Below are 144,179 nucleotides of genomic sequence, written 5' to 3'. Positions count from 1 at the left end.
GCAGGGTCAGAAAAAACAGGTGGAGAAGAAAAGACACGTTAACTGCACAAGAATTAAGGTGAAGAATTAGGTGTGAAACCATCAGGAATCATTTAGTCTCCAGCGCCACCATTTTCCAGAACTGCAACCTTCCTGGAGTCTCCAGAAGTGCAATGTGTCAGGTTCTCAGAGACCTTGTTTGGGTAAAAAATGCTAAAAAATAACCCTCACTTAATATGAATAACATGCTAAAGTGTTGTGAAATACATGAAGACTGATTTTGTATAGGCTTTATGGACAGATAAGTTGAGAGTGACTCTCGAAGGACCAGCATCACATCCTCTTGTACCACTGTTTGAATAATTTATCTTCCAGAATCTGGCAGTAAGTTTTAGGAGCTCATTTTTATTCCATCTCCTATCCATGCTACACAATCATGGGGAAGACTGCTGTTGACAGTTGTCCAGAAGACAATCATTGACACCCTTCACAAGGAGGGTAAGCCACAAACATTCATTGCCAAAGAAGCTGGCTGTCCACACAGTGCTGTATCCAAGCATGTTAACAGAAAGTTGAGTGGAAGGAAAAAGTGTGGAAGAAAAAGATGCACAACCAACCGAGAGAACCACAGCCTTATGAGGATTGTCAAGCAAAATCGATTCAAGAATTTGGGTGAACTTCACAAGGAATGGACTGAGGCTGGGGTCAAGGCATCAAGAGCCACCACACACAGACGTGTCAAGGAATTTGGCTACAGTTGTTGTATTCCTCTTGTTAAACCACTCCTGAACCACAGACGACGTCAAAGGCGTCTTACCTGGGCTAAGGAGAAGAAGAACTGGACTGTTGTCCAGTGGTCCAAAGTCCTCTTTTCAGATGAGAGCAAGTTTTGTATTTCATTTGGAAACCAAGGTCCTAGAGTCTGGAGGAAGGGTGGAGAAGCTCATAGCCCGAGTTGCTTGAAGTCCAGTGTTAAGTTTCCACAGTCTGTGATGATTTGGGGTGCAATGTCATCTGCTGGTGTTTGTCCATTGTGTTTTTTTGAAAACTAAAGTCACTGCACCCGTTTACCAAGATATTTTGGAGCACTTCATGCTTCCTTCTGCTGACCAGCTTTTTGATTCATTTTCCAGCAGGATTTGGCACCTGCCCACACTGCCAAAAGCACCAAAAGTTGGTTAAATGACCATGGTGTTGGTGTGCTTGACTGGCCAGCAAACTCACCAGACCTGAACCCCATAGAGAATCTATGGGGTATTGTCAAGAGGAAAATGAGAAACAAGAGACCAAAAAATGCAGATGAGCTGAAGGCCACTGTCAAAGAAACCTGGGCTTCCATACCACCTCAGCAGTGCCACAAACTGATCACCTCCATGCCACGCTGAATTGAGGCAGTAATTAAAGCAAAAGGAGCCCCACCAAGTATTGAGTACATATACAGTAAATGAACATACTTTCCAGAAGGCCAACAATTCACTAAAAATGTTTGTTTTTTTATTGGTTTTATGAAGTATTCTAATTTGTTAATATAGTGAATTGGTGGGTTTTTGTTAAATGTGAGCCAAAATCATCACAATTAAAAGAACCAAAGACTTAAACTAATTCAGTCTGTGTGCATTGAATTTATTTAATACACGAGTTTCATAATTTGAGTTGAATCACTGAAATAAATGAACTTTTCCACGACATTCTAATTTATTGAGATAAATTAGATTATATATGAGATAAAATATACATTCAAAATATATATATATGAATATATGAGATAAAACATACATACGTGGTTATGGTGTAAGGGTGTTAATTTATGTGTGTGTTTTTTTGTTGTTTTTTTTCTCTCATAGGCGGCAAGAGAGATGACCTGATTCAATTAGGAAGCGGGAGATATAAGTTTTCCGTTACCGGCATGAGGGGGGTTGGGGAGAAGTGACATCGGCTCCACCTGATTTTGGATTGCCTCGCTTGACGGAATCTGTCATTTTCCCGTATTATCTGACTTTTCAATTGCCATTTTATGTCATGGTATATTATGTGAGATCCCTAGAATTATGTAATAAACTTTGGTTGTTATTCTGAGAATTTTTGTGGGATGGATCCTTTATTTGTTGCGGCTATGAGCCGGCCGTAACAAATGGGGGCTCGTCATTTATTAGTTGTAGGATATAGTTGTGTGGTAAGACACGTTGGTAATTAGAAACACCTCTTCGTGTTTTCAAATTAAACAAACAAACAAATAAAAAACAGATATAATACAGATAAACACATGATAAAGCTTGGCTTATTGAATATTAGATCCCGTTCTACAAAAGCACTTTTTGTAAATGATATGATCACTGACCATAAACTAGATGTGCTTTGTTTGACAGAAACCTGGCTAAAACCAGATGATTACATTACTTTAAACGAGTCTACACCCCAAGATTACTGTTACAAACATGAACCGCGTCCAAAAGGTAAAGGGGGAGGTGTTGCTGCAATTTATAACAATATTTTCAGTATTTCTCAGAGGTCGGGTTTCAAGTATAATTCGTTCGAAGTAATGGTGCTTAATATAACAAAAATCCCCTGGGATGTTTGTACTGGCTACTGTATACAGGCCACCAGGGCACCATGCAGACTTTATTAAAGAATTTGCCGATTTTCTATCGGAGTTAGTGCTGGCTGCAGATAAATCCTAACTGTTGGTGATTTTAATATCTATGTTGATAATGAAAAAGATTTGTTGGGATCAGCATTTATAGACATTCTAAACTCTATTGGTGTTAAACAACACATGTCAGGACCCTTACGAAAATAAACCATGTTTTTTTTGTAGTAACCACGGTTTAACTATGGTTTTTGTAGTAAAACCATAGTAACTACAAAATGAACCATGGTTTTTTATAGTTAAACCATAGTAACTACATTTACATTTAATCATTTAGCAGACGCTTTTATCCAAAGCGACGTACAAATGAGAACAATAGAAGCAATCAGACCATCGAGAGTGCAGCAGTATACAAGTGCCATGACAAGTCTCAGTTAGTCCAGCACAGTAGACGTAGCTAGGGTGTTTTTTTTTTTTTTTTTTTTTTAAAGACAGACAGACATAATAGGCAAGTGTTAGTATTAGTTGGTCAGGTGCAGGCGAAAAAGATGTGTCTTTAGATGATTTTTGAAAATGGCTAAAGAATCAGCTGTTCGAATTGAGATCGGGAGGTCATTCCACCAGATGGGCACAGTCCAGGAAAAGGTCCATGAGAGAGATTTGGTACCTCTTTGTGATGGCACCACAAGGCGTCGTTCACTTGCAGAACGCAAGCTTCTGGAGGGTGCATAAGTTTGAACTAGTGAGTTTAGATATATTGGTGCAGTGCTAGTTGTCGTCTTGTATGCAAACATCAGTACCTTGAATTTGATGCGAGCGGCTATTGGTAGCCAGTGTAACCTGATGAAGAGAGGGGTAACGTGAGCATTCTTCGGTTCATTAAAGACCACTCTGGCTGCTGCATTCTGGATCAGTTGTAGAGGCTTGATGCTACTTGCGGGAAGGCCTGCCAAGAGCGCGTTACAATAGTCCAGTCTGGATAGAACAAGAGCTTGGACAAGGAGTTGTGCAGCTTGCTCAGACAGGAAGGGTCTAATCTTCCTAATGTTATATAAGGCAAATCTGCAGGACCGGGCCGTTGTAGCAATATGGTCTGTGAAGCTTAACTGATCATCTATCACAACTCCAAGGTTCCTGGCTGTCCTGGAAGGAGTTATGGTTGACGAACCCAGCTGTATAGAGAAGTTGTGGAGGAGTGATGGGTTGGCTGAAACCACGAGCAGTTCTGTCTTGGCAAGGTTGAGCTGAAGGTGATGGTCTTTCATCCAGCTAGAGATGTCACTCAGACAAGCTGTAATGCGAGCAGCTACCGTCGGATCATATGGTAGGAATGAGAGGTAGAGTTGAGTGTCATCAGCATAGCAGTGATAAGAAAAGCCATGTTTCTGAATGACCGATCCTAATGACGACATGTAGATGGAGAAGAGAAGTGGTCCAAGCACTGAGCCTTGAGGAACCCCAGTAGCCAGAAGTTGTGATTCTGAAACCTCACCCCTCCAAGACACCCTGAAGAACCTATCTGAGAGGTAGGAGCGTGGTTCCTGAGATGCCCATCTTTCTGAGAGTGGACAGGAGGATCTGATGGTTAACTGTGTCAAAAGCAGCAGACAGGTCCAGTAAGATGAGTACAGAGGATTTGGAAGCCGCTCTTGCCAGTCTCAGGGCTTCTGTAACCGAGAGTAGGGCAGTCTCAGTAGAGTGGCCGCTTCTGAAGCCAGATTGGTTGTCGTCCAGAAGATTGTTCTGTGCAAGAAACAAAGAGAGTTGGTTGAACACAACTCGCTCAAGTGTCTTTGCAATGAATGGAAGAAGGGATACCGGTCTGTAGTGTTCTAAAAGTGCTGGATTTAGAGAGGGTTTTTTAAGCAGTGGGGTTACCCGAGCCTGCTTAAATGCTGTGGGAAATGTACCAGTGTGAAGAGAGGTGTTGATAATGTGAGTAAGCGCAGGTATGACTGAAGAAGAAATGGCCTGAAGGAGGTGAGTGGGGATAGGATCTAGCGGACAGGTAGTGGGATGATTGGAAAGGATGAGTTTGGAGACCGCCGCCTCCGAGAGAGGAGAGAAGGAGGTGAGAGAGTGTGTATTTGTCGGTGAAGTTATCAGTTTGTGGTGAGGAATTGGTCACTGATGGTTCTTGTTTTATTTGTAAAGAAAATTGCAAAGTCATCAGCTGTAAGAGTTGATGAAGGAGGAGGGGGAGGAGGACAGAGAAGAGAAAGTTTTGAAAAGTGTGCGAGAGTCTGAACATTTGTTGATTTTGTTGTGGTAGTATGTCGTTTTAGCAATGGAGATATTTGCAGAGAAGGAAGAGAGGAGTGACTGATACGCACTAAGGTCAGTAGAGTTTTTAGATTTGTGCCACTTCCTCTCTGCAGCCCTAAGTTCTTTTACTGGCTTTGACAACGCCTTACTACTTAGCTAAACGAAACTGGGAAATTCCCGCGATACGGCCGAGAACAAACGCGACTTCACTTTACCACTGTAAAACACAGTATGCAAAACAAAGTTTCCTAGCAACAACAACTGTGCTGAAATCTAATGAGAAAAGACAAAACACTTACAAACTGCTGTTCTCTTCTGCTGTTCTTCTGCTTCTTCCCATGGTTTATAACTACAAAATAAACCATGGTTTTACCACTGTAATCATAGTTAAACTATGGTTTTTGTAGTAAAACCACAGTAACTACATAATAAACCATGGTTTAACTATGGTTTTTGTAGTAAAACCACAGTAACTACATAATAAACCATGGTTTAACTATGGTTTTGTAGTAAAACCATAGTAACTACAAAATGAACCATGGTTTTACCACAGTAACCATAGTTAAACTATGTTTTGTAGTACAACCATAGTAACTACATAATAAACCATGGTTTAACTATGGTTTTGTAGTAAAACCACAGTAACTACATAATAAACCATGGTTTAACTATGGTTTTGTAGTAAAACCACAGTAACTACATAATAAACCATGGTTTAACTATGGTTTTTGTAGTAAAACCATAGTAACTACAAAATGAACCATGGTTTTACCACAGTAACCATAGTTAAACTATGTTTTTGTAGTACAACCATAGTAACTACATAATAAACCATGGTTTAACTATGGTTTTAGTAGTAAAACCTGTCGTGGCTCGAGAGAGTAGATTTCAAAAAGAGTCAGAGAAGCTCAAAAATCAGAGTTTCAGATGCCAAAATAAGACTTTATTAAACAAAGTAACAAAGCCGAGAAGACAGCCACCACATCCACTGCCTCTAATTCTATGTCTGTCCATACATCTTTTTTATACCTTTTTACTAACCAAATTTGTCTGGTTTTGCTACAATTTATTACCAGCCACTTGGCCTATTATTATTGGTGGGGTTTGGACAGATCCACCATTGTTTAAGAATGACTACATCAAAATGGCTACACCAAAATGGTTACATCAAAATGGTTACATCAAATCTGCAACATTTAATTAGTTTACACTAAAATGGACAAACACCAGTATTCGAAAGTCTATGGGATAGACTCTCTCTGTGCTTTCTCACGAAACAGTGGTGTTGTTTTGTATTACTTTCAACCTTGAAAATCTTCCCCTTATGGTTCTGTTCCCACACCAGTACTGCACAATGGATGGCTTCTTATATTTCACAATCTGTATTAAGACATCTAGTATTGGAATAATTCAGCATATTAGTCAGTATATGGATTGCTTTCATGATCATACATCATATTTTAAGTAAGATAATACCATATTCAGTAAATATCATAATATAGAGTAAAAATAAGTAAAATTACACAATATAGTCCCCCTTCTGAGACTTTATTAAGTCTCACCACTTAATCTCTTTGCCCATAGTGCAACACCATAAATCCACCCATCCGTCTATCCATCTGTCAACCAATAATGGTCCTTCATTACCTCTTAACAATTGGTTTCTTCATGATGTTTCACTTCAGAGGAAGTCAGACCCAAACATCTCTCCTCATAATTGACTAGAGAAGAGTAAAAGAATCGGCTTCCCCACCTATACACTCTTGGGGGTCAATGAACAATCAGTCAAATCAACAATATGTATTAAAGCATGTGCATGAGATTTCTTAGCCTTGCTCATGGTTGCCATGGTTATGTAGAGTATATGAATGATTAGTCAAATAATTAAATTTATCAAAAATAAAAAATGACATAATAAATGGTTCACTGGTTCATCCCACGAGGCCAGAGGAACTCCAGGCATTTCCGGTAGCCTGAAGCGCTATCTGGTGATGCTGTCCTTCGTTGCCAGAGGAGCTCTCAGGCAAGTCTCATTGCCCTCCAGCACTATCTGGTGTTGGAATAGATGGTGGGTTTTTAAACCTCCAGTTGAATCTACTCATGCTGCTAAGCACTGAGGTGCTCGTCGATCCTCTCTTTCCTTCATACTTTCTTAGTGATGTTTCCCAGTGTTTAAAGGAACAAATCTATATAATGTATAATGAACTAATTACATTATTCTCTGCAGGCCGGGCTAAATGAATAAACACTGTTATTGCACTCCTGACATGGGTCAGACCCTCAATCACCTCACAGATGCCGATCAATCTTTCTTTATCGTTTCCTTTTTCTGTTTGCACTGTCTCATAACATGGACAGTGACCTGCTTAAAACCTTCAACGTCCCCTTTTTCTTTGATTTAATTTAGTAAATGAACAATTTCAGCACAAATGATTTAAGGAGTAAATAACTTCAGGAAGGGGCATATGCCAAAGTAAAATACAAAGTATCTTCTAACTTCCTGCCTACTCTATCCAAGGGGGTTCTAATTCTACTATAAAAGATAAAAATAAAAAATAATAAAAAATAAAAAGGCACCCCTTCCCTACCACTCCGCTGTTTTTCAGGAAGGTTTTACACAAAGTCATCCAGGTCAAAATCATCCAGTTCATCCAGTCCAGGTCCCACGGTAGGTACATTAGTGTACCCAATGTCAATTCCTGTTGGTCTTACTGACACGTTAATCATCTGTTTGGCTGCAGCACTGGCCAGTATGGACCTGATGAAAGGCACAATACAACAGAACAACACAAAAAACATAACAACAGCAATAGCTATTATGATGCCCACTTGGGTTAACCATTGTCCCCAAGCCCCAAAAAGTGAATTAAACCAATCCCCAATACACTGAAAAACAAACTTTGAGGTATAGTAAAATATACTAGATTTACTGTCATAATTTTTACATTGTAATATTACAATTCATTGAGAACTAGAATTTCTAAGTAAAATTTTAAATAAATACACAATTAATTCATGTATAAAATTAACTGTGTGGGAATATTAAATTGTATTATACATTTTCTGATATTATTTAACTGTTTTAAAGTCATTGCACATAAACCTTAAAATACTGAGTAAATTTTAATCTAAAATCTTAGCACTTTCACATCCACGTGACTGAATCAAATGCCCGCGTTTTGGATCCGAGACAGACGGTTGCGATTGCCACACGTGCGGTTGGGATTATCACATGTGGATGCAAAGTTATTGTGTACAGTAAGTTATTGCCTTTTTTGTAGTAATTTATTGACAATGTATAGGTCCATGATCATTTTAAAAGTCCGATTGACTTTGTTGTGTAACTCTAGTAATGTTAACTCGAGGTTACATTAACCTAGGCCTGCATTTTCCACTGCAGTCCATGAATCACTAGTCTCATACAGAAGTCAGTTTAAAACCAAAGAAATTTGTGTTAGTCAGTGAATTATGTTAAAACACACTGATTCGAAATTTGCATTAGGAAAAGTTTAGACATAATTTGCCACCCCCCTCATTTAAGTGCGATCAGGTTACACCACGACTTTCAAAACATTAACGTTAACGTTACATGAAATAAATCGTGCTGAGTGACACGGAAAAAAAATTGTGTGAAAACGAATCAATAAACTATACATTTCGTGTCCATAGCACGATTTGCCTTGAGATTATTGGACCAACCAAAATTGCCCTAAACGCATAATGTTACAAGGAGCTGCGTTTTATTTCTGGATGAAAAGCACAATAACGTTTATACCTTCTACAGTTTACGTTAATCTTTGCGTTTTTTCTCAGATATATTACAAAACTGAGAATAAAAAAAGACAAAAGATTTGGTTAAACGATGTTAAAAAAATATTGGTGATATCATTACAAATAGTAATAGTGTAGAACAAATACTTCGAAATTTAGCAGCATCATTTTAATCTTAATAAGCCATTTAAGATTTAGAATCTACAAACTGGAGATTTAACTTTTTTTGTACGTACTTGATCATAAACTATTGAAATAGGTTGATTAAATTTGTTCAGTCCAGAAAGTGTCTGAAAAGCTCTGATATTGACTTGCGTGTTTAAATGAAATTATTTCATTGATACCTAGACATTATGATTGTTAACAAGCATCACATCAGAATACAACCCCTGCTTGTATTTCAGATTCTGTTTATTAATTAGTTCTCATGTAATTTTCTACCTTAAATGTAATGTATTTTTATTAATTCTGTTGTTTTAATATAACTAATTTAGTTTGTTCATTTACAGGTTGACTGCATTTAGGAAATCTCCCAGACGCATGGTTTTCAACCCTGGTGTGTCATCAAGGATAAACAGTACACTTTTATCTTATGTCTTGGCCATGCAAATATTGCAAATTTGAGACATCAAAACGTTTAGAGCTGTTAAAGCATTACAGATTGAAACATCCACATACCGGTCAGGGCTGTTCGGTGCCTTGCTTGCACTTAAATTGTCCTTGTTCGTTTAAAGGTTGGGGGGCTCTTCGAGCACATTTGTCTAGAGACCATGCACAACCACAACAGTTAAGTCAAACTGTGTCCTTTTCATGCTTTGTGTGCAATTCATTTAATTGTCATACAGAGAGGCCATTTTTGGAACACTTTGGAGTTCATCTGAAAAAGTTCATTGTGAAACTGAAACTGTTCATTGTGTTTTTAAAGACTGTGACTACAGTACCAATATATCTTCAACTTTTGCTTCGCATAGAAGCAGGAAGCACACTCCTCACTGCCTTGAAGATTTTAAGAATACTGTATTCCAGACTTATTCAGATCAGCCAACTGAAGATAGTTTTGTAGAAGAAAGTGAAATTGTTGCTTCTGAAGAAACTCTTGTAAAAGAGGGTGAAGATTTGTCATCGTTGATCAACTTATTGCTTAAATTAGGCTGCATTTTTAATGTGCCTAGTAAATGCATTGATGAAATTGTAGACGAGCTTCAGTTTATTACTTGTACAGCATCTGAACCCGTAATCAAAGACATTGTCCACAACACATTCAAAAACCATAACTGCAATCTTGAAGAATTAGTTATCACAGAATTGGTAAATAACATTTGCCAGTTAAATCCGATTAGTGCAGCCTTCAATGAGAAAGGTCCTCTTGCCACAGCATTCCAGCGGAATAGGTACCTAAAGAAACATTTCTCTATTGTTGAGCCATTGGAGTATATACTTGATGAAAAAGAGGGAAGGACGTTCCAGTATGTACCAATTTTGCGGTCCTTGTCAGAAATTCTAAAGAACACGGACATTCAGGATAAGGTGTTCAAGAGTGCAAGACACCATGGACCATGTCAGTATGCAAGTTTTCATGATGGTTCCAACTTCAAGGAGAACAAATTTCTATCTGAAGAGGTGTTAAGACTTTCACTTTTACTGTACTGTGATGATTTTGAAATTTGCAATCCTTTAGGAACCTCGTGCAAAAAACATAAGATAACTGGAGTCTACTGGGTGTTGGCTGATGTTCCTTCTGTATTAAGGTCTGCATTATCATCAATTTACTGATTTGGCCAAGGCTGATGATGTTAAAAAATTTGGCTATTCTGCAGTGCTGGGGCCATTGTTAAAGGATTTGAAAAGCCTTGAAGAGGATGGAATTTTTGTGCCTCATTTGGGAAGAGTTGTAAAAGGGACAGTATTTTCTGTGATTGCTGATAATCTTAGTGCTCACTCACTCGGAGGTTTTGTTGAAAGTTTCAGTGGGTCACACCCTTGCAGATTTTGTGCTGGAGACCGATCGCAGTTTCAAGAACTTGAAGTAAGGACAGGAGCATTCCCTAGCAGAACAAAACAGCAATATCAGTTGGATGTTGAAGCGGCATTGGCTAGTAACACCCACAGCCATGGAATTAAAACACATTGTGCACTTACTCAAAGTTTAAGTCATTTTCATGTGACAACCGGTTACCCACCTGATGTACTGCACGATTTACTCGAAGGTATTGTACCTGGAGAATTGGCATTGTGTTTTGCTCTCTTGATAAAGAAAAAATATTTCTCTCTAGAAGAGCTCAACAGAATCATCAAAAACTTCCCTTACAAGTGGAAAGACAAGACTAATTGTCCCCAAGGAGTACCACAAACATTTGCTTCCGTAAAACCATTGGTGGTAATGCCCATGAAAATTGGTGCTTACTGAGGCTTCTTCCACTTATGATTGGGGACAAAGTACCAGAAGAGGAACCGGCATGGCAGTTACTGATGACACTCAAAGATGTTGTTGAGTTGGTTATGTCACCTACCTTTACTGAGGAAAGCATTGGTTACCTGGACAGCCTGATTGCAGAGCATAGACAGAGATTTAAAAGTGTTTTGCCACATGAGAAATTGATTCCGAAACACCATTTTGTGGAACATTATCCACAGCTCATCAAAGCATTTGGCCCACTAGTGTCTTTATGGACAATGAGGTTTGAGGCTAAACACCATTTCTTTAAGAAGATAGTGAGACAAACCAGCAGTTTCCGTAACATTTTATTGTCCATGGCAAAAAAACACCAGTCGATGATCGCATACCATCTGCACAGTTCAAATGTCAAGAAACCAGCTGTCACTGTGTCGAAGATGACAACACTTCCAGTTGAGGTTGTAAATGAGAGTGTGCAAGATTTTCTAGCACAGAAATTTCCCAAGGAGACTGTTGTTAATTTGACTAAAACTGCAGAATTTCAAAGCACCAGCTATGCTGTAGGCATGATGTTGGTGTATGGCTCTACCAGTGGGTTGCCTGACTTTGCCGAAATACTACAAATTGTTATTGTTCAGGACCATTTAGTGTTTGTTGTGAAACTGCAAAGTGCATGGTACTGTGAGCATTTTCGATGTTTCAAGTTAGAGTCCACAGGCATAGTCAAGGTAATAGAGCAGTCACAACTTGATGACACATACCCACTGTCTGCTTATGCAGTACAAGGTGATCGAATGGTTTCTCTGAAACACTACATCTGCTGATCAAACTAGGTAATTTCAGAAGGGCTTGTGCTTTGTTGTGTGACACCTTGTCAAAACATATTTCTATATTTGAAGACTGCATGACATTAAAGAAAAATGTGATCTGTAATAACTTGCCAAATAATACAATATGCAAAAAGATGCATTCATTTTCAAAAGATGCATTTATTTATTTTATTTTTTATTTATTTTTTTAGAATTTTGCTTCAGATTTGAAATATTTTAAATTTTAAAATATATATGAGCAATTAACATACTTTTCACATTCTTTCTGACAAAAAGACTATTTTTCTCCAGTCTCTTTTTTATCTATCCATTTAAAAGTTAGACAACGCCTAATTTTTTTAATTACTTATTTTATTTAATTATTGCAAACCTTTGTAATATTTTGATTGTTTCAATGTCTTGCAGCCTTATTTCTAATTTGTTTTAAATGTGTATTAATTTCCATACATTTAATGTGATTTTGAGCAGAAATTGTATTTGATCTTGTCTTATTTAATCAGGTCTTTTTCTTAATTTTTCTTGCAGTTCTGCTCGCCCAAGTCTCTGATAATGTCTGCCTTCACTCAACTACATGTTATCATTGATGAGACTACAGTTCATAAATTAACCCTTCCACATGGATTCCTTGGAACTGTAGATGAACTTTTGGCAGCTGCAAAGGATTGTTTTCAACTCCAGGGAAATTTCACAGTTATGTATATAGACCAAGATTTTGATAATCAGTTCTTCACTCTTACATCAACAGACCTTTTAAAGGACAAAGACACAATCAAACTAGTTACAACAGAACCTTCTGCTATTCTCACGTTGACTCCTGTCAATGAAGCTGCTGATTCATCCCCTTCAGTGTCACTCAGTCAGTCTTTCCAGGATGACAGTTCCTCAGCTAGTTCATCGGACACCATTATTTTACAACAGCCTCCAGAGTATCGATCAGAAGGTTGGCCAACTACTTTTGTGATACCCAGCTTTTCGTATAATGTTGAAATTCTCCTTCAGAAAGCAAATGAGGTTTTTAGAAGTGATGGAACACTTCTTAATAATCCAAGCATTACCTCTGGTGTGCTTGAGAAACTTGCAGAAGAAATATTCCGCTACACTGCCTATCCCACTGGACTTCAAATTGAGGTTGTTGTAGAAGCTCTGTTGAAGAAACATCCTTGTCTGAGGGAGCCCGGTACCTCATTTTCAGGTATGTACGGGTGGCAGCAGCGTCTTAAGTATAAGATGGCCAATTATCGTTCTAAATTGAGAAAATGTGAAGTACCTTGTCCCGAGCTTGACATCAACTCCTTAAAAGGAAATTACCGGTGAGCAAACTCCTGCAAAGAACTGCAAAGACCGAAGAGAGCGGAAGTCAACTTCCTACCTCCACATCCAAATGGAGAAAATGTTGATAGCCTCGAAATGGAGAGGCAGGAGCTTCTCGAAGAGGTAAAAAAAAAGAACAACCATAACGTGATAAAAGAAAAAATGGCAAAAACATTCTCCTATCGAAGGCTTGAGGTTGTGAGTGGTAGTCCAGCTGCTGAAGACTTCACGGAGAGATGGCCTGCCTTATTTTGTGAAGCTGAGGTATGTAAATGTATTCCCTTTATTAAACCCTCTTGTTTGGACAGAAACAATCATTTAAAAGTATTATTTAAATATTGATCTCTTGTCATTTCAGATAAAAGAAGAATTTAGGAGACTAACTACGATTTCCCTAGAACAGAGCTTCATGAACAGGCTTGACGCCTACACACCAAAAATGATTACCCTAATGAAGCTCAAGGGAGGTGTTGCGGGCACCAAGCTGAGGCCGTACATGGACATACTGAGTCAGGTGTGTTTGGTAAAAATTGTGCTTGTTCACTTTTTTCAGGAATGTGGTCTGTCTCTCACACACTACACACACATACAGTATCAATCCTCACTCAACAGTCAGTTTTAATCACTTTTATTTATATAGTACTTTACACAGCACAGATGAGGTCTTAAATCAGGGGTGTCAAACTCAGTTCCTAGTGGGCCGGAGCCTTGCACAGTTTAGATGCAGCCCTAATTAAACACCAGCTAATCAAGTCATTAAGGCTTATTTGAAAACTACATGGTATGTGAGTTGGAGCATGGTTGGAGCTAAACTCTGCAGGGACACCGGCCCTCCAGGAACTGAGTTTGACACCCCTGTCTAAAATGATTGTAGAGGTCAATTATTGGGTGTTAGCTGTCTGCAAAATATCATCAGCAGTCAAAAATTGGGCCTGGATCCAGACTTGATCAGGCTGACTAGATCAGAAACCTTGGGTTAAACCTAAAGATAAGAAAGCGAAACGGTTAAAGGCAACTTTAAATGTTGACACCAATCACCTTTAGATGTAACAAAGTTGTTACATCTAAATGTGATTGGTGCCAACATTTAAAGTATATGGGATGTGTCATCATGCATTTTCCATTCCGTTAAATTATTGCAGCATAAAAGTGTTACTTCTGTCTGTTTGCTGAAAACACTGTCTTAGTCTTAGATTTAAACCTAGTGATGTGAAATATCCAGACATCTTAATTGCTACATAATATCTAATATATGTAGTGTAGATATATTTAGCAGTTTAAACAGCAATGAATGGCAACAAAGTAAATATTTTGAAAAAAAGCTTAACACGCTACAAAAGCAACCACCAGACAGACTCCATCTTTCCAGGCTTTTCTCTTGTAGTCTTCGCTCAAATCTCTGCTCCTTGCATGTGTATGCCATTGTATTCTCACTTGGTAGTTTGTTTTCTATGGATATTGGTTATGTATTGAAAATAATTATCTATTCACAGAACCAAAACATTGAGATGAAGCTGTTATCCGGAGCCTCATACTGTACCTTGGCGAGAAAGAAGAGGAACTGTTTGAAGATTGCCAGGTAAAGCGTTTTTTTTATTCAATGTTATGTTAATGTTAAAATTGTATTACCGTAACGTACACCAGGGGTGGGGAACCAATGCTCCTTGAGGGTATGCTCATTCTCTGGCCTCAACGCACCTACCTAAAAGTTTCTAGTCCATCTAGTAGAATATTAATGAGCAGAATCAGGTGTGTTTGATTTGGGTTGGAGACAGACTCTTCAGGAGTGTTGCCCTTTAGGACCAAAAGAGTCAAGTAGTAAATTTATGGCTAAGGGTAACATTATTTGGCTGTAGTGGCTCTTATGTTATGTTTGACTAATGTTTTACTAAACCTGGCTTGCTGTAAAATAGGCTTGACTCAGTTTAACGTAATCTATACTGTATTACTTCAGTTTAGCTTTTTCAGTAAAATCCAAGTAATTTAATTTGTCTAAATTTTGCAGGAGAACAACTGCAGTGACACAACGCAACACACCCTCAAGATTCTGGTTGTACATGGAGCTGATGGAAAGGATCCAGTGGATGTATCCATTATTCTAGAAGGCAAGGAGATCTTGACGGGATGCCACAATACTGCTAAAGCTTGTGCCCTGCTTATGGGACTCATTTATGCCCTTAACCTCGCATACCCCAGAGCACTGCGTTACACTTTCGAGGTGTTTCAGAAACTTTTTCTAGAATTGGATGTGATTAAGCTGTCTCCAAAAGTACAAGCTTTAAAGTCGAAGTTGTTTTATTAAACGCTTTTGCCATTGCAAGTACTGCACATTTTTGGATGCCAGGACTCCCCAACTAAGTTTGAAATCTTCCAGGTTCTATTGGATTATTTGCACGGACATAATATTTTTCAGATCACTTGTGTACATAATTAGCAGTTTTGCTTTTGAATTTAGTTTCACCATTGTGAACAGTGGTGGGAAGACACTTGCCTGTTAGAACTGTTTTCAGCTTTGTGCCAACTAAGGCATCTGGTCTTTTTTTGTCATGTTTAGAGCACTAGTCTAGAGTGCCATGTTAATTGTTGAAACTGCATTGTTTTAGACTATTTTAAATTTAACTGAATTTGTAAAAGCACTACTCAGTATCTGTTGGATGCAGAAGCTGTCTCTTTTAAGAAATTAGTTTTGACATTAATTTAGCAACATTGCTTTATATAAAAATATTGACATCTTTAACTGTTAATCAAAATAATTTTATGCATTGTTTTATATTTTATGCATTTAATGTTGTAATGTTAAGAGCACAAGTCCAGAGTGCTATGTTGAATGTTGAAACTGCACTATTTGAGAGGATTGCTACTTTTATTGAAATGGTAAACATTTTGTATCCATGCATTATATCCACGATGTTTAAACCTCATCCCATGTTTTTGTATTCCTCTTGGGGTTAAAACACTTTCAGGTCTTGTTTTCAGGACTCCAATCCCTAGGGAAACAGTTGTCATTTAAAAAACGTAGGTTTTGCTTTATGTAACTTTAAAAACAATACATTTGTGTGACTGAGTCATTGTTTAATGTTGGAACAAAATAAATGTTGATTGTATCTACGCTGTGTGGTTTATTAAAATGCAGACAAAATGATATTTTTAGTAATATTTAATTACATATATTTAATAAATTAATTGAAATATTAAATAAAACCTACCTTACAACAGTAAATAAAATTTACTTAATATTTTAAGGACAGCTGTGTGTTAGTATTTAAAAAATATATAGACTTTATCTAAATGCTTAGAATAAATATAAATCCTACCTTAAATAGAATTTAGTAATATTTACTTAATATTTTAATAAATGTTAAGTCAATTAATACATAGATTTTACTTGATTCTGGAAAGTGTGTTTTACTTAAAATTAAAGCAGTAAATTTTACTTAAAAGTGTTAGTGCAAATTGTTACGAGGATTTTATTAAGTAAATTTTACATGTTAGTTTTTCAGTTTCTCCATTGCTTTGGTGAATGATCCATCTGGAGCTGTATTATTTGGGATATATGTACAACAGTCAGAACCAAACATTACACAAACTCCTCCTTTCTCGGCCAAGAGCCAATTCAGAGCTTGTCTGTTTTGCCAGGCCATTTTACTTGTGGGGCCCAATTGTTTTCCTAGAGCATCTAAGGCATCATCGGTGTAATTAATGAATCTCTGTTGATTATAGTAAATATAATTGATCCATTCTAAGTTCTTATTTGGGGTTATCCATATAAATATAGACTCAAAACCAGACTTTATCTCATTTCTAGCTTTAAATTCCTCTGGTATTCCTCTATGTTGGCCTATTGAGTCTAAATACACATCTGGGTCTAATTCATAAGCTCTTTTTACTCTGTTTCTGTTTGGTCGGGGGTATTCCACATCATCTATGTCTTCTTCAATTATTGTTATTCCCTGTAACAATCTTACTCTAGTACAAATACCTTTCCAGTCTTTTGGAAGTATGGCTCGTAATCTTTTTCCTCCACACACCCAATAGTAATCTGCCACTACTTCTAATTGGTTTTCCATGGTGCTAATTAGGGGAAAGCTAATGGTAGCTTCTGTACAATTATCTTTAACCTTTATGACTGTCATGTTTGTCTTTACAGTGGCTGTAGCATAAATCAGACTGAATGATTTAAGCACTCTTGAGTCATAATACATCTCTTTATCTAAATGCCAAATCACCACACAATTCCCTTTGAATTCTCCCATGTCATTTTTCCCTTTTGATTTGTTGAAGCACTCAAAGTTCAATGTGCGATCAATTACATAGGCTATTGGGGTTTCTCTTTTCCTAACATCAATTCTTATGTCCATTCGTTGACACTCATCCCGCCACCCTTTCTGTCTGTAGAATTGGTGGAAATTTTTGTTCCCAAGCATAGTCAAACATTCTGCTGGGCAATAAGGATACACTTTTCCAGTGATATTTTCACAGTACTGGGAGTAAAATCTACCACAGCTGATGTTCCTTTTCTGACATTATTTTTTGCACAAACGTCGCACTCAGATAGATACTCGTCCACCATTGCTTGTAAATAAGGAGACCAAAAACCTTGGCGCTTTACCTTTCTAATCACTTCCCCCCTCAGAGATCAGGATTGTAAGCAAAGGTGTAGGAGCAATCATCTGCCCTTCATGTGAACGCCAAAGTCCATTTGCATCTCGTGTTGCTCCCCTTTGTTGCCACACACTGAGTTCATATGGAGTGGCTTGTTGTTGCATTCGTGCAACATCTGTCAATTGAGGCTGAGGGTGAATTAGAACAGAGGGAGCCATTATTGCTCTTGTGCAGCCAGAGGCTTGTCTAGCATATTGATCTGCTGCATTATTGCCCCTAATTACAAAATCACTGCCTTTTTTGTGTGCTTGACATTGGATAATAGCCAACTTCTTAGGATGCATCATGGCTGATATTAAATCAATTATCTGGTCACCATGCTGGACAGGCGTGCCAGCATCAAATGATATCATTGGAAGCTGGTTCCTCCCCATAGGATTCTCTGGGCAGCCCTAGTAACCTTGGTCAGGGCCCCGCCATGGGTTGATAGGACCTAGAGTTTGGGCTTGCATTTGTTGCTGTCCATAGTTGACTCCTGCAGCCATTGGTTGGTTCTGTTGCCAAGGATTGATGGGGCAGTCTCTTCTGTTCGGGCTGATTACATCCCCAACACACTCCTGGTGGGCCACCAGCTCTCTGTTGATTGTTGTTATATCTTCCTCTGCCACGTCCTCCTTGTTGTTGTTGTCTATTCCAGTTCCGGTTTGACAGCTCTGGCTTGAGATAGATGACCATTGGTACTGGTCCTTGTCCAGCAGGTGGTGCCTGTATTGTTACAATCTGATTTACTGGAGCAGGCGCATTCATTGGTGCAGGTGGATTAACAGTCACTGGAGTATTGGCAGGTGCCATCACTGCTGAGAGGTCTTCCCTCTGTATTGCTTGGACCTTTTTCTTCTTGAGTAATTCTTCCAGCTGCATCTGAGCTAGTTTTCTTTGCAGCTCCTTTTCTTGGCTCTTCATCTTTAGCTCTTGTCTTCTGTATTGTTCCACAGCATGGACCACATGGTCTCTGAATTCTTTGTGTGATTTTGAATTCAGACCTACTACATCCTCCAGCTTCACTTTCACTGCTGCAGGCATGGCTTCCACAATGGAGGTCCTGAAGAGTGCTGTCAGTACTCTGTCTTGTTCTGGATCTCTTTCCAGTTCTTCTTTCCATCTTCTCAGTTGTTTCTGGATGTAGGTGGTGGGGTTCTCAGTTTCTCCCATTGGCTCCCCCTTCAGGAAATTTGGATCAGGTTGCATTGGGTATTCAGCCCTCAGTGTCCTCCAGATGTCATGTCGATGCTTGTTAAAGGAGGCTCCATCTGCTTGAGGTCTGTCTACTGCTTGAAGAAGGCCAGATTGCTTGAGAATGTCATTCATCTTGGAGGCTCCCAGGCACTTTGCAAGCAAAGCTTTGATGTCACCCAGAGCCAGAAGTTTTCCAGTTGTTTCTTCTTCAACCGTTTTGATCCATTTTCCAGCTCCTTCATGAATGTCTGGAAGACGGGAAACCAAAGTGTCCAAGTCTTGAGCTGCCCAGGGTATGTACTGGGCGTGTCCTTGTTTGATGAGAATTGGGCACTCATACTTTGGAGCTTCAGTCTTACTCTTTATCCTTGTTGATCTTCTTGGAAGTTGGCAGGATTGCAGCAGGTCATCCTGATATTCCATATTTTGCATGATCAATGTACCAGCTACTTGCTTGACTTGCTTCTGTTGGACATGATCATGTGAGCTTGGGTGTGGTTGCTTTGTTTGACTGTTGTTCAACAGTTCATCCATCTCTTGTTGCAATGACTTCACAGCTTGGTCATATTCTTCTCTTGTCATGTTGACAGCTTGCTTGAGACTCTCTCTTGTTCTGTTGCACCTTTCCTCCATATCATCCAGTGCTTCCTGGATAGAGTCAGTAGGTGTCACTCTTCCTTCAGTTGCTTCTTCAGGTTCTTTTTCTTGATAATTCTCCACTCCTCCACAAGCTGATGTCTGATGTTTGTGGCAGTCTTCCAATTCTTCAAGCATTCTTGAAAGATGATGATATGTGAGTGGCTCACCTGTTTTCTCCTCTTCTCCGTAGTTCCTGGCCCCCCTTCTTTCAATCCTTGGCTCCTCCTGAGGATGTTTTCTCTCTCTCTCTTTGCCTTGATTGTGGCAATGGTGTGGATGTTCTCAGCTTCACCTCCTGTGGCTCCGGCCCCTCCCTCATGGCTGTGCGAGTGTGTCTTTCTTCCCTGTCATCTGCTCTTCTCCTCAACTCATCTTTGCAGCTCTGCTCATTTATTTCAGTTTCTATATTTGAATCATGTACATATCCCTCAAATTCTATTGGCCCTTTTAAATCTATTGTTCCCTGTACTAAAGGCATTTGGTTTATAGCCTGATGACAGGAAGGAGCATATGGTATCATAAGAAGGTGGCCTTTCTTTTACTTCATTGTTTTTATTCTCTCTTTCTTGTTTCTCCAATTTTAATAATTGAATTCCATATTGTTTGAACAAGGTCAATACCCCTAATTCCTGTTCTCTTCTTCCATTTCGCTTTTTGGATTTGTCACCAGTCTTGTAGTTTTTTAACAAGACCTCCATTTCTCTACACATTATCACATCAAATGTTCCCTCCGCTGGCCACTTGGTAACCAATTTCTTTGTTCTCTCTGCCCACTTTTTTGATAGATCCCCTATTGCTTCTTTACAGGCTGGATTTTTGGAAGTCAATAATTCTACTGGAGTAGACATAATTTTTGAAATTGAGTTATCAGTCTGTTTATTTATTTATTTTTGTAAAGTGATTTACCTCTCTAATCCCAGCGTTTTAATTACTATCTAATCTTCACCAAGCTCATCAGACGAGGATCACTAAAAGTATACAAACCCTGATTTTCACCTGGACTTTTGCTGGGCAGAGGACTTATCACCTTATTTATGAAAGCTGGTTAGTTTGTCTCAAATATTTCAAAATAATCACAATATGTTTTCTGGTTAATAATTTAAAGGGTAACACAAGGCCTTTTGGTTCTTTCCTCTGAAGATTACTTTTTGTCCATATGATGTTTTCTCCCAAGCTGAATGCCTCAAAACTCCACAGCCTCCTCAAATGAAATTTGTAACCTGTAGCTGTCACTCCTCCTGCCCAAATTGAGTAAGTGAGAGATGGCGTTAAATTTATGCAAAATTCTCTTATCTTGAACACACTAATGTTCAATTCATCTCTTGTACACCACATTAGGTTTAGGGGTTCCATATAGTCAATCAACAAACTTTTTTTCCTGTCATTTCGCTATTTGTTTTGTCTCTTGTCTCTATCTTGAATTAATTAAGCAGTGATTTCAACATGTCAAATTGTGATGTCTCTGCTCTTTCTTGATCTTTTTGAATCTCCACCCACAAGTGTTGCATGTACTGTGGTTGAGTTCTTATCTCAAACGTCACCAACAAACGTCACAGTTCTGCCAGTCATATAGATTGGCTGTGGATTTCCTATTTCTTTTGCCTTAAATAAGATCTTAGATGTCCAGATCACTTCTCTTGTGTCAACTGTTATTCTGAGACGAACATTGCCAAGGATCGTGGCTCCCCTTTCAGGCACTGACCACTGGTCTACCCAGTTGCTCTTAAGATAGGGTGCTACAATTGGGTCAACTGGAATGTCAATTACATTTTTAATGCAGTTTTAAGTTAAGGCCCTCAACAATTTATTTGCCAATTTACGAATTGTTATATGTTTGAAAATCACATTTTCCCAAGGTATTCCTGGCCATTCAATTGATTTTTCTGTCAAATTTGTGATTTTAGTCAGCTTTCTAAGAAGATTATTTTTCTTAAATTCTGTCAAATTTTGTACCTGCCCATCCACATTAACAAAATTTGATTCCAACCAAAAATGGTTGTGGAGCCCTTGTGTCTTTATCAAGGTCTCCTGAAATTCCTGATAATCTTTCTCACTTTCCCATTCATCTGAATCATCAAGATGTTTTCTTTTCTCTGTACGTTTCATTCTATTTTGGATGAGACAGGTACAGAAAATGATCACCGAAATACCTTCTCTCTTTGCTTCCCCCTCCTTTACTACTCCTACTTTCGCTATCAGCCGCAGTCACACACACACTTACACTCTGCTCATGAGCAAATACACACTATCAGTTCATGTATCCACACACACACAATGAGCTCATACGCTTCTATTCACAAAGCCCCCACCTTCTCTCCCTCTGTTGTACTCGCTCAACAACAGAGAACATTTAAAAACCTGATCTCCCTCTCTCCTTTCAGGAATAAAAACAATCAGTTATTCCTTTTTCTTTAACAATAATTCAGTTTCATAAATCGTATCACATTGTCGACAACTTGGACAATGTCCAAATAGCCGACAAAGCCAATTTTTTGGAGTATTTTTTGTTCTCTCAATTCTTATAATTTTGTTAACATACTCCATTCAATATACAGTACTGTCTTTATTTTAACACTTTCACAATTATTTACACTGATTTTTCATTCTAGTTCTATCAAAAAACATTTACATATTATACACTTTCAGTAAACACAACGCAACACAGCCAGCATGTTTAGTGATACATCCAAACATTCATTTAAGGATCCAATGCATCAACACTCACACACATAAATATCTCTCTCAACATATAATGGACAGACAAAGACTAACAGTTTAACTCTAACTAGTCTGCAGACACCCGTCCGAGCAGCCCTTCTGTCAGGGGAGTCCACCAGGGCCACACTTCACCAACAAGCAGCTCCCTGGTATCCCTTGGTCTCCCACTTAGGAAGCGGTAACCACAGGTTTTTATGCCTCTCTTAGGCCACATGCACCTCTTGTGCTTACTTATGCCTCTCTTAGGCGACATGCACTTCTTGTGCTTACAACTTATGCCTCTCTTAGGCAACATGCACCTCTTGTGCTTCTTTACTATTCTACTAGCACCTCTTGTGCTCACTTTTTACTATTCTACTAATAGGCGTATCTTTTGACATCTGAAACTCTTTAATCCATACTCACCCACTTTAAATTTATTAATCTTAAATTCGTTGATTGGTGAAGCCCTGTCTTAGATCACCATCACAGGCGTGTCCAATATAAGCAAAAATTGCTTACCTTTTTTAGGCGCCTTTAATTTCTGATTAGTTTGCGTGTCAACCAAGCCCTCCGCCCGCAACGGCTCTCATGGACGCCGGACCTCGATCCAATCCTGTTCGTGACGCCAATTTATGTCGTGGCTCGAGAGAGTAGATTTCAAAAAGAGTCAGAGAAGCTCAAAAATCAGAGTTTCAGATGCCAAAATAAGACTTTATTAAACAAAGTAACAAAGCCGAAAAGACAGCCACCACATCCACTGCCTCTAATTCTATGTCTGTCCATACATCTTTTTTATACCTTTTTACTAACCAAATTTGTCTGGTTTTGCTACAATTTATTACCAGCCCACTTGGCCTATTATTATTGGTGGGGTTTGGACAGATCCACCATTGTTTAAGAATGACTACATCAAAATGGCTACACCAAAATGGTTACATCAAAATGCTTACATTAAAATGGTTACATCAAATCTGCAACATTTAATTAGTTTACACTAAAATGGAAAAACACCAGTATTCGAAAGTCTATGGGATAGACTCTCTCTGTGCTTTCTCACGAAACAGTGGTGTTGTTTTTTATTACTTTCAACCTTGAAAATTTTCCCCTTATGGTTCTGTTCCCACACCAGTACTGCACAATGGATGGCTTCTTATATTTCACAATCTGTATTAAGACATCTAGTATTGGAATAATTCAGCATATTAGTCAGTATATGGATTGCTTTCATGATCATACATCATATTTTAAGTAAGATAATACCATATTCAGTAAATATCATAATATAGAGTAAAAAATAAGTAAAATTACACAATAAACCGTAGTAACTATGAACTTAATCATGGTTTTACTGCAGTAACCATGATTTATCTATAGTTTTTTTAGAATACCATAGTAATTGCATAATGAACTATGGTTTACCACAGCATTTGTAGTAGAACCATTACAAAATAACCCATGGTTTTTCAACAGTATTAACTACAGATTTAGTTATTTCTTACTATTAAAAAAATAGGGCTCAATAAAATAATCATAATTAATCTCATGATTTCTGAAAATGAAACAATCAAATTTGGCAAATGTGTTGTCAGTTATTATAAAAAATACACTCTTAAAAATGGTTCTTTGGCAGGGTGTATGGTTCCAGGAAGAACCTTTAATATCCAAAAGAACTTATCATTGCACAAAAGGTTCTTTGTACAAAAGGTTCTTTAGACTATTTAATGGTTCTTCACAATCAACATTTTGTAAATATTTTTTTTCTGGAAAGTGAGATCAAGTGAGCTAAATGTTCCTAGCTGCTTGGTCCAGAACTCATTCCAGACTCATTTTCTTTTAGTTGTGTTCAATTAAAGCTCAATAAAGTATTAATTTTTAGTTATAAAAAGTGTTGTGGTGTTTTTTTTTTTATTAAAGGGGTCATATAATGCCATTTTTGTACAAGCTAATATGATTCTTTAGGGTCTAAATTGAAAGTTTGTAATATACTTTAATTAAAAATTCTCATTAGTATTGTAAGAAAACACTCATTTTACCTGCTCAAAAACAGCTCTGTTTTCAGCACACGGTTTTAGTGCGTGTGTTTTTAAATGCTAATGAGCTTTGCTCGCCCGCCCCTCTGTTCTGTGGGCGTTTTTGACCTAACACACGTGGAGTGTTGCCTTGACAACAGTTGAGGGTAAGATGTGCTTGCCTATACAAAAGTAAATATGTGATCAGATAACTTATTCTGGCATAATATTGAAAAACATCAATTAGAGTATTTATAGTCTTGGATCATATGCATTTGCAGGATGTAAACAGTATTTTGCAGGTATTGTGTTACCATTAATTTTCATGCAGTTATAACCCAGATAGCACACGTACGTCTGCAAGATGTCTGTTAAAGATCTGTTGATCTGGAAAGCATCTGCTGTCTATAAACGTCTGATAGACGTCTGTAAGATGTCAGTTTTACATACACTCTAAATCATAAACATCTTAAAGACATCTAATAGGCGTCTATTTGACATCTAAAAGGAGGCGTCCTATAGGCGTGTGCAGATGAGCAAACACCCTAAAAAATACGTCTTACAGATGTAAATGCAGACATCAAATAGACGTCTCAGAGATGTACGTGTGCTATCAGGGAACTGTTTTTTATTTATTTAAATTTTTTACATTACTTCTTAACAGACACCGTTATAAACCATCTACAAAAGTAAGCTTAGTGTAGTGTTATAATGTTAACTTTAATATCTGCGTACACAGTTTGTAATAACACAATAACCATAACGTTTTGTTCATTATAAACGTGGGATTATTAATTATCCCAGACAGCACACGTACGTCTGCAAGATGTCTGTTAAAGAGCTGTTGATCTGAAAAGCATCTGCTGTCTACAAACGTCTGACAGACATCTGTAAGATGTCAGTTTTACATACATTCTAAATCATAAACATCTTAAAGACATCTAATAGACGTCTATTTGACATCTAAAAGTAGACGTCCTATAGGCGTATTGCAGATGAGCAAACACTCTAAAAAATACGTCTTGCAGATGTAAATGCTGATGTCAAATAGACGTCTCCTAGATGTACGTGTGCTATCAGGGATATTGAGAACGTCGTAAATAGAAAACATGCATGTACCCTGAATGTAAACATTAGCCACATACATTGTGAAGCGTGCTAGCGATTTGCAAAGATTAATATAAAGATTAATATAAAGGTTAATTAAACGTTACACTCACTTCTTCTGGAGGCTCAGCAGGAACACGAATAGTTGGTACCGATTCTTTTTTCAGGAGCAGCTTCTTAGCAAAACCAGCTTTATACTGACCTTCATTTATAAAGCAGTCTGGTGAAAAATGATTCGCGCAAACATGAAAACATTGACGTTGCTCGTGGGGAATATTCCCTTCAAAAGCAAAACTCAGCCACTGTGTCTTCAGCGGTTCGGACTTAGGAACATCAAAATGACTGCTGTGTTCATTATTGCACCCGAGAACTGTCATGAGTCCGGGTCCACGATGCTCCCTCTCACCACCAGAGGTCACTGTCTCCCGGATTCAATTCCCCAAACTCCACTCACCTCATTATTGTTTCATTTGCCCCAGCTGTGTTCCTGATTGCCGTCCCTACTTAAGCTCCCTGTGTTTTCTGTTCTGGGCTCGTTTGTCTCACTTTGGTGCCAGGTAATGCCTGTGATATCTGTCTGCCTTGTGCCCGTGTATGTCTTGTTTTCAGTGCTTGTGTTAGCTCTGGCTTTTTCCCCTTCGGGGTGGTTTAATTTGTGTTTTGGTTTATTTTGTAATTTGTAAATAAAGGAAACACCATTTGCCAGCATTTGAGTCTTCGTCTCTCCCATCCCGTGACAGTACAAACGAGCCATTGGAAGACTCAGCGGCAATGGGAATCTTCTTGTACCCAGCTCCTGGTCGACAGAGGAACCAGGCCCCAGCCAGTGGGCCGCATCCTTGCCCACAAGACAATCGCCCTTTTGGGTGGTACGCTGAAGACCTCTTCGAGGTAGGCCAGGAGCTGGGGATTAGAGGGAGCACCCTCATCCACCTGTTTTTAGCGGGCCTGGATGAGCCTGTCAACCGGGAGGAGCTGGGGGAGCTAGATACGTGGTCCTATTGGGAGATGGTCGACCACGTCATCTACTTGAAGGAGGTGGAGCTGCGAGAGGGTGCCCCCCTCCCAGTCTGGGCTGTTGCTCCAGAACCTCCTCGGATCGGGCCAGCCACTTCCAGTGTCTCGGGGTCTTTCTTTGGGCGCCCCGGGCTGAGACGCAGCGTGGAGGATCCTCCGCTGATGTCGGTGAGGGGAGCGGCGGCACCCACTCACAAGGCTCGCGCCCGCTCACAAAGCTACCGGCGGGGATATCCGCGGAGCTTTTCTCTGAGGGGCAGGGCTCATCTCAGGCCTTCTCGAGGCGGCAGTGCCCGCTCACGATCGTCCCGAAGCGGCGGTGCCCGCTCACAAAGCTCCTGAGGCGGCGGTGCCCGCTCACAAGGCTCCAGCGGCGGTGCCCGCTCACAAGGCTCAGGCGGCGGTGCCCGCTCACGATCCTTCGGCGGCGGTGACCGCTCACGATCCTCTCGGCGGTGCCCGCTCACAAAGCTCCTGAGGCGGCGGTGCCCGTTCACGATCCTCTCGGCGGTGCCCGCTCACAAAAGCTCAGCGGCGGTTCCCGCTCACGATCCTCTCGGCGGCGGTGCCCGCTCACAAGGCTCCAGGCGGCGGTGTCCGCTCACAAGGCTCCAGGCGGCGGTGCCCGCTCACGATCCTTCGAGGCGGCGGTGGCGCTCACGATCGGCCAGCGGCGGTGGCGCTCACGATCCTCACAGGATCCCAGCGGCGGTGCCCGCACACAAGGTTCAGGCGGCGGTGTCCGCACAGGGTTCAGGCGGCGGTAGCCATACGATCGTCTCGAAATGGCGGTGGGCGTTCAAGATCGTCCCGAAGCGGCGATGGCCGCTCACGATCCTCACAGGATCCCCGGCGGTGTCCGCTCGCGGTCCTCAGCGGCGGTGTCCGCACACAACGTTCCTCTCGAGGCGGCGGTGTCCGCTCACAAAGCTCGATTCTCCCGAGCGGCGGTGTTCGCTCACGTTCCTCTCGGCGGCGCCCGCTCACAATGCTCAGGCGGCGGTGTCCGCTCACGTTCCTCGGCGGCGGTGTCCGCTCACAGCTCGATTCTCCCAGGCGGCGGTGTTCCTCACGTCCCTCTCGAGGCGGCGGCGCCCGCTCATGATCCTCCCGAGGCGGCGGCGCCCGTTCACAAGGCTCCCGAAGCAGCGGAGCCAGCCATTGCCCGTTTCAGGGTGGCAGCTCCGCACACACTGCTGTGGTGGCCGCTGGTTCTACCCTGGGTCCCCATCCCACCGGCGCTGCCTCAGTCCCCAGGTCCCCCACCAGCACATGGACCTGGCCCCCATCCCTCCCCTTCCCCTGCTCCGTTCCCGCCTGGCCATCCCCCTGGTTGGGTGCTTGGAAATGTCTGGAAGCCATTCCTTAGAGGGGGGGTCCTGTCATGAATCCGGGTCCACGATGCTCCCTCTCACCACCAGAGGTCACTGTCTCCCGGATTCAATTCCCCAAACTCCACTCACCTCATTATTGTTTCATTTGCCCCAGCTGTGTTCCTGATTGCCGTCCCTACTTAAGCTCCCTGTGTTTTCTATTCTGGGCTCGTTTGTCTCACTTTGGTGCCAGGTAATGCCTGTGATATCTGTCTGCCTTGTGCCCCGTGTATGTCTTGTTTTCAGTGCTTGTGTTAGCTCTGGCTTTTTCCCCTTCGGGGTGGTTTAATTTGTGTTTTGGTTTATTTTGTAATTTGTAAATAAAGGAAACACCATTTGCCAGCATTTGAGTCTTCGTCTCTCCCATCCCGTGACAAGAACAGAACACCACAATCGCTTAGACGCCATTCTGCTCATAGACAGCTCCAGCGTATATCAACAATGACGCGCGGACTATGATTGACAGCTCGCTCACGAGCAAGGGCGGGTCTGTGTTGAAACACTGCTGTCAATCAACCATCGTGGGAGGGGCGTCCGACCGTGTGGCGTCACACGGTCGAACGGCTTGATTTGGGACGGGGTAAAACAAATAAGGAGATTAAAAAAAACACACTGGATGGATTTTTATCATTTTATGATGGTTGTGTACAGGCACTGCTAACACACATTTCAGTACAATCAACTTGTAAAAGTGCATGTACCATTATATGACCACTTTAAAAAAGACCAGTAGATCAGTCATTTTATAATTTTTACTCCTTTTTTAATGCTGTTTTGCATGACTCAAAAAATGTATTAGGCTAGTTATTTAACAAAAGCAAATTTTAGTATAAAAATCATGTTTTAAAATGAAATAAAAAGGCTGAGTGATACAAATCTTAAAATATATATTTATTTTTTTATTTTATCCCACTATCATACATTTTGCACCAATGTATTGGTCGTAGAACTACAAAATGAGTTTTAATAAAGATTTTAAGAGGTTTGTGAATGCTGCATGTCTGTGACGTGTTTAAATGGGCGCACGCTGAATACTGGAGTCTCATGCAAACGTTGCAGTGGATGGAGTTGCCATGGAAATGGTGTGCAACACTGTAACTGACCAACAGCTATTTCTCGCTGCTGTTTTCACTGCTTTCAGGTGAGTTTAGTCCCTAAAATCACACAAATATTACATACAACTGTTCCAGACACTTTCTTACATGTAACTGACATGTTTCTGTTGAATATTTACTTCACAGAAATGTTTTTACAGTCTTCGAAAAAGTTCGCTAGCATCTTTTTTCAGACGAGGTATGTTAGGCTAACTCTGAAGCTTGAGCTCTTATTTATGAAAGTTTGGGCTTTTAATCACATCTTTATGTGTAGATGAGAGGTTTTGATAACCCTGATAGCACACGTACATCTAGGAGATGTCTATTTGACGTCTGCATTTACATCTGCAAGACGTATTTTTTAGGGTGTTTGCTCATCTGCAATACGTCTATAGGACGTCTCCTTTTAGATGTCAAATAGATGTCTATTAGATGTCTTTAAGATGTTTATGATTTAGAATGTATGTAAAACTGACATCTTACAGATGTCTGTCAGACGTTTATAGACAGCAGATGCTTTCCAGATCAAGAGATCTTAAACAGACATCTTGCAGACGTACGTGTGCTATCTGGGAAAGGGTTTGCTGTCAGTTTGTCAATGGTTTATTGGAAGTTGTCTAAGTTATTTAGCCTAAAATATGCGCTGTATTGTTAATGGGTGACGTCACTTACACAAAGCACGAATTAACTGAATCTAACATTAGTTCAAAAGTTTTTTGATCTTTCATGGTAAACAAAAAAAAATTACAAATTGTTCTGTGGTTTCAGGAGTGATAATATAATCTTTCTACAAAGGAAGAAAAGCTCCAAGATTTCAAAATTTCTGAAGGGAGCTACTGACAGAAATGCAGAAAACACAGGTGAGCATAGAAGAAATATGCATTCATATGCATTTTTTTTCACAACATATTTTCTTTTTTCACATCATATCACCATGCATCTGTTATATTACAGTTCATTAAAGGAAGGTTTTGACAGGTAGTGCCACAAACCTAAATACATGAACGTTAATAATTTTATTTTAAGAAATTGTTTGTGTGTGTGTGTATGTACCGTTTTCTTTTCTGCGTTTCACTTCTGCTCTAACTTGCTTCCTTTAAATAAAGCTAAATATCGTTGGCTCTGTGATAAATTGCATATTATGTTTCTAGATTATGATGGCCGTGCAGCAGAGGTGCGCAGTCTCCTGTCGGACACCATCTCTAAGTCGCTATGAACCATGTGACTAGTAAGTAAAACCTCAAACATACAGGACACTACTGTTCAAAAGTTAGAGGTTGGCATGGTATTTTAAAATGTTTTTTGAATGTGTTTTTTAAGTAAGTCTTCTGCTCACCACTACTTCATTTATTTGATTAAAAATACAATAAGAACAGAAATATTGTAAAATATTATCATTTAAAGGGATAGTTCACCTAAAAATGAAAATTTGATGTTTATCTGCTTATCCCCAGGGCATCCAAGATGTAGGTGACTTTGTTTCTTCAGTAGAACACAAACAAAGATTTTTAAAGGGGTGGTTTACTGCGATTTCACTTTTTTCATTTTAAATAGTGTATAATGTTGCTGTTGGTGCATGAACAGTATCTGCAAAGTTGCTGCGCTGAAAGTTCAACGTAAGCGGAGATATCGTCTTTTAAAAATCAGGAAGTTTAATGCCTACAAAAACAACTCATATGGGACTACAACGAGATACTTCCCGGGTTGCATACGTAATAAACCCATCAACCCCTCCCTCCGGAACATGCAAAAAAGGGGGCAAGGCCATGTTCTGAGGCTTTGTCGAAGAGGAAGAGTTATAGTGGAGAGTTGTAGCCATGCCGTCGAAACAGTGTTATTTTCACCCAGCTGTCAGGTCTTCTGTGTTCCGGCTTCCTACGGACGCTGTAGTTCGTCAACAATGGTTAAAATTTATGTTTGATTATGTTCCTGACAATTACAATCCTAATTTAGCTCTCTGTGCTGCACATTTTACGGAAGACAGCTTCCAGAATCTACAGGAGTTCAATGCCGGATTCACACAGAAACTATTACTAAAACATGGAGCAGTTCCAGCTTTAAAACCAGAGGCAGCAGTTGTTGGGCCACAACCTGTAAGTAAGATTTCATCATTTTAAATGTATTTGCATGTATAATTTCAGATGTAATGTTTTAGTTTTATCAAGGATGTAAACAAATGCCAACGCTGGCTTTAGTAGCCAGTTAGTTTAATGCTATTTCGTGTGTCTATGACATACGCAAACAAACATTTTGGACCCGAATTTGTAATTATGTACTAATTTTGTAAATGTATTTTCCATGTATACTTTATGACGTAATTTTTCGATTTGATCAAAAACGTAAACACAAGCCAATGCTGTTTGGTTATAGTAGCCAGTTAGTTCGATGCTATTTTGTGTGTATAAGACAAACGTGTACGAACTTCAAAAAATGATATGTAATCACAACAGCAAACTTCCATTCAGAAACGTTTTGTAAGAGCTGTGCTTGCGGAAGTTCTGCTTGACTCTCTTCATTACCGCTTTCTGGGTCTGATTCTGGCTCAAACTGATACGCAATATTGACACCATTATTTACATTTGACTGGAGCACGTGGAGCTGTCGCCCGTAAAGGTAATGGGCGTGAAGTTTCCGGACAATGTGCAGTACGCAGTTTAGCCAATCACAACACACCGGCCCAACTAACCAATCTGAGCCCATTGCCTGTTTCTGAAGGAGTGGTTTCATAGAATCAGGAAGTCAACTGTTCGTTCAAATGACAGAGGAGAAAGCGGCTTACAATAAAGGTGAAATATATGAAAAATAAGGCGTTTTTTAACAAACGAAACACGAAGACATGTTATATTGCACCCCATAAACACAATCAAGCAAAGAAAAAAAGCAGTAAACCACCCCTTTAACTCAAACCGTTGCAGTCTGTCAGTCCTATAATGCCAGTCAATGGGCACAGAAACTTTGAGAGAGAAAAAAACATGCACAAACAAATCCAAATTAAACCTTGCGGCTCGTGACGATACATTGATGTATATGTATCTATGTGCCAGAGCAGGTTGACGCGTCAAGCGCCGGATGTTGTGACAGTTGGACATTGAGGTTTATCAGAGGTAAAAAATGATATAAATACTGTTCAGTTTCTCGCACAAACCGATCATTTCGTGTCTTAGGACATCAATGTATCATCACGAGCCACAAGGTTTAATTTGAATTTGTCTGTGCATGTTTTGTTTTTTTTCTCTCAAAGATTCTGTGCCTATTGGCTGGCATTATATGACTGACAGACTGCAAAGGTTTGAGTTAAAAATCTTCGTTTGTGTTCTACTGAAGAAACAAAGTCACCTACATCTTGGATGCCCTGGGAGTAAGCAGATAAACATCAAATTTTCATTTTTGGGTGAACTATCCCTTTAAAATACCACTTTTTTTATGTGAATATATTTTAAAATGTAATTTTTTTTTCTGTGATCAAAGCTGAATTTTTAGCATCATTACTCCAGTCTTCAGTGTCACATGATCCTTCAGAAATCATTCCAAGATGCTGATTTGCTGCTCAAGAAACATTTCTGATTACTACCTTTGTTGAAAACAGTTTTTGCTGCTTAATAATTTTATGGAAACAATACCATTCAAACATTTGTGGTAAGAAAAGAAAGAAATTAATACTTTTATTAATCAAGGGTGTGTTACATTTATCAGAAGTAACAGTGAAGACATTTATAATGTTGGAAAAGATTTCTATTTACTAAATTGTTTAATACATTTAATAAATGTTAATTGTACTTACTATTCATCAAAGAATCCTGAAAAAGGTATCACCGTTTCCACAAAAATGTTAAGAAGCAAAAACTGTTTTCAACTGTTTTAATAATAAGAAATGTTCTCGAGCAGCAAATCAGCATATTAGAATGATTTCTGAAGGATCATGTGACCCTGAAGACTGGAGTAATGATGACTTTGGAGACTTTCATTTGCTTTGATTTTGTTTCTATTCTGACTTCTTGTTGTGTCAGGAAACAATATGAAGCCAGGCCACAGCAGTTGAACGATCACATAACACTCCTTTAATAATCCTTCTTAACACACATCCATCTCGTTTTCTTCTTCGTTCCCCTTCCCTTCACTCTCCACTGTACTATCCCCCTCTTGTGGTCTTATTACGCATAACATTGAATCACAGGACACCACATCTCCCCTGTTACGTAACAATTTCACTTAGCACCACTTACTCAAACGGTTAGTAACTTCAATAGGAACATGCATGCATAACTTTCATCTTATAACAAAGTTCCTTTAAAGTAACTAAGGAACTGTAACTGCATCCCTTAAATTCTCACTCTCAGGACATTTCACTTCTACATTCAGGAATCGAACAAAAACAACACATAGCAATGGTTATACTCAATCTCCATCTTCAAGTTATGTACATGCATTCAGTAACCCAAACCACTGTATACTTTTACTTGCTCACATAGTCTTTCAGCCAAAACGGTGGTTTACGCTGTCTAACAGAATGTCTTTCCAAGCCCTGATCAGTGTTCAGAACATTTGCCTCAGGACCATCAGCAACCGGCTGATCTAAAGTTGGCTTCCCAACCAGTGGAACCAAGGACAAGTGAGAAGAATGCCACAGTCGTCCATCCGCCAATCTGTACGTGCTTGGGCCTACTTGTTCCTTTATTTCCACAGGCTGTGTGAACTTCGGATATCCTTTGGGAACGTGTGTTGGTTTCCGGATACGCACTCTATTCCCCACCTGAAATGTAGGCATCCGAGCCCCTCGTTTCGCATCAGAGTATTGCTTCATTCTATTTTGACGAATCAACACTCGCTGTCGAACTTCCCTGTCCAGTGTGCTCTTGGAGTGAGGTGTAAATACAGTGAGTTTGGTCCTCATTTTTCTACCGTACAAAAGTTCAAATGGTGAGACGCCAGTTGTTGCATGTGGGGTAGAACGATAGGTCTGCAAAAAGTCCAAGACAGCTTGTTTCCACGGTCGCTTCTGAAGAATGGCCATTTGCACACAATCTTTAAGGACCTTATTGAATCTTTCCACAGCCCCATTAGCAGCAGGATGGTACACAGACATCTTGATGTGTGTGACATTCCGTTCATCCAAGAAAGCAGTAAAGAATGAAGAAGTAAGTTGCGGTCCATTATCAGTTACCAGACATTCTGGGTTTCCATGTCTGCTGAAAACAGAATTCAGGAATCCAATTACTACAGATGTCGTAATTTTGATTATTACTCAAAATGTCGTGCCATTTTGAGTAATAATCTGTCAGCGTAATAGCGTATCTACAGTCATAAGCAGCTGTCTCAAAGGGTCCTACTATGTCCAAGCCCAACTTCAACCATGGAGTCGCAGGAAGAGGCACTGGCTGTAATGGAGAAGCAGTAGTCTTTGCAGTCCTGTCTGACTCTTGGCACAACGAGCATGCTGCAATCTGAGTTTGAACCATAGCGTCCATTCCGGGAAACCAATACAGCTCGCGCAACCACTGTTTGGTCCTTACTATGCCCTGATGATTCTCATGTGCTAAAGTGACCATGGTTCTGCGCAAGTTCACTGGAACCACCAACCGTGAACCCCGGAACACAAAATTGTTGGTCACACACAGTTCATGTCTCATTTTGAAGTACGGCTGCAGTGAAGAATCCAGGGCTTTTGCTGAAGCTGGCCAACCCTTTTCAATCTGAACCCGCAGGGCAGACAGCTCAGTACAGGCCATAGAAGCAGACTCAAACTCCTTTAACTGACATAAGAGACATTGACAACAATGCCACCAGCTCAGGTTCTGTGTCTGAGTCCCTATCTGTGGTAGCTGGCAAGGGCAGTCTTGAAAGACAATCAGCTGTACAATTCAATGAGCCTGCGCGATAAACCACGTCATAATTAAAGCATAGCAGGCGAGCAGCCCATCTAGCTATGCGCATTCCAGCCCTGTCTGCTCCTTTTGTACAGAATAATGTCGTTAGTGCCTGATGGTCAGTTCGCAATGTAAACTTACACCCCCACAGATAGGTCCTCCACTTTTCCACTGCCCACACGCATGCTAACGCCTCTTTCTCCACTATAGCATACTTCCTCTCAGCTGGGATCAAGGATCTGGAGGCGAAAGCGACTGTCCGTTCTGTGTTGTCTGGATGAATCTGAGTGAACACCGTACCCAGACCGTGATCTGACGCGTCTGTAGAGATAATGGATGGTAAGTCAGGATCATACAAAGCCAATGCTGGACTTGCCACTAACAATTGCTTCACAGTAGAAAAACAACTCTCCACTTCCTCACTCCACTGAAATACTCCCTCTTGGCGGAGACATACGCGTAATGGTTCGACTACAGTAGCATAGTTGGGTATAAATTTATTATACCATGAGAGCATGCCCAGGAATGAACGTAGAGATGGCACATCTTTAGGAGCTGGAGCTTGTACAATTGCTTGCAAGTGCTCAGTATCTGGCTGAACTCCTTGTGCTGTAACCAAGTGTCCCAGAAAGTGCAAGCTCTTTTGCCGAAACTGACACTTTTGTTCGTTCAACCGTAGACCTGCCTCCTTTAGTCTGTTCAACACTGTGTTCAACACAGCGTCATGTTCCGCTTCCGTCCGTCCAAAGCAAATGACGTCATCAAGGTAGTTCTGCACGTTTGGTACTCCTTTGAGTATGCACTCCATCATCTTTTGGAATACCGACGGTGCTGAAGCCAACCCGTACAGTACCCTGCAAAAGCGAAACAGTCCTTCATGCGTGATAAAAGCAGTTAAATCACGGCTCTCTGGATGTAAAGGCACTTGGTGATATGCACTTTCCAGATCGATTGTTGAGAAGATTGTAGCTCCAGCTAAAGCAGTCAATAACTCCTCCATGTGAGGCAGAGGGTAACTGTCGATTATTACTGACTTATTCGGTTCCCTTAGGTCTACACACAGTCTTATGCCACCCGTCTTTTTCATGGTGACCACAATTGGTGACACCCATGGGGATGCATCAATTCGCTCTATAACACCTGCAGAAAGTAGTTTGTCCAACTCAGCGGACACAGCTTTTCTCACAGAAATGGGCAGGCGTCGTAATTTCTGTCGTACCGGAACGACTGAATCGGTCACTTTGACTTTATGCATATACCCTACAGCACAGCCTACTGAGGGTGAGTCCACTTGAGTAGACAGCTGTAACACTGGTTCCGGAGGACAGGGCGTGGAGGCTGTGGCAGGGTCTGGCAGGATTTCATTTCCTTTAATGCACAGTTTTAGAGCTGATATGAGATCCATGCCCATTAATGCAGTTCCTTTGTCCACCACATAGAAATTCACCGAACATTTGCGGCAGTCTTTTACTACTGTTGCATGCAGACAGCCAATCACATTAATTGGAGTACGTGAGTAAGTGACTAAGCACGCTGCAGGTGGCTGTAGAGTACTTCACCAAAGTAAGCATCATACATGCTCTTAGGAAGAACTGAAACAGAGGCCCCAGTATCAACAGTAAGTGAAACAGGCTTCTGAATTGCACCAGCTTCAACATGAACAGTACACTGGAGTTTGGCACTTACGTCTTTATCTATTAACAGTAGCGTGTACTCCGGCATTAGCACTTCCTGTACTGTATGAGTTTGTGACGTTCTACAAACACGTGCAAAATGTCCTTTTTTCTTGCAATTTTTACAGGTTACCTTTACAGCTGGACATTCTACTGCATTTGCGAGGTGTTTATCCGATCCGCAGCGGAAGCAGGTACGAGTAGCTGAAGTCACAGTCCGAGTCGATGTGAATGGAGCAGTCAAGCGCGCGCTAGTCGTTCTATTTTTAGATCCCCCAGCGCCGCGTCCATGAACTTTTGCGTGTCGTTGCATGCTCACAGTCTGTACAGAAAAGTTATGTGTATTCGTTATTGCTATAGCATGTTCTCCAGCAGATTCAACTTGTTGTGCAATTGTAACAGCATCGACTAATGTTAATTTGTCCTGCAGCAAAAGTCTCTCTCGGATACGTGAATTAGTTACGTTTTCCACGAGCTGGTCACGAATCATATCGTCAGCATTTGTGAACTCACACGTGGATGAAAGTTCTCTCAGTGCAGCAACATACTGGATTATAGACTCACCAGCTTGTTGAATTCTTTTTCGAATGTGTGTCGCTCCATAACCACGTTCAACTTGGGTGTAAAATGAGCATGTAAAGCAGTAATTGCAGCGGACATTGTATCGCCCGTGTCAGGTAACGTGTAGAATATTCTCTGCCCCTCTGTACCCAGGCAGTGCAACAGTAGGGCTCTTTTCCTGGCTTCCGACCATTCCTGTCCTTGGACGTCAATCACAAGCAGGTAATTTTGAAACATCCGTTCCCATGTCTTGAAGGGAATCGCAGGATCGCCCGGAGTAGGTAAGAATAAGTTAGGAAATGGTGCAGCCGATGCCATCCTCGTCGCCAATATGTTGTGTCAGGAAACAATATGAAGCCAGGCCACAGCAGTTGAACGATCACATAACACTCCTTTAATAATCCTTCTTAACACACATCCATCTCGTTTTCTTCTTCGTTCCCCTTCCCTTCACTCTCCACTGTACTATCCCCCTCTTGTGGTCTTATTACGCATAACATTGAATCACAGGACACCACACTTCTGTTCAGCTTAAAAATACCTTTCCATTATCGTTGTTTGTCATTTTGCATCATTATACCTGTGCTAAACCTATTAAAATTAAGAAACTAATGAGAGGTTGTTTTTTTGTTGTTGTATTTTTTACAGGATCCTACACTGTAAAAAGTGATAAGTTGACTTAACTTAATCATTTTAAGGCAATGGGTTTCCTCAATTTTTTTAAGTAAATGATAATTAAAAAAAATAATTTAAGTGAATTGTCAAGTTCACTTAACTTTTTTATTATTATTATTATTTACTTAATAATGTTAAGGCAATGGGTTTCCTAAATTTTTTTAAGTTAAGTCAACTTATCACTTTTTACAGTGTATGTACCCAGCCTCAACCATTCATCAGAAGGACTGTGAAAGCAGGAACTCTTTGAACCACCAGTGGCAGTTTCCACGAGATGAAAAAGGGCATAGTAGTGGATGATGAGGTACTGACATTAACCTGCCAAAAAAGGTTCCTCTATGACATTGCCGCGAAACCCCCTTTTTGGTTCTTTCTGGCACCTTTTTTTAAGAGTTTTTTCCGGGGAAACCTCTAGTTCTCCCGATTTAAAGCGCCTCCTGCTGGCAGAGGATGAATTTGCATTTTTAATAAGTCTGTCCAAGTAGTTATCGCTGCATCTCAGTCCGTCTGATTTACGCAGCAAACATATTTTGCTTGTTATCAAAACATAATCTACTCTAGAGGGACTTAGCTGTTGTTACTGATTGTATTTGGATGTCCACCGGAAGTTAAGTTAGGGCCACAAAAGCGCGCATGCGCAATAACGTTTGTTTATGTTGCTGCCGTTGAAACCGTCTATTGTTGGAATTGTCCATTAATATAATATAATATAATTACTCTGTTCAGACGAATGATTGTGTTTGTTCCTCGTACCTCTTACAAGTTGACATTGTGTTTTTTTGTTCAAAATAACAAGCAATCTGTTGTTTTTAGGTTTAGAATGTAATGTTTGTATTTTAACACTTTAATGCTTATAATGTACAGCAGAGCCTACATAGATACATTCATTATATTTGTTTTCATAGGCAGGATGTGAAATGACATTCTTTAAAATAATGAATAATGAAAATAATTAAAATTGTTTTAATTAAAAAATAATGTATATATTTTATTTTTTTGTCATCCAATTACTAGTATTAATAAAAAAAAATCTACAAATAAATTGATTATCAAAAAAAATTGTTAGTTGCATGCAGCCCTACATAAGATATTGTTGAAGAGGTCAGCGGTATAATGTTGTGTGTGAACTCTAAGGCATGTTTATTTGTACATATATGTCAAACATATAATTAATTTCTATAGAGATAATGCATTATTACAGTGAAACAATTTTATTTAGTAAATTAGCAGAAAACCATCTCTACCACTGCAGTGCTTTATCACTATTTTTTAAATAAAGTTATAGTTCATAGTTCTGAATCATTTTGTCATGTGACAACAATATTTTCTTTCAGATGATGCAACTGTTATAATAAACCCTGTATCATAGAATAGTAACTTGTCATTCTTTTTTTATTTTGTAGATGTTTGTTGAATAACTAGGCTTAAATGTAATTTGAGGTACTTTAGTAAAACCATGGTTAAACTATGGTATTACAACCATAGTTAATTTGTGGTACTTGAATCATGGTTTTTAAAACCATGGTTCGCACCAAAAAACCATGGTTACTACAGTCATGGTATACTACAGTTGTACTACAGTATTTGCTACAATATAACTAGTAAAACCATGGTATCAGAACCATGGTTTTTTAAAAACCACAGTTCGCACCAAAAAACCATGGTTACTACAGTCATAGTTTATTACATTTTTAGTATAGTATTACTACAATATAACTGTAGTAAAACCATGGTATCAGAACCATGGATTTTTAAAACCATGGTTTGCACCAAAAAACCACGGGTACTATAGTTATGGTTAACTACAGTTTTACAATAGTAAAACCATGGTTAATTTTCGTAAGGGGACCTACTCATTGTCGAAATCATACTCTAGATTTAATACTGTCACATGGAATTGATGTGACAGTGGCGTTGAAATTTTGCAGCAGAGCGATGATATCTCAGATAATTATCTAGTCTCCTGTATATTCCATATAGCTAAAGCTGTAAAGCCAACTCCTTGTTACAAATATGGTAGAACCATCACTTCTACCACAAAAGACTGCTTTATAAATAATCTTCCTGACTTACCTCAGTTCCTCAGCATATCCAATAGCTCAGAAAAAACTTGATGATGTAACAGAAACTATGGACTCTCTCTTCTCTAGCACTTTAGATACGGTTGCTCCTTTACGTTTAAGGAAGATTAAGGATAAGAGTTCAACACCATGGTATAATGAGCACACTCGTGCCCTAAAGAGAGCAGCCCGAAAAATGGAGCACAGCTGGAGGAAAACAAAACTAGAGGTATTTCGTATAGCTTGGCGGGAAAGTACCCTATCCTACAGAAAAGCATTAAAAACCGCTAGATCTGATTAATTTTCGTCTCTTCTAGAAGAAAACAAACATAACCCCCGGTATTTATTCAATACAGTGACTAAATTAACGGGGGAAAAAAGCATCAACAGGTGTTGGCATTTCCCAACAGCACAGCAGTAATGACTTTATGAATTACTTTACTTCCAAGATCGATACTATCAGAGATAAAATTGTAACCATGCAGCCGTCAGCTACAGTATCGCTTCAAATAGTGCACTATAGATCCCCTGAGGAACAATTCCACTCATTCTCTACTATAGAAGAGGAAGAATTGTATGAACTTGTTAAATCATCTAAAACAACAACATGTATGTTAGACCCTATCCCATCTAAACTACTAAAATAGCTGCTTCCAGAAGTCATAGATCCTCTTTTGGCTATTATTAATTTATCATTGTCATTAGGATATGTCCCCAAAACCTTCAAATTTGCTGTTATTAAGCCTCTCATTAAAAAAACACAACTTGAACCCAAAGATCTAGTTAATTAAGTCAAAGCAGTAACTAAATCAGCATACTATCATCTCAAAAACATTTCAGACACAATGGTACTATCATCTCAAGCACATTTCATACACAATGGTAATTCAAAGTGCTTTACATAAAAGGAAGTGAAATAGTCATTAAAAATAATAAGAGATTAAAAATAATAAAAATCACAACAATAAAAACAAAGTGATTTAAAAATTGATTTTAAAAGAATTAAAACATTTAAGAATAGAAAATGATTATACATAGTGCAATCAGTTCGGACGTAGCATAGTGCTCATTCAACAAATGCACAGCTAAACAGATGAGTTTTGAGTCTGGATTTAAATGTGGCTAATGTTTTAGCACATCTGATCTCTTCTGGAAGCTGGTTCCAACTGCGGGCGGCATAATAGCTAAAAGCAGACTCCCCTTGTTTTGTGTGAACCCTTGGTATTTCTAACTGACTCGATCCTAATGATCTGAGTGGTCTGTTAGGTTTATATTCAGTGAGCATATCTCCAATGTATTTAGGTCCTAGGCCATTTAGAGATTTATAAACGAGTAAAAGTACTTTAAAATCAATCCTAAATGTAACTGGAAGCCAGTGTAAGGACCTGAGGACTGGTGTAATATGCTCAAATTTTCTGGTTCTAGTCAGAATCCTGGCAGCAGCGTTCTGGATGAGCTGCAGCTGTCTAATGGTCTTCTTTGGAAGGCCGGTGAGGAGACCATTACAATAATCCACCCTGCTGGTGATAAAGGCATGAACCAGTTTCTCCAAGTCTTGACTGGAAACAAAACATCTAATTCTTGCAATGTTTTTGAGATGATAGTATGCTGATTTAGTTACTGCTTTGACATGACTACTAAAACTAAGGTCTGTCTCCAGAAACACCCCAAGATTTTTGACTTGGTTTTAGTTGATTGACCCCTAGAGTCAAGGTATGCATTCACCTTGAGAACTTCATCTTTGTTTCCAAATGCAATGACTTCAGTTTTCTCCTTGTTTAACTGAAGAAAGTTCTGGGACATCCAACAGTTTATTTCATCAATGCATTGGCAGAGGGAGTCAATGGGGCTGTAGTCATTTGGAGATAAGGCTAGGTAAATCTGGGTATCATCAGCATAGCTGTGATAGGCAATTTGGTTCTTTCTCATTATTTGACTTAGTGGGAGCATATACAGGCTAAACAAGAGCGGTGCAAGAATTGAGCCTTGTGGGACTCCGCATGTCATGGACGTCCACTTAGACTTATGCTCTCCTATACTCACATAATAACCTCTCCTTCTAAGTATGACCTGAACCATTTGAGTACCATCCCAGAAAGCCCGATCCAGTTTTCCAGTCTCTCTAGAAGTATGTTATGATCAACAGTGTCAAACGCAGCACTAAGATCTAGTAGTACCAGCACTGATATTTTGCCTGAATCAGAATTGAAGCGAATATCATTTATTATCTTAATGAGTGCTGTCTCTGTGCTATGATACGCTCGGAAACCAGATTGAAAATTGTCCAGGTATCCATTTAAGTTTAAGTAGTTGTTCAGCTGATTAAAAACTACCTTTTCAATAATCTTACCTATGAAAGGAAGATTTGATATTGGTCTATAGTTGTTCAACATTGTGTTATCAAGATTGCGCTTTTTCAGAAGGGCTTAACAACTGCAGTTTTAGGAGTTTGGAAAAGTCCCAGAAAGAAGTGAGGCATTCACCACTTCTAAGAGATCTGCTTCTAAACAGTTAAGCACACTTTTGAAAAAAGATGTGGGAAGTGTGTCAAGATAGCAGGTTGATGATTTAAGGTGCTGTACTATTTCTTTCAATATTTTGCAATCAATTGCTTCAAAAACAGACATAGTCACTTCTTTTTGAAATTGCGGTCGAATCTGTGTGACCTCTGCAAAAGTAGATATGCCAATCTCCTTTCTGATATTATTGATCTTCTCAGAAAAGAAGGAAGCAAACTCATTGCATTTACTGTCGGAGAGCATTTCACTGGGAATCTGACTTGGGGGTTCGTCAGTCTCTCCACAGTAGCAAAAGAGTGCGAGAGTTGTTTAAGTTACTGTTTATAAGGTTTGAGAAGAAGGTCTGTCTAGCTGTGGCTAGTTCCACATTGAAAGCATGAAGGCTGTCTTTATAGATGCTATAGTGAATTTCAAGTTTTGTCTTCCGCCACATCCGCTCAGCTTTTCTGCATTGTCTTTTCATACTCTGAACTGCTGTTGATTTTCTCCATGGTGATTTTTGTCTGCCATTCTTCTTGCAGACCCTTGTCGAACAATATCATCAATAACATTCTTAACTTTTGAGTTAAAAGAATCCAGGAGAAGATCAACAGAGTCTGCAGAAATGCTTGGTGTTAAAGATATAGCCTTCATAAATAGCGCACTAGTGTTCTCATTAATGCATCTCTTTCTGACAGAGACAGATCTAGATTCAGTGGTAACAGAGATCAATATATCAAAGAAAATACAGAAGTGATCAGATAGTGCTACATCCTTAACAACAATGGATGAAATGTTTAGACCTTTACTGATGAGTAAATCTAGAGTGTGTCCACGATTGTGTGTGGGTTCATGCACATGCTGGATCAGATCAAAAGTGTTTAAAACAGTAATAATTTATTTTGCAGTTTTGATTTCTGCATTATCTATGTGAATATTAAAATCCCCTGCAATAGTAAAACAGTCAAACTCTGAGGAAATCATTGATAACAGTTCTGTGAACTCTTCAACAAAGGCTGGAGAGTATTTTGGAGGCCTGTAAATAATGATAAACAGAATGCGTGGAGCACCTTTCAGCACAATACCTAGATATTCAAAGGACAAATACTGACCAAATGACACTTGCTTGCATTGATAAACATCTTTAAATAGAGCAGCTACACCTCCACCTCTCCTAACAGTCCTGCAGACACTTGTAAAGTTAAAGTTAGGAGGGCTGTTTCATTGAGGACTGTTGCACTGCAGCTGTCTTCAAGCCATGTTTCATTTAGAAACATAAAATCCAGGTTGTTTGTGGTTATAAAATCATTGATCAGAAATGATTTATTTTTAGTGAGCGAATGTTTAAAAATGCTAACTTGATGGAATTACATTTTGTCTCTACAGCAATCTTAGATTGACGCATTACAGGCCGCAGATTAGATGGGTCAGCCGTGCGGCTTGAGAAGGCCTTAGACTTTCTATCACGTGATAAAACAGAAATATAAAAGCTACAGGCACACTGGGTTCCCGCTTGTTCTGTGAACATTTGTGAGTGTTGCTGCTAATATAGCGGGACCCAACACATATCACTGAGAGCTGTTATCAGTTGTTTTGGTTCACCTACAGCCGATGGAGGAGGGTTTGGGCCCTGGCGTTGTGGCAGCGGACGGAGAGCTCTCACAGGAGGAGGAGGAGAGCTGGGCCTGAAGTCTTTGGTGGTTGTGGGGCCCGCCGTTTTTAGTTGATATCTGGGGGCTTGCAGCGAGCAGTGGGAGAGTTTGGTCCCAGCATACACCAGTTCCTCCATTTTCTGTGAGAAGCTTAGAAGTGGAGATTCTGGAGAGAGGATAGTGTGTCTGGCGAGCGGGGCTCTGGCTCTGGTGTTTCCGGTGGCTGTGATATGTTGTCCTGGCTTCCCTGGCTGTTTTCCAGATAGTTGTCCTTGGGTGCTGAGTCTTGGAGCTGATGTAGTACGTCACAGTCTGTTTGTGATGAGCTGTGTGGGCAGGGCTTAGCCGGGATAGTCTCTGTGAGGAAAGTTTGTTTTGGCTGCGTGGTGTTATCAGTGTCCTTGTGGGATGTGTCAACCATAAGATGACTCTGAGGCTGACATGAAGTCCTGTGGTCACTCATATTCTGTCCAGGTGTGTGTGTGCCATTGAGGCCGAGTGGATTGGCACACACCACTGAAGGATGACGGAGGGAGAAATAGATATTGTCCTTTAGCACTCTCGCACCAAGTTTGTTTGGGTGGAAGCCGTCCAGTTTAAACAGTTGTCTATGGCCCCAGAAAATATTGAAGTTGTCGATGAAGTTGACTCCTTTTGTACTGCAGGTTCTTTGTAGCCATGTATTCAGCCCAAGCAGCCGTGAAAACATGTTAGTTCCCTTGCTGGGAGTGGTCCACTGATGAACGACTGAACTTCAAGTCTTTGAAGTGTTTCAAAGAGTTCACTGAAATCCTTCTTAAGCAGTTCTGACTGCTCTTTCCGAATATCGTTCTTCCCCACATGGATGATGATTCGATTTGCAGTCTTGTGCTTCATCAGAATGTTCCGAAGTTCCTTGTTCACATCAGAGACGGTTGCTTGAGGAAAGCAGCATGTAGTTGTAGTCCTGCTACTGATGTTTCTGATAATAGAGTCGCCCACTATCAGAGTCCTGGGCTCGGCTGCGCTCTGAGCTGAGTGCCGCTGTCTGCTCGACCTCGGCGCCTGTTAGTAGCGATGTTAGCTGCTGGCTGATACGATCCATGTTTTGTCACATTTGGGGATTCCTCACCCACATTCATTAATGCTTCAAATCGGTTCTCAAGATGTATAGGGGGTTGTAAAATGCCAGTGTTTACAAGTCTTGTCATAGCCGTATCTGGGGTAGAGGATGCTACCGCAGCAATACGAGATACTCGTGACAATCTGATGTCTCGAGTGCCTTTGGGTCTCGCTCCCTGTTTGTGCCATCGATTAGTCTGTCGATCAGCTTGTTCTTCTACACTTTGTACAAACTGTTGAGATTCACTAGATTCACAGGACTCACCGGCTGTATGCTGCGGGGGTCCGTGATGACGATCTGCTGTGTGTTCCACCTGTTTTGGAGGTCCAGCAAGTAACTTTGTTTCAAGAACCGCAATCCTTTGTAGAAGTCTGTGGCAGTTCATGCAGCAAGTAGATTCCACAAGGGCATTTTCTTTCCGTCTGTTTGAATGTAGGCAGCTGTGTTTTCCGTCTCGAATGTAAACTGCTGGCAGTGGGAGGCAAAGAGTCTTCCTTTTCTAAAAACTGTGTTGTTTGAGCACTGTGCTGATATGCTGAAGTTAAAATCTTAGAGAAATCTGAGAAAAGTGCATAAATTTCGAGAGAAGCGCAGAGCAATAAGCAGGAGCGTCCGAACAGTAGCGAAGCCGGAAGCAGAAAATGAAGAACTTACAATCACATAGACAATTCAAGACGGAACACAGAGGTCAGGGAACACAGGACTTAAGAACACTAGGAGATTAGGAAACTAATTACATAGGGCTGGGGACTAATTAACCCTCTGGGGTCTGAGGTCATTTTGGGGCCCTTGAGATATTTTGACATGCCCTGATATTTGTGCTTATTTCAGATACTTAAAACATACTATTGACCAACATGTAATTTTTTTGTATTCAGCACAAACTGTGCTACGATAATATGTGACCAAGATGGATGTACATGTTTGCATTTTTTAGAAAAGAAATATTATGCGTGGTTAGTAAGTTTTGGGGGAAAAAAATTAGCTGAAATAAGGTCATAAAACCCACACTAAATAGTTCTGAATAAGACTTTTGAGTAATCAGTCTTGTAGGCTAGAATATTTACTTCAAAATGATGTGAAAATCATTCTGCTTACTCATTCACAGAAAACGTCTCAGGTTACGTATGTAACCCTAGTTCCTAGAGGAACGAGGCGCTGCGTCCAAGAACGCTAGAACGCCTCCAGCGTGACCACGCTCTGATACAAATGTAATCTGTCCAAAGGATGGGCGAGACGTCACGGGCGGGAGGCGTAACGGCCAGGAGGCATAAAAGCACGTGCGGTGGAACCGGCGTCAGCTTCAGGAATGAAGCAACCGCTCGTAGGGATGCCGGAAGTATGGCCTTGAGACGCAGCGTCTCGTTCCCTCGAGGAACTAGGGTTACATACGTAACCTGAGACGTTCCTCTTCAGGAACTCGAGCTGCGTCCAAGAACGCTAGGGGAACGAGATCCCTACGCCGCCAGACTGACAAATCCCTGCCTAGTGTGGATGGAGCACAGCTAGGGCGAGAGAAAAAAGGCCACAGGTGGCTAGGTGAGCGGGGCCTGCATCCCGAAGGCCAACTTCTGAAGAGTGCATCTTGATCCCCAAGAGGGGAGAGCAGAGGACTCGAGGCTATGGAATAGCATCCTGATCCACCACATAGCAAACGCTCTCTGGCCGGAGGCCTCAGCCTCTGGAGGAAACATGTATTAGGGGGTGTCTACCCACTGAAGGTCACCGAGAAGGGCGCGGTAGTCGGTATAGCCGCCACGTAAACCCTCAGGGTGGAGTGGGTTAACCCTCGGAGGAACAGGCCCGCACAAACTCCAGAACTGTACCAAACGGGCAGTTGGCTGGGTCGAGCTGGCAACCTCTGCACCATGAAGTGACACTTCACTTCAGGGTGTACAAGTCCCTTGTGTTGTGGAGAAAACATGTAACTAGGGGGTGCCTACCCACTGAAAGGCCACCGAGAAGGGCACGGTAAGCCGGTATAGCCGCCACGTAAACCCTCAGGGTGGAGTGGGTTAACCCTGCGGAGGAACAGGCCCGCACGAACTCCAGAACTGTACCAATCGGGCAGTTGACTGGGTCGAGCTGGCGGTCTCCGCACCAAGAAGTGAAAAGTTCCACTTCAAGGCGTATAGTTTCTTCGCTGAGGGAGCTCTGGATTGGAGGAAGGTCTCAACAACCTCGGTTGGGAGACCGGAAGCTATGGGCTGTGCCCCCTCAGGGGCCACACCTACAACTTCCAAAGCTCCGGGTGGGGGTGACAGACCCCCGCTTGTGAGAGGAGATCCCTCCTGACGGGAATCTCCCATGGAGAGCCGTCGAGGAGAGAAATCAGGTCCGAGAACCATACTCGGCCCGGCCAGAATGGTGCTACCAGAAGTAGACAGACCTCGTGCCAGCGCACTCTCGCCAGAACTCCCGGGAGCAGAGCGATCGGGGAAAAACGTACAGATGAAGCCTCGGCCACGTCTGTACCATGGCATCCAGTCCCAGTGGAGCTGGATGAATTTAGAGAGTACCAGAGGGGACATGCGCTGTGTACTTACCTGAGTAGCGGAGAGGTCCACCTGAGCCTGGCCAAACACTCTCCAAATGTGCTTCACCCCCTCAGGGTGAAGCATCCATTCCCCGGGCCTCAGCCCCTGCCTCGACAAGATGTCTGCTCCCACACTGAGATGCCCAGGCATGTGAACTGCTCTCAGCGAGAGGAGTTTGTCCTGGGACCACCAAGGATCTGGTACGCCATCCTGTGCAGGGGCGTGAGCATGAACCACCTCGGTGGTTGATGTAAGAGACCACCGCAGTGTTTTCGGTGCTATCGCACCAACACCGGCGATCTCTTAGGTCTGGGAGAAAGTGTTTCTGTGAAACACCGCCAGCATCTCCAGGCAGTTGAAGTGCCACATGAGACGGCGAGTACTCCACAGACTGCGGGCAGGGTGAGGGACACGTCCGTCGCTAGCGTATGCAGCGACACGGAGCTCCCAGCACCAGGCCCTGAGACAAGAACCAAGGATGTCTCCACATGTCTAAGGCACGTAGGCACCACCACGTGACCTTGATCATGTGAAGCGGGTTTCCCCTTGGGGGGAACCCCTTGGTCTTGAGCCACCACTGTTGAGTGACTGGCCTTCTTTCACTCTCTTGACTGCTGTGAGGATCGACTCGATCCGAGCAGGGGACACACGTGCCTGCATCGTGGTCGAATCCCACACCACACCAAGTTAAGTGGTTCTCTGTAATGGAGAAAGCACACTCTTCTTGGCGTTCAGTCTTAACCCCAACACTTTCATGTGAGCAAGAACAACATCTCGATGTTGAGCCGCCATCTGCTCTGATTGAGCAAGAATCAACCAAAGTGGATATGCGGATGCCTTGTAGCATAGCAGAGCTAACACAGCATCCACACACTTTGTAAAAGTGCGTGGTGAGTGCTAGGCCGAAGGGAAGAACCCGATATTGGTGAGCTTCGCCCTCGAAAGCAAACCTCAGGAACTCCCTGTGAGTGGGAAGGATGGAGATATGGAAGTATGCGTCTTTTAGATCGATCGCGACAAACCCGTCCTCGGACCTGATCTGAGACACGACCTGTTTGAGCATCTTGAACTTCAGTCTGCTGACTGAGTGGTTCAACTGATGCAGATCTAAAATGGGACGCCAACCCTCCATCCTTCTTGGGAACTATGAAGTACCGGCTGTAGAACCCGGAATCTCTTTCGTAAGGAGGGACCACCTCGATGGCCTCCTCTCTCAAGAGAGTACTCTACTTCTCATTCCTTTACCAGAACCTGCTCGGGGCCCACCAGAGTGGGATTCAACCCGTTGAAACGAGGCGGAGGAGAACCAAACTGGATTCTGTAGCCTCTTTCTACAGTATGCAGGCAGATTTGGCAGTAGTATTCACGCTGCCAAATAGTCTACTAAGGGAACCAGTCTCTCAAGACTGGCCTCTGGTATAACCAGGGCAGCTAGCTCGGTGTCCTGGAACGGCACGCCGGCAGGAGACGGCCAAACTAGCTGCTCTAGAAACCCCTGAAGGGGGTGGCGAGCATCTCAGCTCCGCTACGTTTCCGGGCGGAAGAAAATGAGATGTGTGCTCGCTGGAGATCGCTGCGCCCTGGAACACCGTACGTGGCAGGGTTGGCAGACCGATCTCCTGAGGGCACTGAGGAGAGACGGGCACCGTGTACCGCGGTGTACGCCGCTCTTCCCCAGAGGGGCCTGCCCTCATAAGTTCTGGGCCATGGGCACCAGGACTGCCTCAGCCGAAGTCTCCTATTGAAGCGACTGTCCTCAGACTCGCGTCATCTTCAAGGAAGACTAGACTGGTAGAAACAGAGCCTGCAACGCAGGACCCAATGAGACACGCTTGGCAGGGGCTCCCACACCGCCAGGTGCCTACCAAGGGAACCAGTCTCTGGAGACTGGCCTCTGGTATAATCAGAGCGGCTAGTTCGGTATCCTGGAACGGCACACCGGCAGGAGAAAGCCAAACTAGCTGCTCTAGAGACCCCTGAAGGGGTGGCGAGCATCTCAGCTCCGCTACGTTTCCGGGCGGAAGAAACTGAGAACTGTGTGCTCGCTGGGGATCGCTGCGCCGTACGTGGCAGGGTTGGCAGACCGATCTCCTGAGGGCACTGAGGAGAGACGGGCACCGTGTATGCCGCTCTTCCCCAGAGGGGCCGGCCCTCAGAAGTCCTGGGGCATAGGCTTTTTTTTTTTCAGCAGGATGATTTAGCCCAAGACTATCCAGCAAGAGTGACGGTCCGCAGATCCGCCTTCTGCTAGAAGGCCTCGGCCCGGGAGCGCCACTCTGACTCCACCATACTGGGGAGTACGAGAGGTGAAGCTCCCTATATGAGGAGCTGGAACACGGTTGGGGCTGCTCCGCCCAGCAGCCCCTGCTGACCACATCAACCTCCTCAGACGAAGAGAAGTAAAACATTGTGCTCTTACTCGAGAAAATCCCAAGTTTCTTAGGCTCCTTACACATACACATCTAACTTCTCCTAGTTAGATGAAATAGATCATTCAATTCCTCAAAATTAAATGGAGAAAAACAACCAGACAAGTAAACACGGTCTGATATGAAAGGATTCATGAAACGAATGAGAATGACATAATGCACGCGTTGCTGCAACAGTGAGCTCTCACTCAAAGGGGGAAGAACTGCACCGCTGGCTTCCAGCCCCGAGCGAGAGCGCTAGATCTGGGGATTGCAGGTGGAGAGGCGAACCCGTCTCCAACCCGTCCGCCAGATCTATGCGATCCAGCGATCTCATTCGCGCCGTGCCTCAGCAGCGGCGGACGGTTTCTTTAACCGCGAGATCATACAGCGGGGAGAAGCACGATCAGCCCCTTTTTTTTGAGCTGACAGCGCGAACTCCGTTCCTAAGCAGGGACACTGCTATAATGACAACCTCGTTCATAATAAGCTTGTGCAAACACTGCGATTTTACAAAGCTCATCGACACCCTTCACCATGTCTACCTCCTCGGAGAAAGACAGGCGGGCGTCGCGCCTCTCTCTCTGGGGAAGTACCCGCGGGCTTCCGAACCCAGAGAGCGGGCGCTGGATCTGATGGGAAGGAAGAAGATAGGGGCTCGCCGTCTTCATTCCCTCCACCTGATCCATCTGCGATCCCCAGCGCAGCCGCTGCTCCGCCTTGGCGGCGGGCCGGCAACGCAAGGAACACATGTGAAAGCTCCCTCCTCAAAGAGAGCCCTCTGAGAGTAAGCATACGCAGCGACAAACGCTCACAAGTAGCAGTCAGCTCCCTCGAGAGCTGACTCTGCGTGCTCTGCTCTCAAGCAGACCACACACGGACTGTTAGTGAAAACACACAGCCTGTAATGCGATCTGCTCTCGCCCAAGTGCTAGTTTCTCTGCACTTTAGACATTGTGGAGCTTATTTCAAGTGACAAACAACACTAAATAAGACTCACAACACAGATCAACAGACACACAGAGTAGCGGTAGCTGAATGACAAAAGCTGGCGCCGGTTCCACCGCGTGCTTTTATGCCTCCTGGCCGTTCGTCACCCGCCCGTGACGTCTCGCCCATCCTTTGGACAGATTACATTTGTATCAGAGCGTGGTCACGCTGGAGGCGTTCCCCTAGCGTTCTTGGACGCAGCTCGAGTTCCTGAAGAGGAACAATATATTGATTTAAATCTTTCAAGACAGGTTTTGTGATCGAGGGTCTATATGCGAGGGAGTGGCAATGGCCATGAATATTAAGTGAGTCTCACCTGAGAGACAAAGGGCCCTCCCCTAATGGCCCCTAATGGCCCATCAGTGTGACTGTGACTTTGAGGCAGGTAAGAGAGAATGTGAGGAGATTGAAAAAAAAAAAGTTTTTTTTTTAAATTATTGTTTCAGCCAAAATATTTAAAAATTCTTAAATCAAGAAGGATTTTCTAGACAAGTAAAAATTATTGTCTTGTTTTCAGCAAAAACAAGTCAAAATTAAGTGAGTTTTTGCTCGAAACAAGCAAAATAATCTGCCAATGGTGTAAGCAAAATAATCTTGTTTTCTGTTTGAAATAAGATTATTTTAATAGATAGATTTTAATCTATTTTATTGTAATTGCTCTATGTTTAGGAACTAAATGTCTCACAGGACCACAGTACTACATACGTGAAAATATATGAACAAATAAAACAAAGATATATAACCTATATAATTCTACATATACCTATATAATCTATATTGACATATCCTATATATAACTGAATAAGCTATATGAACTACATACGCATAGTATAACTCAACTGACATACTTTACAAAATTAGTTTACATAAAAGTTTTAAGTAGTGGTACAGAAGACATTCAAGGCAAAACAGTGCAAACTGGGACAATGCAAGAAAAAATAATTGTGTCCAGTATACATAAAGAGAGACGAGAGTATTACAGAAGGCGGATGGTTTGTTAAGCCCACTCACCCACCTATGTGTAACCTACTCGCTCACATGGTATTGTACATAAATCCAAGTATATGTCCTAAGTTTTATGTAGTGGTACAAAAGACAGTGCAAAAGAGACTTTCAAGGCATCAAGGAGGAGAGAGGGACATTGATGATCTTTGCAGCCCGATGGTCAGTGGGAGGTGGTCAACAGAACACACACATCTAAACACAGTCACACATCTTTGTGCCATTCTTGAAAACAGTTCCTGTTCAACTGAAGACATAAGTGAACATTGCATGCCTGACATTTCCATGGTGTTAATTGCTTTTTACTATGCACTGCTTTGCAATGCACACAGCTCCGGCGACCAACAGTGGCAACATTCCTGGCATCTGAGGTCAGCTCAGCTCCTGGAACTGGTAAATGGTCACTGATACATCACAGAGCTCTATGGTAAGTTGTTCCATGAACTCTTTATGGGACATGTTACCATATAGCTCTTTGTACACAATGAAAGCATTGGTGGCAGCAATGTCCAAGAAGTGTAGAAAAATCTTTCAGTACCACTTCATGGTTTTGTGCTGTGTTGTGTAATACTGCAACAGCTGATCAGACAGGTCAACGCCACCCATGTGCTGATTGTAGGCAGTCACGGGCGCAGGACTTGGAAATGTTTTTGTCCTCCATGTGTCTTGTGATTTCACCCTTCTCTGCACAGTGTCTCCTGTATAAGCAGAATGGATGGTAGAACAGACAGATACCTCTCGTGTGTTCATCCATTTCACAAATACAAGAGGCCCATCCCGAATCCATCTGATGGATCCCCTGGCAGATTTTTTAGATAGTGCATTATCTGCATTCCGAGGGCAGTTCTTCCTGTTGTCTCTGTAAGTCCCACATGCACCAAACTTCATTGCAAACAAGTCTTTCAGGAGCTTGGGGCTTGTATAAAAATTGTCCATGTACACATTGTACCCAGAACCCAAAAATGTATGGTCCAAAAGAGATGTCACAGCATCATATGACAGTCCATGGCCTGTGGGAAAGTTGTTTTTTCTTGTGTACACAGAAAAGTCCACAGTGTATCCATTCAAAGAGTCTGCAAGAACAAACAACTTGAAACCCCACCTGGTTGGTTTGGCTTTCATGTACTGTGTCATTCCTGTGTTTGCTTTGCACTCCACCATTCTCTCATCCACAGCTTAATTTCTTCTAGGATGATAGATAGATTTGCAAGCATGACGAATAGTGTCCATAAGAGGTTTAACCCTGAATAGACGGTCATGTTCAGCTGTGCCCCTCTTTCTGTCATTCTCCTTGTCAGCATCTGGGTGACTCATGTGCACATTCCATGAAATTGTCCGGTATCTGTCCCTTGGCATAACTGAAGCTGGAAAAGGCACAGCAAAAACACTGCTCTGTCGCCAGTAGTCCCTGATGGAACACAGCTTCACCATGGCCATGTAAAAAATGAGTCCAACATAGCGGTACATCTCACTGATACTTACATCTGTCCATTTATATTTGCATCCCTTTGCGGTTGCCTTGGCAGCCTGAGCGTTGGTGTTGTGGCACAGAGTTGACACAGCACTTTCTGAAAAAAAAGTTTAAATAGACTCATGGGAGAATGTGAGTCTGCAGACTTCAGTTGAGGTCCAGTTTCCCGTGTGGGCCGGAATCGCAGAGTCTGTGGAATCGTATCAACATCTTGAAACTACCCCAGACTGGGTGAAATACATTACAAACACAAAGATATTCAGCGCAGATATTCCAAAACATATACATTAGGCATGATGGTGTTATAAGCTAGCCAAACCTGAACAGAATATATTATAAATTAATTTAGTATCACATTACAAACCCAGAAAAGTGCTATATAGATGCAATTATTAATATTAATTATATAACGTTACGTTAACACTTGAGCATCTATACACAAACAATTGCAAGCGACATTGTAAGGCAATGTCCAGCTGCAAAAGCTAGCCAAAACTATTCAAAGTATAGTCTGAAAATAAGTATAAGTTTCATATGATCAGACAAAGAATTATATAACACTAAATAACTTACTGCTCAGAATCCTCGGCAGGATCAATTCTCTGTTCAAAATGCAACCGCTCGTCGTCAGAGTTGCAATCTTCCTCAGAGGAAAAGGTGAATTCTTCCTCGCTGTCCAAAATCAACTGAAGGGCTTCTTCACCGGAGTAGCGTGCCATCCTCAAAACGCAATGAACGGTCAGTGAATCTGATGTAAAAATGCCACGCTTTTTATGGCATTGACCGGGGGGCGGGGGCGGGGGCGTGTGCGAAACCGAAACTATTTACCATGTGAATTGCGCTGGGGGTGTGGCGGTCTCAGCTCATTACCGGTAATGAAGTGAGACGAGGTAGACTGTACCTCTCCTTACATTCATACGGATTACATAAACTGAGAATATTTGCGTTCGATTTGACTAACACCATTTAAAAATTTTCAGACGTTTTTCAGAATGGACTCCTCTAAGAGAGAAAAGGCACAACGCGCATGCTGTTGTTTTTTTTATTTTTGTGAAAAGCACAACATTTTGTTTTTATTGTGAGTGTACCCGAAAAAAAATAGACACTTCAAAGTTTCAATTGATGTATAACACTTATCTGTTTGACCAAAATCGCCGGAGTATTTTTAGTGTCTTTCACACTGATAAGAAAAAAAATGAGGTCGTCTCGCCGGCGATACCGTCGACCCCAGAGAGTTAACTATTAAACACAAAACTAGGACAGGAACGCCAAATATGGTCACGAGGAGGGGAAAAACACAGGACGCGGAGACACAGTCTGACATTACTCCCCCCTCCCCATAGGCGCGTCCTGCACTGTAAAACATCCAACAGGGAGGGGGGGTGGGCGCGAACCAGGGGACTCTGGAGGCCATGTCAGGTCTAGGGAAATTAACGATGTTACTGGGCAGGCGATCAAGGATAGCGGGCTCTTGGGGGCGCTCTGGCAGCACGGACTCTTGGATGCGCTCTGGAAGTGCGGAGATAGGGAGGCGCCTTCGTGGCGCAGGCACTGGGGGACGCTCTTGAAATGCGGACTCTTGGATGCGCTCTGGAAGCGCAGATTCTTGGGGGCGCTCTGGAAGCACGGACTCTTGGGGGCGCTCTGGAAGCCCGGAGCTAGGGAGGCGCCTTCGTGGCGCAGGCACTGGGGGACGCTCTTGAAATGCGGACTCTTGGATGCTCTCTGGAAGCGCGGACTCTTGGGGGCGCTCTGGAAGCGCGGAGCTGGACGGGACCAGCGGAGACGCAGGAGGGCTGGATGGGACCAGCGGAGACTTGCGGGCACTTGCGAGGGGCAGGCACTGGCGGGCACTTGCGAGGGGCAGGCACTGGCGGGCACTCCGTATTTTCTGCCGGCGGGCTTACCATACACTCTGTCGGCAGCGGGCTTGCCATACATTCAAGCCGTGGCGGGCTTGCCATGCACTCTGGCCGCGGTGGATTAGGGCGAGCCGCGGATGGCGGCGTGGTTCCGACTCGGGACCGGACGCTTCCCAGACACCGGTAGACCCCTTCCCGCCAGCACAATCCTATGGTGTCTGGGAGGTCCATGGTGCGGTGGTACGAGATCCCGAGCCGGAACAGATGGAGGATGGCCGCCACTTCCCTTTGGCAGCAAAAGCTGCTATGTTCCCAGAACCAATCAGAAGGCGCGAATCGAATCGTATGATTTCGAGCGGTTTTAATATAGCGGCGCGCTGAGGAGCCGGTTTTTCTGTGGAGATTGTTTTAGATTCAGATTCAGATTCAGATTTTTAACATAAAAGATGGAGTACGATGAAATGGATGAGCCTGTCCTACTGACATTGAATAGCAGAAGAAAACGTTATTTACCTCAAAACTCTGAAAGAAAGTAGATACAGTGGAAATGGCTCGGTCTCAAGTGTAGCATGCATTCGTAACAGTTTTCCGTGCAGTGCGGTTACTTTGAAGGAATCTGATTTATTATACATCAAACAACAGCTCTATTTCACGAACGACAAAGTCAAACAAGATGCCATTCTTCTCTCTCATATGGATGTTGTGCCAGATGTATGTATTTTAATGCATTTTTAATGTTGGGTTGTTTGTGAAACGTCTGTTTTTTGTTGTTAAAATAATATGCACAAGTGGATTTAGTTGGTTTTGACGCAAAAGAAAATCTAACTTGTTAAAAACCAATGGATTGTCTAAAGGGAGATTTTTGAAAAAAAGTTATTTTATTCACGAACTAATTACCTTATCATTACCTTTAAAATGAAACTACTGAGCCTGATCATAAGAGCCTGATAAAAAATGCTCATTTAAAAGAAAAGAAGTCTGATGGATTTAGAGGGTTTTGCATCTGAACTCTTCATATGTATTCAATACTTGGTAGGGGCTCCTTTTGCTTTAATTACTGCCTCAATTCGGCGTGGCACGGAGGTGATCAGTTTGTGGCACTGCTGAGGTGGTATGGAAGCCCAGGTTTCTTTGACAGTAGCCTTCAGCTCATCTGCATTGTTGGGTTTGGTGTCTCTCATCTTCCTCGTGACAATACCCCATAGATTCTCTATGGGGTTCAGGTCAGGCGAGTTTGCTGGCCAGTTAAGCACACCAACACCATGGTCATTGAACCAGCTTTTGGTACCTTTGGCAGTGTGGGCAGGTGCCAAGTCCTGCTGGAAAATGAAATCAGCATCTCCATAAGGCTTGTCAGCAGAAGGAAGCATGAAGTGCTCTAAAATCTCCTGGTAGATGGCTGCGTTGACTGGGGACTTCAGAAAACACAGTGGAGAACCAGTGAAAAACCAGCAGAAGACATGGCAGCCCAAATCATCACTGACTGTGGAAACTTCTCACTGGACTTCAAGAAACATGGATTCTGTGCCTCTCCACTCTTCCTCCAGACTCTGGGACCTTGATTTCCAAATGAAATGCAAAATTTACTTTCATCTGAAAAGAGGACTTTGGACCACTGAGCAACAGTCCAGTTATTTTTCTCCACAGCCCAGGTAAGACGCTTCTGACATTGTCTCTGGTTCAGAAGTGGCTTGGTAGCCCTTTTCCTGAAGACGTCTGAGCGTGGTGATTCTTGATGCACTGACTCCAGCTTCAGTTCACTCCTTGTGAAGCTCTCACAAGTGTTTGAATCAGCTTTGCTTGAAAGTATTCTCAAGCTTGCGGTCATCCCTGTTGCGTGTGCACCTTTTCCTACGCAAATTCTTCCTTCCAGTCAACTTTGCATTTAATATGCTTTGATACAGCACTCTGTAAACAGCCACACCTTTCAGTAATGAGCCTCTGTGACTTCCCTCTTTGTGGAGGGCGTCAGTGTTCGTCTTCTGGATCATTGCCAAGTCAGCAGTCTTCGCCATTATTGTGGTTTCAAAGAACAAGAGATACCCGGAATTTATACTGTAGGGATGGTCATTAATTGAAACTCAAATGTAAATATTCTAATATTTTAAGATACTGATTTTGACTTTCATGAGCTGTAAGCCCTAATCATCAAAATTAAAACAAAAAAACTTTTGAAATGTTTTACTTTACATGCAATGAATCTAAAATATATGAAAGTTTCACTTTTTGAAATAACTTACAAGAAAAATGAACTTTTTCATTCTAATTTATTGAGATGCACATGTAGATCCTTTTACTAATGTGTATTATACTTGGAATGTATCCCTGGCAACTTAAGAACGGAGAGGCGGTTGTAACATCGCAAACAACGTGAGTTTCAGCCAAAGGCTTTTACACAGCAGAAATAAACATGACAACAGCCACTATAGATTATATAAGATAATAAACACAAGATTACAATAGATATGGTCTGTATGTGATTTTCTTGAGATGAATATGCACATCTGAAATGCTAATTTGTGCAGCGATATAAAAGGCTATAAATAGCATATTTTAACAACAGTAAACGACCAAATTCCACATGTGATCATAAAAGGAAGTTATTACAAACACTCGATGGTGGTTTGAAGTGAGTTCTGAGTAAAAGTGTACTATTAATCTCATAAATTGTCTCATGAAGCATGACGCTAATATTAGCTCTAATGCACCTGCAGAACAGGTCCAATTCTTCTTTTAATGCATTTTGTCATAATACTTCATGTAAGGTCGCAAGAAATGTTTTGATAATAGTTGGGTAAATGTATACTGGGATTGAAGCGATGTGGCTTGGTAAACGTTTTATTGCAAGTTTAAAGGCTGATAATGGCTGAATAAAAACAAAAGAATAATGATAAAAGAATGTCGCATACCTGGCAGAAGTGTGAAAGGTTCTGTTTCCTTAAACTAGTTTGTCATGCATTTCTTTTTCAACACATTTACAGGTAAATCCTAGTATTTTAAATCTGCGATTAATCATGATTAATCACAGTCCATGACTGTGATTAACCCGATTACATTTTTTAATCGATTGGCAGCACTAGTTAAAACATAAGCACCAAGAAAATGACAGAGTGAAAATACATGCATTATATACCGGGTAAATTTGACCCACGCAGTGCTTATAGGTATAAATGCTCCGTTTTTTTTATCTGGTTCTATCTAAATGATTTTTAACAACATTGGGTTGCAAATTACATAATTTTAGTAAAAGTCAATTACTGGGAGACTTTAATGTTTTGGTGAAAATCTGTTATGTACATTTGAAAAACAGCCACGGGTAAAATTTACCCGTGGCGGTTCTAGTGTTAAAGGGAATGCTCCTGATCTCAGCTTGTTACCTGTATAAAAGACACTTGGCCACAGAAGCTATCAATCAATCAGATTCCAAACTCTCCACGATGGCCAAGACCAAAGAGCTGTTCAAGGACATTAGGGACCCTTATGAAACAAAAATATATTGCAATATATTGGAAAATATCATGTAATATATTAGGCAATATATTCTCATATATGTGATTTAATATTTATATTTTCCAATATATTGCAATATATGCATAGACCATATATGTATATATATTGATACATATAATACAAATATATTGCAATCAAAACCAAAAAGGCACTATATTTTTACATGTAATAGTTTCTTTATATGCTTTAATATACTGCAATATATGCTTAAATATACTGTAATATATGCATGTGCTATATACTGTATATGTGTATATATATATATATATATATATATATATATATATATATATATATATTAGTTACACACACACACATTATATATATATATATATATATATATATATATATATATATATTAGTTACATTTATACTTTCCAAATAAACCATAGCATATGCATGGTATAGCTATATAATAAAGAAAATAGTGAAGACAAAAATCTGCATTACACAAGCAACAGTTTTATTGGAACAGAGTTGCAGAGACCACATTCACCCTTGACTGTAAATTAGAAAGATTATAAACATATTCATAGACTTTTTCATTCAATGTACATTTTTCAAAATGTACTTTGCCCTTTAATTTTCAATCCTCCACACTGGATCTTGGAGGTATACATGCGTAGAGACTTGCATATTGTGGCAGATCAATTAGCATACATTTTCTTTTGAACAGTGTCACATCAAATATCTGTTTCCTGCCCCGGAACTCCCTTTTCAGACCAACTACATTTTCAACATTAACCAGTGTATTATGCGATCTATCATACTTTCTTCCAAAAGCAAAACATTTTCTGTCACCATGTTGCTCTACTACAATGTAGTAGTATACAGTGATTATGTGTCCATTCAGCAACAGCACAGTGAAGCTGTTCCTTTTCACTACCCTTGTGAACTCCTGTGAGTAATACAGCTCTCCGTTGACTAGAAGTCTGCTGAATATTTTCACGACTGTATCCGCGGTGACTGAAAGTTGCTCTCTCATGACCAGTATCTCTTCACTAGAAAGTTTTCGAGAATAATGCAAACCAAGGGTAACAAGTTGATCGCAGACGCTTTCAAACTGCTTCAGTCTTTTTCGGCCAGTTAAGTTACTAAATAGCTGGATGCATTCAGGCACAGCATTTTTCAGAGCATCATTCCTCAAAAGAGGCAATATTTGTCTGTATGTGAATTGTTTCATTATCTGTAAAGGGACACACTGAGTGCCATGAAACATTTTCAGTATATCACCATTAAATGACTCAAAAATATACCCAGAATGAGCCCACAAAGGTCCCCAATTCCTGACCGATTCTGGCAAATGAAGACATAAATGTACATTAAATGACACATGGGTCTTTCCATACAGTGTTTCAAATTGTTTGACAAAATCTACAACAAGTTTCTCACATTTTTTTATATCCTCGGTTGTAATAATGTCCTTGCATAGTAAGTACATAAATGTGACAAGGACTAACCAGTGCTGGTAAAATACCCGGGGCAGAATTCCCTTTAGCACAAAGATACTATAAAACAGTAACCAGTTCTGCCATTCACTAGCCTTCCAAAATCTCCTTTGCTGAAGAGATCGGGGCACTCTTGTGATATTGCAAGGAGGCTTGATTAGCAAGAGCTGTTCATCAAGTTCATTCACTTTGTTGCCAATGTAATATGGCTTCTCATGGTTATCACTGTCCAGCCACATGCTTGCCATTTGGCGAACCACACCAAGATGTACATTATGCATATGGTCAGGAGGCATGCCAGATATGATGTCAAAGTGTGGAATCTTTATCAGACATGTGGTCCCTTTAACACCCCTCACAGATTTTTTGGTATGTAAAGCCTCTCTTGCATCAATTACGGTTGAAGCGTGGTCCCTCTTTGGAACGTCTTTGTATGGGTAGACCCTGACAGTGCCATGACCCTTTTCAACTTGTTCACCAGGATGTAAACAGAGGCTGCATCCATACCGACCATTAAACTGGGTCATGTTTTGAAGTATGGGCCTAGCTACCGAATCGCACATCATAAGAGCTGCCACAACTCTACATTGTTCCAAAATGCTGTTTCTTTTTATCTTAAAGCCCGCAGTTGACAACTTCTGACACTCTAAAGTGAATGGCTTTAAAAATGTATTAACATTTGGCTTTTTATCACCAAACCACAAGCCAAAAAGCAGAACATTTTCTTTGCGCACAGGGTAAGGAAGCTCGTTTACAATACCATATAATGGCCAAATACCATAGAGTGATGATTTGAATACAGGCACTCCATCACAGTTGAGGGTTAAAGAGTATCCATGAGTACAGTGAAGCGGGCCTCCAATTTTGTACAGATCATGGTACATTTTACCACTTCCAATATCTTCGACTTGTCGAGACTGTTTTCCAAGATGGCTGCTGTCTGTATACGCGTAATGTACTATCTTTATAAAGTATCTTCTTATTAAACTGTTTGGACACTTACAAAGTTCTCAATGCTTCGGTTTGCATGTAAGGACCCTCATTATGCTACCGTGTTAGTGTGAGGCTATTTTGAGCCTTGTTAGTGGTATTAACTAGCGATTTACTTTAACTTAGTCTGTGCCCCATATACTAGCGTTATAAACTAATCTGTTTTTAGAGATAAAACTCTTTACATTCGATTATCATGAAAACGCATCCCAGAGAACGATCTACTCGGTAACCATGTGTTAATTACCCCTAGGTTCATTTTTCACCGGAATTGTCTTTTAAACAAAAATTCAAGCTTTTTGACATTCTATTGCTTGTGGTGATTTTCCTTGTTTATTTCTTTGCTTAAGGCAGTGGTGCCCAATCCTGCTCCTGCCGATCGACTGTCCTGCACAGTTCATCTCCAACCCTAATCAAACACACCTGCCTTTAATTTTCAAGTGATCCTGAAGACCTTAATTGGTTGCTTCAGGTGTGTTTGATTAGGGTTGGAGATGAACTGCAGGACAGTCAGTCGGCAGGAGCAGGATTGGGCACCTAACAAGGTCTTATTTATTTATTAATTTTGTTTGTTTACAAAAGGTGAAAATCGGGAATGATGGAACAGTCACTGTCTCGTCACATTGTTGGGAGACTGCAAAAGCTAGTACCACCCCCAATGGGATGGCACGGGTGCTACTGATGGGGCTCTTCAGTGTGGATATCCTCCTCAAGTCCAACCTGAAAGGAGGGGTCAGCAAGCTGGATCCCTGTTCTGATCGTCGGAAGGCTCTCGACCCGAGGAAACTTCAAGCTTTACTAGGTAAATAATTTTTAGAGCTGGTGCTTTCCAGAATCAACCAGGCAGGGGGAGGGGGTCGAGATTTTCGCAAACCTGAGGGGCAGCTGGAGGAGTGAGGAGGGGTAGAGTAATCTTTGTTGTTCTGTTCCACAGATACTGTTGTAAACCAGTTTCCGACGGCCAAGGAAGCTGATGTCAGAAAATCCATTAATGGTAGAATCTGCGAGCTAAGACACCAGGTGAAGTCCAAAAGTGTGCTCGTTTAAATCAGTGAAGAACCAAGATGGACTCCTAACCAGGATAACGCACTGTTCTTTTGGCATATTTCTTGGCTTTTCCACAGTTTTTATTTATTTATAATTATTTTTTTTTGTTTTTCTTTTATAGAAATGTTATTTATATTTTATAACAGCACTGCTGAATGTTTAGAACAGACATTGAAATTGCTTTAATTTATAATTAATATTTTGTGTTCAATGGTACCATTTAAAAATGTTGCACGGTTAAGTTTATCTGACCAAATGGTTTTAATACTGGTAGGCCTGTGTAGCTCTTTATTATCTGCCTGATTAAAAGAAAATAAAGGTGGCTTTTGATAGATTACCCATTAGTCTGTGTTAATATGTGGTATAAAGGTTTGCACATATATTGCAGATTACATATTTATTAATTCATATTTTAATGTTACATGTAAATATACTATATATATCACATATATGTATATACATTGTATGTGCATGTTCTCATATGTACACATATTGTGTGTGTATATATATTTCACATTTTCACATTATATTTGATATTACATATTTAAAATGTATTCCACAATATATTGAACACATATCTATACATATATTTCATGTATATAATTCCATATAATTTTACATATATTTAAAATATATTCTACCATGTATTAAACATACATGTGACACTATATCTTTACATATATTACCAAAACATTTTCCCATATAAATTGAAATACATTATGGTAGATATTTATAAATATAATATTGCATATATTTTGGGATATATAAACGCATATATTATATATTCACGTTCAATATATTGTAATATATTGAAAGCGGCAAACATTTGTATATTTTGCAATATATTGCAATATATTACATGAATATATAATATAGTGTATAATATATGTATCATCAATATATTATTCAATGTATGCAAATATATAATATATTGGAAAATAAAAGGAAAAATAATATATTACAATATATTACAATATATTTTAAGAAATATATTGGTAAATATATTTTCCTTTCATAAGGGGACAAGTTTGTAGACCTACACAAGGCTGGAATGGGCTACAAGACCATCGCCAAGCAGCTTGGTGAGAAGGTGCAACAGTTGGTGCGATTATTTGCAAATGGAAGAAACACAAAATAACTGTCAATCTGCCTTGGACTGGGGCTCCATTCAAGATCTCACCTCGTGGAGTTTCAATGATCATGAGAACAGTGAGGAATCAGCCCAGAACTACACGGGAGGACCTTGCCAATGATCTCAAGGCAGCTGGGACCATAGTCACCAAGAAAACAATTGGTAACACATTACGCCATGAAGGACTGAAATCCTGCAGTGCCTGCAAGGTCCCCCTGCTCAAGAAAGCACATGTACAGGCGCGTCTGAAGTTTGCCAATGATTCAGAGGAGAACTGGGTGAAAGTGTTGTGGTCAGATGAGACCAAAATCCAGCTCTTTGGCATCAACTCAATTCGCCATGTTTGGAGGAGGAGGAATGCTGCCTATGACCCCAAGAACACCATCCCCACCATGGAAACATTATGCTTTGGGGGTGTTTTTCTGCTAAGGGGACAGGACAACTGCACCGCATCAAAGGGACGATGGATGGGGCCATGTACCGTCAGGGCCAGGGCGTTGAAAATGGGTCGTGGATGAGTATTCCAGCATGACAATGACCCAAAACACACAGCCAAGGCAACAAAGGAGTGGCTCAAGAAGAAGCACATTAAGGTCCTGGAGTGGCCTAGCCAGTCTCCAGACCTTCATCCCATAGAAAATCTGTGGAGGGAGATGAAGGTTTGAGTTCCCAAATGTCAGCCTCAAAACCTTAATGACTTGGAGAGGATCTGCAAAGAGGAGTGGGACAAAATCCCTCCTGAAATGTGTGCAAAACTGGTGGCCAACTACAAGAAACATCTGACCTTGTAGATAATTAATATATCTTAATTATTGTTCTTTTTTCTTTCTGTCTTCAGTCTGGGTGATTGCAGTATTACAGAGAAACAGTGTCTCATCCTGACTTCAGTTCTGAAATCAAACCCATCACACCTGAGAGAGCTGGAACTGAGCAGGAATAAACTAGGAGGCTCTGGGGTGAAAAACCTCAGTGATCTACTGATGATCCCACAATGCAAATTGGAGAGACTACAGTTAGTATCATTATACTGTACAGCAGTGTGATTGTAGTTTATTTTCAGACAACATGACTCAAATCACATCATTTCTAGCACTGCATCTTCTGTGTTTCTCCATCTAAAGAAAGATTTGGAAATATGATTAGTTAATGGGTTTACAGTGTTGGGCAAGCTAGTAAACTAAGCTAACAGTTACTCTTCATTAAATGAAGCTTAACTACACTGAAGCTATCCTCCTGGGAAATGTCACAAGCTAAGTTACAGCAACATGGCAAAACTAGTTCACTACATCTAATATTTTTACAATTTTCATTTTATATTGAACCAACATCATACCAAGTCAATGCTCTCTCAGTAATTAATAAAACTGTCAGTCAAGCAGATAGACAGGCATAATAGTTCAGGTTAATTGTTTATTCAACAACTGTTCCAAACCAATTTTTGCAACAAAAATCAGTATCATGTACAGGGCTGGATTTACCTCATATTGTGACAAAGGCAAAATAATTTTTTGCTCTCGGCCGGAAACCTCCTATGACCTAAACTGCTACTTTTTAGGAAAAAAAAAAACAACAACTATATTTTAATTAAAGGGGTCATATGATGCGATTTCTTGTTTTCCTTTTCTTTAGTGTGTTATGTAGCTGTTTGTGCATGTACGTTCTGCAGAGTTACAAAGCTCAAAGTCTCCCACAAAATGATTTATTCGATCTAAAAGAGAAGGCTGATCCAGACCGGGCTGGAACGCCTCATTAAAACAAGCCTCCACATGTGTACATCACGATGTGGAAATATTTGCGTAATGCTGCCCAAATGTTCACACAAAGAAAGAAGGCGTGGTTTCAGTAACCACAGTAGTGTTGATGCAGCCATGTCAGGGAGACGCTGTGTGTTTCTATGTGAAAGCAAAACCACTTTATTTGGCCTTCCGAAAGTAGATGCAATTAGGAATCATTGGTTAAGATTTGTTTACGACAGCACAACCCAAATGTTCGAATTTGTGCAACGCATTTTATGGACAGCCGTTTTGTGAATTTAGGAGAGTACAAGGCTGGCAGTGCAAAAAGGCTATTTCTAAAAAAAAAAAGGTTCAATTCCGACTTGACAATCTGGCGCCTCTGAATCAGCAACTGCAAGTATGTTTTGTTATTAGTTTAAGTATATGTTACTGACTTTTCACATCTGGAGTTATGCGCAGTGTAGAGTACCGCATTTTGTGTGTGAGAGAGAGAGCGAGAGAGTGAGACAGGGTCACATCACAGTGGAGTCAGCTGACTTAACCACGGCTTGGGTACGGCAAATACATATGAGCATCATCACTGTGTCTGTCACGTGACTCTGTTCCCCTTTCAGGTTTGAACTGATGGTAAAACTAAGGTCATCATTAACTGTCTTTATATTTGCTTTGAAAGCTGAAGTTCACGATTATGGTAAGGGGCATTACATTTCTAACACGTGCTTGTGGTGTTCGGCCAATCACAATGCACTGCGTCAGCTGGCCAATCAGAGCAGCCTGCTGTAATGCATTTATTTTTATTTTATCACTTTTAGCTCTTATTTATCCTTTTGGGGAATTGTTTATTAAAGATATGATGTTGATTTCTTCAGATTGATCTGATTCCAACTTTGTAAGTTATACGTTACTGACGACTCGTCCCACGAGCGTCAGAGTCAGTATATCTTAACAATTCTGTTCATATTATTACGTGGCCAACAATAACACAAACAAAACACTAGTAGTTTATCAAATTTCGAGCGAGGTAACAAGGATCAAGGCAAAGGTTGACTTGAAAATTACACAGCACATGACAAGAATTCTTTATAAATGAATCAAACTTTATTTTGTTAACTACGGTGATACATGAACTAAACCTAAACCTATTCAAACACACATACACACACATAGACATGTTCCAGCAAGATGACTGCAATTTGAAGAAAGTTTAAGGTTATAATGCTCTTTTCCAAGAGTTCTGTAAATTCGACCTGAGGAAGTCACAAACAGAAAACTTTTACTACCTTTACTTTAAAGATTAATCCCACCAGCTCAGCAAACTATGGAGAGTTGTTACTTGCTTGTTTTGTCCCAGTTGAGTTTACAGCCAGCTCGTTCCTGGATAGCTGCTTGAGGGAACCCCAAAGGCTGATTGGCTACTGATGTGGTCCTTGCGTGACGAGTTCTGGGGGAATCCCTTTGGTGGTTGGCTGTTCTTTGTGACGTTAAAAGTGACACGTTCACTAGAAGTTCTTCTCAGAGTTATTTCGCGTAGGTTCAAGTTCTAACAGTTTCTTCAGTGAAAAGATTGATGAAGTGTTTGAGTTCTTTAGATGATCAGCTTGATGTTAAGTCTGCGGGTGCTTCGCAGCGCGATCAGGGAGAGAAGCTAAAGTTTTCAAGCAGCCAGCGAGCAAGCAAGCAAGGCTGGGTGTCTGTTTTTATCGGACTGCTTTCAGTCCATCCCATTCACTGTTTGATCCAATCACATTGTCTCTGTAGGGTGGAGCCCCGCCCCGCACTGTCCTTCTTTGGACCCAAAACTTAATCTAATAACTTCTTATAAAAGTATTCATCATTCATACGAGGCTGAAAATCAACATATAATTCATTTCAACTTCCTGCATTTGAAATAAGCTTTAACATGATACTACACACGGCTATCTATTCAAAAGAGTCCAAAGCCACGCCCCCTGAGCGCACATAAGCTCAAAGAGCAGCCAGAGACAACATAAATTACTACAATAGGCTACATCAACGGTTTCCAATTACAGTCCTCGCGCCCTCACTGCTCTGCACATTTCATATGTATATCTTATCACGTCCAACAGTTGTTCTGTTCGACCGTAAGTCATAAGTGCCCTGCGAAGTGGACATCACCAGATATTCCGGCATGATTCCAGTTCAAAGCGAGCGTTTATGTTCCATACAAAGGGCATTAAAGTGTGCCAGACCTGAATTTAAATTGTATTTATTTACAGAGGTATATTATGTAACACTTCACACTTCTCTTACATCTGTGTGTGAGGAGCAATACAAATCCGTGAGTGAATGTTCTGAAGTGAAATAAACGGATTTTCCCTGCTCAGGTAGTAGGGAGCAATGAACACTGTGTAGGGAGCAAAAAAATCGGAACACAGTTCATGCACGGAGCTCTCTTCTAACGTGCTGGTTATCTGAACCGAGTGTGTTAACTAAGCGAGACATGCAAAATATGCAGAGCGGGGGGTGCGAGGACTGGAACTGGGAACAGCGCTGGGCTACATCATGTGTCATTCACCCGTGAGAAAACTTTACAGCACAGTTAGTAAAAGTACTACAATACCAGGAAGGAAGATCGGGTTGTTGATGTTTGCCTGCCATTCTGGCTCTGTCTGCACAGTCTGCGTGAACGCGACGTATCCTGTCTGCACGAACAGGGTGCACAGAGGTATGCAAATACATACGTTGACAGGCAGGTAGGAGAGACAATTAAAACGCTCGGACCGAGCGTTTTCATTGGACAAACATTTCTTGGTCCTACACCTTCCACAGAATATATAAATACAGATAAATACATTTAGACCACTTAACTTAATGATTGCTATCAGGATGTGAAGAGACTTTCAACCAGAATAACAAAAAATGTTTCTGAAGACAATCACCTATGGCACCTTTAAAGCATGTCAACATATTCTGTTACACCAGAAACACAAAATAATGATCTTTAAAAAAGCATCATATGACCCCTTTAATAATGAACACTTTGTCAAAGTTGGTATTGTGGCTTTATTGTATACAGATTCATTTGTGTAAATGGTAACACTTCACATTAAGGTTGATTAGTTAACATTAGTTGACTAATGTATCTAACATGAATTAAGAATGAACAATACTACAGTATTTATTAATCTTAATGTTAATTTCAACATTTACTAATGCATTATTCAAATCAAAAGTTGTTTTTTAACATTAATGCACTTTGAATTAACATGAACTACCAATGATCACCTGTATTTTCAAAAATTTACATTAACAAAGATTAAATCCTGTAATGTATTGTTCATTTTTCGCTCATGTTAGTTAATACATTAGCTAACATTAACTAATTAAATCTTATTGTATATCTTATTGTTACCATATAAATTTATAGGCCTACAGATAGGCTGCGTTTATTTGCATCGTTGCATGTGTCATAATGTTATTAACATTTCACTAAAAATCAAGTTCAAATACAACGTTTTTTTTTTTTTTTCGTCATTATACCGCCACATCAGAGGCAGTACTTGCATTACAGTTACGTTGTCATGTACTTGCAGGTTATACATTTCCCTGTCTGTCGGTCACTACGAGTTATGTCGTGACAACATTAGGGGTTTACTCGGAAGCCTCAATCATCTGATTTTAAGAGAAAATGCCAATGAAATTTGGCTAGTGGATTTTGCATGCTGAGCCACTCCCCGTGCATATAGGTATATAAGGCGACAGGTGCATCCACTCATTCAGATTTTTGCTTCAGAGCCGAGTGGGTGAATGAATATCAGCTCCACAAAGCCAATAATTTCTGAGAGCTGGAAAGAGAAGAGGCCGCTCTGTTTGGCATTACGGTGCATGACCTCACCCCTGGCAATGAAAATCACAGTGCAGTCCCTCGGGGAGGCGACGTCCATGTTAGTGGTCCAAGAGCGCCATCTTTGGCTCAACCTGGTCGAGATGAGAGACGTCGACAAAGTACGCTTTCTTGACATTCCCATCTCCCAGGTTGGCCTGTTCAGCGACGCTGTCAAGGACTTAGCCCAGCAGCCCTTGGCAGCACAGAAGGCCATCCAGCACATCCTGCCCTGACATGATTCAGCCTCCTGGGTTGACAGTGAGCAATTGAACCCAGGAGCAACCTCCTCACTCTTGCCCATGACGCCCCCTATCGCCAGCGGCCAAGAGATCACGGCTCGGGGACGCAACGCCTCTCTGTGCGTCTCTGGGGACACGGGGAGTCCTGCAGTGATGAACCAGGACGCGATGCCTTCTGCGCCATCCATCACGACTTCCCACCACTGCACCACCGTGGGTGTGCGTCCATTGTCCCTTTGGTGCCACTCGCACGGAGCTGGCTCATTCGGGTAGTTCAACTCGGCTACGCGATTTAGTTCACCAGGCCATCCTACTGGTGAAGGATGCAGTCGAGCCTGTCCCTCCAGCCGAGAGGAGGCAGGGGTTTACAGACCTTGCTTCATCATACCCAAGAAATGAATCCTGAATCATACCCAATCCTGGATCTTGTGGGCACTTCACAAGCTTCCGTTCAAGATGACGAGGCAGAAGCCTAGGATTGGGTGGGGCTAGAGCCCTTCGGGCTTTCTCTGACCACCCCCTGTGTGTCTTTGTGAGGGTTGTGGAGGGGGCCCTAACCCCGTTATTGGAAGTGGGCATTAGGATCTCGAGGAAAAGAGCAAGCTCTCCCCCGCGAAAAGAATCTCTTTTCTTGGTATGGAGTTAGACTCGGTGAGTATGACAGCACGTCTCGCCAACGAGTTTGCCCAGTTAGTGCTGAACTGCTTGAGTTTCTTCAGAGGCAGGATGGTGGCACCACTGAAACACTTTTAGAGGCACCTGGGGCATATGGCATCCGTACGGCTGACGTGCTCTCACGACAGCTCACTTTCCCTCGACATGGCTACTTCATCCCCAAGCGGTCCAGCTGATCTGGAGTCGATTTGGGAAAACTCAGGTGGACCTGTTTGCTTCTCATGAGTCCTCCCACTGCCTTCTATACTGCCCTGACCCAGGCCCCCATCGGCATGGATGCATTGGCACAAACCTGGCCCGGGCTCTATGCAAGTATGCGTTTCTCCCAGTGAGCCTTCTCACACAGACACTGTGCAAGGTCAGGGAGGAACAGGTCTTGCTGGTTGCGCCTTACTGCCCACTCGGACCTGGTTTTCAGAACTCATGCTCCTCACCATAGCCCCTCCCTGGTGCATCCCTCTGAGGAAGGACCTCCTTTCTCACGGGCTTGGCACCATTTGCACCTGCGTCCAGACCACAGGACGTGGTAGACCTAAGTGATCTGCCACCAGAGGTTCACTCAGGTTCCACTATCACTCATGCCAGAGCCCTCTCTACGAGGCAAGTTTTTGCCTTGAAGTTAGTCTGTTCGCAAACTGTTCTTTTTGCACAATTGGAGTAGTGCTTTCTTTCCTGCAAAAAAGGTTGGAGCGTAGGCTGTCACCTTCCACATTGAAAGTGTATGTTGCTGCTATCACATCACATCACGTACCGCAGTAGACGGCCTGTCTCTGGGGAAGCACGACCTGACTTTCAGAGGGATCCCTTTGATTCAGTCGAGCTTAAGTTCCTGTCTGCTAAGACAGCACTCCTAACCATGCTCAATTTTTGGTGAGAGAAAGTGAAAGTGACGTATGGCCAAGTATGGTGACCCATTCTTGGAATTTGTGCTCTGCAAATTAATCCACACCATGAACAATGGGCAGCATTTATGCTTGCGGCGCCTGGGGAGCAGTTGGGGGTTCGGTGCCTTGCTAAAGGGCACCTCAGTCATGGTATTGAGGGTGGAGAGAGCACTGTACATTCACTCCCCCCACTTTATCACTCCCTGCCGGCCCAAGACTCAAAGCCGCAACCTTTGGATTACTAGTCCGACTCTCTGACCATTAGGCCACCATTTGTGCTTCCCCCAAAAAAGAGAGAAGAGTGCCTTGTGTTTGGGCCAGCCAACTCTCACGTTGTCCTGAGACCCCAGCCTGGATACATTTACATTTACAAGTGACTAAGTCACTCTGCTAAGTCACTATTTGTAGGTCACTTAGCAGAGTGACCTAAAAATGAGGACAATGCAAGCAATCGAAATCAACAAAAGAGCAATGATACGCAAGTGCTATAACAAGTCTGTATATTGCTTAACGTAGTACACGTAGCAAGGTTTTTTTTAATTATATAATAAATAAAAAGAAACAGATAGAAAGAAAAAGAATAGAGCAAGCTAGTGTTAGAGGCCTTTTTGCTTTTGTTAATTCTATAATAAATAAAAAGAAAAGGAATTGATAGAATAGAAAAAGAATACAGAAGCTAGTGTTAGTTTTATTTTTTTATTTTTTTAAGAAAATTAAGCATTTAGTAAATGAATAGAGTGCGAGTCTAAAAGGGTCAGTATTTTATTTATTTATTTATTTTTTAAAGCTGCAATCCATAAGTTTTGCCTCTTTGTGCACATCTCTGTTGAAAACCTGGTATTGCAGCCAGGTGCGGAATTATCTTTATTACGTGGGCTGTACTCTGGCACAACTTCAGTGCGGATGAATCTAATGTTTTGATGTGAATGTGTATCTGTCAGTCACCACACCGGTGTGAATTAAACACTTAGTAGTAACATATGCTATCTTACGTCTTGGAATATATGATCCAAATCAGAATCTTCACCGTATACTGAACAAGTAAGTAACAAGTCTGCCACGTTTGTTCTGACCAACTGAGCAAAAAAGCATTAAAATAAATCACACTACCGATGGTGATTAAATCTAAATACATCACATCAAACCGTGCAAATTATTATTATTGTTATACTTTATTCTCAAATTATTAATGTTAACAACATCAGCCTTGCGTGACTATGAATATAGTGTGTATTAACGTGTAGATTTCAATTTCTGTACAGTCTAATATAATTGTTATGCCATTCGAATTTCATATTAAGAAATTATTTTAACCCCAATAGCAAACTATGCTCCCTTCAAACTGGTTTTCTTTAGAATACAAATCTTGTGTAATCTGTAATCAGAAGCACGTTTAAAACTGGAATATAATTTAATTTCATTCACGTGTGTTTCATAAACACATAATCCTTTCTGGATCACAATCCGCCATCAAAATGATACATTTAATTCTAGCTGCTGTGAGAAAAGGCTAAACGATCATCCACCTGCAGGATTCTTACATGCGATAGCCTACTAACCGGGACAACTTCATGTTTACAGATGTGATGTAATGACGCAGTGCCATGCTCGAATTTCCCCGCGAAAACCTACCCGTACCACTCAAACTAGAAAATATTATTATAAGCTAACCGTTGTGAATCGGGCTAAAGTAAGGTGATAGTTTTGAACACTGGCTGGTTATGTACTTGCTCAAATATTGATTTTGTATCATTTTTAACCCAAAAAAGTTATGGACTGCAGCTTTAAAGAATAGAATTAGAATAGAGATTGCTAGAGTTAGAGGATACGTGCCCAAGTTTCCTGCCATGCTTTCCTGTGATCAGGTGGTGAACCCGCAAGCACTGCCCTCGGAGGTGGCAGATCCAGCCGTGGTGTTGCTGTGTCCCATGAGAGCATTGTGCACATACATGGACCGCACCTGGAGCTTTAGAAGCTCTGAGCAGCTCGTGTCTGTTACAGAGGTCAGCAGAAAGGGAAGGCTGTCTCCAAGCAGAGGTTGGCCCACTAGATAGTGCATGCCATCGCCTTGATTTACCAGTCCCAAGGTTAGCCGTGCCCCCTGGGGGTGAGGGCTCAATCCACACGGAGTGTCGGTACCTATGCATTGGTGCACGGCACCTCTCTGGCTGACATTTGTAGAGCTGCGGGCTGGGCAACACTGAACACCTTCGCGAGATTTTACAGTCTCCGGTTAGAGCCGGTTTCTTCCCTGTGTTGGGTAACAGCTAAGTGGCGGAAAGGACCAGCTGGTGTCATGCTTGCTGTGCCATTCCCCCTCACCCGGATATGCGAGCGCCTTTTTCCTCCTCCAGTAGAGTTCCCAAGACAGCACACCCTGGTTGAGCATCCTCCAGCACCTCGGCAGTCAGACTTGGAGGAGCAGTCTGACGCCAGGCCCAGTACTCATGTTAGCATGCCTGGAGTCCCGGCCAGCCCCTGTACTGGGCTACATGTCCATATGGCTTAATTCCTTTTGGGCGACCCCATATGTGTATTCTTCCACTGTAAGGTTTCCCTCTCAGTGAACCCATGTCTTCCCTTTGACAGACCATTCTGTCAGTCTTTGCTGGCAGTCGTTCCTCCCTACTCCCAGGTAGGACCTTCCTCAGATTCCGTTACATATGTAGTACTGCCCCAGGCCTGGGCCAGTCCACAACAGTGTCTCCACATGATACCTCCCTACGGGTAGGATGTGGCCTCTGTAGCATCTTTCCCTTGGAAGGCTCGCTTCCCCATTGTTATCACCAAGATGTAAACCACAAGGAAGGGCTTGAAGAGCAGTTCACAAAAGTCGAAATCCATTCTCTTAAAAGATTTTCTGTGGTAGGAACAGCAGCATGGCTATCTCCAGCAGTGATGTACTCACCTTTTAGTCCCTGTGTGTGCCAAGGTCAGTGAATTTGCGCTGGGGCGTTGGGAAGGTTATGACCTTTGCGTAGAATTTGTTTGACATGCTGCGGCTTGAGAACATTTGCAGCACCAGGGTTGTGACAGTGTTCAGGTCGTGGCACTTTCCGTGGACCCCCTTTGTCGTCACGACTTAACTCGTAGTGACCGACAGATAGGGAAGGTACGTCTCGGTTACATACGTAACCCTCATTCCCTGATGGAGGGAACAGAGACATTGTCATGTATTTCAGATCTATTTATCTGTGGATTATCATTAAAAGATCTTAAACTGCATTTGGACCCACTTCTGTTGCCTACTTGTGCTCCATTCGTAACAGAAACAATGTCTGTGTTCAAACCTTTATGGTCACATAACATCCGGCAGTTGACAGCTGCATAACCTTTGTGGCATATATATATATATATATATATATATATATATATATATGGCCATCCACAGATGGTGTAAGGATAGGGATCAAGATACCATCGATCACTCCGATGACCTGTGGGATGTGATGATGCATTAAAAACTACTGTTGTATTTCTGTGATGTCCTGTCATAATGTTGGATATTTAATGTGTTCTGCAGAAAGTGGAAGTAATGCATTAGTGACTGCTTGAGCAGCTCTTGACACTGATGCCTTAGTCCAAGCCCATCACCAAGTACCTGGAGAAAACTGCCTGTTGCATAAAATCTCAAGGCTGCTAGGAGTTGGACTTCAGGGGACAAGGCACAATTTCTCCTGGTGGCATGCATCAGCTGAGGTCCAATGCTATTTAGCAGTTAGGCTATTTGTCTGCTTGGTAGATGGAATGTCCCAGTTAAAGCCATCTCATCAAGGATATCCAAGGGATTTGATGCTGTCTCATGAAGGCATTTAAAGTCACCAATCTACTTTGTGGTCGTCTCCATCATTGTCCTTCTCTGACCCTCAACTGAAGAACACGTTGTAATGCAGCCATGATTTCCTTTGCTAGTCTAGTGAGGTGTAAACTCTATATACTATCCTAACTTACTTGAAGGAACCGTGTGAAGGTTATTAGGATGTGATAATGTTCACATATCCTACTGCCTATCATCAATTTCAGTAATCTAAATAGGCCCTGAAGAAAGTGCAAAACTGTATAGAATAAAGTGAAGGCTTAGAAACTGTATAGATTACACCTTCCATTAATCTATCCTATGTTTGTAATGTTCATAATGACCAAAAATTGTACTTCTTATAAATATGTATACATAGAACACTGCTGGTAAAACATGTCTGAAATAAACTTTTTTGTCTGCACCTGTAGAAATGTATTGGCTAGATGAAGTACATATATAACTTACATGCTTATGTCTGAAAATAATCATCAGTCATTAGCCATTCACTTCAGAAACACTTGGAAAAACTCATAAGATTTTATAGTATTTCATAGGGCTATAGGCCTTGTGTGGTTCAACAAACCCATGGACATCAAAAAACATTGCAACAACATAGTTTTATTAAATTGGGTTATTCAGTTCCCCAGGACCTGCAAAAGACATTGTGAGTCATTACTACATGTAGAAAACATTTCACATTGCACAAGAAATGACTGAAACTTAATGAAACCCACTGAGCAATAATCATATTACCTGGCAAGATAATATGCACAGAAATGGAGAGCCTTGCAAACTTCATCTCTTCTAGTGCAAATCTCCTCTCTTCTGAGGCCAGCTTGGTCTTCTTGAGCTCAATGAGCTGCTGTTGAAAATTGTTCTCCCTCTTCTTTAAGGCATTGTCTGATGTCTGTCAAGACATCTAGTTTCCTGACTACACGTACAGACATTATCAAACTGCTGAGGTGTTGTGGCTGCAGTCTGGAGAACTGAAGACAGAGGCTGATGCCTGGGAGGGTCGTTTGGAGGACTAGGAGATGGCAGGTGAAACTGATAGCTCCTCTGAACACGAAGGACTTGACTCAGGCTCAGTGTCATGAATCCGGGTCCACGATGCTCCCTCTCACCACCAGAGGTCACTGTCTCCCGGATTCAATTCCCCAAACTCCACTCACCTCATTATTGTTTGATTTGCCCCAGCTGTGTTCCTGATTGCTGTCCCTTCTTAAGCTCCCTGTGTTTTCTGTTCTGCTCGCGTTCGTCTCACTTTTGTGTCACTACACTGTGCCTTGTGTATATCTTGTTTTCAGTGGTTGTGTTATTCTGGCGTTTTCCCCTTCGGGGTGGTTTCAGTTGTGTTTGTGTTTGTTTTTATAATTTGTAAATAAAGAAGATTCCTTTTGCCAGCACTTGAGTCTTCGTCCTCCCACCCGTGACACTCAGTCTGTGTTACCCCTACTCCTCCATGGATGTCAACACCACCACTAATGCCATCTGAAGCACTTGTGCCAAGTATTGACAAGGCATTTTCTTACTCTGCTGTGCTGTGAGAAGGGGGGAAATATTGGTCCCACCATCTGTTTTTTTTTTTTTAATTATTATTATTATTACTGTCCTCTGCAGTGCCCTCTTCGTTAGTGAGTGGTTAAGTTTTTTAACATGTTTCTGTGTTTTTTAACTTTAATATAATGGTCCTGGGATGTGCATCCCATATACAGCTACACTGTATGGTCCAAAGTTCCATCATTACCAACAAAGCAGCAGCACACAAACATGCCAAATATTAAAAATTAAAGGATTACAGTGTAAAATAATATTATTGTGTAGGCTACGTAAATATAAAAATGTCATACATGTCATAATGGATAGTCTTTGCGTGTATCGGAATTAGCCTACCTATTTGCTCGCACATGAGCAGATCCAATTGCTCTCTGGAGACGTGTTCAGTCTGTGCGCCTTAAAATTCCGCCATTTGAATAGTGAATCCGCCATGGCCATCGCAACTCACTCTTGGGAATGGGAGATGAGACTCTGATTGGTTTATTGCACGTTACGCCCAAAAAACGCCCATTACTCATTAAGAGAATAGGGACAACTCTTTCAGACCATGCGCCCGGGCGTGCCGACCGTTTTCCCGTCGTTAAACTAGCAAAAGTGGATTCGGACATGCCCTAAGTGCACTTGCACTGTGTGCTTTAGACCATGCGCTTAGATCGTATAGGGCCCAATATGTTTTATCTGTACCCCATGACAAACCCACATATCTCTAAATTGCACGAAAGCCTTGAAGGGCACCATGTTATTGTCAATTTTTAGAGCATAATTTAGTTCAACTCAGAACATGGCAAGTGACAAAAGCAAATTATTTTAAATTAATCTGGTTGGCAAAACACCTTTTAGACTGAATCAGATGTGGCACACGTGAAAAGAAACATGGCAAATCCACACCAGCCGGTTCTGAACTCATACCACTGAACTGTTTCTGGAGGGAGGGAGAGAAGCTTTTTGGCCGCTTGGTATCAGTCACGACTAGTGTATGGGACTGTTTTCTTAATCCCGCTCCCTTGAATGTCTGACCATTACCGCACGCTCCCACAACTGTATATTTTGCACATCAGGGAGCTGCTATAAATATGTGGGGTAGTGAAATCGCCTTTGAATGAGCATTGTTCACTGTCATTTTCGCGATCACGCATACTCTGTGTAAAGGAAGCACATCTTACAAGATCAGACATTAGGCCTAGTTAGTGAGCTCAGGATCTGTTGAGCAGCAAATCCTCCAGCATGGTCTGTCAGTCATCTCTCCTTACTCTCGACCCGTGATCAGTAAAATCTCCTTCAGCTCATGTTGGATGCATTGTTGTCGAATCCACGTTTTTTTTCTTCTTTCTACAGAATTGGGCTACTTTTAAACTGTTTCCATGGGTTGATTTCCCCATGGGTTATAACTTGACAGACTCACTGTACTGTACGTTATTCATGCTTGAACCCCTAATTAACAATGCTGCTTTTGTGATGTTTTCTTTAAAGATCTCTGTTTTTATATAAGGAGTACACATTTTGTGTTACCTATAACTCAACTTTGTTATTCCTCTTAACACAGAAGTATGTTGAATCCTTGTGTCATCATATGTGTTATATGTTAATTTTGATAAATCAGAACAGAACTTGGATTGGTCAGACTTTAAATTTTGGTTGGAATAAAGGGCACAAAAATCAACTGAAGATAAAGACATTACATCTCTGAAGATCTCAGAGGATTAAACAACAAATACAGCTTTACCAGCTTCACTTTACTAACCTGTTTGAATCTACCTCTGTACGACAACTACAGAAGTTATTATTGTGAATTAACAGGTTTAAATGTTAATGTTTTATTGAAGTCACCAAAACTGTGATTAGTGGAACCTTTATTTTGGGCTGTTGACCCTTTAATCTTCTCTGGCTGCTGTAACTGTTTATGAGTATACAGATATAATATATACTCTGTTTATGAGTATACTTTTTTTTATTATCAACATTTTTTATTTTTCATACATAACATCCAAAAAAATAAACAAATAAATAAAAATACAAAATAATAATAATAAAAATAAAAACAACAACAACAGACACATACTCAATATCTCAAAGTCCAGTCAAAGGGAGGGAGAGAGGGAAGGACAAGAAAAACATAAAAGTCACTCCTTTATACAGTCACGTATATCAAAGAGAAAGCACTGCCAAGCATCAATGGTAGAAGGCTTGGCCCCATTGATTCGTGCTGTTGTACATTCACAAGTCACTATTTGCATGAGGCTACGGATCCAATATGTTTTTCCACACATGTGCGGTGTAAACCAGTTTTGTATTATTGTCTTCTTTGCAGCTGTAAAACCAGCAAACAACATTCTCTTTTGCATTGAAGTTATACAGAGGCCAGAATCATCATTAAGAAGACACAAACTTGGATTAACAGACCAATCAATATGCAGTAAGGATGATAGAACCAGGTTTACATGTGTCCATAGACTGATGACGACAGGACATTCCCAAAACATATGCAGAAAAGTACCTGACGATGTAGTATTACATATATGGCAGTTGAGATTCGGTTGTAGTTTAATTTTAAATCTTTTGTAAGGAGTTATGTATGCTCTATGAATGACTTTGAAGTGAATAAGACGATGAGCCAGATTTTTAGATGTTAAACTGACCACACTCTCTCCCAGTCGACAGACAAATTAAGGTCAGATAATTCCCTATTCCAAATAGTTTTAATAGAAAGAGGTTTTGTAATGCAATCAATAATCTTATTATATATTAAAGAAACAGACGGCCGACCAACAGATGGTGCAATCCAATCTTGCATAGGATGAGAGGAGATGGGAGACGCCCAAGGAACTCCATACGCTTTGAGAGCAGAACGTAATTGAAGAAAGACAAAATATGCGGATGCTGGTAGACAAAATTTGGTTCTTAATGTCTGAAATGAACATAAGCCCTGGTTATCATATATATCACCGCATGTGTTTACACCTAAAGAGGACCAAGAGGGTTGGACAAATGGACGATTTCTGCATACAAAATTAAAATTGTGCCATAAAGGTGTACTGTTACAAAATTTGAAGGTTCCTCCGATCCGACGTTCCACCGTTTCCAGATTTTAATAGAGTTGGCAACAACCGGACCAAATTTATAATTATCCCCTTTTTTTCCTGTGCCAGTAAATAACATATCTTGGAGTCTATTTGGTTTAACCTTGTCAGCTTCAATCACTCTCCAAGAAACTGTAGATTGAGGATCAACCCAATTATGAAGAGCCTTAAGCTGGAACGACCAATAATACAGTTCAAAATTTGGTACAGCCAGTCCTCCTGCGCTATTAGGATGTTGTAATGTGGTAAGCTTAATTCTGGGGCATTTATCATTCCAGATAAATTTAGAAATTATGGAGTTGATCTCCTTAAAGTAACCTGGAGGGGGAGAAAGTGGTAGCATAGAGAAAAAAAATTAAATCGAGGTAACAAATTCATCTTAACAGTGGAAATTCTTCCTTGAAGAGAGACTTTAAGATTCTTCCATCTTTGAATGTCATTTTGACCTTAACTAAAATATTATTAAAATTGTCTCTGGCAATCTTATGAATGTTTTTATGTATGGTAATGCCCAAATAGATGAAAGATTCCTTAATAGGGATAAATGAGGGAATAGAAGAATTAACTTTAACATTGTTAATTGGCATTAAAGCAGATTTGCTCCAATTTATTTTATATCCTGATAAGCTACTAAAATTATCAAATTCCTTAATTATACTAGAGACTGAAACATCAAAGTGGTCTAAATATAGAATAATATCATCAGCGTATAATGAAATACTATGATTATGATCATGAATCTTAATCGATACTTCAGATTTCCTGATGGCTTGTGCTAAGGGTTCAAGAGATAGACAAAACAATAAGGGGAAAGCGGACATCCCTGCCTTGTTCCCCGCTGCAAAGGAACGGGGAAATAATATTACCAGTTATGACTGATGCTGCAGGTGAGTGGTATAATGTCTTAATCATAGAAATGAAGTGTTCACGAAGCGAAACATTGCAGAACTGCCCACATATAATTCCACTCTAGCCTGTCAAAGGCTTTTTCTGCATCAAGTGAAAAGACCGCACAAGGGTCGGGTGGGAGTCTGCAAAGTCAAGAATATGAAGGAGTCAACGCATATTGTCAGATGCATTGCGCCTTGATGAAACCAGTTTGGTCCTCCTTGATCAAACTATGAATTACCTTCTCCATACGAAAAGCAAAAACTTTAGCATAGATTTTAAGATCACATGGGATAAGCGAAATAGGTCTGTAGCTGGAACAATCTAATGGGTCTTTCCTTTTTAAGAAGTAATGAAATCAGTGATGTTTTTGATCTCTATGAAATACCCCATGTTCAATTGCAAAATTAAATGAATTAAGCATAAGTGTCCCTACCAAATCCCAAATTTCTAAATATAATTCAGGGGAGACCATCTAGACCTGGCGATTTGCCCTTTTGAAGGCTTTTAGAGACGTGCAGCTCCTCCAAACTTAATGGGGCCTCCAAAGATTCTTTATCCATCTGTGAGATCCGAGGCAGTTCCAATTTATCTAAATACTGCTTACAAATTGGTTCATCAAAATCTGTTTCGCTTTATACAGATTCATGTAAAAACCTTTAAATATGTCATTAATTGCTGCAGGGTTCGTGGTGACCTGATCATCCGATGATTTTATTGCGCTAATATATGCCTTAGACTCGCATTCTTTCAACCTAAGGGCCAATAAATGACTAGGTCTCTCTGATTCAAAATAATATTTTTGCCTAGTCCTATGTAAAATAAATTCCGCCTTTGAGTGTGAAAGTAAATCATATTCTTCTTTTAAAGAGGACAACTGTGTAGGCTGTTTTTGTAGGTTTTGTAGGTTTTGCAATGATTGGATTTTATTTTCTAATTGTGTAAACTGGTGAGTTTTCGCTTTGGCAAGAGTAGAAGAGAAAGATATACAGAATCCTCGTATGGCACACTTAGTCGATTCCCACATTATTTGAGGATCCACATCAGAGGGCATATTGATTTCAAGAAATTCCTTAATATATTCTTTTAGTGAAGTAATGAAAGTCTGATTACTTAATAATGATATGTTAAAGCGCCATCTAGGGGACTTGGCTTTAACATCGGAGAGAGGAACACTGCACAACACAGCAGAATGATCAGATAATAAAATTGGTAATATAGAAATGGAGGAATTCGACGAAATTAAAGATGGGCTGAGAAATATGTAGTCTATCCTAGAGAAAGTCTTATGTCTATTAGAAAAAAGTAATTAGCTTTAGTATTCTGAATTCTCCAAAGATCGATTAAGTTGAGCTCCGTGATAAATTTATTCAGTAATTTAGAAGATGGATTGGCTGTTGTATCAGATTGAGATTTATCTAAAGCAGGATTTATGACAGCATTAAAATCACCACCCACAACTAATGGGCAGTCAGTCTGCTCAAGTAATGTTTTGGAAATCTGTGTAAGGAAATTCGAGACACCCCTCACTGCAGACTGTAGCGCGGTGACGTCAGGTACCTACGTCAGGTATGTGTTTACCGCGCATGCGCAAAGTGACGTACGGTATGTCTATGACACGCATGCGCATTGCGTGTGTAATTTGCATTACGTGGTGACGGTAGGTGTTTTCGCGTCGTGCGTGACGTAACACGTCATAAAAACGCATGCGCATACTTAACAGAATACTCTAATAAAATGTAAAAGTATTAAGAATGCTAAGGTGGAAAAAAAATGAAACAATAAAATGTAATACAGCACATATACATGATTTTAACCATGTCTCATCTCAGGTAAAATGATACGGAATTACAGAGTTTATTCTGTAATATCTGTGTAGTATATTTATTAACATTCTGTTGCACTTTGCTTCACTGTGTATATTGTAATATTACCCTTTAACGGCGCCTTATATATTTCTTATTAGGCTAGTCAACATTACAAAAGATAACATCAGTCGTCAGCTCTAGTGGCGCAGATAGTAAAACTCGTGGATTTCACATTTTGACGCGATCGACCCAGGTTCGAATCCGCCTTTAGCAAAGTTTTTTCTCCCTTTTCAAATTTCAAATCACATCAAAAAGCATTTATTTTCAATAAAAATTAAGGAAATAATCAAAAGTTGTGAGGGAGGGCTTTATTGTCCCAATAAGGTGATATCCATTTAATAATTTGAATTAAAATTATAATTTACACTCAATAAGTTATTATTGCATACTGTTTTATATTGTAGTACAATACTGAGGTGCAGATAATTACCACTGTTTGCAATAAGTAGTTTAAATAGCAGAAAATCCTGCTATTACTTAGTGCAAATAGCTGCTGCCTTTCTTATTTTAAGTGTCCTCTGTCATGGTTCTTGTTTATTTATTTATTTAGTATAATTTTGGACATTTTTCTTTTGCTTTGCCAATTTGGCATGTGAAATATTTAAGCCAATAAAGTAGTTTTAAATTCAATTGACTGCAGTATATTTTCAGTGTCTGCATCCTATTTTATGCATGGTGCCTCCAAAACCAAACTGATAACAGTGATCTTTTTTTAAATTATTATTTCAAAGAACAAAACAGAAAATATAATTGTATATACAAATATAGATTAAGACCATAGACTATAAACATGACACATGAGAAAGAAAAAAAAATTGCATCTGCTCATTCTGAAATTCACCTCCATCACTGATAAAACAATCAACCGAGCAGTAGCCCTCAAATTCTTTAAATGAATAAAACCCACACAGGACTCCCCTCCTGCCATTCCTGACATACCTAGGTGTGCAGTTTTTAAATACAGTATCTCACTGGTCTGTGAATACGGCACCCGGCACTCCTGTCTGTATTGTGCAGAAAATGCACTCCAGTTCACGACACCTAATTTACCTAAAAGAACAAACAATATTAAATAATTTTGAGGAAAGGCAAAAGAGCCATACAAGGAAAATATTTTAAATGTATTTTTAAATATTATAGGATGGTGTTAGAAAAAGAGTGTTGTTTGCTTTGTCTGTAAAGTACCTAAGAGGTTTAATTTATAATCAGCATTAACCAACTAAATTAAAAAAGTTTGTCAAGTCAAAATTTAGGTTGGCTTGGCTTGAGAAAGCATAGCCTGAAACAATTTGAAAGTTTTACAGTTGAGGGCAATACAATCTATCAGGAAAAACAAACAAACAAAAAACAGATAGTTGAGATGAGACAGACAGAAAGATGAGAAGAGACAGACACTCAAATACTTTTACAGTATTCACTACATGTTAAGGAGTTAAAGAACTATCTGTCTAGACATATGAAGTGAGCCTCTTCTCTGAATTTCGTCTCACTGACAATGTCCCTAAAAGTCATATGAACATGAAGGTAAATTTAAGAGGTAACACTTTACAATAAGGTGTCATTGGTTAACAAAATGTATTAATTAACATGAACTAACAATGAATAATACATTTGTTACAGTATCTATTAATTTTGATAATGTTAATGAAAAAGATGACAAATATGAGAAACATACATACATACATACACACACACACACACACACACATATATATATATATATATATATATATATATATATATATATATTGTGACGGATCGGTGGCCCTCCCCTCATCATCATCATCACCACCCGTCCCTTATTCGCCGCCCTTCACCAGGCTCCCGACTGGAGTGGGTGGATGAGAGGAGGGCGTGGGATCAACGCGGGCTGGCGGCGTGTGATGAGGCACAGCTGGACTGAATGAAGCCTCATCACCGCCGCTGTTAAATGCCCAGCGCCTCTCCTCGAGAGACCGGTCTCTTCCCCGTGCATGCACGCTGGTGTCCTCGTGGGTCCAGGAAGGGTGCGTGAGGGACATCGCGCCACCGGAGATGTGAGCCGCAGAACCCGCGGTCCGGGAGAACGCCGCACCAGACACGGCCGTCGGGCCAGGATGCCGGGCCGATCAAGTCCCGCCAAAGGCCGAGGAAGAAGAGGAAGAGCCGCCGCTCAGAAGAAGCCGCCGCCCCTCGTAAACCGGACCAGAGCGGGAGCGCGTGCGGCCACCGGACTCCGCCCCTTCCCTGGACCCTTCCCCTTTGGAACACTGCCCTCCTTCACGAGCCCCGCAGCACAACGAGGACACCAGATACCCCCGTTTTGTTGAACACTTCTTCCCCTGGACACTTTATTTTAGTAATTTTGTTTAATAAAAGCCTCTCCGAGGCCTGACGCCACACCCACTGTGTCTGTCGTTGGCTCCTCCCGTCACAATATGTATGTATCTATGTATGTATTTATTTTTATTTTTTGCAATGCATGCAATTCATTACTTTATTAATATAAGTATTTCTGCTCTATTTTAATACATCTTTAAAGGCTAATTTTAGGCTAAATAAGACTTTTAAAGACCAGCAGAATCCCTGTCACTTCGAATACTAACACATATCATAAAGCATGTCATAAATGTTTGAAATCGCACACATTTGCAATGACACTGTCTATGATTAAGACCAAAGCATCCTTACAATTAAAAGTCAACACAAACGCACATTTATAAGAAAACAAAAGTAAGTAAATGTACCGGAAGTGAATGATGCATTATTGAACCGGCGTATTTACGGTAAATACATAGGTAACATAGGTACGTGACGTCACCGCGCTACTGCGCATGCATTTTATAGACATACCATACGTCACTTTGCGCATGCGCGGTAAACACATACCTGACGTACTGACGTCACCGCGCTACAGTCTGCAGCGAGGAGTACTTGGAAAATTCCATGATGGGCTCACAGAAGTGATACCAATGTAAGTCAGTGACAGGCATCAGACGTGAACCACGCACGGATCCACTGGTTCAACACTTTAAATTGGAAACCCTTAGCATCAATATGCCTAAGCGATACTAGGAATTTTATCGTCATAATTCACGAGTTCACACTTAGATATATTTAGCACGAGTAACGTAATGCGTATTTGGCAAGTATGGTAATACGTTGTTGGCGTGCTGTCCTGAGGAAGGGCTCAGAGCTCGGGAATTGCCCGAACCCAGAGTACCCCCCTAGTGTGTTGAGAACTTTAGTGATAATAGTGGAGAAGGGGTGGTGGAGGGATGCTGATTAGCCGTCAAATGAATGGAGGTATGTCAGCTGTATTTATACCCGTGTGTTGATTAGCTTGATAGCGTACCACTTGTGTCTAATTAGGCTAAGTATCTGACGTGCTTCTCCTGAACTTTGTTAATGAAACATCATTTAAATTATATATCGGGTAACAACATTGCCATTATACTGATTGTTTATGAACAGTTTTTGCAATAAATATCTGTGACTGCACTTATATTTGCCTGTGTGTGTTTTATATTGTTCAGAACTGGGTATAGGTTGGCGGGGGGGGGGTTGTGTCAGGTACTCCAGTGAAAGTATAAATTAATATACAAAATATAACTGCATCGGAGTCACTCTTTTTACGTGGTCCGATGCAGCGCTGGTGTTGAACCAGTGAATCCATGCATGGACCACGGCTGATGCCTCATGCCTGTCACTGACTTACATTGGTATCACTTCTGTGAGCCCATCACGGAATTGTCGGCAATTCCGTGATGCCACCACAGATTCGGGGGTTAAGAGTCCATGGTCATTACACGGAATTTTGTGAGACCAGGCTGACTCTGAACATCACAAAAAGCAACTAAAGTCACAATGAAAACAACAGCAAAAAAATAAAATTAAAATAAAAGCAAATTATTTGAATGATAATATTCATCTGCATAATTAATTCATACTGCAATGCAATCTGGGAGTCATGGGTGAGTTTTGTACTATGGTGGCACCCAGAATGCATTGCGGCATGAAGCTTTTTATTTGATCACCATTTTTGAGATTCATGTGCTGATCCTTGATGTCTGTGTGTGTCTGTTTGATACAGTAGACTATAAAATTTTTTGCATATTGCTGTTTTCACACTGTAGAGCCACAATAATAAAAGTCTTTGTAAAACTCGCATATACAGCCTAAGTAGATATTAAACAAGGGTTAGGATTAGGGTTAGGTTAGATATAAAGAGAAAAAAAAAAAAGAGTTTTGGCATCAGAACAATCTTTTCATAGTTTGACATGTTTGCGCCACAGGAACTAGAAACAGTTTTAGTTCTAGGAACTCCGTTTGGAGGAACTAAATTAGTTCTCTAGGAACCATCATGGTGTGTTTCCCAAAAGCAACTATATGGTCGCAAGTTCAGTCATTACCGATAGAGTTCAATGGAACTAACAACCTTAGTTAGCCAACAATTCTCTTAGGAAACACAACCCTGGCTAGTTCCTAGAACTGAGTTCACTAAGTGGTGTGAAAGCAACTTATGTCAAAGAGTCAAGGGCCAAGAGCACAAACAGGGGGACAATAATCATGATACTGGTAACTTCAAATGAAACATTCAATAAAACATCAACATTTAAAATTCTGTTAATTTTCAATAAGAGCTTCTGTAGATATTTGACTGAAATTAAATCAATCTGGGGTGCGTTTCCCACAAGCATCATTAGCTAACTATGTTGGTAAGTTCCACTGCATTCTATTGGTAGCGACGGAACTTGCCACCATATCTGGTTTAGGGAAATGCTGGTTAGTAATAGCGAGTGAAAAGTGAGGTGAATGCTGTGAGAAATTAAGTTGTTTACTACTCTAATTGTTTTGAATTGTCAAATTGTCTAATTGTCACCATAATGGTGATTAGTGATAGTACTGATTTGGGATCTTAGACCTTGCATATTCATATTCAAATTTCTGATCTCATGTTAGAAGTGGGGCTAATGAAAACATTTGTCAAAATGATGACAAGTTAGAATATGAAATAAGCTAATTGCTTGCCTTTAAATTAGACAAACTATTCTTATCATCGACATGAATATATTAAGCATGAAGATAACATTCATAACTGTTTGTAGATGGATCTTTCACAATAGTGAAGCAACTGCTGAGATACGTTTTTGAAAGATATGACATCAGTACTTGACATACAAAACACAACAGTTAAAGACAACTTTATAATGTTAATTCACTGTAAAACAAGAGCAGTAAATTACTGTGATGTTAGCATCATTCTGCTGTTCATTCATAGTCATTTGTAAGAAAATGGCCCAGCATGCATTGATTTCACAGTACATTTCTGACTACAGTAAATTATTGTAAAAACTGCTGTGCTCATGATTGTCAGTGGCGTGTCTTGAGAAGCAATCAGATATGAGGTGTGCAAAAGCCTTGGAAAACTACTCAGAAAAATATTGTGGGTGAAAACATGAATGTTGTTTTTACCAGTTGGAAACTGTCATTACAGCAGTTCCAGCATGATGTGAATGCACTGTAAGAGAACTGTAAAAGCACAATGGTGCATTTTTAAATATTTTTAAATATTGTGTGCTATCACCAAAAAAAAAAATATTATCTTGGTGTATGAGAAATCTAACAAATGGTAAAATCGATCAATTTATTAGTCAATAGCTACACTTAGCTATTAGTTTGCCGCCCAGCGTGAAAATGTAGCCGCATATTTACTTTCATTTTAAGAGTGTAGTTCTCTGCATGCTAGATGGACACCTAACGCAGTGTCATGCACTTGAAACTCTGCCTTGTTTTCTGTAGTTACTAATGTGTACTGTGGTTGCTTGCATGTTCTGGCCTTCCGTTATGCCTCCAGACATTCCAATTTCTGTTAAGAACTTGATGTACTAAACCTGTGATTTATACCAAGCAACCAACATAAATAAACTCTTTATGTGGGCTATATGGTAAACCTACTCTAACAAGTTTTTAATGTGTTGAATGTTTAATAGACAGTGTCTTGGTGTCCTGTATATTGATATTTTGTTATTAAGGGTCCAAGCACCAAAGGTGAATTTACTCTGTAATAAATTTATGGTGCAAATTCTAAACTAACAGCCATTTCAACTGAAAGATGAAGATATATTAATGTTGTCCTCTGCACTCTAAAAAATGCTGTGTTAATAACAAGCCAACTTGGGTTATTTGGCAATCCAGCTGGGTAAATACTAGACAGAACACATGCTGGGTTATTTTGACCCAGTTGGTTGGATTAAATATTTTTACCCAACATGCTGGTTTGTTTTATTTAAGTCATCTATTGTTTAAAAATTATTGTATTGCTGGATTAAAATGGACTGGTAATTTAAAAAAAACATACACATAGTTTATTATTAAGCAAGAACACATGGACAAAATACAAGACAAACTGAATTAAATTTGAATTAGTCTTACTAGAGGGGTACAAGATAAGCAGTCTTTTAATCAAGATATTTTTCTATTAGTTGCCATCTCTTTGAATGCAAATAAATGTATATTTAGTCAATTTGTATAAGTATTGTGCACTGACAGTATAGTTTTATATTTTTAGTGTACAGTGAAATCTGTGAAATAGATCATTAAATATTTATTTCATTTTTGTAGACCTTTAATAAAATATTTTCAAGTTGCCTGACATGATTACGTATATTGCTATCCATTTTAAATGAAGACACAATTTTATTTGTCTTTTTCAAGATAATATTATACAGTTTTTATAAGACATTTATTATTGTGGTATGAATAATAAAACAAACACTTAGCATTGTTATACATAATTACAGAAATAAATTATAAAAAATGAAAGAGCCTTGAGATAAATGCTTCAGATAAATGATATCTTCACATTCATTTGAAATTGACATCCTATGACAATAAAAAAAAATTAAACCAGACAATTTTAAAGCACAGACACCACAAAATCAGACTTACTTGAGATCATTCTGAGGTTAAATACAGATTTAAAACCATACCAAGAAATAGTTTAGTAGTTATGATATTGTTTTTGCCTCTTATCAATTATCTCTGTGACATATAAACTTACAACACTTGTCATAACAAAATAAAAATACATAAGTCATATTGATTCAGTCATGTAAGACTTGTTCATGTTAAGAACACAGTTAAAGGGGTCATATGATGTTGCTAAAAAGAACATTATTTTGTGTATTTGGTGTAATGCAGTGTGTTTACATGAGGTTCAAAAAACACATTATTTTCAACATACTGTACATTATTGTTTGCTCCTCTATGCTCTGCCTTTCTGAAACGCGTCGATTTTTACAAAGCTCATCGTTCCGAGAAGCGAGGCGTGCTCTGATTGGCCATCTATCCAGTGCGTTGTGATTGGCCGAATGCCTCAAGCATGAGACGGAAATGTTACGCCCTTTACTATCTTGTGATGCCGTATCCCGGCGCAACAAGAGTATAACCATAAAACCCACTATAAAGGGCATTTGTTGCTTTCAGTGAGGATATAATTACTGATTATAATGACTTATACTGTATGTTTATGTGTTGCGCCGTGCCATGTAAACATAACACTGTCTCTGCATTTGTGATCGTAGAAACGCCAAACAAGCACTACTCTACACTGCTCAAAAATAGTAACAAATTCTATAAAATATGAAAACGTACTTGCAGGCTGTGAGTCAGAAGCACCAGACTGTCCTTGCGAAGTTGGAATTGCCCCACTTTATAGTGTTCACAGCCATTCATAGTGTTCACATTGTAGGCTACTCTCTCCCAGGATCAGGAAACAGTCATCTGTAAAATGTGCTACACACACTCGAATATTTGCGTTGTACTGTTCTGGAACAGTGTTGTAAATATAACTTAACCACTGATTTTTAGTTGTGTACTTCATTTTAGAAGGCCAAACAATGTACTTTCGCTTTCACAATGAAACACACAGCGTCTACACGACATGCCGGTGGCAACAATACTACAGCAAGAATAAAAGTTACGCCTTTCATTGCATATACCTTTGGGCGGTGTTATGCAAATCTTCCCACACCGTGATGTAGAAATGTGGGGGCGTGTTTAAATGAGCCATTTAAGGAAGGCCTGGCAGAGTCTTAACTTTTATAAAGAATATCTTTTTGGGTTTGAGACTTTAATCTTTGCAACTTTAGAGATCTTATATATGCACACAGCTTGTAACACTCCAATGACATATGAAAACAAGAAAATGCATCATATGACCCTTTAAAATATTTGAAGGACGTTTTCAACAGTTTGTGTCCATACAATGTATGTAGTATCCCCCATTTTAATGCTCCAAAAAGAACAAAGACCTCCAAATTTCTCCATGCCGCTTGAAATATACAGAATTGTTCTGAAGCAATAATTATTATTTTATCTGACAACCTTTAAAGAAATAGTTTAGCCATTCCTTTAAGTCATTTAAAATGTTTATTTTATTCTTGCTCAGACTGCATATGTTTAATTTTATATTTTTAAAAAAGGATTTATATAAGACACACACACAAGTGGTGAGGAAACTTCTCAACTCACCAGTTTTTCTTTGAAATCACTTGCTGGCAATTTCTGTCTTGAGGCCCTGTAGGTCTTTCATGTACAAGTTCAGTTTCATAATTGGTTTCTTGGAGTTGCTTTGGATTGAGGATGTGCAGAGTTGATGCTTCTTAAGAATAATATCTTGCTTTGTCAGCATTTTGTAAATTAGTGCTAGAACTGTAATTATAAGAATATAACACAGACAATGGTAAATTTACAGAATAGGGTGAACTTGTTGCCATGTGAATTAAATTATGCATCAGCGTTCCGAAACATTTTCCATTTCATAATTCCATACTTTTCCAGACTCAAATTTCCAAACCTTTTAAACCACCTTTAACATAAATGATTCATATGTAATTACATTCGGTATAGTACAATCATGTGTATATATTTTTCTCAGTTTTACCACACTTTTGGTAAAAACACTCTGCTTGTATTATAAATTGAGGGAGCATTCACATGACAACCATGTACTAAACATTTGCAGCAAGCACATACTTTGTGTTCAAAATAAACCTAAAATGAAAAGTAAATAGTAAAGATCCATTTCCAAAAGCATAAACATAAAATAACTACTTAATTACTTGCTGTGAGTATAATTACTCACAGTTTGTGAAAATGTTAAATATTGTCAGAAAATGTTAAAAATATTTGTTAAATATAGCTGTATTTATCATATATTCTCATATTTATTGATTTATTTTTCACGAGGTTGACGTTTGGTAACTCGAACCTTCAGCTTCCTTCTTGAGCAGGGGGACCTTGCGGGCGCTGCAGGATTTCAGTCTTTTACGATGTTTTCACCGTTCTTGTGATCATTGAAACTCCACGAGGTGAGATCTTGCATGGAGCCCCAGTCCGAGGGAGACTGACAGTTATTTTGTGTTTCTTCCATTTGCGAATAATCGCACTAACTGTTGTCACCTACTCTCCAAGCTGCTTGGGGGTGGATTTGTAGCCCATTCCAGCCTTGTGTAGGTCTACAATCTTGTCCCTGACATCCTTGGGCAGCTCTTTGGTGTTGGCCATGGTGGAGAGTTTGGAATCTGATTGATTGATTGCTTCTGTGGACAGGTGTGTTTAATACAGGTAACAAACTGAGACTCCCTTTAAGAGAGTGCTCCTAATCTCAGCTCCTTACCTGTATAAAAGACACCTGGGAGCCAGAAATCTTGCTGATTGATAGGGGATCAAATACTTATTTGACTCATTAAAAATGCAAATCAATTTATAACTTTTTAAAATGTGTTTTTCTGGATTTTTTTAAATAGTTATTCTGTCTCTCACTGTAAAAAAACAAACAAACAAAAAAAACATTAAAATTATAGACTGATCATTTCTTTGTCAGTGGGCAAACGTACAAAATCATCAGGGGATCAAATCATTTTTCCCCACTGTAAACTGGAGGACACACTACAGATGCCCTCAATGCCATTAAAACAACAGAAATACCCTGCAGAAAAGATGAAGGACTGAAAATAAAAGAACTGACTCAGATGCAGGAATCTATTAGACAGAACAGAAAGAAGATTGAGGAATGTAAAAACTTTCACTTCACAGAGTTTTCAAAGAAATCATGGAGGAACAGAAACACAGCTTCTCGTCTGTGAGAAAAGCTGTCATGAGAATTGCATGAATGTTAAAAGGATTATATAGCATTTTAAGAAATATACAAGGTGGTAAAGTGGGTACAGTTGAGACACCCTTTATAGGTTGCTATGTACTGTATACAGTAACAGTCCAATCATAGAAAATAAAATGCATACAGAGGTGTGTGTGTGTACTGGTATTATCTACGTTACGGGCACCAAATGTCCCCACAAGTATAGTAATACCAGTAAATTCACCTTATGGGAATATTTTAGGTCCCCATGATGAAACAAGCTTATAAATCATACAGAATGACTGAAAATGTAAAAATGCGGAAACTTTCAATTTATGCGTAAGTTTAGGGTAGGCTTATAGAATATACAGGTATGTATATTGTTATTTTTACTGTTATGTTTACATTTGTACTGTTTGCCATGTATTTTCTAGTGTTTAACTAGTTTTGTTTAACTGAATCTGAATTAAATAAAGCAAATAAATAAATGTATTTCTTTTTAAACTGTAATTATTTAAAACTGTAATTTTGTAATTTATTACATTTGCTATAAATGGTTAGCCAGCTTTAGAGCATTAAGAATGAGTGTCTCAACTGTACCATGCTACTGTTTTAACTGTACACCATATGGGTACAGCCGAGACAAAAATACACCTCATGTTTATGAGCTAATTGTGGAAAATATAAACTACTTATGGCTATTATCAATTTATGATAATTTAGTACACAAGCAAAAGAAATATCATGTGAAAAATCACTTAATTTCAGCATCTAGTTTTTGTGTAGTGATGAAAAAGCAGAAAGTGTCTCTACTCAGTCTACCCTATTGAACACGTCACCATTTTTCTCAGTAAATTGATTGACCCGAATATAAGACGACGTTTTTTTCTTGGAAATACATCTGAAAAAACGCAGGCGTCTTATATTCGGGGTCTAGACTTTGACATGTCAGTAATACACCCACAACAATAGGTGGCGCCAAACACGCATAAAACGAGTGTGCCATGAAATATGTAATGTAATGTGTGTTGTAAAGATCACGAGTGAAAACAAAAGAAAAAGAAAAGCTTACAGCGGCACGAGTCGTGACTGTCATGTTGGTCTGATGGGAACAAACTTCCTCTGTAAGTGATTTTAAAACATAAGACAGTACCCAGATTTGAAGACTACAATAAGATTTCACTTCTACTGTTAATAAAATTTTGGTAGGCTACTATGAGATGGATAGACTAAATGTTATATAATTCAGATGGGCTACCTGTTATTTTTATGGTATATCAAAAAGTGTATATTTTTAAATGTCATTGTTGGTACATTTTACCAGTATTTACCATACTTTCAAAACAAAAATTAAAATAGGAAAAATATGCAATATGAATATAATTTAAGAAAAAATGTGTTTTAAAGAAAGAGAAAAAAAAAAAAAAGATTTGGTTTTCAAAAAGCCTTTTTCCAAAAGATACATCTGGAAAAAGGGGGGTCGTCTTATAATCAGGGTCGTCTTATATTTGGGTCAATACGGTATATTTCTAATGGTGCTGTTGACATGAAATTTTAACCAGATGTCTTTAACAACCGTGCAAGTAATCCATGCATACAAAAAAAACAAAACAAATAAGTTCAGAAATTAAGTTATGTGTAATAAAATGGAATGACACAGGGGAAAAGTATTGAACACATGAAGAAAGGGAGGTGCAAAAAAGCATGGAAAGCCAAGACATCAGCTGAAATCTATCAGTGATTAGAAAGCAATCCTGCTTTCTGTAAATATATTTACTGAGAAAAATGGTGAAGTGTTCAATACTTATTTTACCCGCTGTACATATACAGTATATATTGGAATGATATCTGGTTTTAAGATCCCACTTTGAAAATGAATATAACTGATCCTCAAAATCAAACACAATCAGAACAAACATAGACAGAAATAAGGTGGCAACACTTTAAAACATGACAGTTCAAAATGATCAGACCCACACAGAGAGAGAGAGAGAGAGATACAAGGTTTAGCACACCACAAAACTAACTTCAGTACCAAAAACCGCTAAAGTTGGACAAAAAGTTATTGTTATTGTTATAATTAAGGTTTAATAATATGTAGATATAAATCCAACTGGAAAAACTTATGAAACAATGTCTTTCAATTAGTCAAAAAGCGTGTCAAATTAAAGTAGCAAATAGTGGAGCTCTGCAGCCATCTACTGGTGAAAGTGATCATTGTTCTTTCAAAGCAGATGGCAAACATTTTACACTAAACTATGGCACATTGCCCATGTTATCTCCATGACTAAAATTTGAAATGTGAGTATTTTTCAAAGCGATTATAGGCCTGTAGGAGGGGGTTGCTGAGTTGTAGGCTATGGAATGACGTAATGACTCGTGCTATTTTTGCCATCTGTCCTATATAAACTGTTCTATTCTTTTGGTCAGGGTGGATTCTCTGCGATTGGTCTGAGATTCTCTCTGCCATGATTAAAGCATTTTCAAAGGCATGGAGTCTTGTCTGCTTGCTGCTGCACAGCAGGATAGCATTGATATCTGTATTCCCAGGTTATAGTGCTCAAAACAATCAGAATATTCACCAGGTGTGTGCAAACACACAAGGAATGTGTTGTGGTTATTCAGGAGCTCTTGATACATATATGACACGAGAACAGAAGTACATTTAAATAAGGCTAAATAAAAGAAGAAGAAGAAGAATGTAGTATACAGCAGGAACAGAAGACTTCTTCTACATAAACTCTTCATCCATTAATTCAACTTTAAGCCCAATAAGATATGTTTTGGAGTAGGCCTATAAATACCAACCCGTTTAATTGAAAGGTTGCCAACATGGTGGTGCATTTAAACATAGCTTCAAAAATGAATGAAATTCTTTAAAATTTCATGCATTAATAGTACTAGTAGTACTAATAGTACTAGTCAGGATAATCAGCTTCTGATCAGTTTGTTAAACCTTAAACAAACAGAGTTGCCATTGATGGTAACAGAGTTGATCTATCTACCTTCCTTACAGGGTCAGCATGTCGCTGTGTCCTCTATTGCCATTGCCTATCTCCTGCTGAGAACTTCATTTACCCATAATAAAATAGCCTGGTATGATATACAACAAATGTATAATTTACAGTAAAATGACCCAGAGTCCAAAATTAACGTAAAATAATGCAAAACACTTTAATGTGATTGGAAACATAGTCAACTCTGTTATCATTAAACATTTTTTTTAAACACTAACCCTGCTGAAAAAACAATAGAACGCTGCCCAAAACACAATAGAAATGTTAATGGTTATAATGGGAATTGTATTGGTTTTAATGGAAACTATAATGGTATCTACTGGTATGTGATGGATTCTATTGGTGGGATGTTAAATCCTATTGGAAAAATGCCCAAAACACACTACAAAAAGGATTTTTGTAATGGTTTTACTGGAAAAAGCTAATGGTTCATAGTGGTATTTTAATGGAAACCATTTGAATTTCTGTGATGGATTCTATTGGGCTTCTATTGTTTTGTTTTGTTTTGTTTTTTTTTTTTTTAGCAGGGAACAGAGTTGACAATAACGGAGTTGACATTTTCCCAAATGTTGTGCTTTAGCTCAAGATGCTAACCTCAAACGAGATACCACATGGCATGTCTAAAACAGAATTGTATTGATTTCCATCATATTATTGTTTTTAAAAAGTGAATGAGAGATTCATTGCAAAATCACAATAACAGATTTGACAGATAGCCTAATTAATCTGCTATTGGTGTATCCTAAACATTTTGTACAAATTAATAATGACATACATCAATGCCTTCAAAGATTCCCACCAGAGGAAGTGACATCACTTGGGGCGTCAGTCACTTTTTTTTTTTTTTTTTTAAATGAATGCTTTAAAGATTTGTATTCCCTTTTATAAACGAGGTAACAGAGTTGACCAGAACATGTGAGTAAACACAAAAAGATTATTTCACAATAATTCAAGTTGAATGTTTGAATCGGGAGACAAAGGCAGTCAATAATAGGTGTAGTTGCAGTCTTTCAGTTCATATTTTCAAGATAAAATGTCCCTAAATGTACATGAAAGTGTTATTTTCGGTGGTATCTTTATATAATTTGTGTTGTTCAAAACTGATTCAAAAACAAGGTTTGTTTTTTTTAACAAAAGTTTTATCTGTGAGACGCAAAATGTGCCTCCAAATTCTAGAATTACCCATATATAATTAATCGTTTAATCATGTCAAAAACAGTCTCTATCTCTCCCTGTCATTATTCAACCATGTGTTGTCGCTTCACACTGACTCCAGTCCAGCAGGAGGCGGAAATGCGCTCTTTACTTTGGTTTTCCTGTCACCAGCAGAAGAAGAACTCAACCTGCTGCTGGCTGGTGCTCAGATGCAGCAGCTTGATGTTTATCGAATTATCTTATTAAAACAACACTAAAACATTATTATAATATGTTCACGTGCTAACAGCGTCTTTATACTTCAGCTATTCGTCAACAGAACGGTAAGAGACACACCTGCGTTATTCATCTGCATAAACACCTGTCTCTACTACTAATGATAACGACAGTAATAATAACGAGCAGCTTTAAAAGTGAACATGTCTCAGAGTGTGATGTTAGCAGAGATTTTTTATAGTTGGTTTTATTAACGCTGCTGTATTTCAGTAATAGAGTTCATCATATGAATGAATGAAGAGAGTTTGATCCACATTAAACACGATCAGAGCTGATAATGTTCACAGACATGGACTATGAGCTGGAGGAGGACAAACTGTGAGTATCATCCATCAATAACAAGCAGTACCTTAATATCCATATGTTTACATGATGGCACATCCTGTGGGGTATTAATAATCACACTTATAAATGTCTGAATAGCATGGTAAAAAACAGTGTGTAAATGCAATAGAAATGAATTGAATCTAACAGAAAGAATGCAGAGCAAGCAATGATTTCAAGCAGAACATCTTTGACTTTATTGTCAGTCATGTGTGTGATCTTGTGTCCAGTGGGATTCCCACAGTTCCTGGAACAGTGACTCTGAAGAAAGACTCACAGAACCTGATCGGGATCAGTATTGGGGGCGGAGCTCAGTTCTGTCCCTGTCTCTACATCGTACAGGTCAAACATTCACGTACATCTTCATCCTCTTAATCGCTGCGTCACATTCAATGACGATTGTGTGTTTTAGAAGCTTATTGTGTTTCTAAGGCCAGAAGTGTGTGATTTTTATTTGTGTGGTTGCATACATTTAGAGGGCATTTCTGTAGGAAAGTTCCTGAAGAATTGTGAACCTTGAAAATGTGCATATTTAGTAGGGTGACCATATTCAGTTTACAAAAAAGAGGACAGTGGGGGTAGGATGCAGACGGGGGTGGGTTGCACTTGTTGTGTTTGAGGGGGGTTAAGTAGCGCAATGACCATTTCCCAAATATCAAAACTCAGAATATGTCATTTCCATACCTAAAATACATATTTTATAGTCACTGTTATGCAGATTGATCATAAACACAGCTAAAAGGCTTCCTACCAGTGCTCATCCTTCACAAAACTTAACATCTACCACAGTTTTATTATAGGTAGAATGCAAAATGTTTCAACACAAGCATTTCAGTCGAATTTAATTTATGCAATATTTCAAACCTTTAACCCAGGGGAGACCATCAAACCGCCGCAACAGTTTAAAATCAGCCCAATTTGTGCAAAAAACGCGTCCAACACGAGCTGCATCCAAAGCCATTTAAATACTCCGCATATTATTAGGAGCTCCCTGATGCTCCAAAATTATATTTAATATTCAAATGTTTGTGGGAGCAGGCAGCAATGGTCGGAAATTCAGCAGAAGGAGGATTAAGAAAACAGCAGGGCTTTAATACAAAAACGCACACAATCATTTGCAACTGTAGAAAGCAAAAGCCAAATCCCGGACATTTTGGGCTATTTAGAAATCCCAGCCGGATGCATTTTTTTAGGTCCAAAAAGAGGACATGTCTGGGGAAAAGAGGACGTATGGTCACCCTATATTTATTGAATGATACCCAGTGTCCAGGTTCCAGGTTAAAGTGATCTGGAAAGGCTTCAGTTTATCATGAAATACTCTTTCTGTTAGCTACTCTTTCTGTTAATTGAAGCTCATTTGAGGTGATTTGTGTGTGTTCAGGTGTTTGATAACACTCCGGCCTCTCTGGACGGGACTCTGGCCGCCGGCGACGAGATCACAGGAGTCAACGGCAAACCGGTGAAAGGAAAGACTAAAGTAGAGGTGGCCAAGATGATCCAGGCAGTGCAGGTACAACACTTAAAACACCAACTCAAGTCAGGCCAGATTTGTTCCTACAGCAGTTGTCACTGATTCAAAATTGTGTAATGTTTCTGATATCTTGATGTGTTTATAGTCACAGTGAGCAGTTTAGAGCTGGATGATAGAATAGTTGATAAGAGCAGACAGCTCTGCTCTTATTTGACATGATTTTAAGTGATTATTGTGTTACATGAAGTAATCAGTCGATATCAGTTCAATCATTGGGCATTTCTTCAGGTTTTGTCGTGATGTAGTTGAACCTATTATAATTTGTACATTTTGATTAACTTAAAGCTGCAATACTGTCAACTTGATTGACTAAAATTTGACATTTATAAATGAAAAGATAAGTACAATGCTTAACAGTATTGTTAAGTATTACATTTGTGTATCTTTTGTTTGTGTTTTTGGCACCATATTGCATGTTAATTTAGTGATCTTTCCTTTGAGTGTTACAGTGTTAAATGTAGGATATATAATGTGAATAATTTCATATAACGGTCTGAACCGAAGTCAAACATCACAAAAGCGACATTATCTGTACATCAACATGATACTGAAATAATATTGTGACCGATAATATCATCAAAGTGAATAATATCTTGTCTCAGATGCACCGCTATGATAAAGACCTTTTGTGTAGAAATCACATGATCTAGACTGGTTATTGGTTATTGTTTTTGAAGGGCTTATTTGTATGGATGAGTGTGTTTGTGATCTGCAGGGTGAAGTTGTGATCCAGTACAATAAACTGCAGGCCGACCCGAAGCAGGGCAAAACTCTGGATATCGGTAAAAACTACCAAACTGTGCTAGCTTTACATGTTTGACTGGATGCAGAAGTGTGTTTCTCGCTGATGAAGTAGCTCATGTGTGTGTGTTTGTGTGTCAGTGCTGAAGAAGGTGAAGCATCGTCTGGTGGAGAACATGAGTTCAGGAACGGCAGACGCTCTGGGACTCAGCAGAGCCATTCTGTGCAACGGTCAGATCGTGCCCAGTGCTTCATCACTAATGCTATACAACACACTACAACAAACAACTACAGTAGCAGACTCATAAATACATTACAATCTAAATTATGATTGCAGCAATGAGAATGAGAAACTCCATCATTGAGAGTATTGACAGGTTTATGTGAGCATATAATCTGTGACATGAGAAATCAAGCGTGTGTGTGTGTGTTGTAGATGGTCTGGTAAAGAGGCTGGAGGAGCTGGAGAAAACCGCTGAACTTTATAAAGGTGATTCATTCATACCATTACTGCGTTAAACTGAGAGACTTTACTCTGGAAATAATGTGTGTTTGTGTGTGTTTAGGACTGATGGAGCACACGAAGAGACTGTTAAGAGCTTTCTATGAGCTCTCGCAGACTCACAGAGGTACAGTAGATTTGTTCATCGTTATTCATCATATGACTCGTTATAAGAGTTTCTCCTCCTGAATTATTGACAAAAGAACTGGTTTGTTTTCAGAAAAAAACATCCCCTTTGAGATCAGATTCTCTACACTAACTACATCAGGCCATGTAGTAGAAGTAATGCTAACTTTGACCAACAAAACACTCCATAAAATCATCAGATGTGTGATAAAATGTGTGTTTTTCTCTCTCAGCGTTTGGTGATGTGTTTTCTGTCATCGGTGTGCGTGAGCCGCAGGCCGCCGCCAGCGAAGCCTTCGTGAAGTTTGCTGAAGCTCATCGAAACATGGAGAAGTTCGGCATCCAGCTGCTGAAGACCATCAAACCCGTAAGAGAGCAGATCTGAATGAGCTTGTGTTCTTACAATGAGATTAACTGTAATATAGATGAGTGTAGAGTAACTGTGACATGCACAAATACAATATATGATGTAGTGCTGTCAAACGATTAATCGCATCCAAAATGAATGTTTTTGTTTACATAATATGTGTGTGTGTGCTGTGTATATTTATTATGTATATATATATATATATATATATATATATATATATATATATATATAAATGCACACACATGCATGTGTATTTAAGAAAAATAAGTTATGTTTATATATTAAATTTATTTATATTTAATATAAGTTATATGAATATAAATATATGCTTGTAAATATTTTTAAATGTATACTGTATGTGTATTTATATATGCATAATAAATATACACTGCACACATACATATATTATGTAAACAAAAACATTTATTTTAAAAGAGATTTAGCCATTAATCGTTGACTGCACTAATACGATGGGAAACAACTAATAGTAAACTAAATAAAAACATTACAATAAGCAAATAAAATTAAAAAAAAAAAACATTTACTAAAAATGTTATGTTTAACCGCATATTGTGAGACCATTAACTGTTGTCAAAACGCTGTGAACATACGAATTTGTTGTTAAATGATTAACTTAAAATCTCACTTAACGGTATTGTTAAAAAGTCGCACTTTAAAATAATTATTTTAGCTCAAAGGGGTTCAGCTAATGAAAAACGCCCATAAATCCCTGATCTATACTATAGAATGTAGAATGTCGAGTAACTGAAACATACATGAGAAATATAATTTATGGTGTAGAACAGTTGAAAACACAGTGAAACCTTGTGTAAACATCATTTAAAGAGACAAATGTAATAATAGCAATGCTGTCTGTTTGTCCGTCAGATGCTGCACGATCTGAACACGTATCTTCACAAAGCGATTCCTGACACCAAACTCACCATCCGCAAATACCTGGACGTCAAGTTTGAGTACTTGGTATGAGAACAGCCAGAAGCTTCACTCATCATTGACTATTGAACTGAGATGTAACATTAACAGAGGGATTTTGAGAGCGTTTATGTTGACGTTTATCAATGTGTGTTTGTGTTTATTCAGTCGTACTGTCTGAAGGTGAAGGAGATGGATGATGAAGAGTACAGCTGTATTGTAAGTTCACTCACTCTCTCTGCTCATCATTTACTCGTTAACTAACCAATAGTCAAACTGTCTAAATCACGAGGGAAATCAGCTCAAGATCATTTGACTCCTAATACGTTGTTACTGTTTAAACCTCCTTAACTGATTGTAATGAGTGTTTTGGAGGTGGAGGATCCAGTTCAGTGCTGAACTTTGACCCTGATACAGTCCTTCACACTGATCAGGAATGATTTTGACATGTTAATCATGAAAAAGAGCTTAAATGAACAGAATTCAGTTGTAGGGCTTGATATATCCACATTTAACCCCAATTTCTATTCATGTTTTTTACTGTTTAATACTGTAAATCATGTGCAAATGATTGTGCAGAAAACATGCAGACTATTTTATAAAAGTTAAAATGCAATAACCCTTCTATACATCAATGCAAATGAATGTGTTGTTGTATACTGACTAAAGCTATGTTTTGCTATATATATATATATATATCACTGTTAATTATGTGAAAATGAGCAAAAAATGCCATAAACTGGAAATTTAAAAAAAGCAAATAATGAGATGTGCTTACTTGCTTATTTAACCCTCTGTGTTTGTGTGTGTTTCAGGCGTTAGGAGACCCGTTGTACCGTGTCAGCACCGGTAACTACGAATACCGCTTGATTCTGCGCTGTCGACAGGAGGCTCGCGCTCGATTCGCCAAGATGCGCAAAGACGTTCTGGAGAAAATCGAACTCCTGGACCAGAAACATGGTTTGTTTAGTTGAGAAGCATCAGAAAACATCGCATGATCTGTTTTACAGCGGTTTAACCCTTTCCGTTCTCTCTTCAGTTCAGGACATCGTGTTCCAGCTGCAGCGCTTCGTCTCAGGCATGTCGCGCTACTACGACGACTGCTACGCCGTGCTGAAAGAGGCCGACGTGTTCCCCATCGAGGTGGATCTGTCCCGAACCACGATCAACTACAGCGGACAGAGTCTCTCATACGAGGAGGAGGAGGAGGAGGAGGAAGAGACGAGCAGAGGAGAGGAAGACACTCTACAGACTGAGAACGGAGCTGAGAAACTCATCGACGACGAGTGACTGAGGGAATTACCAGAGGAAATAATAAAGAAATCAACGAAGGGAAAGTGAAGAGTCTCATTGTGACAGAAAGAACTACAGATTGAAAGAGTATGTTCAAGATGATTGATAAATAATATGAATAAAAGCATTATATATATTACATATTTATATATATATATATATATATATATATGTGATATTTAATATAAAATGTCTATATTAATAAGCTACACTTTCAAATCACTGGTCAGACAGAAACAGAATCACTGGTTGCCATGTTACATACTTTAGAATAGAATGTTACGTTTGGTTACTATGGTGACAGAATTTAAACTTTTAATCAAACATTCTTTGTTTGGAGTCTTTGCACTCTTTGTTTCAAAACATTTCAAATGAACGGGACCTGAAGTTGAGTTGCACAACTTGTGTGAGTTTTTCTCTCTTTTTTGCCTTTGAAACGCTGGATGAATGTCTTTAAGCTCCAATGATCTGAACACTGTTTTATTTTATATTTTATTTTTTTGTGTGTTTGGGGTTATTTAATTTAACTCAGTTGTGTAAACTGTGATTTATGTACGTTCTAGAAAGATTAAATGTCTTAAAGGTTAGAAAAACAAAAGGTCTGATGAAGAAAAACTCTTGTAAAACCTGCAATGTGTGAGTAAAAATGTAAATCAAACTTGCTTTATGGGCTTTCTCATTAAACGTCTGAGTTTCAGGAATATTTTTGGTGTTTTCCATCTCCTTTCCTCTCAGTGATTCATGCTGGCGTGATGAGCAGAAGCTTAGAATGACTTCTGGCATTTTAACTGGATTAACCTCTTTAACATGTCTGGATCAGGTTTAATGATTAAACCTACAACTTCATGTTTGAAAATGCACTCATAAGCAATTATTATTTTTTTAATATCTGTTTTTAAACAGGTATTGACTTCCTAATTACTGTATAATGACTTTTAAAACTCATTAGCATTATTGGTTATGTAATTAATGGGTTAAAATGTGTGTAACACCCTTCACGAGCCAAATGAGCTCTAGGTGTTTGTTGATTATCAGGCTTTGGTTTCTTTCAAATTTGTATTCAAATAAAAGAAAACTAAAACTAATTTAGTCCTTCTGAGGAAAAAAAAAATGTTTTCAGGGATTAACTAAGTTAGTTCACTTTTCATTTAACCAATTTAAATTCAATTGGTCACTATTCAGATTTTCTTTCAACATTTTAGTGCTATGAAAACTTAAAAAGTACAATCATTATAAAAAAACAGCGTCTTAACTTCCAAAAAGTGTTCATGAACAGTTTATTTTTTGAACAAGCATATTGGTAGTTATGCTATGCATATAATGCTATGCACCGCGCTATACATGCTGATAATTTTGGAATTTTGGTCAAACACACGCTTATTTCACTGCGCTTTAAAAAAAAACCACACAATCTGCTTCGCATGATCGTTCATATCTAGCCCATAAATACACTACTTTAGCGACAAGACAAAGGGATGTAGTTGCTGTGAGAACAGCAATGGTTGTCCCTTCCACCATGTTTAAAGTTTATGACCCGCCCAACTCGGAAACTTGGGTTTCGAAATTATTTCCAGGAGTAGTAAATACGATTTGAGAGGCCGTTCACGTCCAATTTCCGATTAGGAAACCAGTATTTAGGATAATTCCGATAGCACGTGAAGGCAGCATTAATTTAGTAGTGATTTCGCTTCCGCATCGAGCGTAGCGTAGTCCGATTGGACGCCTTTATAAGGGTCTCCGCCCCGCCGCTGGTATCATCCGCCCCAGTGGCCTAATGGATAAGGCACTGGCCTCCTAAGCCAGGGATTGTGGGTTCGAGTCCCATCTGGGGTGAAGCTTGTTTTTCTTGTCTTCGATGTGTGTCGGTGTTTATCGTGTCATTCAGTGTGTGTGAGTCGCGTCTTATAAACGTAGTTTCACGTTATCTCGTGTGTGTCCGTGAGGATCGCGTTGGGATTTATTCATGTCGTTTTGTCACAAGGAAGCTCTTTGCTGACGGACTTCCCACTTTATTTTCAGTTTCTGCGCTGCATGTGACTGAACACCGACACAAACATGATTAACAGCAGCGTTTGTGCGTTAATTCTCGCTTGTTTTGCTGCAGCAGCGAGAAGCGACAGTAAGTAACTCGTTTATTGAACCTTGGCTTTAATGAAGCTCGTGTTGTTATATCGTGAAATCAATGTTTTATAGGTTTAAATGACCATATGTTCAGTGCAAATCCGCGTCTAATCTCTTAAAACACTCTGCTTTTGTTTTGCTCATAAGTGTGTTTTAAGTGAGTTAGAGAGGAATTGACTGACCCTGCAGGTTTGTCTATTATAATGATCATGACCTGACTGAAGAAGCACATGATCCTGTAAAACTCAATCTGAAGCCTGATATGTGTCTGCAGTTACTTTATGGTTACTTAACAAAGAGATCAAGTTGTAAGGAAATATAATGTTTTTTTCCCCACAGAAAGTTACTGATAGAATAGCAATGCACAAAAAGAATCAAATAAAATTCTAAAAGGAATTGTCTAAATAAAAAATAAAAAAATAAATAAAATGGAAAAATAGCAGAACTTTTAAGATTTATATTTACATTTATGCCTTTGCAGACACTTTTGTCCAAAGCAACTTTCAAAAGATTTAAAGTAATATTTTAACTTAATTGAAAACAGACTTAGTGTGTTTTATTATTATATATTCCAAATAAGTGAATTTTGAGTATTAATTTCTCATTTCACATCCTGAAAAAAGTTCCTCTTCTGGTTAAAACGGCATAAAGTATATTTAAGGAAGTAGCAGATGCCCACATAAGTCATAAGAATCACAACATTATTTCTGTGCTTCATTTTCGTATAATGTCACGTGTTTTTGTGTGTGTTTAATCCAGAGCTGCTGAAGGCCACGGCGTACTGGGACTCGACCCACAAGGCCGTTCTGCTGAAGGAGGGTGTCCTGGACCTGCAGGGCGACGCGTATGGTTACTATAACGACACGCTGACGTCGACGGGATGGGGCGTGCTGGAGATCCGCGCCGGATACGGACAGACGGCGGAGCCGGACGACGTCACCATGTTCCTGGCGGGATATCTGGAGGGTTTCCTCACTGCGCCGTGAGTCTCTGTACCTCCAGACCATCTTCATCTTCTCAGGCCTTCACGCCTTCAACAACCTGCTTCATTCAGATGTTGTGAAAGCCAATCGCTTCCTAATTTGTATCCTGAAATTATTTCCTGCAACATTATTGTTTCTGTGAAGTTTTTCATTTTTTGCACACTAAAAATGGTCAGTTAATTCAGTTATTCATGATCATTTAACACCTCCTTTCTGACCCTAAAAGAGTTTTTTTTCGCATTCGTCCTATCAAAATGCTTGCTACTGACGTGAAAACGCAGAAAATCGAAGCCGTTCCAAATTTTTTTTATGATGGACAAAAGTTTTGGAGGCAGTGTGTAAACATGATTGACACAACGTGAGGTTGTATTTATTTTTTAACGTGCGAAAATTTCGGACGATAATTTCGAACTCCAGTGTGCAATGACTTTTACTGTTTGAACAGACTGTTTATGCTACAGTCACACTTATATAAGTGACCGTGTTTATGTAAATGAGCCCTCAGGTGATTGGCAAGACTTTTTGCATGTGAAATCAGTATTAAAGATTGCATTCAGATTTGGGTTCATGTTTTAGTTATTCATTAACAGGTTTTGAAACCAAGGTTATTACCATTAACTACAGCTAAAACTATTAACAAATTATTTATTTATTAAAATAAAGCTGAAACAATATCTTAAATATGAGATGAAAAAGTAAAAATTCTAAATAGAAATGTTGCATTAAAATTAATCCAACTAACTAAATAACAAACATAAATAATGACTAATTCACATTAGAAACTTTAAGTGTGAAATTCTTATTGTTTTCACAATATATCAGTATAAGTATTATTTTAAAAATATGAATATTGATTTTTAAAAACTTGGCTAAAATGTAGTTTTAAAAAGTAATTTTCTTGAGTTTGATATGAGTCGAGAAAAGTAAAATTAATAATAACTGCACTAAAATAACTGGAAATAAATAAAACTAAAAGTGAAGCTAAAACAATTTTTTTTTTTTACCCATTTCTAAACAAATAAATGATAAACTAAACTGTAATACTAATAAAAATGACAAAAACACTAAACTAAAATTAATAAAAGATACATAGACATTTAAAAAATACAAAAAATGACAGCAAAATTACTACAAATTAAAGTGAAAACTGAAAAATAGTTTTTAAAATTTTATATAAATAATATTGTATATAATAGTGTAAAATTGTGTAGCTATTAGTTATAGTGATAATATAAAATATTGTAAATAACATGATATAAAACAACACTGTTCTCAACCGGATGTATGATTTGGGTTGTCAGTTTATTTGAGCTAAAATGTAGCGCTTGTATTGTATAGTGACTTGTATTTTGTGTGTTTCAGGCAGATTTTTGATCATTACACCAACATGTACCCGCAGCTGATCGAGAAACCCAAAACGCTGGTGGCTGTGAAGCGCTTCATGGCGTGAGTGACACTCCTCTGTGTTTTTGTGTGTGTGCTCCAGACAGTGTGTGATGATCACGTGTGTGTTGTTTTGCAGTAAGCAGGACGAGTGGTCTCGCAGTCAGGTGAAGCGTAACACCTCTGATCCTCTGTGGATTCACACGGGTCTGATTCTGGCGCAGCTGGACGGACTGCAGGCCGGAGTGGCCGACTGGGCCAAACAACACGGGAGGACGGTGAGATGAGGAAGAGCAGCTCGTCCTCACATACTTTTCTCTTAGTTTTTGTCTATTTTATTAGGGCTGCATTTCTTTTATTTTCCTTATTTCCTATTTTACAGATTACTTGAATATCTACAGTAAAATATATTTATTACTCTATTTCCTTAATTTTTTTCAAATTTTTTACTTAGTTTTTGACTTATTTTCATTATTTAAAAATGAGTTAAACATTGAAAAACAGTTTCATTAAAGGTCAGTTTTTTCCTATTTATTACGCAAAACTGTTTAAATGTTGCATTTGTTTTATTAAGGCTCTGTTTCCTTTATTTTTCATATTTCTTATTTTAAAAAGGACTTAATCATCCAAAAAGGCTTTATTTCTCACTTTAAAAGTTACATCTAAAAGAGTTTTTATTTGTTTTATTCAGGCTCAATTTCCTTTTTGTATCTATTTCTTACTATAAAAATGAGTTAAACGGTTAAAAAAATAGTTTGTTCTTTTAATAAGGATCTATTTCCTTTTCCTCCAATTTTCTTTAAAAATGCCGCAAACATTTAGGAAGAGTTCTTATTTATGAAGGCTCCATTTCCATTATTTGTCCTATTTATCATGTTTAAAATTGACTTTAAAAGCTCTGTTTTTTTAAATTGTCTTATTTCTAACATTAAAAACGCCATAAACGCTTAAGAGTTTCACTAGATTTTGTGTGAAAACAATACAAAGAGAATTATTTTTCGTAAATACAATTCTGCGGTTTATTTAAGTGTTAGTATTAGTCGGTGTGTTTGTGTTTGTATCTGGTCTCTGAATCATGTTTGCATCTGTTGAAGGTGAAGCTGGTTTTGATCAGAAGTTTACTCCTGTCTCTCTCTGTAGCCTCTGTCCCAGTTTGCCATTCAGTTCCTGAATGCGGTCGGTGATCTGCTGGATCTGATCCCGGCGCTGGTTCCTGACAGGATGTCCAGCTCAAAGCAGTATAAAGCTCCTCCGATGGGCCACTGCTCTGCACTCATAAAGGTAGCAGAAATCATGATAACTGACGTCAGGAGACAGTGGATGTGATGGTTTCTCATCTGCGCTGTGTTTCAGATGTTGCCTGGCTTTGAGAACCTGTTGTTCGCTCACTCCAGCTGGTACACATACGCCGCCACCATGCGCATCTACAAACACTGGGACTTCAGACTGAGCGAGCCGCATACGGCTACCGGAAAACTCTCCTTCAGCAGCTACCCTGGTACACACTCACTCACTCATCCATCCACTCATTCATTCATTCATTCATTCACTTACTCAATCACTCACTAATTCATTCATTACTAAATCACTAATTGATTCATTCATCCATGCATTCATTCATTCATTGTCACTCATTCTCACATTCACTCACTCACTAATTCACTCACTCATTTGCTTGCTCGCTCCACTCACTCACTCACTCATTCATTCATTCACTTGCTCACTTATTCATTTGCTAACTCATTCATTCACTCACTGATTTGCTTATTCACCCGCTTATTCATTCATTCACTGACTCACTCATTCATTGACTCACTCACTCATTCATTCGCTTGCTCATTCATTCACTCACACACTCCATTCATTCATTCATTCATTCATTCACTCATTAATTTGCTTATTCATTCACTCACTCACTCATTCGTTCACTTGCTCACTCATTCACTCATTAATTTCTAGAGATTATCGCCGATTTGGTTGCACAGATACTATTTAAACTGAGCTAGACAATGACATCTCTGAATTCAATAATGATGCCTTTAACTGAAAATTGAGTGTTTAATCTTATCATTATACATTACTGACACTCTGTCCTCCAATTTGATACTGTTAAGTGATTTGACACAATCTGTATTGTTAAAAGCGCTATATAAATAAAGGTGACTTGACTTGACATTCATTCACTCGCTTTCTCATTCTTTGCTCATTCATTCATTCACACACTCACTGATTCATTCACCCACCTGCTCACTCAGTTGTTAATTTGCTCACTCAATTATTCTCGCAATCATTCATTCACTCACTCATTCATTCGCTTATTAATTCAGTCACTCGCTCATTCATTCATTTGCTTTCTCATTCATTCATTCACTTGCTCCTTCACTCACTTGCTCATTCATTCACCTCCCAGCTCATTCACTCATTCCTTCACACACTTTTTCACTCAATTATTAATTCGCTCTCTCATTCTTTGACTCACACATTCATTCATTTATTAATTAATTCACTCGCTCACTCATTTTTCTCATTAACACTCAATCATTTCACACTCTTTTAGTTATTTATAATGTACTGTTTTTAAAGCAGTAGGACAGTATACATTGTGTAGTAGTATTCTTTTTTTTTTTTAAATTGAATTCATGCATCATGTAGTATTTGTAAACTAGCAGGCAGTGTGTATATAGTGTGTGGTTTGTTCAGTAATGGCTGATGTCTATGAATGTTTGTTCAGTAATGGCTGATGTCTATGAATGTGTGTTCAGGGTTTCTGGTGTCTCTGGATGATTTCTATCTGCTGGGCAGCGGTCTAATGATGACTCAGACCACCAATAACGTCTTCAACACCTCGCTGTACTCCTACATCACTCCTGCCAGCCTGTTCTCCTGGCAGAGGGTTCGACTGGCACACGCACTGGCAAACACTGGAGAGCAGTGGGCCAAAACCTTCTCCAGATACAACTCTGGTCAGAAATCAACATTCACTCATTTGCAGTTTCTGATGAAGCTACTGATCAGCTGATGTTTTGAGTTTTTGGCTTTCTGGATTGTGTTTGCTCCGTCATGCGGGTTTGTCTGATCCTGTGCTTTATCTGTCGCTCAGGGACGTATAATAACCAGTACATGGTTGTGGACGTGAGTAAAGTGAATCTGAGCAGCAGTCTGGAGGACGGAGCACTGACTGTGGTGGAGCAGATCCCGGGGCTGGTGGAGTATTCAGACCAGACGCAGACGCTGCGCAGAGGTCAGACCAAAACTCACTTCACTCTCATTTCTTCTTGACTTTGGGGTGAAATGAAACCGGGACATGTTGTACATCTACTGCTATAGTAAGTGTATGTGTCTACAGGTTACTGGCCATCCTACAATGTGCCTTTCCACCGTAAGATCTACGATCTGAGTGGATATGAGGAGATGTGGAAGGAGTATGGCGACGAATTCTCATACGACCTTTGCCCTCGCGCCAAGATCTTCCGCCGTGACCAGTCGTCCGTCAGCGACCTGAGCTCCCTCAAACACATCATGAGATACAACGGTAAATAATAGTCACAACATTTCCAAACTCCTGATAATGTCACTTCTAGACTTCACTTCTTTAGGTAACCAAATGTCTTAAATGATAACCAGTTTTAAAGAAAAAAAATGAGATGACTAACTTGTAAGACTAGTCTAAACCTTTAATGCAGCTGGCCACGTGATTTAAGATTTATTTAATTCACAAACACACACATAAATATATATTATCCAGTGTCACTGTGCTAGTTTTTATTAATATTTTGAATTAGTTTTTATGTCTGTTTTTTCCTTTTTCATATTTCGTAATCTTTGTTTAATTTTAATGTCTATCATTTATATTTAATTTTTATTTCAGTTTGAATTTATTTTAGTATTCAGGTAAACTAAATGAAAATGAGAAGAGATGCAAATAAAATAAAATTATTAAAAAGTTATAAAAGTTTCCATTTTCATTTAAAGTTTTTCTTAGTTCGTCTATACAGTTTTTATTATTATTTTAGTCTTAATAGTTTTTATTTTAGTGTTAGTTATTTTACTACAAGTTAAATAAAATGAAAATGAGAAATGTTGCCTTAGCAGTTAGCTGAAATAAAATAAGCTCAAGTTCTTTTGATATTTTACTTCAGTTAACATTTATTTTATTTTTTAGGCAGAATAGCCTAGTTCTATTTACAATAAATGGAATTTATTAAAACTTACAATGGTCACAATAAAATATTAAAATCAAAACATAATTACTTATCTAAGTTTCCATAGAAACAAATGCAAATGATTAAATGTTTTTTATTTAATGTTTTTCCATTTTTATATCTTTTTTTTTTTTTTTTTTTAAAGTGGTTTTTAGGTTTGGTAAACGAATAAATAAATGTGTACATGCATTCATTTGTATTCCAATTAAAACAAAGTAAATGGTAAAAACAATACATGAATAAAAATCTAGTTACTACATTTTGGTTCATTTAGCCTTTAAACCTCTCACAGTAAAAGCCATTCTTATATTTTAATGTTTGTGTAATCACTGTCTCCTCCTGTCAATCATCATGTCAATCTGTGCTCAGATTATAAGAGCGACCCGTACTCGCAGGGCGACCCGTGTAGGTCCATCTGCTGTCGTAACGACCTGCAGGAGCATCGAGCCAGTCCCGGAGGATGTTACGACACCAAGGTCAGCTGACAGCCTGTCATTAACCAATCAGATTGAGTCTTCAGCTCCTGATACTCTGTTGCTCTCTGGTCAGGTGACAGATCTGCACATGGCTCAGGAGTTCGTGGCGGAGGCGGTGAACGGCCCAACCACAGACGGAGGGCTTCCCGTCTTCTCCTGGGAGGCATTCAACAGCACGTCCCATCAGGGTCTTCCTCCGAAATACAACTTCAGCTTCGTCCTGATGCAGCCGCAGCTCTTCCACCCCTGAGGATCATGGGATTTCACATCTGGCCTGCTTTTGAACTCTCTATGCGACACCTAGCACCTAAAACCAATCTGAACCCTTCAATCTTTTCATGAAGCATATATTTTGAGCCATATAATCAGCACCAAACTCTACAGCTGCCATTTGACAATCAGTCCAGGAATGTTTACGTCTCTCTTGATTGATAGATTAAATAAATCGTAATACTTTAGTGCCCATTTCCACCACACAAGATAAAAAACATGCCTGGTAAATCATAATTGCCATAAATAATAAATGTCATAACTTGAAAGTCAAAATTCTAAGGTAAAATGTCGAAATTATGATGTACTAGGTCAAAATTGACAACTAAGTCTCACACACACACACATGTATGAGGTAAAAATGTTAAATTATGACACAAAGTTGAAATTGACACTTAATTATGAGGTAAAATTTGAAATTATGGCACACTAAGTTGAAAGCCATAATTATGAGGTAAAACATTAAAATTATGAAACACTGAGTCAAAATTTACATACTGTTATAATTACATAAAATGCTGAAATTATGACATGTTGAAATTATAACATACTAGGTCAAAATGTTAAAATATAAGACATAATCATGAGGTAAAATAATGAAATTTTGAAACACAAAGTTGATGCTAAACATACTAAATCGTAATTATAAGGTAAAGTCAAAATTATGCCATACTAAGTTAAAATTGAGGTGAAAAGTCTATAGTACGTCATAGTAAGTTATAATTTTGTGGTAAAAAGGCGAAATGATAACCAAGTCTAAATTATGACATACTAGATTGTAATTTGCATGGTAAGTCATAACTGTTTGGTAAAAAGGCCAAATGATGATATACTAGGTTAAAATTGGCATACTAAGTCAAATTAAGAGGTAAAATTATGAGTTAAAAAGTCAAAAGTGGCATAATAGGACTTTTTGTTAATGTTGACTTTTCATCTCATCAGTATGACTTGCGTTGACATTTCACATAAATGTTTCTTGGTATGTCATAATTTTGTCTTCATCTCATAAACATGACTTAGAATGCCACAATTTTGACTTATTTCATGATTCACCGTAGGATGTCTTTATGGAAACCCATTTCTGCCACATACAATAAATTACTGCAACACAGATTAACATCTTAAAAGGGAGGACGTTAACATCATTGTCGTTTTTTTAAATCTAGTCAAAGATCCTAATGAACAACAAAAACAAAGTTTCTAATGTAAATGTAAACGACTGGAATGTCTTGTTTGACGTGTCCTTTGCTGTGATGTTTCTTAGCTGTATTCTCGGATCTCTTCTGAATGAATGAGGCATTTATATAGCGCTTTATTGTGTATTGCTGTACACCCAAAGCGCTTTACAATCATGTGGGGGGGGTCTGTCCTTAACCACCACCAGATCTCTTCTCTCAGGGAAAGTGACTCAGAAGTGCCTTTGTTAGTGTTCGAGTGTCTTCTATACCTTTAGCTTTAAATGTCAATTTAAAGCTGTCAATCAAAATTTTTGTAATCTGCCGCATGTGATGGTGATTTATTTATTTTTTAAAATTTGATTCGACCAATGAATGATTGAACACAAGCCTCATTTCTCAGTCTTGAGTGTTTTTGTTGGACACAGGTTCACTTCAGTCAGTTATTCTTCACTTGTTCTTGATCGGTCCAGTTTTGTTTTTATTATTATTACAGTAATTTTTGACCAAAGTAGGATAGGTTTCTACCTGCTAAAATATTTTAGAGCTCAACATAACTTGGAAAAATGTTAATTTAAGATTTTACTTACAGTGCCTATAGAAAGTCTTCATACCCCTTCATTTTTTGCACATTTTGTTATGCTTTAAATTACTATTTATCACAACTTTGCAAATTTATTAAAAAGGAAACCGACATCGCACAAGTCTTCATACCCTTAACTCAAAACTTAGTTAAAGCACGTTGGCAACAATTACAGCCTCAGGTCTTTTTGGGTATGATGCAACAAGCTTTGCACATCTGCATTTGGGTTGTGTTTTCTTTTCTTTTTTGCCATTCTTCTCTTTAGATCATCCCAGGCTCTGTCAGGTTGGCTGGGGAACATCGGTGGACAGCCATTTATAGGTTTCTCCAAAGTTGTCTGATTGGTTCCAAGTCCCACCTCTGACTGGGCCACTCGAGGACGTTCATAGAGTCGTCCCTAAGCAGCTCCTGCACTGTCTTGGCTGTGAGCGTAGGGTGATTGTAATGTTGGAAGGTGAACTTTCAGCCCAGTCTGAGGTTCTGAGCGCTCTGAACCAGGTTTTCATTAAAGATATCTCTGTATTTAGCTGCATTCAGCTTTCTGTCTTCTCTGATCACTTCCCCTGTCCCTGCCGCTGAAAAACACCTCCACTGCATGATGTTGCCGCCACCATGCTTCACCACTGGGATGGTCTTATACAGGTGATAAGCGGTGCTTGGTTTCCCTCTGACAAGAATAAGGGATTGAGGTTCATCAGACCAGAGAATTTTTTTTTTTCATAGTCTGAGAGTTATTTGGGTGTATTTTTGTAAATTCCAATCAGAGTGTCATTCATCTTTACTGAGGATAAGCTTGAGTTTGGTCACTTTGCCATCAAGTCCAGATTGGTGGAGTGTTGCAGTGATGATTGTCCTTCTGTAAGTTTCTCCCATGTCCATATAAGATCATTGAGCTCAACCAGAGTGACCATCAGTGTCTTGATCACCTCTCTAACCAAGAGCCTTCTCCTTCGATTGCTCAGTTTGGCCAGGAGGCTAGATTTAAGAAGAGTCCTGATTGTTTCAAACTTCATCCATTAAGGACTATGGAGGCCAAATGCTCCTGTGAACCTTCAACACAGCAGAATTTTTTTTTTTTTTTTTTGTAGTCTTCCCCAGATCTATCTCAACACAATTCTGCAGGCCATTCCTTTGACCTTATGTCTTAGTTTTTGCTCTGACATCCATTTCAGCTGTTAAACTTTATATAGACAGGTGTGTGTGTGCCTTTCCAAATCATGTCCAATCAACTGAATTTGCCACAGGTTAACTCCAGTCAGAGTATAGAAACATCTCAAAGACGATCCAGTGAAACTGGAATGCTCCTGATCTAAATTTCAAGTGTCAAAGCAAAGGGTATGAAGACTTGTGCAATGCCATTTTTTTCAGTGTTTCTTTTTTAATAAATTTGCAAAGTTGATAAATCTGCTTTGTTTTGTACTAAGTTTCTGCTTTGTCATTATGGTGAGTGGGGTGTGGATTTATGTGGGGGAAACAATTCATGTAAAGCAGTTTAACATAGCGCAACATAAAATGTGAAATAAAATAAAATGAAGGGGTATGAAGACTTTCTCTAGGCACTGTACTTCCATAAGTTTTTTTAATATTTTTTTAAAGACTCTTCCAGGTTTAAAAATCACACTTCTAACATTCCCTCATATACATCTTGATTTTTAGCAATTTTACCTGAAAATCTTGTTTTGTCTTATTTATTTTTTATCATTTTAATTCGCAGCCTGCTGGTTGAAAACCGCAGGATTATTGGTTCAAATCCATCTGTGTTATTTCCCCATCTGTTGATATTGTTTCTCTTTCTCTCCATTTAACTTCATTTCTCAATCTCTCAACCTCTTGACCTTGGGATCGGGAAAGGTCCGCGAGCCGGGGCTCGAACATGGGACGCCAGACGCGCTGCCCACGAGGCTATCGGCGCCACAGTGGTTTCATTTTCTTGTTTCATTTTTGCACTTCAACATTTACTCTACACTACATTATACGCTTTCAGTTTAGTTTTTTTAAACATTTAGAGGAAAAGGAAAAAAATGTGCATTTTTGTGGTGAGGGATAAGTCAAGCATGAAAACAGTAAGTAATGTATTTAGCATGTCATAATTTTGACTTTTCTTTTTACCCCATAGTTGGCTTCGACACACACACATATATATGTTTTATTATTATTATTATTATTATTTTAATTTAAATGTTTTCCTAAGTTTGACTTAATTCTGACTTATTTCATAATTGACATTTTGTCAATTTTGACATAATTTTCACTTTAGTAATTTTTCTCGTAACTATGACATTTTATGTCTATTTCAATGTTATCTCATAATTACAATTACTCATAACTACTCATACAGTAATGTTATGATTTTATAAAGTATGTTTGTTTGTTTTCCTCCACAATATCTGGCCCGAAACATTTTGACTTTGAAATATTAAATCAACAGATGTAGTACTTTAGATGAAGACAGTCAATATTGTGTCCGTTTGTGGCTAGTTAGTGGATGATGTTGAAAGTTAATGTGATTCTCCTGTGAGAACTTGAATAGAATTGACTTTCTATTCACTAAAAATCACCAAAACACCAGCTGATACAAACACATAATGAAGAAAAGTCACAATAGTGAGAAAAAATTCAGACACTTGATCTGATGAATCCCATTCAGACTTTTAAACATGAACAGATGTTTTTTTTACAGCCACTGATTCTATTTGGTTTATGTTGTCTATCTTAAGAAGTAGTGCAGATAACAACACGTGGCTAAAAATAAAGTAAATTTTCCTTCTGCTGGGCTGTTTCACTCTTTGTCTCTCTAGAGATTCGGTCAGTGATTCATTCTCTCCGACATCACAAATGAAGAAGTGAAACAGTGTTGTGTTTCTCTCACCTCCCATGATCTCCCCGTCATATTCTCATCAGTTGTATCAGTAGTGATGGAGAGGAAAGCATGTGCTCCTGGTTCTCAGTGGGATTCTCTGCTCAAGCATTGCATCTCCCACAAATCCCTGGGACTGACACCATCGGGTGAGTGACACTCTTGAGCTGATCAGTGCAAGATGGTGTGTTTTATGTTGAGTTGGCTGCTTTCATTGCTCTAGCAGTTCCTCCGCCGGTCCTGAAGCCGGTGCTGAGCACCAGAGGTCTGGATGACTCCTGGTCCTCCATCAGCCCCGTCGTGTGGATCTGTGTCGGGCTGGTCGCGAGCGGGTCGGTTCTGGTGCTGCTGCTTTGGTTCATCATCTACAGACGCCACAGCAGGACCTCACAGAGCACAGGTAAGGTCCAAGACTATATAACTCACTTTCGTTATGAATACTTTTCAGAGTGCTTTTTTTCCCCCTAGCCAATGAACAAGAAAAACACTGACAGCCAATCAGAAATTTCCTGCTTACCACGTCTGAAATCATAATTAGGATTAATTTATCAAGTTCAAATGCTTGTTATCAAGTCAAGTCAAGTCACCTTTATTTATATAGCGCTTTTACAATACAGATTGTGTCAAAGCACTTAACAGTATCAAATTGGAGGATAGAGTGTCAGTAATGTATAATGATAAGATTAACACTCAATTTTCAGTTAAAGGCATTTCATTACTGAATTCAGAGATGTCATTGTCTAGCTCAGTTTAGTTTAAATAGTATCTGTGCAATCAAATCGGCGATAATCGCTAGAAATTAAGTGTCCCCAACTGAGCAAGCCAGAGGCGACAGCGGCAAGGAACCAAAACTCCTCTGAGACATAATGGAGAAAAAAACCTTGGGAGAAACCAGGCTCAGTCGGGGGGCCAGTTCTCCTCTGACCAGACGAAACCCGCAGTTCAAAAGTTTCTATTTCTATTTTAATTTTGTTGCAATTTCTAACAATAGTAGTATTATGTAGTTAGGTATTTTATTATATTTTAGTTATTTTGTTATTTTTGGTTGATATATCTGGGGATATATCAGAAAGAATATGAATATTCTTGCCTGTTTCTTGGGGAAATCTTAATAAAGCCTAAATATAGCCTATTGAAGATATCTAGTTAGTCAAATCTAGATAGCTTGCAGACAATTCTGGAATTTGTCAAATAAATTCTGTTTCAGCTGTGTAAAATAAGTAGCCTATTTAATAGCCTACACTGTAAAAAAAAAAAAAAAGTTGAGCGAACTTAAAAAAAACATTTTTTATTTTTGAGTTTGCTCAACTTATTTTTGTGGGAGATTCTCAAATTTTTGTTGTATAAACTTAAAACGACAAGTTCAGAAAACTCAAAAATCTGCTGAAGCTGGTTGCCTTAAAATTTTAAGTTGGCTCAACTTTTTTTTTTTACAGTGTACATTGTTATTTATATAACCTACCTAAATATATGACAGTGAAATTGTTGTGGGAAAACTAACGACAGACTTGAAAGGCTGTTCATGTCTAATTTATGATTACCCTTACAAAAATTAACCATACTACTACTACTACTACTACCAAAAAACAAAAAAGCAGCTTGGTATTTGAAGTAAAACTGTGTTTATAAATGATAAATAAATGGTTACTACAGTCGACCGACAGCGTTAAGAATAAACATACCGTTATTGTGCACTAATGTGTATGCTAATATAGTTAACAGAATTTAAAGCACACCAGTGAACCCGTTTTTGTAGGACAGCGGAACGAAAACAAACGGTCTAGAAACTGCGTATTTTAAAGTGACACGCCGTTGTGCTAGACGTGAGCACAACAGTCAAGACATCTAGCGCACGTTTATGTAGAAAAAAAAAAAATCTAAGGAAACGCAGCGCGTTGGAATGCAAAAGGCGTTCTGTTCAGTAGCCTAAATGAGTTAACCAGCGAAACCTCACGCACACACTTTAGTGAGTTTCTGTTCCTCGTTGGGGTCAGGAGGGTGGCGAGGGGTCTTCAGGGACGGTCCCATGTCTCATGTCTCCTGTCCACACACACACACACACATACATACATACATATGCATGCATCCGCTACCTCAGGACGCAGAACGCCAGCGGAAAACCCAACGACACTCCTGTTTGCTAAATTTAACCCCTGCGGTTTCAGACTTAAGCAGGAGGTCAGTAAATTGAGCGTTTATTACTGTTCATCACCCTTCTGCGTGGTGGTGATTCAGTGGTGGTCAAAACTAACAAACGTGGGCTATAACTGAATTTTGCCTTTGAATCAGTTGCTCTCCCTGGTGTATGTCGCTCGATCATTCCAGAACTGTTTTGTGATCCGTGAACCGACCTGAAAACACCTCACTGAAATCATCGATCACGCACACAGAACATTATTTTACTTTCTACCACGCTGGGTTTCCATTCTTGTTCCATGAGAGCCGCATAAGACCACTGTGTCAATCTTAAAAGAAGTTTAAGGACGTTCACATGGAAAACGCAAGGTCGCGCTTTGCTGAACAACTCTGGACACGGCGTTCTAAAACGCGCCGCTTTTACTTGAGATGCTACAAAAGGCGCGAGACGAGCGCAACGACCAAAAACATGCCTCTAGTGCATGTTTACATGGAAAACAATAGAAAATCAGCAGAGTGGAATGCAAAAAAAACACCCCAAACCTTGTTTTTTCCATTCGCTTTTTAAACGGTCCCTTTTAGACTTCTGTATGATCTCACTGTACATTGACGTCATGAGATCAGGTGTGAAATCTGAATCATAATGGCACCATGATTCATAAGGAAATAGTGGTTTACTCCTGTGAGGCAGAACCTCTCTGAGTATTTTTACAAACATGTTTCCCACTCAGAACTTATGGCACTCAACTTAATACTGTTTGCGTAATCCGTTAAACAAAGTGTTATCCGTTAGCTTTATAGCATTAGCTCAACTAGTCAGTAGTGACTACATTTACATGCGCATGAGTAATGCCATTATTTCTAATAATCAAAGTAAGGATTTAAACCTTATGATGTTTTAATGTCCCAGTTTTGGTGTTTACATCCATTGATGTTCTGCATTATCGTGAAACGGCGACAACATGAACTCTGTTTATCTTGGCACCCCAGGAATGCAATGCTTTCTTCCCCACCGTTATTTCCAGTCTGCGTATATTACAGGTGCATGTCACGTCATTCAAGTACGTCACGAGCACATGCGCACTTTGGCCAGAGCGTCAATACTGCAATTTAAGGTGTTTACATGCCTGTATATTTCGATTAAAATCAGAGTACGCCACCTATTTTAAGACGATTACACTTGTTGCAATTATGAGCTTAATTGCATTATTTAGATCAAAGTATTGCATTTACATGAGGTAAAGTTTAATCGCAATATTGCCAAAATCTCATTATAATCGCATTGAGAAGGTGCATTTAAACACACTGAGTGTTGTCTATCTGTCCCGTAGGTGAAAAGGACTCTACACCTCACACCCCGACAACCATAGAACAGGAAGAGGAAGCCCTGTCACCTTGGCCCCACGTCAATGGCCAGACACAGGAAATGCCAATCAGCGAGGGACCCTGTGGGCGGAGCCTGTGTAATGGACGGGCAGAGCACGGGCTGCCACTTCCTGCCACAGAATTGGGAGATTCCGCCCTCGTCACCGCCAAAACCGGACAACCTGTTTAAGTCTGAAGAGTAATGTGAACAGCAGAATTAATAGAGAGGGTAAATAATCCAACATAGCAGTTGTACTCTTGATATGAATCCAGCTTGTATTCATATTCACTTCAAACTATAGACCTCATGAAATCAAAAGTGCAGTTCTGTGGATGTCAGTTCATGATGCTGTAAGAGAACTTCACATGGAAGGAGATGCAGAAACCGATTCACCAGCAATGGCATCTGTCAGTCCTCAACAAAACCTTTTAAAGATGATTATTTTCTTGTGTATATTTTGGGAGATCTCCAGCACACAGATGAGAGTCATATTTGTTCATTAATGTTTACTTGGCTTTGTGATTAATTGCTTGTTCCGCTAATTTATCTGCTAATTGCATAAAAACTAGTGCTGTCAATCGATTAAAAAATGTAATCGCGTTAATCACAGTCATGGACTGTGATTAATCATGATTAATCACAAATTTAAAATACTAGGATTTACCTGTAAATGTGTTGAAATAAAGATGTATGACAAACTAGTTTAAGGAAGCAGAATCTTTCATACTTCCGCCAGGTATGAGACATAATCCTTATTATTCTTTTATCATTATTCTTTGTTTTTATTCAGCCATTATCAGCCTTTAAACTGGCAATAAAACGTTTACCAAGCCACATCGCTTCAACCCCAGTATACGTTTACCCAACTATTATCAAAAGTATTTCTAAATAAATACAACAAAACATTTTCTTGCGACCTTACGTGAAGTATTATGACAAAATGCATTACGAAGAAGAATTGGACCTGTTCTGCAGCTGCATTAGAGATAATATTAGCATCATGCTTCATAAAACAATTTATGAGATTAATAGAACACTTTTACTCAGAACCGACTTCAAACCACTATCGAGTGTTTGTAATAACTTCCTTTTACGATCACATGTGGAATTTGGTCGTTTACTGTTGTTAAAATATGCTATTTATAGCCTTTTATATCGCTGCACAAATTAGCATTTCAGATGTACACATTCATCTCGAGAAAATCACATACAAATATCCTATCTAATCTATAGTGGCTGTTGTCATGTTTATTTCTGCTGTGTAAAAGCCTTAACATGTATGCTCTGACTGAAAGTCACATTGTTACAACCGCCTCTCCGTTCTTAAATTGCCAGGGATGCATTCCAAGTATAATACACATTAGTAAAAGGATCTATTTTAATTTTTATTTTATTATGGTACATTATATGCCACAGCCATATCACCCTGCAGCCCAAGACCGGTTGCCCATGGAAGCTAAGCAGGGCTGAGCCTGGTCAGTACCTGGATGGGAGACCTCCTGGGAAAACTAGGTTGCTGTTGGAAGAGGTGTTAGTGAGGCCAGCAGGGGGTGCTCACCCTGCAGTCTGTGTGGGTCCTAATGCCCCAGTATAGTGATGGGGACACTATACTGTAAAAAAGCACCGTCTTTCGGATGAGACGTTAAACTGAGGTCCTGACTCTCTGTGGTCATTAAAAATCCCATGACACTCATCGTAAAGAGTAGGGGTGTAACCCCGGTGTCCTGGCCAAATTCCCTCCACTGGCCCCTGTCTATCATGGCTTCCCAATAATCCCCATCCACTTGATTGGCTCTATGACACTCTCTCCTCTCCACCTGTAGCTGGTGTGTGGTGAGCGCACTGGCGCCGTTGTCCTGTGGCTGCCGTCGCATCATCCAAGTGGATGCTGCACACTGGTGGTGGTTGAGGAGAGACCCCCCACATGATTGTAAAGCGCTTTGGGTGTATTGCAATACACATTAAAAGCGCTATATAAATGCCTCATTCATTCATTCATTCATTATAAAAGTAGCCCAAAAAACCGCAACCCACGGCTCTGTAATTTTTCCCGCGACTGTATCTTCAAAATATCCCACTTGTGCCGCTGCCCTGGCAACACTGGTGCTGTACCCTCATCACACAATGATAGATAACCTTCTGCGCTGTGATGACAGGAAGAAGTTGGGGTCAAACCTTATCAAGCGATTAATTTGCGTTAAAAAAATATTAACGCGTTTTTTTTTAGATTAATCACATGCATTAACGCATGACACCCCTAATAAAAACAGATGTATGATTTTTTTTTTTTTTTTTTCTCTGTTTGTGGAAACAAGGCAGTTTGGTTAATAAACCATCTAAATAAAATACAGTTTGTTCTTTTATTGACTATGTGAGTAACAAGCAGTTGTTTATGAAGTCATATTGTACAGTATACATCATTCATATTACAGTAAGCACACATCCAGAATGAATAAATGATAGAATAAACAACCGAATCTAAGGAGTTTTAAGGAATACAGTCATACAGTTAAATACATACAGGTAGGTAGGTGTAGGTGGGTGGGTGTGTGCGTGTGTGTGAGAGAGAGAGAGAGAGTTTTCTACAGGCATGTTGTGGGGTCGGTCAGGTGCAGGTATTCAGGCTGCCCGTCGCTGCTGTGTCTCTGTGTTCGCCGCTGGCGTGTGGAGAGAGTTTTGCGCCGCTCGTTTCCGCGTTTGTCCAGCGTGGAGACGATCCTCTCAGCCAGATCCTGCTGCAGACGCTGGAAGTTCTCTCTGAGGAGCAAGAGACACACAGAGAGACTTTTTTTCTTGAAATTGCGAGTTTGCATCTCACAATTCAAACTTTTTTTCTTCGAATTTTGAGTTTACAGTATGCAATTCCATTTTTTCTTGAATAAAATAAAAAAGTAATTGTGACTTTTTATCTCACATTTCTGACTTTTTTGTTGCAATTGCGAGTATATTCCATCATTCCGGCTTTTTTCTCAGAATTGCAAGTTATAAACTTCTGACTTTGAGTTTACATCTCACAATTTATTTTTTTTATTTTTTTCTGCCACGGAATAAACAAATTACTTTTTATCTCACAGTCTGACATTTTGTTGTTGTTGTTTGTTTGTTTGTTTTTTTTTGCAAATGTGAGTTTATCACATTTGCGAGTAAACAGCTCCCAATCTTTTTTTTCAGAATTCTTGCAAATGTGAGATATAAAGTTGCAAAATTCCTCCAAAACAAGCTTACATATAAATACGTTTAATACAGTATTTTGAATTTACAAAACTACAATATATTTTGTGAAAGGCATTTTAAAAAATGAATAGAGGGTAGAAAAAATATACATTCTCTGTTCTTTCTTTTGGCTTATTTTTATTGGTGGAGCAAAAGAAGATATGCAGCTATTGTGTCTGAAATGCTACGTTGTTTAAAATCAATGATGGCCGTGTGTTGTGCTGATAATAACTCCAGCATGGGTAAATGTTTTACTGGTGTATTCTGAGAGTATTTTATGATCTCAGGACATGAGCGCTTGAGGTCTTACGCTGTCGGTGGTGTCGGCAGGTTGTATTTCTGCCCGGTGACTCCAGTCAACCAGTAAGTCATCTCCTTCCCTTTACCCTGAAATGCAAACACACACTATGAGTTTCTGCTTTTATTTTGAACTCCTCATTAACAGTTTGTGATTGTCCACGAGGACTAAAATAAAAGCCTGTGATTGGCTGGAAGCAGAAATAAGATGCTGCGTTTGGCTGAAAGCTGCAGTAAGTGATTGTGATTGGCTGGAAGCTGAAATGAGAGCCTGTGATTGGCTGGCGCCTCTCCTCTCACCTTCAGGTGCGTTTCTCCTCTCCGTTCACACTCAAACTGGCAGTCGGTTCGCTGCAGGATCTTAATGGTTGACTCGCTCACATGAATCCTCAGAGCTGTAAACACATCAGCTGTTTCACTCAAGAGTGTGTGTGTGTGGGGTGGGGTGCATGTGAATGTGTTTGTTTGTGCTTGTGTCTTACGTAGGCCTGTAGACTCCATACGTGACGCCGTGTTGACCGTATCTCCAAACAGACAGTAACGTGGCATCTTATTACCCACCACACCAGCAGCACACGGACCTACACACACACACACATATGTTTGTTTTAGTGGTTTACGGGGACTCTCCATAGGTGTAATGGTTTTTATACTGTACAAACTGTATGTGCTATTGCCCTACACCAACCCTACACCTAAACCTACCCCTTGCAGGAGACTGTCTGCATTCTTAGATTTAAAAAAAAAACACCATTTAGTATGTTTTTTAAGCCTTTTGTTTTACGGGGACATAGGTAGTGTCCTCATAAACCACCTTCAAATTGTAATACCTCTGTCATACCCATGTTATTATACAAATTTTGTCCCCGTAAACCACAAAAACCAGCACACACACACACACACACACACACACACACACACGTGACTAGTGAGAGTAAGATAAGAGTAAGTTTAACCTTAATTTTTAACTTTATATACAAAAAAAAATTATTTTCAAGTTGATGTTGCTGGGAAGTTAGTAGGGAATCGCTATGCAGTTGCTGGGCATCTCTTTGTGGTTACCGGGCAGTTGTTGTGTGATTGCTTGGCAGTTTCTGGGGCATCGCTATGTGATTGCTGGGCAGTGGCTTGGGAATTGCTTTGTGGTTGCTGGGCAGTTGCTAAGGCATTGCTATGTGGTTTCTGGGGCATTGTTATGTGGTTGCTGGGCAGTTGCTGGGGCATTAGTATGTGGTTGCTGGGGTATTGCTATGTTGTTGCTGGTTACAAGGGTCTTCTGGGTGGCTAATTGGTTCAGAATTGCAGAAGCTTGAAAAGTCAGTATTTGACAAGGATGTAGTTTGATAGTTATATGATTTTTGGCTGTTTTTAAGCATTTTGACCTGTAGGTGTCACTACCACAGTCCTTACGATGTTATGGAACTGATGCATAGTAAGATATAAACATCATATCTTTATCCATCTTCCCATTTGTCTGTACCTGAATGGATTCCGATACGGATCCACAGTGGGATTCCCGGCAGGTGTCTAAGCTGGTATGTCCCCATGAACTCCAGGATGTCTAAAGCCATGAGACAAATGTCCACGGCATGTCTGTTCCCGTTGCGTCTTGGCAGACCAGACGCAACCATGTACGCGTCACCAATGGTCTCCACCTGAACACAGTGGCAAGTTCTGGCTATTTAACCATATTTGGCCTTTAAAAATATAGTTTTTGAAAACATTAAAACAAAAATGATTGTTTGCTAGATGTTATCTCTGAGCATCTGAACACATCTTGTGTGTTTGTGCACCTTATAGACGTCGTGGTGGTCAAGAATGCTGTCGAAGTTCTTGTAGATGTCGTTGAGCATGTCCACCACCTCCATGGGTGTGCTGTGATGGCAGAGGGTCGTGAAGCACACAATGTCGCTGAAGTAGATGGTGACCTCGTCATACAGCTCCGGCTCCACACGGCCCGTCTCCTTCAGAGAGCGAACCACCGGCCTAAGAGAGAGACAGAACAGAATCTCTTATGGTGGTTTAACACTTGACGAATGCTCAGCAGTTGCTATGTGGTTGCTAGACAGTTGATAGGGCATTGCTGTGTGGTTGCTAAGCAGTTTCTAGGGTGTCTTAGGTGGTAAGGCCATTACTAGGGCATCACTATGTGGTTGCTAGACAGTTTCTAGGGTGTCCTGGGTAGTTGTCAGGGTGTTGCTAGGCAAGTACTATGGCATTACTATGTGGTTTCCATGTTTCAAGGGCATTGCTATATGTTTGCTAGGCAATGGGTGGTTTGCTGTCCTGCGTGGTTGATAGGGTATTGCTAGGCAGTTGTTGGGTCATTGCTATGTTGTTGCTAGGGTGCAATGGGTGGTTGCTAGACAATTTCATGGCATTGCTATGCAGTTGCTGAGCAATTTCTAGGGCATGGTTATGGGGTTGCTAGGAAGTTACTAAGATGTCCTGGGAGGTTGCTCAGGTGTTGCTAAGCAATTGCTAAAATGTCCTAGATGTTTGCCATAATGTTGTTAGGCAGCTGCTAGTGTCTTCTGTGTGATTGCTAGTGTTGTTCAGCAGTTTCTAAGCTGTTCTCAGTGGATATTAGCTGTATATGAAGTGTGTGTGTGTGTGTGTGTGTGTGTGTGTGTGTGTGTGTGTGATTCTGACCCTGGCAGCAGCATGAAGTTGAGCTGGTCGGCTCGGTCTCTCTCTGCCTTATACAGAGCCGTTCTCTCCTCCACCAGGTGCTCCAGGTTCCTCGAGTACATCTGCAGACGGCGGATCAGGTTGTCCATGTAGCTGGCGTGGGCCTGGTTGTGAAGGTTACTGCAGAAACACAAAGCAGCGCATCAGCACATGTTCACGACCACCAAATTCGATCAAACGCAAGCATCTGGCGTCACTCACGCACCTGAAGATCTTCCCCAGAGCGCCCTCGATCCGCTTGAAGTCCGGACGCTTCTCTGGATCTTCCTCCCAGCAGCTCTTGATCAGCACAAACAGCTACAAAATAAATGTATTTAAATTGAAGTGTATTTTATATTTAATTAAAAACCTTATATTATATTATATTAAATTAATATATTATATTAACCATTATTTAACCAGGCAAGTCACAAAGCGTTTAAAGCATTTTTCACATTTCAATAATATTTTTTAAATCTGCAATTAAATTTGACAGCCTCATAATTGTTGTTTTTATGCTCTCAAATAGTTTTTAAAATGTGTTTATTTCACATTTCAATAACATATTTTAAATCTGCAATTAAATCTGACCTAAAAAGCCTCATGAATGTTTGTATTTTTTTATGTCGTTAATGTTTCACGTTTTAATGACATGTTTCAAATCAGCAATAAAAACTGCCTCATAAATGCTGTTTGTTGCACTCAAATAGGGTCAAATATACATTAATTTCACATTTTAATAAATTATTTCAAATGAATAAAATCTGACGAGAACTATTTTATACATGATGTTTTTTATGCTTAAACAATACTAAAAAAAAGTGTTGATTTCAGGTTGGTTCAGCCAATGCTCATGTGCGCAGTTATGAGTTTGAGTCTCAGATCTCTTGCTATGGTAACCATAACTTCCACAGTAACACAAGTAAACCATTTTTTATAATATATAGAGTCTCTGGTATCGGTACCTCTGCTTCAGTCTCTCCAACGGACTCGAAACTCAGATCGGGTCGGAAAACATTTGGCCCCCGCGGATACTGAACACGATACAATTTCTCTAGAGGAGAAAAGATGAACAACACACACAGAAAGAGCAGGAAAGAGAATTTATACAGTTGATTTATACAGTAAAAATCAGACATTCTGTTCATATGTTCCTCTAACTCAAAACAGCAGAGCAAAGTCAGATTCCCACGCAATGCATTAATTACAACACAAGTCGTTTTGCACAAAAGCATCTGACAAATGTGTAAACGTTCAGATTCGACATGTATGAAATACTCTTATGTTTGGGATACAGGTGGAGTGAATGGGTGTGTTTGTACCTGCCGTATCGGAGCAGCAGCAGGTGTGAAATGGGCTCCTCCTGAGGATGATCTCCTGCGAGATGATGGCAAAACTATAGACGTCGCCCTTCTGAGAAATACCCTGAACACGCATGTGCTCCGGCGCCGTCCACAGGTCTGGCAGAACAGACAGACTTCATTCATTCATCTCTTGATATGTCGGCAACCACTTATAAAGACTCTGAACATGAAATTCAATCTGAACATCACAGCAGCTATATGTTAATATGACTGTCAGTAGTATTTAAAGGAAGAGAAAATTGAAAATTTGCTAAAAAACTATTCCTTGGATTTGAGATATATTTTATAACAATCTTCATTATTTCTGTAGTTGAACTGTGTTATGTGTCTCTCGTGCGCAAGGAAACAGGAAGTGACATCACTAACCTTTCCCGGGCGTGAGGATGGTGTTGCAGCCAAAGTCGGTGATCTTCACCACCATGCGATTGTCCACCACGCAGTTGGTGGATTTCAGCCGGCCGTGAACGCCGACGTTACTGGAGTGCAGGTACGACATGCCCTGGCCAAACAGACGTCATCAGAGGGCAAAGGTCAAGTGTGTCCAATCACAAATATAACAACTGTTTCCAAACATATGTAGGCCCATGTGTGTCCTATAATTAATATTATATTCTTTTCTCATAAAACTTAGATGTGTTGACTATTTAAACTACTTAACTATTAAACTAACGTCTTTTAAACTGAATTTCGAGATGCTCACACTTAAACTAAACTTTAAACTAGCTGAAATAAAATAAGTTTAGGTATTTTAATGATTAAACCCTTACATTATAAAATTTGAATTAGATTTTATTTTTATATATTGTTTTCATTTTAATCTTAGTAATTTTGTTATTTTTATGTTTTTTCACACATTGATTTTATTATATTTTACTTTTATTTTATTAGTTTTAGTTATCTGAGTACTTATATTAAATATAACAAGAATAAAAAAAATATGTAAAATCATATTTTATTTTAGGTAATGTTTAAGTATTAAAATCTGGAAACACACGGGTGATTTTAATCAGTCTTTCTGGGGTTTGAACCCACAACCCTTCAGTGATCATTTGAGCTCTTTACTCCTGTCTGCACTGGCGTTTACATCAGATGTTATTCATGACTTTTATGTTTCCATTAACTGACTCATCTATGATCATCATAAAACCATCAACGAGTGTTAAACTGTTTTTATGGACGCAAGACAGCGTCTGCCAAGTATATGATGAAACACACTCACCTTTGCAATGTCGTACATGACAGAGATCTTAAACTCCAGATCCATAAAACTCTCGTCAGGATACGAGATCTTATCGTTCAGCACATACTAAAGGAACAAACACACACACAAGAGTCATGTGATGATGGATGAGATGATTCAGTCTGTGATTTATGAGTGTGATGATTGTTTTACCCGCAGCGATCCTCTCTCGCAGAACTCAAACACACCAAAAACACCGCAGTCGAACTTTGCCGTCCCGTAAAACTTCGTCAGATTATAATAATCGATACGCAACAACTGGGAGAAAAAGAAACGAGCTTTGTCACAGATTTTTAGGTGAGCATATTATATGCAAAACAAAATAATTTATTGAATCTCACAGAAACAAATCGAATATATATTGGTGTATTGAAGAGAAGTTTGCAATGAAAATGAAGCCTATTTTTCATGGCTTATAATACACACTTGTAATGTGTCATCTTTTGTCAAGTTTTACTTTTGTAATTCTCATTATTCTGAATGGTGATTCTCATATTAATTATGTACTTAATTATTAATTATATACTGAATTGAATCATGAGCTAGCTGAAATACAAATTTTCATTGCAATGTTTTTATTTAAATCAACAAATATATATATATATATATATATATTTTTTTTTTTTTTTTGTGATTAAACTGAAGTATGAGAGTAAATATTTGGGTTTTACAGAATTGAGCTCGATGCGTTGATCCTCAGAGAAGTTTCCATCTGTGTTTCTCAACTCCTTCAGAATGACGGGCTGCAGAAACACACGCATAAACACCCATAATATACACACAAATGAGAGGACACAAAAGGGGAGGGCGATCTTATATCGTGATCGATCTTGAAGACGTCTACGATCTACTTAGATCTATAGTGAACATAAATAATTGGGAAAGAAATCAGATGTGTCAGTACATTAGATTCGTGCATTCAGTCTTAAAGAGACAGCAGCCAAATAAACCAACTGCTGTCTGTGTCTTTAATGTTACAATCCAAAGAGAAAACCACTTACTGCTTTTGACTGAATCATTTTATAACGCATTTGCAGTGTTTTAAAGTTTACTGACCATTTTGACAATTGATTGTTTAATGCAATACTTTGTTTTTTAAATCCTGTAAATAGGTAAGTCATAGGCTTGGGTACATAAGTCATATTTTAGGAAGATCACCCCTTATGGACAACACAAACCTTTTTGTCGTATCGGCCCTTGTGTATCAGGACGCTGTGGTCGCCCTTCTTCTCCTCATCGATCTACAACACAAACACACATGAACGTCATTCAGACGCTGAAAGACAACCTGCAGGCGTAACCATGGACAGACAGACAGACGGATGGTCGATTTTACTGTCAGACTGATGTGGTTTTTCTCTTTGTCATCCAGCAGCATGATGAGCGCTGGGTTGATGTGAGACCATTTCTTCTGATCGAAACGCACCCTCCTGTTCTGCCTGAAAACACAAACAAATGCATGTCTAAACACATCTGTGTTTAATTATGAAATTAATGAAAATTAAAAATGTGTGTATACTCTGTGTGTATATATATATATATATATATATATATATATATATATATATATATATATATATATATATAGAAAATTATTTATATGATATTACTTCCAAAAATAGGTTTCGTTTTCTTTTAAGACCCCATGCAGTTCTTGTGGTGACCAGTGTTTGGGTAATGCATTACAGGTAATGTGAGTTATTAGGTAATCAGGTAATACAGATTTCAAGTAAGTAGCAAAGTAACTCATTACTTTTAAAGTTACAACAAAATATCTGAGTTACTTTTTCAAAATAAGTAACCTAAGTTACTTTGATTTCCCATTTATTGACTGACAGCTCTCCTGTGCTTGTGTTGAGAGAAATCAGAAGTGAGTTGCAGAGGCAATTCCTTCAGCCTGAGGCTTATTCATTTTACTTTTTACAGTTGCCAAAAATATAACCTTTGCGTTTTTATTATTAAAAACAAATAAACAAGCTCAGCCCAAAAAGTAGACAAAAAGCTCAGACAAAAAAGTAATGCAAAAGTAATGTAATCCATTACTTTCCATGAAAAAGTAACTAAGTCACTTTTTTATTGAGTAACACAATATTGTAATGAATTGCTTTTAAAGGTAACTTTCTCCAACACTAGTGGTAACATTATTTCCTTTTTTTCAAGAAACTTGGATGGATCACATTTAAAGCCAATAGTATTTAGTTTACTTTCATTCTAGAGAGCATCCCATTGGACAAAAACCGTCTTAAAGCTACAGATGCGAAGTAAAAGTCCCTAAAAGTTTGATTTCTCATTGGTTTTGGGGTGAAATGCAACCCATTTGACATTTTTTACCTGTATAAGATGAAAGCGATGGCTGTGGCCATGATCACACTGATCCCGAGGACGATCATGATGATGTTCTGAGTCTCCATCCCTGAGAAACATACGTTAGTTAGAGTTAGTGATGCAGTCTGTCAGTCTCATGGCATTTAATTAGCAAACGCAAACTGGTTTACCGTTAGCACGTTTATCGCTGGGCAGCTGCGATCCATCCCACGGCAGGTCGGGAAACGTGTGATTGACCCGCGTGTCGTTCAGAGATGTGCTGAAGACGAACAGCGTCTTATACTGAAGACAAACAGCAGACAACCGTCAAACCAAAACACGCTTCAAAGATACAAGCAACACAAAACCCATTTTACTTCTGTGGTGTATGATGAGGCTTGACTTTTTATATCAGGAATTTATTACATTTTTTTATTTTATTTGCATTTATTCATTTAGTGTAGGTGTTTTCAATCTTTTAGATCCCACGGACCCCAAAGAATCATCGTCCCCATTCATATTCATGTAGGCTATAAAATCTTATTTAAAAATGTTTAGTTCCCATTAATTTACATAATTATATTTTAAACTCACAGTAATACTATAATGTTGGTTGTGCTGTATTTTTTATTTATTTATTTATTTACTTTTTTCATTATTTAATTATTTAATTGTCATCCCATGCATATTTTCGTGTATTTTCGTGTATAAACCCCCAATTTTTGAATAAATAATGTTTTTTTTTATTTCCATTAAATTACATAATTAAATATTTTACTCACAGGAATGCTGTAATGTTAGATGTATTGTTAATTTATTTAAATCTTTTTTTTTTAATTATTATTCTTTACTTTTATTCTTTAGTTTTTAGTTTGTTTATTCAAACTTATTTTACATTTTTGATACATTTCCTGGACCTCAAAACCCCCTTTAAAACCCCTGATTTTGGAATTGCTTTTATTCAAAATGACTTACAAATAGTAAAAACAGTCTCTAAAGGCTTGAAATCTAAGTGTAAAAACAAGGCAGTGCTGGAAATTTTAATATATCTTTTATCTTTCACGCTAATCTTTTGAATTGGTTCACCAAAAATATTTAGTGGGTTACCGTTTCTTCATATTTCATATTGACGCCATGTCATTGAATTGATTTGTATCAAAATGCAGCTTTGGTTTTACGAATTGAGACAGAATTGACTCACCTTGTATGAGCCGGTTGTGTAAACCACAGACAGATTGAGATCTCTGTCTCCGCCAGCGTCTAATTCATAGTGTCCACCCATTCCTGTACACACACACACACCGAAATCGCATTAAGTCTATCATAATTATGTTTCTTGTAATCGCAAGGAACCATTTCTTTTGAACAAATGACCTAAGTATTGAGATATGGGTTGTAGAGAATGTTAATATACAAAAACATGAGCGATGATCCAGTGTGATGCTGTTTTTTTGGGGGGATTTTTTAGGACACACTTACCCTCAAAGCTCATGTTTCTGAAAGGCTGTTCAATGATGCCGCTGAACGGCTGCTGCGTCATTGCCTTCAGGTTTTGTCTCATCATACTGCCGAAGAGAACCACGGCATCGTGGTAAGCCACTACATAATCATTCAGCGCCTGTAGGATGGGAATTGTGAAATGAAACAGAACAGTGCGTTAAGGCCCGTTCACACCAAGAACGATACTATAACTAAATATACAAACTACAACTCTAACTATAAAGATAACATTTTAAAAATCATTTCAAATTTAAGAGAATAACAGAGTTCACACCACGACTATAGCCGGGTTTCCATCCAAAGTTGCAAATTTAACTTATGCGAAAAGTTGAAACATCTGCGAATAAGCACCGTTCCCATCCAACGATCCAACAAAATAGTTACTTCCTGGTAAACTGGCACTATATATCACTAAGAAAAGTTTTCAAATAATTTTCATATATAATAAATTACTTGCGCCTCAGAGCGAGCAGATGAAACAAAATAAATGCGGTCATTGCTTTTGAAGGTGGATTCCTGCTGTTTGGGAACACAGTCGTGTAACAGTTCTGGGAGGCAATTATGCAGAAATACTTTGATGACAGACTTTGCTCAGACATTTCAAAATGACCATAACAACATTTCAAATGCTGTGGAATAAGATCGGTCTGCTGGTTACTCAGGTGTTGCCGTCCCATAGTGTAAAGTCACATGACTCTTTTGATGCGCATGTAGGAATTTACTCAGCAAATGTGTTTCCATCTCTCATTATTCGCACTAACCCTTTTGCGCACAAGTCAAAAACCACCTCAAGAGAGCGTAAAAACGTTTTTTGCAAATTAAGGGATTTATATTTGAAATTTGGCATTTCAATCACTCGTTTCTGATGTGATACTTCAAAATCTGCATTAAAAACAGGGTGATGGAAACAGCTTATAATGATAACGATATAGAGGAACGACATCGTTGAGACCACTTTCAGAACGACTGCTGTTGAACGATAAAACACTGCTATGTTTCCATCCAAAGATGTGAATTAAACTTGAGCACAAAACTGGAAAATCGCATAAAACATTTCCCAGATAGCACACGTACGTCTGCAAGATGTCTGTTAAAGATCTATTGATCTCGAAAGCATCTGCTGTCTACAAACGTCTGACAGACGTCTGTAAGATGTCAGTTTTACATATATTCTAACTCATAAACATCTTAAAGACATCTAATAGACGTCTATTTGACATCTAAAAGGACACGTCCTATAGACGTATTGCAGATGAGCAAACACTCTTAAAAATACGTCTTGCAGATGTAAATGCAGCCGTCAAATAGACGTCTCAGAGATGTACGTGTGCTATCAGGGTTGCGAATAAAGCACTGTTCCCATCCAATGAGTCAAAGAGAAGGAAATCGTAATTTCCTGATAAACAGGCACTATATGTCATTAAGAAAAGTAGGAAATTAAATTACTATTGAGCAGATGAAACACAGTAAATGCGGTCATTGCTTTCGGAGGTGGATGCTGCTGTTTGGGAACGCAGTTGTGTAAGACAACAGAAATACTTTGACGACAGACTTTGCTCAGGTAAAACGACCAAACAACATTTCAGATGCTGTGGAACGAGATCGGTCCGCTGGTTAGTCAAGTTATCCCATCCCATCGCGCAAAGTTACATGAATTTTTTGGTGGTGGAATTTATTCGGTTTTCATCGCAGTTTATGTGCATTTTTTCTTATCGGATAAAAAGATTATCCTACTCAATTGTGCGTATAACTTTTTAATGCACATTTTTAGAATTTATGCACATCTTGGCGTTTCCATCCAGCGTTTTTTAATGTGATATTCCAAAATGAACATAAAAATAGGTGGATGGAAACATAGCTAAATGACAGCTAATCAGACTTCATTCAAATTTAAAGGGCTTATGCATTTGAAATAGCAGGCAACAGAAGCAAACAGACATTGCACAGTAAACAGTAGCCTACCATAAAACATAAAATTACCTCAGGTATTCAGTGCTAGTTTTGACAACATTGTCTTGCCTCCTCTGAAGTAGAAAAGTAGAAAAAACTACATACTGTTTTTATTCCACTACATTGACTAGGTTAGAGATCAGGGGCCTGTTTCATATAAACAAGTTTACCAAATAAGCCAGGCTTATTTCAGACTTATTTTGAACTAAATCAACTGACAATAAGTCAGACTAACTGAAATAAACCTGGCTTATTTGGTAAACTTGTTTTCTGAAACAGGCCCCAGATAGATTCCGCTAGATTTGCTGTTTAGATGCACTTGAAACGTGCATGCTGAGGACATCTACTAGTTGAAGATGTGTAAATGCAACAAGAACTACAAAAACAGACAGCTATCATGTGGCTGTCTGGTGTGGATGCAAATATAGTTATCGTGGTATGTATAGTTATCACTCTTGGTGTGAAAGAGCCTTTAAGATGCTGCACTTACCGTTGTGTTTGTCTTCCAGGATGTGTGGCTGGAGTAGTTTCTGAAGCTGTGCATGGTGACCACCAGCACGTCCCGCATGTGCTCGAAGCTGGACTCGTTGATGTGATAACCATCACTGCAAGACATGTCACTGTCAGCTGGAAAAATGCTTATGTGATCTGAGACAGGATTATGGGATCACAGACTCACTTGAACAGGTCGATCAGGACGAAGACCACATGCGGAGGAATGGTGATGTTTTTCTTAATGGCGAGAACGTCGTCTGGTGTCCCACATAGGACAAAAACTGCAAAGCGATGGATGAATGGATGGATGGATAGGTGGGTGCGTGGATGCATAGTTAGATGTACGGATGGATGGATAGGTGGATGGATGGATGGATGGATGGATGAATGGATGGGCGGATGCATGCATGCATGCATAGGTACGCAGATGTGTAGATGGATGTATGGATGGATACATGCATAGGTACGCAGATAGATAGACAGATAGATTTTACTCACTGTTGCTGTGTCGGTCCTGAGCTTTCAGCTTGCTTTCCAGGTCACCTTGGCTCCTCAGCATCTCTCTGGATATGTTGGAAGCAAAAAGAGCAGACGGCGCCTCCAGAGCATTGATGTACCTAACAGACAAATGGACAGACGGACATTTCAGTGTGTGCGTCTGTGTTGTGCCGTGTTGTCATTTAAATGTTGTATTGTGAATACCAAAAGCATTCCTCCGTGTTGTCGAGTTTTTTATAGATATATGCTGTCTTCCACACAGGTTTCAGATTGGTGAAGGACACATTCCAAAAATGGACGAAGAACTCCGAGATTTTGCGTGCCGGAGGAAGCAGCCGGGTGAGTTTGTCCTTGTAGTCGCAGGAAAGACCGAAACTGCCAGCTGAGATGATGGGGATAGTCAGAGTCAGACCGACCTCCTGACTAACAGACAGACAAATGGGACATTGAAAAAGTGCAATGACTTACTAATATACAGAACAAGATTTCTCACTGTTATGTGTGTAATGCAGATAAACAAAACATGTATATGAGTGTTTGTGTTTCATTATAATCATCAGTGTTGGAGAAAGTTACTTTTAAAAGTAATGCATTACAATATTGCGTTACTCCCTGAAAAAGTCACTAATTGTGTTACTACTAATGTATTCGTTTAAATATAGGCTAGTAGCCTACGTGATGTATTTTGACGGGGGTGAAATAATGCAGGCCTTTATGATTTGGTTTAGGGTTAAGGCACTTCACACCAAGAACAACAACAATAACGATAAGCATCGTCAACAACGGAAGATAATTGTCACGAATCTGGTCTGCACTTCCGTTCATTCACCACCAGAGGTCACTCACTCACCACATTGACTTTCACACCACACAACACAATGGACTACGTTTCCCATCAGCCATCTCACCAATCACACGCTCACCTGATCACACGCACACAGCTGTAAACAATCACACTCTCTACTTAAACCCTGGACTTTCCTTCCGTCACTGCCGAGTATTGTATGCATTATCAATAAACTGACTAAGTGAAGCCCGAGGTCCCTCTCGAATGAGTTGTGACTTTAACGGCTGATTAGGTGAGATGGCTGATGGGAAACGTAGTCCTTTGTGATGTGTGGTGTGAAAGTCAATGTGGTGAGTGAGTGACCTCTGGTGGTGAATGAACGGAAATGCAGACCAGATTCGTGACAATAATATTCAAAATACATTCTACTTAAAAGCTCATGTTTTAATTTGTGTTCTGAATTTGAACGAAAGTCGTGCAGGTTTGGATGAACTATCGTTTAAAGTCAGGTGGGTAGTACTGACTGGCTGTTTATATATATTCAAGCTAGAAAATAATCGCTCTGTCGTTATTATTGTAGTCTTGGTGTGTACTCCATTTTTACAGAGTTACAATAATAGACTTTATTTGCTAGGTTGAAACGGGCCTTTAGTAATTCAAAATAACTACTTACCAAAATTGTAATCACATGCTGTATGTAATATTGGGGATAACATTTTAAGAATAAGTGTTTGATTGTTTGAGTTTAACTTACTCCACCAGTTGAAACGTTGCATATGTGCAGGATGGACCCAACATCATGCATCCGAGCTGACTGTTGTTCTAACGGACAAAACAAACGGAAAACAGCATTACATTTAACCGCTAATCAGTGCCCCTGATAGCACGCATACATCACGGAGATGTCTATTTGATGTCTGCATTTACATCTGGAAGACATATTTTTAGAGTCTCCAGATGTCAAATAGACACATATTAGATGTCTTTAAGATGTTTATGATTTAGAATATATGTAAAACTGACATCTGAAAGACGTCTGTCAGATGTTTGTACACAACAGATGATTTCCAGATTAAGAGATCTTTAACAGACATCTTGCAGACGTACCTGTGCTATCTGGGTAAGACTTTTCCTATCCGATGTCAAATAGGCATATATTAGATCTCTTTAAGATGTTTATGATTTAGAATGTATGTAAAACTGACATTAAACAGACGTCTGTCAGATGTTTGTACACAGCAGATGCTTTCCATCTGTGTGCTATCTGGGACACTACCATAATGTTTCAGCGTGCCTGAGGACAGACAGCGTTAATAAACCAGAACGTCCTTCAAAACGTCCTTTGAGCAGATTTTAATGAAGCAGAACTCACATGCAGCGATTTGAGGATCTCCACGGCCTCGCACGTACTGCTGCCACAGCCCCTGCGCCGGTAATGCGTCGTGTTAAAGCCACTGAACTGCACCTTGATCTGGAAGTCCAGACCTTCAAAAACCAAACCACCACCGTGTTTGATTAAAAGCAGCTCAACCTCATATGGTGTTTGTTTTCTTCTAATTCTGAATGACTTCATGCCTTTATTATCAGGGACTTTAAACAGATTGTATTTAGCTATTTACTGGACACTCAACTACTTCTGAGGTTGGGAGAAGAGGTCATGTTAGCCTTGACTAATGCGCAATATTCAAATGATCATAATTGTTATTAACAAATGTTAGCGATTTAATCGACAGCATCAGTTCCATGATAGTAGGTCATGTATCAAGGCTGATTTTGTCCAATTTAAAGTTTCAAAAGGAGTCAAACCATTTCTGAAGTATGCAGTCATGTTTAAATTTACATTTCAAAAGGTGAAGCATCTTTGAGGTCATTATAGCCACAGAGTACATGTATGATGTTGACTTTTGCATTGAATATATTTTTTCACTTTTACACAAATTAGCTCAACTTACCACTTAACTAACTGGTCCTTAAACTGGGATAAAGTGAATCACTTGACTGTTTTTTTAAGACCACTGTCTTATTATTCTTTAGTCACAACCCTCACTGTCTTCTATTGTATTGTGTTCTATTCTATTTAACAAATAAATGGTTTATTATGCAACTGAATTGTTTTAAATACATCATTATAGCCTAGTTATTTGTGAAAGTTTTACCTTTGTCGTCTTTCTCAAGTTAATCTAATTTAAGATTAATCTATGATTAGTTTGAGTGTATTTTGTAGGACAGAATGTCCCTGCAGAAATACAGTGTTTTTGTCTTTTAATTCCAGTTTCCAGTTTAGAACTCACTCAAATCTGGTCTCACCTGATCTTCAGTGTTTGAGAGGTGGGTCACCTTTACTAGTACTGAATTAAAAGCCTGCATGTACCTAATTTTTATTTATTCAGTACTAAGCGTTCTTTGAAAATACTCACTTTCGGCCAGATTTTTTTCATTCTCCTCTTCAACAGCCGTTTCCACGGCGTCACTCACAAACTTCAGACTCCAGGGCGAATTTTCATCCTCCAGCAGAACCACGTTTAACGTGACCGAGGAGTTTCTGCAGCTTAACACGTCAAACCCAGAGACAGAAAGCACAGAACCGAACCAGAACCAGAACAAGAACAATCTCAACATCCCGTCCACAATGAATGTCCTTCAAAAGACGCTGCTCAGTTTAATTCCAAAGTCATTCCTGAAGCGAGTAAATTCTGATTACTTCCATCAGAAAGGTCAGATCTGTCCTCCAATAACACCGTCCACATGACGTCTCTGAAAAGACACACTGACTGCAGCGAGAGTTTTCTGCATTTGTGTTTTTACAGGAACCTGAAGAGGAAATGCACACTCAGGTGTGTCTCTGCGTGTTAATGAACAACCGACAGTTAACAAACAAAATCAGCCTGATCTGAGAGAAATAAAGCTTCATCCCTGTAGTTTCAGCCTTCTGTTTGATCTGAGGTGACGTCAGTGAGCTTTATGTATAGGTCCATCAGCTGAAATTACAATCAATAAAATCCAAATATCTCAAACAATCCACAGGTGGTTTTTGTCCAATAAATCTCTGTGTCTGCTGCTCACAGAATGTGCTCGAAGGTCTGAGCGGTTCGTAAATGTTCTGGAGGACCTTGGAGGGGCCAAAGGTCCTTCTGGGCTGTAAAGCAGAATGTGTGGCAAATAGATTGTGTGCTATAAAAGCTGACAGATTGCAGTCTGTAAATCTGCTCATGTAAAATCTCTTCTCAGAATCAGTGTTTACAGACGGATGAGAGATCTGGGTGTGATGACCGTGAGAAAGCAGGTCCCAGATCACAATAAGTTATTAAGAAGTTAAAAGCATATTCTTCAAATTATCTTGTTAAACATTGATCACAAATGGAATAAAAATCTGATAATGGCCTTGATCAGCCTTTCATGATGCTCTTTGTGATTATAGCTAATGACATTTCTCACATTTTAGAGAAACAAAATAGCTACAAGAAACTTAGCCTATTTGAATTTTGATTATTTTCAAAACGAGGACAGAAAAGTTCCCCTAGCTGAAAAAGTCACCTAACTGAAGAAGAAGAAAAAAATGTAAAACGAATTATTTCGTTGTTATTTAGCGGGTAGTTTTCACCTTGGACGGAACTTCCACTTAAATCCCATCAAACAGTTTAACCTCTTGTGCCAAAGAAATAGGCTATAACAATGCTTTTATGATCAACTTCTCAGTGTCTTCTGGTTATAAATAAGAGAAGTGTTAAATCAGGACAGACACAAAATGGTAAATACAGCAGTGATTGACCAGTTGATTTGGACGCTATAACCCAAATTCACAAATGACAGTGAACTCTAAAACAATTGCATATGTCTAGAATGCATCTTGCCCAATTGTTTTAAATCACGAACAATCATATGTTCAGTCAGACACAGAAGTAACCTGGGTTCCTTAAACGCATGGCTCACGTTAACTTCTCTTCCTCTTACGGTGATAACTCAAACCTAGCTCATATTAACAGCAGCACGATGAGGTTTAGTCGAGCCTAACTGCCTTCAGTCGTTTCCCGTGATTTCGTAACTAATTCAGCTCCAAGGAGTCATTAATTCACAACAGTATTTCAAATGAGAATGAAGGGAAATAGGCTATTGCATCGCGTTCGCTTGCTAAACCTTTGCGTTCCGCCTAGAAACGTTTCGTTTTGCTCGCAAAAGAACTGAAATACTTTTCCTCCCATTTAATACTATCCCCATCACAAAAGTTTTGTGAGCGAATGCAAAAACACTGAAATCCCTTACAAAAAATTAACTGCAGTACATTGAAGTACAACTGCAGTACAAAGAAATGCAGTACAATGAAGTACAACTGGACAATTGCAGTATAATGAAGTATATAACTGCAGTTCATTAAAGTTCAAGAGCAGTAAAACTGAAGTATAATGAAGTGCAACTGTAGATTTGCAGTATAATGAAGTACAGATACAATATAACTGCAGTTCAGTGATACGCTGAAATGCAGGTGAAGATTTCAGATGCAAAAACTTCTAAGTATGTCTGATTAAATTTATTTAATTGTATTCATTTTTTTATGAGAATTTTTTTAAATAAAGCTCCTATGATTAGGTTCAGTAATTTCACTTTAATGGCAATGAGGTTCTTTTCACGGCCAATAAAGTCGTCTTGTATAGGCCCTGTACTGCTATGCCAGTGCTGTGGTTACAGTAGACTTGGCAAGTGTTTTTTTATTTTATTTTTTGTAACGTAGACTTCCTATAAAATATTCGTACAAAAATATTTGCCTATGGAATATTTCACCCACATAGATTATATACGCACGTGTGATCCTTCTCGCCAAAGGTCGTTGTCCTGACAACGAGTCTCGCGAGCATCTGTTTGATTACTTGTAACAGTAAATCAGCGTCTTTTCCGTAGTGTCTACTGCAGGATGGATATAAAAGTATAAAACACGTTTTGGTTTGACACCATCGTTCATATGTGAACTATCACAATTAAAGCACAAAGACATAACAACATTACACCCCGAGACCTTTCACAAGTGCGACAAAAGAGAAGAAACGCTTTCCGGAAGAGAAGTTCATCAGGCGAGTTGGAGACTAGTCGACTCATCCAGTTTAGCGGTGAGTATAATGTCTTGTCCATTTTCGTTAAGCTTGCCAATGCCAAAGTGGCCGATGCAACGGGGCCAAGAGTTATGGTGCGCTCCGATCCGGGCATTGAAGTCCCCAAGTAGGAACAGGTGTTCTGTGGTAGGGGTCTCTTTGATGGTGGTCTCCAGGTCTTCATAAAATTCGTCCTTTATCTCAGCTGGGGAACAGAGTGTTGGAGCATAGATGCTCAGGATATTGACTGGGCCTGAAGAGGTAGAGAGACGAAGAGAGATGATTCTGGGTGTACCTCCAGAAGGTGGCTCAATTGAGGACAGCATGGAGTTCCTCACTGCAAATCCAACACCGTGAATACGAGGCTCCTCAGACTCCTTTCCCTGCCAGAAGAAAGTGTAGTCCTGTTCCCTGAGGCTGCCGTTAGAAGGGAGTCTAGTCTCCTGTAGAGCAGCAATGTCGATGTCCAGTCGTTTCAGCTCACGGTTGATAATGGCTGTCTTCCTGGCGTCATCAACTTGTTGTAATTCATCAGAGTGGCCAGGGCACATGGTTCTGACATTCCAGCTTGCCAACCGCAGGGCTGGCTGTTTGTTTTTTCTTCTTCTTGTTTTGTCTGGTGCAGGTTTTACAGTCTGCTTTTCGGTTGTTTCCCTAAGCTCCAAGCACCCATTGAAGCAGACAGACTGTGGCGGGTCAGCACCTTACTGACTGGGGGCTGCCCAGCTTAAGGCAGGCGTTAACTGACCAGTGGGACACGATGATCCCTCCCACCGTCGGAGACAACCCGTAGCGCCCGAGCTTACGCCAATCCACTCTGGGCTTATAACTCGTAACTGCCGTCTCCCGTGTTGTGTTGTCGCTGGAACAGCGGCACTGGAGTGACCTCTCCAGGGCGCAAGCCTGGGCAGAATGTATGGAGATCCTGGGATGCCCAGTCGTCAAGATCCCCCTCTCAGCCTCACCTATGTAGTCCAAAGGAATGCAAAGCAGTACGTTTGGCACCAGCTCGGCTGCAGGAGCTGCCGGAACAGTGCGTGAGTATAGGCAACAGTCCGCCTTCGGGGCTCCACTCCTGATTTGGAGGGTTTACTCCCCCACACTCGGCATTGGCAAGCTTAACGAAAATGGACAGAGACTGTTAGAACTTTGTTCGTACTATGACCTGTGCATTTCAAACACGTTCTTCTCAACTAAACCCTGCCACCGAGTGTCCTGGCGTCACCCCAGATCCTGTCACTGGCATCAGCTGGATCTAGTTATTACCAGAAGATCCCTGCTGAACTGCGTTCTCACTACCCGCAGCTATCATAGCGCCGACTGTGACACTGACCACTCATTGGTTGGGAGTAAGGTGCGTCTTTATCCAAAGCGGATCCATAACTCCAAGCAGAAAGGACGGCCACGTATCAACACAGCCCTGACATTACTCCCAGAAGTTTGCACACGCTTTGCCAGTGCCATTGAAGAGGCCCTTAAGGACTGCCCAGACAACAGCGCTGAAGAGAGATGGAGCCACATTCGTGACGCCATCTTCAACTCGACCATGACAACCTTGACAGCGGGTGAAGAAAAATCCAGACTGGTTTGAAGCAGGAATAATCGAACTTGAGCCAGCCATCACAGCTAAGCGTACAGCTTTGATGGACTACAAGCGCATGCCTTCAGAGAAGGCATTAGCTGCACTCGGAAGACCAGAAATGGCGCCCAGCGGATTGCCAGGAAATGCGCTAACGATTATTGGCTGAACCTCTGTCAGAGCATTCAGCTGTCTGCAGACTGTGGGAACATCCGCGCCATGTACGAGGGCTTGAAAAAAGCATTTGGCCCAAGTACCATCAAGATTGCTCCCCTGAAGTCCGCTACAGGCGACGTCATTACAGACCGCAGTAAGCAGATGGAGAGATGGGTGGAGCACTACCAGCAGCTATACTCGAGGAGAACGTTGTCACCGACACTGTATTGAGAGTATTACCCCTTGCCGAGATGAAAGAACTCGATGCTTTGCCCACTGTATACGAGCTCAGCAAGGCCATTGACTCTTTAGCATGTGGCAAAGCTCCAGGCAGTGACGGCATTCCCCCAGAGGTCATTAAGGCTGGCCTGAAGAGTGTCCTCCTTGACCACCTCCATGAACTCTTACTTCAGTGTTGGGAGGAGGGAAAAGTTCCTCAGGAAATGCGAGATGCCAACATCATTACACTCTACAAGAACAAAGGAGACCGCAGTGACTGCAACAACTATCGCGGCATCTCCTTGCTGAGCATTGTGGGAAAGGTCTTCGCCCGTGTAGCTTTGAACAGACTCCAAGTGCTGGCTGAACGCGTCTATCCAGAGGCGCAGTGCGGCTTCAGATCCCAGAGATCAACGATCGACATGATCTTCTCTCTGAGACAGCTGCAGGAGAAGTGCCGGGAGCAGAGACAGCCACTTTACATAGCCTTTATCGACCTGACCAAGGCCTTTGACTTGGTCAGCAGGAAAACCTCTTTACCTTACTGCACAGGATCGGATGTCCCCCAAGCTTCTGAAGATGGTCACGTCCTTCCATGATGAAATGAAAGGTACCGTCCAGTACGATGGCTTATCTTCGGAACCTTTTCCGATTCGTAGCGGTGTGAAGCAAGGCTGTGTTCTCGCTCCGACCCTCTTCGGCATCTTTTCTCCCTGCTGCTGTGCCATGCCTTCAGTCAGTCAGAAGATGGTGTCTTCATTCGCACTAGGAGCGATGGTAACCTTTTCAATCTTGCGTCTGCGGCGCAAAGACCAAGGTGCGCAGGGTCCTGATTAGAGAGATGCTGTTTGCTGATGACGCCGCCCTGACTGCCCATACCGAGGAAGCACTGCAGTGTCTCATCAGTAGCTTCGCT

At 39.7% G+C, this 144,179-nt stretch overlaps 4 protein-coding genes, 1 long non-coding RNA gene and 1 other non-coding gene across 10 annotated transcripts; 5 read left to right on the top strand and 1 right to left on the bottom strand.

The window, feature by feature from the left end:
• The first annotated feature begins 96,408 nt into the window (after window positions 1–96,408).
• Window positions 96,409–103,053, top strand: pick1 (protein interacting with prkca 1). 2 transcript variants are annotated; one of them, XM_058769257.1, is made up of 13 exons: window positions 96,409–96,585; window positions 96,755–96,856; window positions 97,093–97,204; window positions 98,244–98,372; window positions 99,109–99,175; window positions 99,276–99,365; window positions 99,571–99,624; window positions 99,701–99,763; window positions 99,996–100,129; window positions 101,021–101,113; window positions 101,234–101,284; window positions 101,881–102,025; window positions 102,105–103,053. In XM_058769257.1, exons 2-13 carry the CDS (start codon window positions 96,816–96,818, stop codon window positions 102,353–102,355), a joined length of 1,230 nt encoding a protein of 409 aa, XP_058625240.1. In that variant the 5' UTR covers window positions 96,409–96,585; window positions 96,755–96,815; the 3' UTR covers window positions 102,356–103,053. The 2 variants fall into 2 exon arrangements, with proteins under 2 accessions (XP_058625240.1, XP_058625239.1); XM_058769256.1 differs by having other exon boundaries at window positions 96,410–96,585; window positions 96,749–96,856.
• Window positions 103,054–104,087: 1,034 nt separating this feature from the next.
• Window positions 104,088–113,357, top strand: plbd1a (phospholipase B domain containing 1a). Of its 2 annotated transcripts, none has more exons than XM_058769248.1 (12): window positions 104,088–104,188; window positions 104,378–104,477; window positions 105,239–105,461; window positions 106,825–106,908; window positions 106,985–107,123; window positions 107,986–108,126; window positions 108,199–108,343; window positions 109,608–109,808; window positions 109,946–110,086; window positions 110,192–110,377; window positions 111,417–111,523; window positions 111,597–113,357. In XM_058769248.1, the coding sequence occupies exons 2-12, from the start codon at window positions 104,414–104,416 to the stop codon at window positions 111,771–111,773; spliced, it is 1,608 nt and encodes a 535-aa protein (XP_058625231.1). In that variant the 5' UTR covers window positions 104,088–104,188; window positions 104,378–104,413; the 3' UTR covers window positions 111,774–113,357. The 2 variants fall into 2 exon arrangements, with proteins under 2 accessions (XP_058625231.1, XP_058625232.1); XM_058769249.1 differs by having other exon boundaries at window positions 104,142–104,248.
• Window positions 104,119–104,191, top strand: trnar-ccu (transfer RNA arginine (anticodon CCU)). The gene has a single exon. It is a non-coding gene; the product is annotated as a tRNA-Arg (tRNA).
• A 3,005-nt stretch (window positions 113,358–116,362) lies between the features above and the next one.
• LOC131536380 (tumor necrosis factor receptor superfamily member 13C-like) lies at window positions 116,363–120,612 on the top strand. 2 transcript variants are annotated; one of them, XM_058769269.1, is made up of 3 exons: window positions 116,363–116,557; window positions 116,635–116,808; window positions 119,876–120,612. In XM_058769269.1, the coding sequence occupies exons 1-3, from the start codon at window positions 116,467–116,469 to the stop codon at window positions 120,097–120,099; spliced, it is 489 nt and encodes a 162-aa protein (XP_058625252.1). In that variant the 5' UTR covers window positions 116,363–116,466; the 3' UTR covers window positions 120,100–120,612. The 2 variants fall into 2 exon arrangements, with proteins under 2 accessions (XP_058625252.1, XP_058625251.1); XM_058769268.1 differs by having other exon boundaries at window positions 116,365–116,557; window positions 116,632–116,808.
• Window positions 120,613–122,251: 1,639 nt separating this feature from the next.
• gucy2ca (guanylate cyclase 2Ca) lies at window positions 122,252–139,026 on the bottom strand. 2 transcript variants are annotated; one of them, XM_058769232.1, is made up of 27 exons: window positions 138,646–139,026; window positions 137,601–137,713; window positions 136,983–137,050; window positions 135,646–135,864; window positions 135,442–135,560; window positions 135,128–135,224; window positions 134,939–135,053; window positions 132,478–132,616; window positions 132,200–132,282; window positions 131,190–131,301; window positions 131,026–131,107; window positions 130,031–130,133; window positions 129,873–129,935; window positions 129,366–129,437; window positions 128,848–128,952; window positions 128,674–128,760; window positions 127,821–127,953; window positions 127,413–127,550; window positions 127,056–127,144; window positions 126,317–126,408; window positions 126,073–126,231; window positions 125,214–125,406; window positions 124,901–125,075; window positions 123,903–124,001; window positions 123,721–123,815; window positions 123,434–123,510; window positions 122,252–122,667 (listed from the first exon to the last, which is right to left on the bottom strand). In XM_058769232.1, the coding sequence occupies exons 1-27, from the start codon at window positions 138,845–138,847 to the stop codon at window positions 122,493–122,495; spliced, it is 3,204 nt and encodes a 1,067-aa protein (XP_058625215.1). In that variant the 5' UTR covers window positions 138,848–139,026; the 3' UTR covers window positions 122,252–122,492. The 2 variants fall into 2 exon arrangements, 1 of the variants encoding a protein (XP_058625215.1); XR_009269931.1 differs by lacking the exon at window positions 122,252–122,667 and having other exon boundaries at window positions 123,465–123,510; window positions 123,903–124,003.
• Window positions 136,385–138,792, top strand: LOC131536387 (uncharacterized). The gene is made up of 3 exons (XR_009269935.1): window positions 136,385–136,520; window positions 138,501–138,556; window positions 138,656–138,792. It is a non-coding gene; the product is annotated as an uncharacterized LOC131536387 (long non-coding RNA).
• Window positions 139,027–144,179: the final 5,153 nt, after the last annotated feature.

This window comes from Onychostoma macrolepis, chromosome 03 (genome assembly GCF_012432095.1).
Source record: "Onychostoma macrolepis isolate SWU-2019 chromosome 03, ASM1243209v1, whole genome shotgun sequence".
In the NCBI taxonomy this organism is placed as follows: Eukaryota; Metazoa; Chordata; class Actinopteri; order Cypriniformes; family Cyprinidae; genus Onychostoma; species Onychostoma macrolepis.
This window is presented reverse-complemented; position numbering and strand designations above follow the sequence as displayed.

Coding starts and splice junctions, on each gene's coding strand:
- plbd1a (XM_058769248.1), top strand. CDS start 104,414: ATGATTAACAGCAGCGTTTGTGCGTTAATTCTCGCTTGTTTTGCTGCA. Junction 110,087..110,191: donor GACGCAGACGCTGCGCAGAG/GTCAGACCAAAA, acceptor ATGTGTCTACAG/GTTACTGGCCATCCTACAAT. Junction 111,524..111,596: donor GAGGATGTTACGACACCAAG/GTCAGCTGACAG, acceptor CTCTCTGGTCAG/GTGACAGATCTGCACATGGC.
- LOC131536380 (XM_058769268.1), top strand. CDS start 116,467: ATGGAGAGGAAAGCATGTGCTCCTGGTTCTCAGTGGGATTCTCTGCTC. Junction 116,558..116,631: donor CCTGGGACTGACACCATCGG/GTGAGTGACACT, acceptor TCATTGCTCTAG/CAGTTCCTCCGCCGGTCCTG. Junction 116,809..119,875: donor CAGGACCTCACAGAGCACAG/GTAAGGTCCAAG, acceptor TCTGTCCCGTAG/GTGAAAAGGACTCTACACCT.
- pick1 (XM_058769257.1), top strand. CDS start 96,816: ATGTTCACAGACATGGACTATGAGCTGGAGGAGGACAAACT. Junction 98,373..99,108: donor AGATGATCCAGGCAGTGCAG/GTACAACACTTA, acceptor TGTGATCTGCAG/GGTGAAGTTGTGATCCAGTA. Junction 99,366..99,570: donor CAGAGCCATTCTGTGCAACG/GTCAGATCGTGC, acceptor TGTGTGTTGTAG/ATGGTCTGGTAAAGAGGCTG.
- gucy2ca (XM_058769232.1), bottom strand. CDS start 138,847: ATGTTGAGATTGTTCTTGTTCTGGTTCTGGTTCGGTTCTGTGCTTTCT. Junction 137,051..137,600: donor AGATCCTCAAATCGCTGCAT/GTGAGTTCTGCT, acceptor TTTGTCCGTTAG/AACAACAGTCAGCTCGGATG. Junction 135,865..136,982: donor GCAACGTTTCAACTGGTGGA/GTAAGTTAAACT, acceptor TCTGTCTGTTAG/TCAGGAGGTCGGTCTGACTC.